Here is a 144,179-nt window from a genome sequence, read left to right as displayed (position 1 = left end):
AGGAGCCTTATTACAGAGGGTATGTGAACTTCCATGAGTCAGACTGGAGTCAAATGTTCACAGGTGCAACGTGGGGATCTATGGCATCTCCTCACTACATGTCGTCATCATCCCCCATGAATCTAGCAGTTATGAGGGCCTCCTGAGCACACCTGCCTCGTCTGGCCAGTATGAAGGCCTTATCGTCATCACCATCGCCTTTGAGGGCCTCATCACCCTCGTCAGCATCGACATCCTCCTCATCGGAGGAGACGTCCAGCTCCTCCATCTACTCCTCAGCCAACTCCTCCCACTGTTGCAGCACCAGGTTGTAAAGGGTGCAGCAGGCAACTGCAATGCGTGATACCCTCTGTGGACTGTATTGCAGGGCTCCACCAGACTGGTTCAGGCACCAGAAACTCATTTTCAACATCCCAATGGTTTGCTCCATCAAGGTGTGAGTTGCAGCAAGCACCTTGTTGTATCTTCTCTCTGCTGCAGTCTGAGGCCACCACATGGATGTCATCAGCCACGCCCTCTGCAGGTAGCCCTTCTCCCTGAGGACCCAACCCTGCAGCCCCTCTGGACTCTGGAGGATATCAGGGATCTGACTCAGAATGTAGGAGTTATGGACACTCCCTGGGAACCATGCGCAGACCTGCAGGATGCATATGTGATGGTTACACACCAGCTGCACATTCAGTGAGTGGAGCCGTTTTTGGTTGAGGTAGTTGACCACTTGTTGTGATGGAGATCTGAGTGCCACATGAGTGCAATGGATGGCACCCTGCACCTGTGGGAAACGTGATGTCTGGGCAGATCCCAGTGCTCTTGCATCCTGGCCTTCCTGGTCCTGGGCGAAATGCAGAAAGTTGTGAGTCTTCGTGAGGTTGGTGTCCATGACCACCATGGATGTCTCACAGAGATCACCTGTGGAGCTGCGAAAGGAGCCACTGGTGTAAAAATTGAGTGCTGCGGTTACTTTCATAGCCACTGGCAGTGGATGCCCTCCATGTCCCTGTGGCACGAAATCTTAAAGCAGCTGGCCAATTCTCCATCATGCACAGCCTTCAGCAAAACTGGCTCTCATTCATCTGCAGGAATGAAAGGTGGCATCTATAGACCCTGGATCTAGCTAGTCACCGAACAGCAACAGCTCATTGTGGCTCTTCAGCAGCATGTGCAGGAGACCCAGCCACCCCTTCCTCCTGAGGGTAATGCTCCAGCCTCTGTCCAGCAAGGCACTTCCATTGCTCTCTTCTCCTTCGTCTCTCCTCTCTGTGCACCACAAGGCATACAGCTAGGTCACCAGGCTCCATGCTCCTGATGTACTCCTCCTGCAGGATGAAAGACAGAGACACATGGGTTAGTTTGGGTGTTCTAAGAACCTCTCCTGGTTAAGTCTGAAGGTCCCTTAATGCTTCCGGGGGAGTGCTGGCCACCACTTAGATGGCTGGAGTTTAGTGCGCTGCAAGGCCGCCCCACTCTACCTGATCAATTGGCGGCAGCTTTGCCCATTGGACTGCAGGCTGTTCTCTCAGCTCAGGCATTCTCCTGACCCACACTGCCAGGTTGCACTGTTAGCTTGAACCATGGGGGAGACTGGTCCAAACCAGGATGATGACATTGCAAGGGGCTGTGAGTGCCTCCACCAGTAACTGCTCCATTGTTAGCTTTAGCAAAGAGATGGTACATTGTACCCAGTTGTCCAACTGTTTTACAGTCCACTAAAATGCACACTAGTTTACAGTCTGTGCCCAAGGGATGAAAAGATCTGAAGCATTTGGTGACAATTTCATACCTTTGTGTTCCTTGAGTGGGCAGGTAAGCTAGAGGCCTGACTCCATTCATATCAATGTGGCTGCACCTGAACTGTCTCAGCTGCAGAGAAATGGTCACTTTATACAAGGTTTCCCAAATGCGTGGTCCCTTCCATCCCCCAACCCTACTCGTGTTTGTGCACTACCGTAAACCGCACTGCAGCTAATGCCCACCCCCTCAAGTCACCTCAACTGCAGTGCAGCCCCCAACTCGAGGGCAGCCCTTGTGCCAGCACTGTACTGTCAGCCAGCCAGGAAAAAACTACTTCCTTGCCCTCGCCTGAAAGCATGCACCTCAACATTGAAGTCCAGCAGGCTACCCTGGCGAGCATTAGACAACGTTACTTTGCACTCACCTCTGAGTTCCCCTCCGAGAGGCCACCAAGTGCACGCCTTACATATGCTGTTGTGAAACACGCCACCATGCTCAGGTGATCCAGCGTGGCTGGGCTTATAATGATTTGCAGATGTATTAGAGTGAGGTTCCCGATGTCTAATAGCACAGTGGATGATTGTAAACTGGCTTCACAGCATCATGAATCTGAATTTTGGCCTTTTTGCCATATTTCCCACTCACACCGCCAAACACGCCCAACACCAGTGGACAGAGAAAATTCCGCCTAAAGAGCCTGATGGATCATGGACTTCAGATATGTCCAGGGGTTTTGTACAGCCTGCCTGACAGACCCCAGCAAGGGTGAGAGGACTGTATTTTAGAGACCAGGAAGGGAGCCTTAAGTTGGGGGTGGTGGTTTGATATTGTTGGGGGTGGCTCCAATGGCATGGGCACCCCCAATGAAGATAACCCTGCCCCTTCCAGCCCATCAGCAACCCACACACTGAAAGCTCCCAAAGTGCAAAGTTCCAGTGAAAACCACACATATTGTAACGCTTTCGAGTACAAACAAATTTCCATCTGTTTCAGATGAAGTTACATTGTTTCATAGTTTGCCATTGTGAGATTTGAACTCTTGATAATCTTTTAAATGAAAACCAAATCAACAAAATTGGGATAAATCAGGCACAGCCCCTAATTCAGGTCAGCTGTAAAACCAAGGACAAAAATTTAAAGGAAACTTACAAACTTTAAATCAAAATGTGATTAAAGGGGTCAACAAAACACCCCAGTATGCGCGGTGCCCACCGAGCACGGAAGGCCTCGAGAGTGCCAGCAGACACCGCGTGCTCCTTCTCCAGGGACATCCGGCAGCGAACGTAGCCGCAGAAGAGGGACAAACAATCGGGTGGGACTCCCCCGTCGATCGCCCGCTGCCTGGACCTGTTAATGGCCAACTTGGCCAGGCCCAGGAACAGGTTCACGAGGAGGTCCTCCTCCTTCCCGACCCCCTTCCGCACCGGGTGCCCATAGATCAGGAGCGTGGGGCTGAAGTGCAAACAAAACATCAATAAAAAGTTTTTCAAATAACTAAAAAGGGAGTGCAGCCTACAACACCCTATGTATACATGGTCCACGGACTCCACAAGACCGCAAAAAGGGCACATGTCCTGAGAGTCCGTGAACGTATGCATCCTCTTATTATAAGGGACTGGTGCATGCAACACCCTCCAACCCAGGTCCCCTATAGAAAGGGGGAAGACACCTCCGCAGAGGGCCTCCCATCGGGGGGGCTCTGCCGCCGGACAGCAACAAGGCACGCCAGGGCGTGTCCGGTCGACGGACAAGGGCGAGAAAATGGAAGGTGTGCAGCAGCAGTCCGTACAAAAAGCCCCTCTTTGCTGTGCCAAAAGGCACAGAGGGCATGTCCCCGAGGTGACTCATATTGCAGGGCACCAGCACCCGAGGGAGGGTTCGGGGCTTGGGGCCAATGTGGAATTCTGTCCGAACAGGGGAACATTCAGACGGAAGACCACCACACACCTGGGCCACCTCAAGACCCAAAAAAACGTCGGGCCCGAGCACAACCGTTCTCAGGTCTTGGATGGCATCGGCTGCGACCTGGACACTCACAGACGCGCGTCGCGCCAACTCCTGCGGGAGCATCCAGCCCAGTCCTCCGCCACCCAGCACGTCCCCGATCCTGGTCACCCCTGCGGCCACAGCCCTCCTCTCCGCCAACCACTGAAAAGGACGGAGGGCCGGATTCCTGAGCAGCGGCTCTCTGACGATAGCCGCTACTCCTGACGGGGGAGAGCTGCGTCGCGAGGCGACCACTTTCCAGACTTTGATCAGGTCCTGGTAAAAGACGGGCAACGCCTGCAAGGAGCCACCGAGGCCCAGCTGTTCTATAAACAGGAGCTGCACGTCATAATTCAGGCCGTGCACCTGACAGAAGAAATACGACGTCAGGGCACACCATCTAGGAGGAGGCTCGACGTAGAGGTATCGCTGCAGGGTCTGATGGCGGAAAGTCGCCACCTGTGTGCTTAGGCACACTAGCGCCTGACCACCCTCCCTAAGCAGGAGACTCAGAACCTCGGCAGTGACCCAGTGCAATCTTTTGTCCCAGAAGAAGTCGACTAACAATCTCTGGATTCTTGTGACAAAGTCCGGGGGAGGGGTCAAAGTGACCAGCTGATACCACAACATGGCGGCGATCAGCTGGTTTATGACCAGAACTCGACCTCGGTAAGATGGCACTCGGAGCAGTCCTGTCCAGCGCCGCAGGCGAGCGGTGACTTTCGTCTCCAGTTCCTGCCAGTTTGCCGGCCAGGATTCCTCAGCGGGGCAGAGATGGACCCCCAGGTAGAGGAGGCTGGTGCTGCTCCAGGTGAAAGGCCTGAGCTCCTCGGGTAGGGGATCCATCTGCCACTGACCGACCAGGAGTCCAGAACATTTATCCCAGTTGATCCTGGCAGAAGCAGCAGCAGAGTAGACCTCCTGGCACTCGCACATCCTCCGCAGGTCAGCCGGGTCACTAAACATAAGGAGCACATCATCGGCGTAAGCCGAAAGGACCACCCCGATGCCCAGCCCACGCAGAACCAATCCCGACAACCTCCTCCGCAAGAGGCGCAGGAAAGGCTCCACGCAAATAGAATACAACTGGCCAGACAGGGGGCAGCCCTGACATACCCCTCTCCCAAAGCAAAGGGGCGCCGTCAGGGACCCGTTAACCTTCACTAGACACTCCGCGGCGGTGTACAGAAGTCGGATCCGGGCGACAAAATGCGTCCCGAACCCAAAAGCTCGCAGAGTTCCGAGTAAGTATTCGTGATCCACCCTGTCGAACGCCTTCTCCTGATCGGGAGAGAGGAAGACGCTCGACAGACCAGCCCTCTGGGAATGGTGGATGACGTCCCGGACAGATGGATGTTATCATAAATGGTTCGGTCCGTGATGGTGTAGGACTGGTCAGGGTGGATCATGTGGTCCAGCACGGTGCCGAGCCAAGAAGACATGGCTCGGGCAAAGATTTTGTAGTCCGTGCTGAGCAGAGAGACCGGGCGCCAGTTTTTTAGAAGGCGGAGATCCCCCTTCTTCGGCAGCAGGGCAATCACGGCCCTGCGCTACGAAAGGGGCATCTCCCCAGTAGCAATGCTCTCCCCCAGGACCCCCGCGAAGTCGCTCCCCAAGACGTCCCAGAACGCCCTGAAGAACTCCACGGTCAGCCCGTCTAGTCCCGGGGTTTTGCCCCTAGAAAGACCGTCGAGTGCGCTGGTCAGCTCCCCCAGACTTATAGGAGAGTCGAGCTTCCCGGCGCACTCCGGGCCGACCTGCGGCAGGTCCTCCCACAAAACTCTGCAAGCTTCCTCACTGGACGGATCCGGAGAGAACAGGGCAGTGTAGTAATCTCGGGCGATGGCCCTGATGCCCTCTGGATCCGAGACAAGGGATCCGTCATCGGCCAGCAGCGTAAAGAGCTGCTTACGGACCCCGTGCCTTTTTTCCAGCGAGTAGAAGAAGGGGGAGCCGCGGTCCATCTCCTTGAGGAACCGGATCCGCGACCTCACGAACGCGCCCCGAGACCCGACCAGTTGCAGGTCCCGCAGCGCGCCCTTCTTCTCATCGTACACCGACCGCAGGGCCGGGTCCGCGTCGGGCTGACGGAGACGTGCCTCCAGGTCGAGCACCTCCTTCTCCAATTCCTCGACCCTGGATTTGCGTCTCTTTGTCAACCCCTTCGCGTATTCTTGACAGAAAACTGGGACGTGAGTCTTGCCCACATCCCACCATAGCCTCAAGGAGGGGAAGCCTCCCCGCTTCCTTCTCCAGCCGGCCCAGATGCGACAGAACGAGTCCAGGAACCGCTGGTCTTCCAACAACAGGTTATTAAAATGCCAGTACGCGGACCCCGTCCGAGCGCAGAACGAAGTGAGCTCCGCCCACACCAGACAGTGGTCCGTGCACGGAACCTGCTGTATAGAAGCAGCCGGAACGCAGGACACTTACGCCTTCAAAACGTAAAGGCGGTCGAGTCTGGACGCTCCAACTCCAGGTGACACAAAGGTGAACACGCTGGAGTCAGGATGGAGATTTTGCCAGACGTCCACTAAGTCAAAGGACCTGACCAGGTCCCGCAACTTACTCACACCTCGCGTGCCGTGCGGGGTACCGTGACGGTCCCGGACCCCGAGGGTGCAATTGAAAGCCCCCCCGAGGACGATGCACTCACCAGCGTCGATGGAGCCGAGATGAGTGGACACTTCTTCAAAGAAGCTCGCTTGCTGCTGCGTGCCCAGGGGAGCGTACACATTCACAAAGTGAAGCACAGCCCCCACCAGACGCACAGTCAGGTGCAGCAACCGGCCTGGCACCGGCTCCTTGACCCCCAAGATCTGCGACTGAAAATGCGGGGCCAACAAGATAGCCACCCCGCCAGAATTGGAGGCTAGGTGACTCATGTAGACCCCCCCTCGCCACTCCAGGAGCCACGTGGCTTCGTCTCCCGGAACTGTATGGGTTTCTTGCAGGAAGCACAATGCATACTTCCCGTCCCTGAGGACCGAGAAGTTCTGGAACCTGCGCTGTGCGCCCCTGCTGCCGCGGATGTTGAGGCTGGCTATAGTCGTCTTCATTGTCAAAGGTACATCAAACCTTCACCTTAAGTCATTAAAAAGAAGAGGACATTTTAGTCCTTCCTCTCCTTCAGGAGCCCAGCGAGAAACGTTTGGACCCTCCGCCGCGCGTTCCTATCCAACTCAGGAGACTTGAGAGCCTCGCGAGTGGACCAGCACACCAGCGGAAAAGAATGCCACCGGTCCAAGGCCAACTGAACCCTGTTTCGATGACCGCGATGACTCGCCAAAAAGTCCCGGAGTTCCCTTGGGGGGGATGAGGGGGGAGTCAGTGGAGGGCACCAGGGGATCCACCGCCTCGCTTGAGAGCGACTCAGCATAATCTCCAGCGCTCACCACGGACACCCCGTCCTCCTCCAGGTCGTCGCCTCCAGCTTCCGACCCCTCCCCCGCATTGAGTACGGGGGCTGATTCGGAGCTGCCAGCTGGCCCCACCTGTACCTCGATCCCAACCCCAGGATCAAGGCCAGAGGGGTCCTCTCTGGTCTCCTCTAAAGGTTTTGGGTCAGAGGGCAGCGGCAGTTCTGATGCCCGCTCTCCTCCCGGCACCGGGTCGTCCGGGGAGCTCAGGACAAGCTCCTGACCTAAAACTAGGACGCCCGGTGCTAAGGTTTGGGAGGGAGCGGGAAGGCCTTCCTTCTCACCGCCACCCAATGACCCATTAACATTTGTTAAATTTTGAAAGCTACAGTCCCCCGACGAGCCAGAAGGTACTTCGGGGGTATCGAGGGTTCCTGAGTCGGGCACCACCTCAAGGGAGGTGCCTTCAGTGACCCCCGAGGGGCCCTGTTCAGGGGACTGCAGCAGGTTGACGGGGGTAACAATGGTGGGAGTCAGTGCAGGGTTTTTGAGTTCCCCCAGAGGACAGGGCGAGATTTTACTTGGTGGAGACGCCACCACCTCTTCATCGGGGGAAGGGACACACCCAACTTCTTCAGTTTGGGCATCACCCACCTCCTCCTCCGAAGCGTGACGTCTCTTCTGGGTCAGGCTGGGGGCTAGGGAGACCTCCATTTCCGAGGCCCCCTCCTCCTTTTCCAGACCTCCCGGACCTCCCTCTGGGTTTTGGATGTTTGATTCCCCGGCTCGGCGTCCCGCGTCTTTTCCCCGCCGGCCCCGGGAGCACGAGCAGGGACGACGCCGGGCCCAGCACTCGGCGCCTTAGCGCCCACGGGCCCGGGAGCACACGCGGACACGACGCCGGGGCCGGATGGTGTTTTTTCCCCCGAGCCGGTGCTTGCAGGTGTTTGGGGGTTTTGGGGCGTTTCAGGGGCCGCCTCCAGGTTGCGGGTCTTCCTCCGCTCCTTCTTACGGCGCGGGGGCTATCCCCCCGCCTCACCGGCAGCCGAGATGGCAGTGGCCGCCGGCGTCGCTTCCCCTTGCGGGGAGGGAGATGGAGTGGTGGCGGGGGAAGGAGGGGCGGTGCCAGCCGCTGTCGCTTGGGTGGGGCTCGTGGCCTTGGAAGCGGGGCAGTTCTTCCTCACGTGCCCCGCCTCCTTACAAGCATGGCACCGCACGCCCTCCACGTTCCAGAAGACCCGATAGGCGGTCCCCTCAAAATTGATAGTAAAGGCCCCCTCCAGGCACTCCTCCCGGGCCAAGCGGACAAATACCTGGCGCTGGAAGGAGTACACATGGCGGAGGACCGAGTCTTTGAGGCCGAGCGGGATTGGTGCAACCCCCGACCTGACCTCCCCCAGTTTATTAAGGTGGGGGAGGAGGAACTCACTGGATAGAATAGGCGGGATGTTCGAAATAATAATTCTCTGGGCGGTGGCCTCAAGGGGATCCACCGCCAGAAAAATCCCGCCCACAGTGAGTCCTTTTTGCAGGGCGAGGTGCACCGCCCGCTCGGACCTCAAGAAGAATATGGCCTTCCCATACATTTTAGAGGCTGCGACAATGGCTGAGGGGCCGACGACCTCAGCCATAACCTTTACGGAGGCCTCGATTGTCATTTCAGGGTGAGCATAGCTCTTTACCCCAAGGGCCCTGGTGAGGAGGCGGAATGGTGACAGGGCAGCGGGAGCAGCTGGAGCCGCAGAAGCAGCCACCCCCGCATAGGTTTTTTTTTGAGGCCCTGCCACCGGTGACAAAACAGCCTCCACATTAGCCCTCGAGGGCCCGGCCACAGGCGATGGTGAATTGGCCTTAGGGCCAGAGCCACGCCCACCCCGGGAAGGATTGGCCATTTTGTTTGAGGAAAGGGTGTGGGGGAGAGAGGTAGAAACAACCTCCCCTCTTTTAGGCAGGAGAGGAGAGGAGGGAGAGGAGTAAAAGACAGGGAGGCACAGGAGGGAAAGAGGTAAATGTCCAGGTGGGTGTCCTCGATGGTGGATGGATGGTGGGTGGGGGCCTGATGTTCTTCAGGCAGGGGGAGGTGATGTCTTCACCAGCTACTGCTGGCCTTACCAGGGAAAAGGGCTGGGTTGGGGGGAGGGGTGGCAGAAAGATGGTTTCAACACACACACACACACATCCTCCCTCTCTTCCTTCCCCAACTCCTCTGGCAGTCTTCTTGCCTCCCCCTACAAAACACAGTCCTTTATTGCCCCCACCTTACACAAACAATAACGTTGGACACCCACCTAGGATGTTGTTTTTAGACACAGTCCTGGCCTTCCTGTCCTGTAACAACAGAAGCTGTTCTTCTTCTCTCCCTCTCTCTCCCTTTACTCCACACGGGCAGGTCCAGCAGCAGCAGCAGCAAACACCCTCGAGTGCAGGAGCAGCAGCAGCAGCAGCAGCAAACACCCTCGAGTGCAGGAGCAGCAGCAGCAGCAGCAGCAAACACCCTCGAGTGCAGGAGCAGCAGCAGCAGCAGCAGCAAACACCCTCGAGTGCAGGAGCAGCAGCAGCAGCAGCAAACACCCTCGAGTGCAGGAGCAGCAGCAGCAGCAAACACCCTCGAGTGCAGGAGCAGCAGCAGCAGCAGCAGCAAACACCCTCGAGTGCAGGAGCAGCAGCAGCAGCAAACACCCTCGAGTGCAGGAGCAGCAGCAGCAGCAGCAGCAAACACCCTCGAGTGCAGGAGCAGCAGCAGCAGCAGCAAACACCCTCGAGTGCAGGAGCAGCAGCAGCAGCAGCAGCAAACACCCTCGAGTGCAGGAGCAGCAGCAGCAGCAGCAGCAAACACCCTCGAGTGCAGGAGCAGCAGCAGCAGCAGCAGCAAACACCCTCGAGTGCAGGAGCAGCAGCAGCAGCAGCAAACACCCTCGAGTGCAGGAGCAGCAGCAGCAGCAAACACCCTCGAGTGCAGGAGCAGCAGCAGCAGCAGCAGCAAACACCCTCGAGTGCAGGAGCAGCAGCAGCAGCAGCAGCAAACACCATCGAGTGCAGGAGCAGCAGCAGCAGCAGCAGCAAACACCCTCGAGTGCAGGAGCAGCAGCAGCAGCAGCAGCAAACAGCCTCGAGTGCAGGAGCAGCAGCAGCAGCAGCAAACAGCCTCGAGTGCAGGAGCAGCAGCAGCAGCAGCAGCAAACACCCTCGAGTGCAGGAGCAGCAGCAGCAGCAGCAAACACCCTCGAGTGCAGGAGCAGCAGCAGCAGCAGCAAACACCCTCGAGTGCAGGAGCAGCAGCAGCAGCAGCAAACACCCTCGAGTGCAGGAGCAGCAGCAGCAGCAGCAAACACCCTCGAGTGCAGGAGCAGCAGCAGCAGCAGCAAACACCCTCGAGTGCAGGAGCAGCAGCAGCAGCAGCAAACACCCTCGAGTGCAGGAGCAGCAGCAGCAGCAAACACCCTCGAGTGCAGGAGCAGCAGCAAACACCCTCGAGTGCAGGAGCAGCAGCAGCAGCAGCAAACACCCTCGAGTGCAGGAGCAGCAGCAGCAGCAGCAAACACCCTCGAGTGCAGGAGCAGCAGCAGCAGCAGCAAACACCCTCGAGTGCAGGAGCAGCAGCAGCAGCAGCAAACACCCTCGAGTGCAGGAGCAGCAGCAGCAGCAGCAAACACCCTCGAGTGCAGGAGCAGCAGCAGCAGCAGCAAACACCCTCGAGTGCAGGAGCAGCAGCAGCAGCAGCAAACACCCTCGAGTGCAGGAGCAGCAGCAGCAGCAGCAAACACCCTCGAGTGCAGGAGCAGCAGCAGCAGCAGCAAACACCCTCGAGTGCAGGAGCAGCAGCAGCAGCAGCAAACACCCTCGAGTGCAGGAGCAGCAGCAGCAGCAGCAAACACCCTCGAGTGCAGGAGCAGCAGCAGCAGCAGCAAACACCCTCGAGTGCAGGAGCAGCAGCAGCAGCAGCAAACACCCTCGAGTGCAGGAGCAGCAGCAGCAGCAGCAAACACCCTCGAGTGCAGGAGCAGCAGCAGCAGCAGCAAACACCCTCGAGTGCAGGAGCAGCAGCAGCAGCAGCAAACACCCTCGAGTGCAGGAGCAGCAGCAGCAGCAGCAAACACCCTCGAGTGCAGGAGCAGCAGCAGCAGCAGCAAACACCCTCGAGTGCAGGAGCAGCAGCAGCAGCAGCAAACACCCTCGAGTGCAGGAGCAGCAGCAGCAGCAGCAAACACCCTCGAGTGCAGGAGCAGCAGCAGCAGCAGCAAACACCCTCGAGTGCAGGAGCAGCAGCAGCAGCAGCAAACACCCTCGAGTGCAGGAGCAGCAGCAGCAGCAGCAAACACCCTCGAGTGCAGGAGCAGCAGCAGCAGCAGCAAACACCCTCGAGTGCAGGAGCAGCAGCAGCAGCAGCAAACACCCTCGAGTGCAGGAGCAGCAGCAGCAGCAGCAAACACCCTCGAGTGCAGGAGCAGCAGCAGCAGCAGCAAACACCCTCGAGTGCAGGAGCAGCAGCAGCAGCAGCAAACACCCTCGAGTGCAGGAGCAGCAGCAGCAGCAGCAAACACCCTCGAGTGCAGGAGCAGCAGCAGCAGCAGCAAACACCCTCGAGTGCAGGAGCAGCAGCAGCAAACACCCTCGAGTGCAGGAGCAGCAGCAGCAAACACCCTCGAGTGCAGGAGCAGCAGCAGCAAACACCCTCGAGTGCAGGAGCAGCAGCAGCAGCAGCAAACACCCTCGAGTGCAGGAGCAGCAGCAGCAGCAGCAAACACCCTCGAGTGCAGGAGCAGCAGCAGCAGCAGCAAACACCCTCGAGTGCAGGAGCAGCAGCAGCAGCAGCAAACACCCTCGAGTGCAGGAGCAGCAGCAGCAGCAGCAAACACCCTCGAGTGCAGGAGCAGCAGCAGCAGCAGCAAACACCCTCGAGTGCAGGAGCAGCAGCAGCAGCAGCAAACACCCTCGAGTGCAGGAGCAGCAGCAGCAGCAGCAAACACCCTCGAGTGCAGGAGCAGCAGCAGCAGCAGCAAACACCCTCGAGTGCAGGAGCAGCAGCAGCAGCAGCAAACACCCTCGAGTGCAGGAGCAGCAGCAGCAGCAGCAAACACCCTCGAGTGCAGGAGCAGCAGCAGCAGCAGCAAACACCCTCGAGTGCAGGAGCAGCAGCAGCAGCAGCAAACACCCTCGAGTGCAGGAGCAGCAGCAGCAGCAGCAAACACCCTCGAGTGCAGGAGCAGCAGCAGCAGCAGCAAACACCCTCGAGTGCAGGAGCAGCAGCAGCAGCAGCAAACACCCTCGAGTGCAGGAGCAGCAGCAGCAGCAGCAAACACCCTCGAGTGCAGGAGCAGCAGCAGCAGCAGCAAACACCCTCGAGTGCAGGAGCAGCAGCAGCAGCAGCAAACACCCTCGAGTGCAGGAGCAGCAGCAGCAGCAGCAAACACCCTCGAGTGCAGGAGCAGCAGCAGCAGCAGCAAACACCCTCGAGTGCAGGAGCAGCAGCAGCAGCAGCAAACACCCTCGAGTGCAGGAGCAGCAGCAGCAGCAGCAAACACCCTCGAGTGCAGGAGCAGCAGCAGCAGCAGCAAACACCCTCGAGTGCAGGAGCAGCAGCAGCAGCAGCAAACACCCTCGAGTGCAGGAGCAGCAGCAGCAGCAGCAAACACCCTCGAGTGCAGGAGCAGCAGCAGCAGCAGCAAACACCCTCGAGTGCAGGAGCAGCAGCAGCAGCAGCAAACACCCTCGAGTGCAGGAGCAGCAGCAGCAGCAGCAAACACCCTCGAGTGCAGGAGCAGCAGCAGCAGCAGCAAACACCCTCGAGTGCAGGAGCAGCAGCAGCAGCAGCAAACACCCTCGAGTGCAGGAGCAGCAGCAGCAGCAGCAAACACCCTCGAGTGCAGGAGCAGCAGCAGCAGCAGCAAACACCCTCGAGTGCAGGAGCAGCAGCAGCAGCAGCAAACACCCTCGAGTGCAGGAGCAGCAGCAGCAGCAGCAAACACCCTCGAGTGCAGGAGCAGCAGCAGCAGCAGCAAACACCCTCGAGTGCAGGAGCAGCAGCAGCAGCAGCAAACACCCTCGAGTGCAGGAGCAGCAGCAGCAGCAGCAAACACCCTCGAGTGCAGGAGCAGCAGCAGCAGCAGCAAACACCCTCGAGTGCAGGAGCAGCAGCAGCAGCAGCAAACACCCTCGAGTGCAGGAGCAGCAGCAGCAGCAGCAAACACCCTCGAGTGCAGGAGCAGCAGCAGCAGCAGCAAACACCCTCGAGTGCAGGAGCAGCAGCAGCAGCAGCAAACACCCTCGAGTGCAGGAGCAGCAGCAGCAGCAGCAAACACCCTCGAGTGCAGGAGCAGCAGCAGCAGCAGCAAACACCCTCGAGTGCAGGAGCAGCAGCAGCAGCAGCAAACACCCTCGAGTGCAGGAGCAGCAGCAGCAGCAGCAAACACCCTCGAGTGCAGGAGCAGCAGCAGCAGCAGCAAACACCCTCGAGTGCAGGAGCAGCAGCAGCAGCAGCAAACACCCTCGAGTGCAGGAGCAGCAGCAGCAGCAGCAAACACCCTCGAGTGCAGGAGCAGCAGCAGCAGCAGCAAACACCCTCGAGTGCAGGAGCAGCAGCAGCAGCAGCAAACACCCTCGAGTGCAGGAGCAGCAGCAGCAGCAGCAAACACCCTCGAGTGCAGGAGCAGCAGCAGCAGCAGCAAACACCCTCGAGTGCAGGAGCAGCAGCAGCAGCAGCAAACACCCTCGAGTGCAGGAGCAGCAGCAGCAGCAGCAAACACCCTCGAGTGCAGGAGCAGCAGCAGCAGCAGCAAACACCCTCGAGTGCAGGAGCAGCAGCAGCAGCAGCAAACACCCTCGAGTGCAGGAGCAGCAGCAGCAGCAACAAACACCCTCGAGTGCAGGAGCAGCAGCAGCAGCAAACACCCTCGAGTGCAGGAGCAGCAGCAGCAGCAAACACCCTCGAGTGCAGGAGCAGCAGCAGCAGCAAACACCCTCGAGTGCAGGAGCAGCAGCAGCAGCAAACACCCTCGAGTGCAGGAGCAGCAGCAGCAGCAAACACCCTCGAGTGCAGGAGCAGCAGCAGCAGCAAACACCCTCGAGTGCAGGAGCAGCAGCAGCAGCAAACACCCTCGAGTGCAGGAGCAGCAGCAGCAGCAAACACCCTCGAGTGCAGGAGCAGCAGCAGCAGCAAACACCCTCGAGTGCAGGAGCAGCAGCAGCAGCAAACACCCTCGAGTGCAGGAGCAGCAGCAGCAGCAAACACCCTCGAGTGCAGGAGCAGCAGCAGCAGCAAACACCCTCGAGTGCAGGAGCAGCAGCAGCAGCAAACACCCTCGAGTGCAGGAGCAGCAGCAGCAGCAAACACCCTCGAGTGCAGGAGCAGCAGCAGCAGCAAACACCCTCGAGTGCAGGAGCAGCAGCAGCAGCAAACACCCTCGAGTGCAGGAGCAGCAGCAGCAGCAAACACCCTCGAGTGCAGGAGCAGCAGCAGCAGCAAACACCCTCGAGTGCAGGAGCAGCAGCAGCAGCAAACACCCTCGAGTGCAGGAGCAGCAGCAGCAGCAAACACCCTCGAGTGCAGGAGCAGCAGCAGCAGCAAACACCCTCGAGTGCAGGAGCAGCAGCAGCAGCAAACACCCTCGAGTGCAGGAGCAGCAGCAGCAGCAAACACCCTCGAGTGCAGGAGCAGCAGCAGCAGCAAACACCCTCGAGTGCAGGAGCAGCAGCAGCAGCAAACACCCTCGAGTGCAGGAGCAGCAGCAGCAGCAAACACCCTCGAGTGCAGGAGCAGCAGCAGCAAACACCCTCGAGTGCAGGAGCAGCAGCAGCAGCAAACACCCTCGAGTGCAGGAGCAGCAGCAGCAGCAAACACCCTCGAGTGCAGGAGCAGCAGCAGCAACAAACACCCTCGAGTTTAAGTCCAGCAGCAGCACACAGCAGAAGCAACAACCCCAAAGGCAGCAGCAGAAACAGTTGAAACACTGAGGAGCAGCAACACCAACACCACACACCTTCTCTCCTCAGTATCAGGAAACCAACTGAATCCACAACTACCTCCACGAGATCGTTAAGAAGATGAACTCTTGATAATCTTTGAAATGAAAACCAAATCAACAAAATTGGGATAAATCAGGCACAGCCCCTAATTCAGGTCAGCTGTAAAACCAAGAACAAAGTTTAAAGGAAACTTACAAACTTTAAATCAAAATGTGATTAAGGGGGTCAACAAAACACCCCAGTCCCCGCGGTGCCCACCGAGCACGGAAGGCCTCGAGAGTGGCAGCAGACACCGCGTGCTCCTTCTCCAGGGACATCCGGCAGCGAACGTAGCCACGGAAGAGGGACAAACAATCGGGCGGGACTCCCCCGTCGATCGCCCGCTGCCTGGACCTATTAATGGCCGACTTGGCCAGACCCAGGAGCAAGTTCACGAGGAGGTCCTCCTCCTTCCCGACCCCCTTCCGCACCGGGTGCCCATAGATCAGGAGCGTTGGGCTGAAGTGCAAACAAAACATCAATAAAAGGTTTTTCAAATAACTAAAAAGGGAGTGCAGCCTACAACACCCTACGTATACATGGTCCACGGACTCCACAAGACCGCAAAAAGGGCACGTGTCCTGAGAGTCCGTGAACGTATGCATCCTCTTATTATAAGGGACTGCTGCATGCAACACCCTCCAACCCAGGTCCCCGATAGAAAGGGGGAGGACACCTCCGTAGAGGGCCTCCCATCGGGGGCCTCTGCCGCAGGACGGCAACAAGGCACGCCAGGGCGTGTCCGGTCGACGGACAAGGGCGAGAAAATGGAAGGTGTGCAGCAGCAGTCCATACAAAAAGCCCCTCTTTGCCGTGCCAAAAGGCACAGAGGGCATATCCCCGAGGCGGCTCATATTGCGGGGCACCAGCACCCGAGGGAGGGTTCGGGGCTTGGGGCCAATGTGGAATTCCGTCCGAACAGGGGAACGCTCAGACGGAAGACCACCGCGCACCTGGGCCACCTCAAGACCCAAAATAACGTCGGGTCCGAGCACGACCGTTCTCAGGTCTTGGATGGCATCGGCTGCGACCTGGACACTCACAGACGCGCGTCGCGCCAACTCCTGCGGGAGCATCCAGCCCAGTCCTCCGAAACCCAGCACGTCCCCGATCCTGGTCACCCCTGCGGCCACAGCCCTCCTCTCCGCCAACCACTGAAAAGGACGGAGGGCCGGATTCCTGAGCAGCGGCTCTCTGACGTTAGCCGCTACTCCTGACGGGGGAGAGATGCGTCGCGAGGCGACCGCTTTCCAGACTTTGATCAGGTCCTGGTAAAAGACGGGCAACGCCTGCAAGGAGCCACCAAGGCCCAGCTGTTCTATAAACAGGAGCTGCACGTCATAAATCAGGCCGTGCACCTGACGGAAGAAATACGTCATCAGGGCACACCATCTAGGAGGAGGCTCGACGTAGAGGTATCGCTGCAGGGTCTGAAGGCGGAAGGTCGCCACCTGTGTGCGTAGGCACACTAGCGCCTGACCACCCTCCCTAAGCGGGAGACTCAGAACCTCGGCAGCGACCCAGTGCAATCTTTTGTCCCAGAAGAAGTCGACTAACAATCTCTGGATTCTTGTGACAAAGGCCGGGGGAGGGGTCAAAGTGACCAGCCGATACCACAACATGGCGGCGATCAGCTGGTTTATGACTAGAACTCGACCTCGGTAAGATAGCACTCGGAGCAGTCCTGTCCAGCGCCGCAGGCGAGCGGTGACTTTCGTCTCCAGTTCCTGCCAGTTTGCCGGCCAGGATTCCTCAGCGGGGCAGAGATGGACCCCCAGGTAGAGGAGGCTGGTACTGCTCCAGGTGAAAGGCCTGAGCTCCTCGGGTAGGGGATCCATCTGCCACTGACCGACCAGGAGTCCAGAACATTTACCCCAGTTGATCCTGGCAGAAGCGGCAGAGTAGACCTCCTGGCACTCGCGCATCCTCCACAGGTAAGCCGGGTCACTAAACATAAGGAGCACGTCATCGGCATAAGCCGAAAGGACCACCCCGATGCCCGGCCCGCGCAGAACCAATCCCGACAACCTCCTCCGCAAGAGGCGCAGGAAAGGCTCCACGCAAATAGAATACAACTGACCAAACAGGGGGCAGCCCTGACATACCCCTCTCCCAAAGCGAAGGGGCGCCGTCAGGGACCCATTAACCTTCACTAGACACTCCGCGGCGGTGTACAGAAGTCGGATCCGGGCGACAAAATGCGTCCCGAACCCGAAAGCTCGCAGAGTTCCGAGTAAGTATTCGTGATCCACCCTGTCGAACGCCTTCTCCTGATCAAGAGACAGGAAGGCGCTCGACAGACCAGCCCTCTGGGAATGGTAGATGATGTCCCGGACCAGATGGATGTTATCATAAATGGTTCGGTCCGGGACGGTGTAGGACTGGTCAGGGTGGATCAAGTGGTCCAGCACGGTGCCGAGCCGAGAAGACATGGCTCGGGCGAAGATTTTGTAGTCCGTGCTGAGGAGGGAGACCGGGCGCCAGTTTTTAAGAAGGCGGAGATCCCCCTTCTTCGGCAGCAGGGCAATCACGGCCCTGGGCCACGAAAGGGGCATCTCCCCGGTAGCAATGCTCTCCCCCAGGACCCCCGCGAAGTCGCTCCCCAAGACGTCCCAGAACGGCCTGAAGAACTCCACGGTCAGCCCGTCTAGTCCCGGGGTTTTGCCCCTAGAAAGACCGTCGAGTGCGCCGGTCAGCTCCCCCAGACTTATAGGGGAGTCGAGCTTTCCGGCGCACTCCGGGCCGACCTGCGGCAGGTCCTCCCACAAAACTCTGCAAGCTTCCTCACTGGACGGATCCGGAGAGAACAGGGCAGTGTAGTAATCTCGGGCAATGGCCCTGATGCCCTCCGGATCCGAGACAAGGGATCCGTCGTCGGCCAGCAGCGTAAAGAGCTGCTTACTGACCCCCTGCCTTTTTTCCAGCGAGTAGAAGAAGGGGGAGCCACGGTCCATCTCCTTGAGGAACCGGATCCGCGACCTCACGAACGCGCCCCGAGACCCGACCAGTTGCAGGTCCCGCAGCGCGCCCTTCTTCTCATCGTACACCGACCGCAGGGCCGGGTCCGCGTCGGGCTGACAGAGACGTGCCTCCAGGTCGAACACCTCCTTCTCCAACTCCTCGACCCTAGATTTGCGTCTCTTTGTCAACCCCTTCGCGTACTCTTGACAGAAATCTGGGACGTGAGTCTTGCCCACGTCCCACCATAGCCTCAAGGAGGGGAAGCCTCCCCGCTTCCATCTCCAGCCGGCCCAGAAGCGACGGAATGAGTCCAGGAACCGCTGGTCTTCCAACAACAGGTTATTAAAATGCCAGCACGTGGACCCCGTCCGAGCGCAGAACGAAGTGAGCTCCGCCCACACCAGACAGTGGTCCGTGCACGGAACCTGATGTATAGAAGCAGCCGGAATGCAGGACACGTACGCCTTCGAAACGTAAAGGCGGTCGAGTCTGGACGCTCCGACTCCAGGTGACACAAAGGTGAACACGCTGGAGTCAGGATGGAGATTTCGCCAGACGTCCACTAAGTCGAAGGACCTGACCAGGTCCCGCAACTTACTCACACCTCGCGTGCAGTGCGGGGTACCGTGACGGTCCCGGACCCCGAGGGTGCAATTGAAAGCCCCCCCGAGGACGATGCACTCGCCAGCGTCGATGGAGCCGAGATGAGTGGACACTTCTTCAAAGAAACTCGCTTGCTGCTGCGTGCCCAGGGGAGCGTACACATTCACAAAGTGAAGCACCGCCCCCCCCAGACGCACAGTCAGGTGCAGCAACCTGCCTGGCACTGGCTCCTTGACCCCCAAGATCTCCGGCTGAAAATGCGGGGCCAACAAGATAGCCACCCCGCCAGAATTGGAGGCTAGGTGACTCATGTAGACCCCCCCTCGCCACTCCAGGAGCCACGTGGCTTCGTCTCCCAGAACTGTATGGGTTTCTTGCAGGAAGCACAATGCATACTTCCCGTCCCTGAGGACCGAGAAGTTCTGGAACCTGCGCTGTGCGCCCCTGCTGCCGCGGATGTTGAGGCTGGCTATAGTCGTCTTCATTGTCAAAGGTACATCAAACCTTCACCTTAAGTCATTAAAAAGAAGAAGAGGACTTTTTAGTCCTTCCTCTCCTTCAGGAGCCCAGCGAGAAACGTTTGGACCCTCCGCCGCGCGTTCCTATCCAACTCAGGAGTCTTGAGAGCCTCGCGAGTGGACCAGAACACCAGCGGAAAAGAATGCCACCAGTCCAAGGCCAACTGAACCCTGTCTCGGCGACCGCGATGACTCGCCAAAAAGTCCCGGAGTTCCCTTGGGGGGATGAGGGGGGAAGTCAGTGGAGGGCACCAGGGGATCCACCACCTCGCTTGAGAGCGACTCAGCGTAATCTCCAGCGCTCACCACGGACACCCCGTCCTCCTCCAGGTCGTCGCCTCCAGCTTCCGACCCCTCCCCCGCATTGAGTACGGGGGCTGATTCGGAGCTGCCAGCTGGCCCCACCTGTACCTCGATCCCACTCCCAGGATCAAGGCCAGCGGGGTCCTCTCTGGTCTCCTCTAAAGGTTTTGGGTCAGAGGGCAGCGGCAGTTCTGATGCCCACTCTCCTCCCGGCACCGGGTCGTCCGGGGTCCTCAGGACAAGCTCCTGACCCAAAACTAAGATGCCCGGTGCTAAGGTTTGGGAGGGAGCGGGAAGGCCTTCCTTTTCGCCACCACCCAATGACCCGTTAACATTTTTTAAATTTTGAAAGCTACAGTCCCCCGACAAGCCAGAAGGTACCTCGGGGGTATCGAGGGTTCCTGAGTCGGGCACCACCTCAAGGGAGGTGCCTTCAGTGACCCCTGAGGGGCCCTGTTCAGGGGACTGCAGCAGGTTGACGGGGGTAACAGTGGTGGGAGTCGGTGCAGGGGTTTTGAGTTCCCCCAGAGGACAGGGCGAGATTTTACTTGGTGGAGACGCCACCACCTCTTCATCGGGGGAAGGGACACACCCAACTTCTTCAGTTTGGGCATCACCCACCTCCTCCTCCGAAGCGTGACGTCTCTTCCGGGTCAGGCTGGGGGCTAGGGAGACCTCCATTTCCGAGGCCGCCTCCTCCTTGTCCAGCCCTCCCGGACACTCCACCCTCTGGGTTTTGGGCGTTAGATTCCCCGGCTCGGGGTCCCGCGTCTTTTCCCCGCCGGCCCCGGGAGCACGCGGAGGGACGACGCCGGGGCCGGATGATGTCTTTTCCCCCAAGCCGGTGCTTGTAGGTGTTTGAGGGTTTTGGGGCGTTTCAGGGGCCGCCTCCAGGTTGCGGGTCTTCCTCCGCGCCTTCTTACGGCGCGGGGGCTCTCCCCCCGCCTCACCGGCAGCCGAGATGGTAGTGGCCACCGGCGTCGCGTCCCCTTGTGGGGAGGGAGATGGAGTGGTGGCGGGGGGAGGAGGGGCATTGCTCGCCGTGGCCGCTTGGGTGGGGCTCGTGGCCTTGGAGGCGGGGCAGTTCTTCCTCACGTGCCCCGCCTCCTTACAAGCATGGCACCACACGCCCTCCACGGTCCAGAAGACCCGATAGGCGGTCCCCTCAAAATTGATAATGAAGGCCCCCTCCAGGCACTCCTCCTGGGCCAAGCGGACAAATACCTGGCGCCGGAAGGAGTACACATGGCGGAGGGCCGAGTCTTTGAGGCCGAGCGGGATCGGCGCAACCCCCGACCTGACCTCCCCCAATTTATTAAAGTGGGGGAGGAGGAGCTCACTGGATAGAATAGGCGGGACGTTCGAAATAATAATTCTCTGGGCGGTGGCCTCAAGGGGGTCCACCGCCAGAAAAGTCCCACCCACAGTGAGTCCTTTTTGCAGGGTGAGGTGCACCGCCCGCTCGGACCTCAAGAAGAATATGGCCTTCCCATACATTTTAGAGGCCGCGACAATGGCTGAGGGGCCGACGACCCCAGCCATAGCCTTTACGCAGGCCTCTATTGTCATTTCAGGGTGAGCATAGCTCTTTACCCCAAGGGCCCTGGTGAGGAGGCGGAATGGTGACAGGGCAGCGGGAGCAGCTGGAGCCGCAGAAGTAGCCACCCCCGCATAGGTTTTCTTTTTTTGAGGCCCTGCCACCGGTGACAAAACCGCCTCCATATTAGCCCTCGAGGGCCTGGCCACAGGCGATGGTGAATTGGCCTTAGGGCCAGAGCCACGCCCACCCTGGGAAGGATTGGCCATTTTGTTTGAGGAAAGGGTGTGGGGGAGAGAGGTAGAAACAACCTCCCCTCTTTTAGGCAGGAGAGGAGAGGAGGGAGAGGAGTAAAAGACAGGGAGGCACAGGAGGGAAAGAGGTAAATGTCCAGGTGGGTGTCCTCGATGGTGGATGGACGGTGGGTGGGGGCGTGATGTTCTTCAGGCAGGGGGAGGTGATGTCTTCACCAGCTATTGCTGGCCTTACTGGGAAAAGGGCTGGGTTGGGGGGAGGGGTGGCAGAAAGATGGTTTCAGCACACACACACACCCTCCCTCTCTTCCTTCCCCAACTCCTCTGGCAGTCTTCTTGCCTCCCCCTACAAAACACAGTCCTTAATTGCCCCCACCTTAAACAAAAATACACAGTTCAGACACCCACCTAGGATGTTGTTTTTCAACTCAGTCCTGGCCTCCTGGCCTTCCTGTCCTGTAGCAACAGCAGCAACTGTTCTCTTTTCTCCCTCTCTCTCCTTTGGCACCACAGGGGCAAGGCAGCAGCAGCAGCACACAGCAGAAGCAACAACCCCAAAGGCAGCAGCAGAAACAGTTGAAACAAGAGGAGCAGCAACACCAACACCACACACCTTCTCTCCTCAGTATCAGGAAACCAACTGAATCCACAATTACCTCCACGAGATCGTTAAGAAAATGAACTCTTGATAATCTTTTAAATGAAAACCAAATCAACAAAATTGGTATAAATCAGGCACAGCCCCTAATTCAGGTCAGCTGTAAAACCAAGAACAAAGTTTAAAGGAAACTTACAAACTTTAAATCAAAATGTGATTAAAGGGGTCAACAAAACACCCCAGTCCCCGCGGTGCCCACCAAGCACGGAAGGCCTCGAGAGTGCCAGCAGACACCGCGTGCTCCTTCTCCAGGGACATCCGGCAGCGAACGTAGCCAGGGAAGAGGGACAAACAATCGGGCGGGACTCCCCCGTCGATCGCCCGCTGCCTGGACCTGTTAATGGCCAACTTGGCCAGGCCCAGGAGCAGGTTCACGAGGAGGTCCTCCTCCTTCCCGACCCCTTTCCGCACCGGGTGCCCATAGATCAGGAGCGTGGGGCTGAAGTGCAAACAAAACATCAATAAAAGGTTTTTCAAATAACTAAAAAGGGAGTGCAGCCTACAACACCCTATGTATACATGGTCCACGGACTCCACAAGACCGCAAAAAGGGCATGTGTCCTGAGAGTCCGTGAACCTATGCATCCTCTTATTATAAGGGACTGCTGCATGCAACACCCTCCAACCCAGGTCCCCGATAGAAAGGGGGAGGACACCTCCGTAGAGGGCCTCCCATCGGGGGCCTCCGCCGCCGGACGGCAACAAGGCACGCCAGGGCGTGTCCGGTCGACGGACAAGGGCGAGAAAATGGAAGGTGTGCAGCAGCAGTCCGTACAAAAAGCCCCTCTTTGCCGTGCCAAAAGGCACAGAGGGCATGTCCCCGAGGCGGCTCATATTGCGGGGCACCAGCACCTGAGGGAGGGTTTCGGGCTTGGGGCCAATGTGGAATTCCGTCCGAACAGGGGAACGCTCAGACGGTAGACCACCGCGCACCTGGGCCACCTCAAGACCCAAAATAACGTCGGGTCCGAGCACGACCGTTCTCAGGTCTTGGATGGCGTCGGCTGCGACCTGGACACTCACAAACGCACATTGTGCCAACTCCTGCGGGAGCATCCAGCCCAGTCCTCCGCCACCCAAAGTAACTCTTTTGAGTACAAACCCATTTCCATCTGTTTCAGATGAAGTTACATTATTTCATAGTTTGCCATTGTGAGATTTGAACTCTTGATCTTAGAGTTACAAACCCAGTACCATAACCACTTGGCTATTTAGGCCAAGCCTCCACACATTCTGCAGCACCAGAGGCAGAATGAGGTCTTTAAATGGCCATTAATTGGCCCCTTAAGGACCTCAATAAGCCCAAGCACAGTCAGGCTGTCTGACGCTTTACTTGCCTACCACATTATGGGAGACAGGTCAGGTTGATCAGAATGGCTGGCCACCCATTTTATTTTGCAAGACCTACACCCTTCAAATACGCTGGCCAGGTGCCATAAAATTCAGCTGTCTGTTTCTCTTCAACTGCTCTATGCACTTGTCCTCCATGAGTTTTCAGCTTCCTGCTGCACCCAGTCAGCTTGGCTTCTTTCATTTCATATTTCCTCTTTTAAACTCTCCAGCAATTTTTCATTGTGCGCTATTTGTCTCCAGTAAATCATTCACTGTCTGTGATATAGGCCTGAATTTTTCAGTTAGCCTGCAGTCTTGGTGGGACCGGGCGGAGTTGGTCGTGGAGCCGACCGCAGCCTGCAATCGGTTCCGGGCACCATTTTATGCGGGCGGGCCAATTAAGGCCTGCCCAGCGTTAGGCGGGGGCAGTAGTGCTCAGCGCTACCTGTGTGGGCGGGGGGAGGAAGGAGAGTAAGGGCCAGTGTTCTTTCGCACATGCATGCAAAAGAGCGCTTCAATCTCCCTGAGACTGCATCACATGAGATGGGACATGTTTTTATATTTCGGAAAATTTTAAAATTTAATTGATAAAAGCTTTAGGAAGCCTCACCCCGCTCGTGGATAAGGTTTGCTAAAAAACGTGAAGGCTGCTTGGCCTTTTTGCCTACCCACCAACATTAAGGTTGGATGGGCAGCATTAACAATTACATCAATTACTTCCTTATTGGCCTTAATAGGCCATTTATATATCAACGGGTGCGCAGCCGATTCTGGTGCACATCTGCCAAACGAAACATCTTGAGACAGTGCAATGACATTGGGTTGCACTCCATACGTCATCGCGCGTCATTTTACACGCCGGCGTGTCAGGTCTGCCCCCACACACTGACTGAAAATTCAGGCCATAGCCTTTAGCTGCTTCTACAGTTCACTAACTTGCTGCCTGAACTCAGCACTGCATGTCACTCATTTCTTTTTCAAGTTCTGTTTGAAGCATGTGCTTTGAAATTTGATCTGAGATTCAGGATCTCCCTCTTGCAATGCCCCCTCTGAGAAATGTGCAGCATGCAGTTTCCCTTCCATGTGCTCCTTTTTTAGCTTTCCACATTATGTCTGCTCAGCCTTCAGTCTTTCCAAGTCAACAAATTTATTCTCTAGTTCTAAGTTTCCATCTTGGAGTTCACTAAGTTTTTGAAAATGTTCTTCTTCAGCTGTCTGAACTTTCTGAATTAGCTCTCTTTAACATTTAACTCTTTCTGCAACATTTCGCTTTGCATGGTATATCTCATACGATGGATCTTACCCAATTTGTAGGCTCTGTGGCTCTGGGATTCAGTTTCTTGCTTCTGATCGGCAGGCACTTTTCAATGTGTGTACTGCCTTCACCCTTCAATAGCCCCTCCTTCATCTCATGATTACTGAGATAAGTTGCAAATCTTCACATCTGCTCACCCCCAGGAAAGCAAGACCAATAGCTTTAATGATGCAGAATGAGTAGTTAACATCTTGCCCTCTGATTTGGGTTGTCGAATCTCAGTTCTCCATTAAGCTGTTAGCATAACATTGCTCAGTTTCAGAGCATCTTCCTTTGGTTAAGCATTTTCTTTGAAATTTTCAGGAAAGATATTCTGGTGTAGTCTGAGCCAGATCATGTTGCCCTGTGCCCCGGTATCAAGCTTCAAGTTCGGGTTTATAGTTGTGAGCTTATTTCTCACCCTCTTCCTGACCAGAATGATTGTATGAGTTTTTTCTCTCTGGGAACTTTCATATCCAGGCATTTCATGCAGCTATAGGTTCCTATGTCTATTGTGTCATCAAACTCATCATCATCTTCCAGGCATGGATGTTTTGGGTTTTTTTTTCATTCACTCTGTTGCTCTGTCTCTGATAACCTGATTACAATCTTCTTTCTTTGTTCTCCACATTTTTTCCATTAGGCTTTCCACAAGCCCTGCAGTTTGATCCATTTGCAGGACATTTGCTCCTGTCTGTAAATTTATGTGGTCGTTCACAGTTCTTGCACATCTTTCTCTCTATCTAGTGTGCATTATTTTGTTGCTGTTTCATTGCATCAACTCTGCTGTCTTTCCCATGACTTAATTGAAGGCTAGCCAGAGTGTCTTAGTTAATGTCTTCATCTGTCTACTCGTAGCTTCATGTGGTCTGGCAGTGCCCACAGCCTGCAATATTGTAATCTTGTTCTTTCCAATCGAAATGTGCAGAGTCCCAATTTATTTAAACTAGCAGTCTTTCATCTCTGCCCTTGAATTTACATTCTTTAGCTGCACTTTTCAATCTTGTTAAGAAATTGCCAACAGGCTCAACTGGTTCCTGCCTCAGGCTTTCAAATTCATATCGATGAATCCAACAGTTGGAGATGTGCAATGAATATTTCAAAAAAATTGGATTTTTACTGTTGTCCTCAATCATCTCCCAACTATTAAACAAATTGAACCCTTTACCTCCTGCCCACAAAAGAATACAGCTGACCTTTTCCTCTCCACTAATGCCTGTTAGAAAGGGAAGTTATTGAATGTCAGTCTGCACATTATTTAAGCATCTCAAATGCTTCTATGACATCATCAGCTTCCAAATTCATTCTGAGCTGGAGCTGTGCATTCATTGCTACAGTGGCAGCCATTTCATTTTTGTATGATACATTTATTTTTCCTCCCTTTCACTGGTTCTGACTGATTCAATTCGGACTGATTTTTCTCAATCTAATTCAACATTAAGTCTATTTAAATGTTTGAGTCTTACTCACAGACACCTGCCGCCACCTTGTTATGCCTTATACTTTTCAGACTTTCAAAATAATCACACTTTTCGCTCAAATTTCTCAAGCTCCATTGAGAGTATTTCTTGTTGCTTTCCAGGTGCTGGTGGACTGATATAGTGTTCTTCGCACCTGACTACAGTGTCGCAGTAAATGTGGCACCCTGGATCTATACTCTCATTACAATTTATTTTATTCATTCACGGGATGTAGGCTTCGCTGGCTGGGCCAGCATTTATTGCCCATCCCTAGTTGCCCTTGAGAAGGTGGTAGTGAGCTGCCTTCTTAAACCGCTGCAGTCCATGTGGTGTAGGTACACCCCAAGTGCTGTTGGGAAGAGAGTTCCAGGATTTTGAGCCAGCAACAGTGAAGGAATGGAGATATATTTCCAAGTCAAGATGGTGAGTGGCTTGGAGGGGAACTTCCAAGTGGTTGAATTCCCATCTATCTGTTACCCTTGTCCTTCTGGATGGTAGTGGATGTGGGTTTGAAAGGTGCTGTCTAAGGAGCCTTGGTGAATTCCTGCAGTGCATCTTGTAGATGGTACACACTTCTGCTACGGTGCATTGATGATGGAGGGAGTGAATGTTTGTGGATGTGGTGCCAATTAAGCGGGCTACTTTTTTCTTGAATGTTGTGGGAGCTGCACTCATCCAGGCAAGTGGGGAGTGTTCCATCATACCCCTGATTTGTGCCTTGTAGATGGTGGACAGGTTTTGAGGAGTCAGGAGTTACTCTCTGCAGGATTCCCAGCCTCTGACCTGCTCTTGTAGCCACAGTATCTATATGGCTATTTCAATTCCTAGCTCTTTACAAGTGATATATCAATTTAACAGGTTGTCAGGGCAACACTAAACTGAACGGATATACACTGTTACTATTGACTGAATTTTACTCATCTCAATCTTTTGTTTCAAATTATTCAATAGGAGAAAATGTGATTCCTTATGCTCACACCTAAACTAGATGACCAGTTATGTTTTTATATCTGCTTTACACAGACTTACCAAGCTCACATCAGGACTGATAAGCTTTACGTATGTTTGGTTCATTTGAAAATACAGTACAGGATGGTTCAACAGGTAAATCCACTTTTGATTCAGCAACCAGTACTCACAAGGACAGTAGAGCTGCAATTATTCTGACACACAAACTACACACTATGAGCTGCTTGTTACGTGTTGCTCTACATCATGGCTACCTGCTCATTTCCATGTTCCCTTAAAGTGATATCAAAACAGATACTTGCTACCCCGCAGCCATATAATGCTCCAACGAGTGTTAATTGACTGGGGATGCGATTTCCGCCTCTTAATCATGGGAAATCCAACATGTGGGGAAATCCTGCCTCAGAGAATTGCAGGCCAATCTGATTGGTCAGCAGCTCCCGAATCCCAGCAGTACCAGAAGCTGTGGTGGACAAGACTGGGACTGCAAGTAGTCCTCAGAATCTAAATCCCAGGAGTCCAGGACCAGGTAAGTCTGGGAGTCTTAGGGTGAGCGGGGTGGGGGGGTGCAGGTAGGGGAGGCCCGGAGGCTGGCTAGACAGAGGCGGGGGCAGTGCGGAGTTGGTGGCGAGCCACAGTGGGAGGGAGCACATGAAGGAGCCAGGCCTTGTGGGGGGTTGGGGCATTTGACGTTGAAATTAGGCTGTTGATGGAGGCGCCATCCTCGCCCTTCCTACCCGAGTCTTGAGCAGCGTCACTTTCTCGGCTTCCCCACAGCCCCTGAACCTTCCCCCCGACCTTCAAAATTGAGGCTGGGTGGTAAATGGCCCTTAGGTGGTCACTCATTGGCCACTTAAGGGACTCAATTTGGGCAAGGGCAGGCAGGCTGGCCTTGGCCTCGGCCTCTCCCATCCCACAGTAAAATTGGAGAGCGGTCGGGGCAGGCAGGAGCCTGGTGGGAAGGACATCCACGGAATATTACCGGCCCCACTGCCTGCAAACCCACTGGCAGGAGATCATAAAACTCTGCCCATCATCTGTAACTCAACAGTTTGCAGGAAAATATTCAGTTTCCATGCATCAAGTCATTTTGTCTCATATTAACAATAGCTTACGTTTGCATGGTGGCTGTTTTTGGCTTAGAAATGCTGATTTAATTCAATTTCAAAGAATTTAACCAAAATTAATGTGTTTCAGAAATTGAATTAAGAATCAGAATAAATTTCAAACAATGAATATACATGTTCACATGGTTGGAAGAGTGAGAAGATCAGTTATCATTTACTCTATTATTTTATTCCTCTTTCCAAAGTTTCACAGCAATTTCCAGAAATACACTTTATCCTATTCTATGATCCAGGAGTTGCTTTGTTATCAATGATCAGTGATATCTGAGGATTAGCAGTTGCCTTCACTTGTAATAATCTGTGGACTGAATGACAGAATCGCAGAATTTGAATGCCACAGAAAGGAGACCAGTCGGTCCATCGTGTCTGCTCCCGCTCTCCAAATAAGCATTTGGAGTGCCAATTGCTCTGCCTTTTCCCCATACCCCTGCACACTGTTTCTATTCAAATAATCATCTAATGCCCCCTTCAATCCCTCAATTGAACCTACTTCTACCACACTTCCAGGCAGTGAATTCCAGACCTGAATCACTCGTGTGAAAAAGTTTTTTCTCATGTCACGTTTGCTTCTTTTGCAAATCACTTTAAATCTGTGTACTCTTGTTTTTGATCACTTTACGAGGAGGAACAGCTTTTCCCTATTTACCCTGTCCAGCCCCCTCATGATTTTGAACGTCTCTATCAAATCTTCTCTTAGCCTTCCTCTCTCCAAGGGGAACAGTCTCCGCATCTCCAATCTATCTTCGTAACTGAAGTTACTCATCCTTGGAACCTTTTTTGTAAACCTCTTCAGCATCCTCTGCAATACATCACATCCTTCTTATAATGTGGTGCCCAGAACAGTATACAATACTCGAGCTGAGGTTTAACAAGTGTCTTATATAAATTCAGCATAACCTCCTTGCTCTTGTACTAAATGCTCCTATTAACAAAGTCCAGGATACTATATGCTTTATTAATTGCTCCCTCCACCTTTCCTGCCACCTTCAATGACCTATGCACATATAATACCCAGATCTTTCTGCTCCTGCATCCCCTACAAAATTTCACCTCTCATTTTAATGTTCATGTTCTTCCTACCAAAATGCCTCATCTCACACTTCTCCACATTTCACTTCATCTGCCACCTATCTGCCCACTCCACAAAATTGTCTATGTCCTTTTGAAGTTCCACACTGTCCTCCTCACCGTTTACCACACTCCCAAGCTTTGTATCATCCGCAAACTTTGAAATTGTCCCCTGCAGACCAAAATCTGGATCATTAATAGAGTTCAGGAAAAGCAGGGGGTGGCAATACCAGCTCCCGGGGAACTCCACTACAAACTTTCCTCCAGCCCAAAAAATATCCATTGACCATTATTCTCTGCTTTCTATTTTTCAGGCAATTTTGTATCCACATTGCTAGTGTGCCTTTTATTCCATGAGACATAACTTTTTTCACAAGTCTGTTATGTGGCACTGTGTCAAATGCCTTTTGACTGGATTAAATATAATATTATTCTCTAGCATATGATGAAATATTAAGCATTGACAGAAGTGTTGCAGGATAAGTAATTAACACAATCATTTACAATTACATTTTTAAAAATCAGGATTTAGTATTAATGCAACATTTCAATATTCAAACAAAATTGTGATAAAAAATGAATGAAAGGATGAAAGAGAGAAATAGCAGCATTGAAATAGCAGCTTTCACAACCTTAAGATATCCAAAAGTACTTTAAACTTAATAAAATATTTTTGAATTGTCATCATTGTTGTAATTTAGGACACACAATAGCCAGACTGTGTGCATAGAATAGTCCCACAAACATCAATGAGATGAATAGCCAGATAATCAATGTAATAACGCACATACCTTTTATGTAAACAAAGTCCAATCCTCATCTAATCCTGATAAGAATTTTAATAACAGTTTCTTCATCTTCATATAACTCTTGCAATTCTGCTGTTGAACAAAAATTGAATCATGGTAGAGCTGCATTAAACAGTTTTTGCACAGTCCTGCCATTCAGACTTCCTTGCAAATCATCAAGTGACAGCAAAAGGCCCATTGATAACCTTTAAAATTCCTTTGTATGCTGATTGACAAACTCGATAAAGCTACATTTCAAGACACAATGAAAACTTGAAGACCATTTGGGGATATCACAATGAAGAATACTTCTCCGTCAACAGTTTGCCAAATTAGACAAATTAGATATGATGAACAAATAATATTGTCCACATCTTCCGATGTCCAGGGCAGCCAAATCTGGACCCTGGAGAAGTCTTGGCACATGCACAAGTGCTGTAATTGTCCGGGAAGTTTAAACTTCTGATGGGCTGTCTTCTGCTGCCCAGGACATGCCATCAAACTTCTGATACTGAGTTCAACGTCAGAGGCTTGGACCAGATATGCAGGGCTTAACTGTGTACTTACTTTGGAAATATTATGCTGGTTAATGCCTTGTTTAACTCAGGGATTAGCCAGTATAACTGAAGACCATGACTAACCCCCACCCACCAAATTACCCCCGTGCCCTTACCCAAATATTCCCCCACCCGAACCAATAACCCCCCCTCCACCAACTACAAGCTATCCAACCCAACTGACCTCCCTCCAGACCTGACTAACCCCGCCCCACCCAACTCGACTATACCACACACAAGCTGACAACCTCCCCCACTCGACCATTCTCTCAACCAAACCATCAACCAACTGATTAACTACTCACTCACCATCTGACTCACTCACCCATTCACATACCCACTCACTCACCACCCACTCATTCACTCACTCACTGACCCACTCAACATTCACCCACTCACCCACCCACTCACCCACTCACTCATCGACTCACCTACTGAAAGACTTAAAACAATTAAAAACGTACCTGAATATGGCAGCTAAAGCCGTAAAAAGGGGGCATACCCTCTCTTTGCTTGTCTTTTCCTGCACTCACCAGAATTCCACGGGCACCACTCCTGCAGCCAGGATCAGAAGTCCAGCAGAAAGTGTACAGAAAGATCGCAGTGCAGAAATTTTCACAGGCAGCAGAAATGCATGCATCCACATTGACCAGAAGATCTGGGCTATTTTTCATCATTTCATTGTTGCGTAATTGGGGCAGGATTTTTCAAATGGCAGGCTTTCCAGCCCTGTCACCTGAAAATTTAGCGGGGAATGCATCGCCACCAATCACAGCAGCCCTCAGCCATTTAATGATCTGAGGAGTGTTAATTGGTTGGAGACGGGGCTCCCATCCCTCACTCAGGGCAGAAGGGGCAAGGGTGGGTGGGTTACCCTATACCACTCCCTAGGCCCCCGTACAATTGCTGACAGTTTGGGGGCAGGCAGGAGGGTGGCAGGAAAGCCACCCCAGGGGATTTAACGGGCTCCCGTCTGCAATCCCACCAGTGGGACGGGCCATCCAGGGTGCAATAGACTGTACACGTGGCCACCAAGGTGCCAGCAGGTGAGCCCGGTGCCTTCATAAACAGGAATGGCTTCCATTCCATGAACGTGCAGATAGTGTGTGATCACACGATGCTGATTCTACAAGTCTGTGCAAGGTACCCAGGCAGCTCCCACGACGCTCACGTCCTCAGACACTCCCAGGTGCTGGGGCTTTTCAGTGCTCCAGCCCGGCTGGATGGATGGCTGCTGGGTGACAAGGGCTTTCCCCTCAAAAGGCGGCTCATGACGCCCCTCCACCACCCAAGAACAAAAACTGAGCAGCAGTACAATAGGAGCCATGCCTCCACAAGAGCTGTGGTGGAGAGAACCATCGGTCTTCTCAAGATGCCTTTCCACCGCCTGGACCATTCAGGGGCGCACTCCAATACCCCCCAGATTGTGTGTCGCTGATAGTGGTTGCATGCTGCACTCTCCACAATCTGGCACTGGAAAGGGGCGACGCAGTGGACGAAGAAGATGTAGATGCAGTTGCTCTGGCTGCACATGATGAGTCCAGCAGTGGGTCCAAGGATGAGCATGGGAGAATGCTGAGGAGGCAGACAATGACTCGGGAATACTCCAGGGAGGCAGGGGCACCTTGGAGGCTTTAATCCAACGAATATTCAGCTAGCCCATCACGGATGGGCTATCTAACACAAGCTTGTGCTGCAGGCTCCATACTCAATACCTGAGTACTTAATCTGCCTGGGTAGGAACATTAACTAATAAATCTCAATGTCAAATAACTCAGTCATGACATCATGGGTTCCCATCCACCTGCAGAAGTAAGGCGTCACCCTGAGCCATGCTCACGTATCAAAATTTAATGATTTCACAAAGTAAAGTGCCGAAGAAAATAATTACAAAGGTGTTACACATCACATCAAGTGGTCATGACGTGGTGCGACACATGTGGGTCCGGTGTCGCAAGTGATTCAATGATCTCTAGCGCTTGGAAAGGTTGAGTACCAAGTTGGCAGAGGTCACTTAACACAGCAGGTAGCCTTTCCCCTCAAGCCACACCCTCCCCTCTCCCCAAACACCCATAATTATCTGCTGTACCTACATACTAACCTTTTGTGATTCATGTAGTAGGAGACCCAGATCTCTCTGAATCTCAGAGCTCTGCAATCTCTCACCATTTAGATAATAGGCATCATTTTTATTCTTCCTGCCAAAATGAACAATTTCACAGTTGCTCACATTATACTGCATTTGCCAGATCTTTGCCCACTCACTTAACCTATCTATGTCACTTTGTCGCCTCCTTACTTTCCTGCCTATCTTCGTGTCATCAGTAAATTTAGCCACCATTCCTTCGGTCCCTTCATCCAAGTCATTTATATAAATTGTAAAAGGTTGAGGCCCTAGCACTGACCCCTGTGACACACCACTCATCACTTTCGGCCAATGAGAAAAAGGCCATTTATCCCAACACTCTGCTTCTGGTTAGGTAGCCAATCTTCTAACCATGCCAACATGTTACCCCCACACCATAGGCAGAATATTGTGTTCATTAGACAGGTGTACGACCAACCCGAGCAAGCGTAAAGTGATGTGTGAAGACTTCGGGTGAGCGTCCCGTTTAAAAAGAGATTCGAGGAGGTGAGGACAGGCGTATCTCCAGAGCAGAACCCAGTGGGGGAGATGTTATATTTGTACAAACTCTTCCAAAGTTTGAGGAAAAATATATTGAAGAATTCTTTATTTCATTTGAGAAGGTAGCTAAACAGATGAAATGGCCACAGAGAATTGGACATTATTGTTACAATCCAGGTTGGTGGGTAGAGTACACGAGGTATATGCTTCACTGTCTGAAGAATCATGATATGATGAAAAAGGCTAGTTGGAGTTGGTTTCTGTAGCATACAGGCAGATATTTAGAAATACGAGAAAACAGCCTGGGCAAACTTATAATTGAGTTTAAGAGAGTAAAACAAAGTAATTTTGACAGGTGGATACAGGCGTTGAAAATAAAGACAACATTTGCAGCTCTTTGAGAAGTAACTCTTCTGGAAGAATTTAAAGATTCAATTCCTTCAGTAGTCAGAACTCATGTGGAGTATCAGAGGGTTGATCCTGTAAGGCAAGCAGCAGAAATAGCTGATGATTATGAGTTAGTTCATAGAGCTAAACCCTTTTGTCGTCATCCTTTTACAGCAAAAAGGACAGAAAGTGGGAAGGTGAAAGGAAGGTGGGTAGTCAGGGAAGAGGAGTAGCTGGAAATTCCCAGGAAGTTTTTGTCTCAGGATAAAAAGGAAGGTGCTGAAGGCCATAGTGACATTTGAATGTTGAGGTGTTTTCATTGTAATAAAGTAGAGCACACAAAGTCAGTGTGTTGGAAATTGCAGGGAAAATCTGTTGGAATTATTGGGGTGCAGAAAGGTTCTGGAAGTAAAAGCGCTGTGGGTACTGAGGTTCAGGCATAGGAAAAACAAATGGTTTGTGTAGAAGTAAAACCAGGAGAATCAGTGATAGGAAAAGAAGTGGGAATGTTCGCTACTTATCCAAGGGAGTTCTGAGGAGCAGATTGCAAAAATGTTTAAAGATTTTGTGTGAAAGGGAAGTCTTTCCATGTATACAGGATGCAGTAGGTAAAGATGTTAAAATTTTAAGAGACACTGGGGCTAGTCAATCCTTAATAATGAGGGATAGTGATATTTGTTGTTCAGAGGGAGCATTGCAGGAACAGCTGATAATAAGTGGGGTTCATGAAGGTGTTAACCCTATTCTCTAGGGGAAGATAAATTTAAAAACTAAGTGGAAAATTGGTGAAGTGACCACTGAGGCAGTGGAAAAATTGTCCATTTCAGGGGTTCCATTTATCCTGGATAATGATATATCTGGATCACAAATGTGGGTGAAGCCTATGATAGTTGAGCACCCTGTAGAAGTGTTTTCAACAGAGGTATTACAAGAGGAGCATCCTGGATTGTTTCCAGATTGTGTGATAAGGAGATCACAGGCACAGAGGTTGAACCAAGAAAAACAAGAAGTACATAGAAACTAGGAGCAGGAGTAGGCCATTCGGCCTTTGAGCCTGCTCCTCCATCCAATGTGATCATGGCTGTTCCTCTAGCTCAATGCCTTATTCCTGCTTTCTTTCCATACCCCTTGATGCCCCTAATGTCCATAAATTTATCAATTTTTTTCTTGAATATACTCAATGACCCAACCTCCACAGCCTTCTGTGGTAGGGAATTCCACAGGTTGACCACCCTCTGAGTGAAGAAATTTTTCCCCATCTCAGTCCTAAATGGCCTGCCCCATATCCTGAGACCATGGCCCCTGGTTCTAGACTCTCCAACCAAGGGAAACATCCTCGCTGCATCTAGTCTGTCTAGGCCTGTTAGAATTTTATACATTTCAATCAGATCCTCTCTCATTCTTCTAAATTCTAGTGAATAAAGGCCCAGTTGAACCAATCTCTCCTCATATGACAGCCCTGCCAGTCCCGGTATAAACCTAGTGAACTTTTGCTGCACTCTCCCTATGGCAAGGATATCCTTTCTTAGGTAGGGAGACCAAAACTGCACACAATACACCAAGGCCCTATATAATTGCAGGAAGACATCCTTACTTCTGAACTCAAATCCTTTGGCAATGAAGGTCAACATAATATTTGCCTTCCTAATTGCTTGCTGCACCTGCCTGTCTACTTTCATTGACTGGTGTACAAGGACACCCAGATCCCTTTGCACATCTACATTTCCCAATATATCACCATTTAAATAATACTCTGCCTTTCTGCTTTTCACACCGAAGCGTATAAATTCACAGTTATCCACATTATACTGCTTCCGCCATGTGTTTGCCCACACATACAACTTGTCTAAATTATCCTGAAGCCTCCTTGCACCCTCCTCACAACTCACGAACACGCCGAGTTTTGTGTCATCAGCAAACTTGGAAATATTGCATTTGGTTTTCTCATCCAAGTCATTTATATATATATCATGAATAGCTGAGGCCCAAGCACTGCTCCCTGCGGTACACCACTAGTCACTGCCTGCCATCCTGAAAAATACCCATTTATTCCCACTCTCCGTTTCTGGTCTGTCAACCAATTCTCAATCCATACCAGTATATTACCCCCGATCCCATGTGCTTTAATTTTGCCCACTAGCCTCTTGTGTGGGACCTTATCAAAATCCTTCTTGAAATCCAAATACACCACATCCACTGGTTCTCCCTCATCTATTCTACTAGTTACATCCTCAAAAAACTCCAGTGGATTAGTGAAGCATGGTTCCTCTTTCATAAACCCATGCTGCCTTTATCTAATCCCATTAATGCTTTCCAAATGTCCCGTTACCACATCTTTCATAAAAGACTCTAGGATTTTTCCCACTACTGATGTTAGGCTAACTGATCTGTAATTCTCTGTTTTTTCTCTCCCTCCTATTTTAAATTGTAGGGTTACATTTGCCACCCTCCATCTGTAGGAACTGCTCCATAGTCTATGGAATTTTGGAAGATGACCGCCAATGCAGCCAATATTTCCAGGGCCATTTTCTTTAGTACTCTGGGATGTAGATTACCAGGCCCTGGGGATTTTTCAGTCTTTAACGCCATTAATTTCTCTAGCACCATTTTTTTGTTACTAATACAGATTTTCTTCAATTCCTCCCACTCACTAAACCCTTGATTCCCTAACATTTCTGGGGAATTATGTGTGTGCTCTTTTATGAAGACAAAACCAAAACATATGTTCAATTCTTCTGCCATTTCTTTGTTCCCCATTATAATTTCCCTTGTTTCTGACTGTAAGGGATTTACATTTGTCTCTGCTAATCTTTATCTCTTCTCATATTTACGGAAGATTTTACAGTCAGTTTTTCTGTTCCCTGCAACTTGACTCTCATACTCCATTTTCCCCTTCTTGATCAATCTTTTTGTCCACTTTTTCTGAAGTCTAAGCTCCAAAGCCTCATGCTTGCTGCTTTTTCTGGCAATTTTATATGTCTCCTCTTTAGATCTAACACTATCCCTAATTTCTTTTGTAATCCATGGTTGAGCCACCTTCCCTGTTTTATTTTTGCACTAGACAGGAATGAATAATTGTTGTAATTCATGCATATGTTCTTTAAATATTAGCCATTGCCTGTCTATCATCAACCCTTTTAGTAAGGTTCCCCAACCCATCATTGCGCCTCATACGCTTAGATTCAGGACCCTAGTTTTGGATTCAACTTCTTCACTCTCCATCTTAATGGACAATTCTATCATTTTACGGTCGCTCTTCCCCAAGGGACACAACACAACAAGGTTGTTAATTAATCCTTTCTTATTGCACAATACCCAGTCTAGGATTGCTTGATTTCTAGTTGGTTCCTCAAAGTATTGGTCTAAAAAACCATCATGTACACACTCCAGGAAATCCTCCTTCACAGTATTATTGTTCGTTTGGTTTGTCTAATCTATATGTAGATTAGAGTCACCCATGATTACATTAGTTGTATCCTTATTGCATGCATCTCTAATTTCCTGTTTAATGCCTTCCCATCTCTGTTACTATTTAGGGAACTATATACAACCCCTACAAATGTTTTCTGCCCCTTGGTGTTTCTTATTTCCATCCAAACAGATTCCTCATCATGATTTTCTGAGCTAACATCCTTCCTCATTATTGCATTGATTTCTTCCTTTACTATTAGTGCCACCCCACCTCCTTTCCCTCTTTGTCCTTCCTAAATATTGAATCCCCCTGGATGTTCAGTTCCCATCCTTGGTCACCCCGTAGCCATGTCTCCATAACTGCAATGATATCATAACCATTTATATCTATTTGCGTTGTTAATTCATCTATCTTATTGCAAATGCCCCGTGCATAATTAAGGCACAATGCCCTTAGACTTGTCTTTTTAACCTTGTTGGTCATCTTAACTTTACTTTGCACCATGACCATATTTGATTTTTGCCCTTGTTTTTTTCTGCCTTCCACTTTGCTTCTTACTTTGCTGTCTTTTCATTTCTATCCTTGTTTCCCCCTCCTCTGTGTCCCTGGCCAGGTTCCCATCCAGCTGCCATTCTAGTTTAAACCCTCTCTGACAGCACTAGCAAATCTCCCCACCACCCCCTCACTCACCCAACCCCCCTTCCCCCCGCACCCCCCCCCCCTCTCCCACTGAGGACATTGGCCCTGGTCTGGCCCAGATGCAACCCGTCCTGTTTGTACTGGTCTCACCTTCACAGAGCTGGCCCCAGTGTCCCAGGAATCTGAATCCCTCCCCTCTAAACCATTTCTTCACCCATATATTCATCCAATACACCCTATTATTTCTACTCTCACTAGCACATGGCACTGGTAGCAAACCTGAGATTACTACTTTCGAGGTCCTACTTTTTAATTTAAGTCCTAACTCCTTATATTCAGCTTGTAGGGCCTCATCCCTTTTTTACCTATATCATTGGTGCCAATTGTATGGTGACCACTGTCTGTTTGCCATCACCTTTCAGAATGCCGTGCAGCATCTCCGAGACATCCTTGACACCAGGGAGGCAGCCATCTTGGAGTCTCTTTTGCAGCCGCAGAAACGCCTGTCTGTTCCCTTTACTATTGAATCCCCTATTACTATAGCCCTGCCACTCTTCTTCCTCTCCTCTTGTGCAGCAGAGCCACCTGTGGTGCCATGGACAGGTTTCCTGCTGCTTTCCCCTAAGAAGCCATCTCCCCCAACAGTATCCAAAATGGTATATATGTTAGATAGTGGGGCAGCTACAGGGGACTCCTGCACTACCTGCTTTCCTCTACTCTGTCCGATGGTCACCCATCCCCTTTCTGCCTGTTAATTCTTTACCTGAGGTGTGGCGACCTCACTGAATGTGCTATCCATGACAATCTCAGCATTGTGGAGGCTCCACAGTGAATCCAACCACAACTCCAGCTCCGAAATGCGGATGGCCAGTAGCTGTGGCTGGACACACTTCCTGCACACATGGTCACCAGGGGCACTGGAAATGTCCATGACTTCCCATATAGAGCAGGAGGAGCATATCATAGGTGCGAGCTCTGCTGCCATGACGTCCCTTTAGATTAAGCTCATTAGTTACTCACTGCAGTTCAAAGGCAGGAAGAATTATTGAAATCCAATTAGTATGCAAAGTATTTGATGACATTGCTTTAAAGAGGCACAGGAGAGGACAATTCAGCTGAAGTGTTTAACTTAAGGCACTTAATTGAGTTGCAGCAAAAGGATTGGCAATTAAAACATTTATATTGGACAGAGGCAAAACGCATTCCAGAATTTTATTACCTTAAGGGTGATATTTTAACGAGAAAATGGAGGCCAGATCATTTCTCAATGAATGAAAGCTGGAGGGAGGTACACAAGATCGTTATCCCACTAGGGTAAAGAAATGAGATTCAGGGCAATGCTCATGAAATTCCAATGGGGGGATATTTAGGAATTAGAAAGAAACTGGCAAAAGTACAGAACCATTTTTATTGGCCAGGGTTGCATAGGGATGCAGTCAAATGTTACATGTTACAATTGTCAGGTAATAGGGAAATCACAAGCAGTGATTAAGCTGGTGCCTTTAATCCCAATACCAACATTTAAAAAACCTTTTACTAGGGTCATGATTGATTGCGTAGGGCCCCTCCCGAAGACTAAACATGGAAATCAGAACTTACTGACAATAATGGATGTGTCTACCAGGTTTCCTGAAATAATACCGTGAAGAAATATTACAGCCAAGAAGATAGTGTATGAGTTAACTATTTTTTTTTACAAGATATGGTTTAGCAAAGGAAGTACAATCAGATCAGCATTAAAATTTTATGTTTAAGGAAGTAATGAACAGTTTGCGGATAAAAAAGTTGAAGTCAACATTTTATCATCTAGAGTCACAAGGAGCTTTGGAAAGATGGCATCAAACTTTAAAAACTATGATGACAGCGTACTGTCCAGATTGTCCACAGCATTTGTGCAGGGGAGTTCCATTCTTGTTATTTGCTATTAGGGACACTCCTAATGTATCGACTGGTTCTAGTCCTTTTGAACTAGTTTATGGTCATGGGGTAAGGGGACCGCTGAAATTGATTTATGAGAAATTGTTTGGTCAAGATCTAGAAACTACTCTCCTGGATTATGTATGAAACTGCAGAGGAGATTAGACAGAGCATATGAGTTGACTAGGGAACATTTAAAGATTACACAGCAAGTGCTGAAAGTGAAAGCAGACAGGAAGGCTGCAACTTGGAATTTTGATGCTGGAGAGAAAGTTTTGTTACCAGTACTGAGTAACTCATTAAAGGTATGGGTTATTGGGCCTTACAGGATTGAAAAGCAATTGAGTGAAATTATTTAATAAATACTCCAGATAGAAGAATGAAGCAGAGGGTGCGTCATGTGAATATTCTTAAAAGGGAAGGCAGGGGAGAGGGCCAAAGGAGGTATTAGTGGTAGTAGATAATGAGAAAGAGGTAGAAATGCAGGACTCTGAAATTGATTTTCCTCTAATCAAATTGGATAATGATGGGGTGCTTGGAAACTTAAGTGTAATATTGAGTTACCTTCCAGACAAGCGTCAAGGCGATTTGGAAAAGTTGTTGCGGTCACATAAGCTATTTGTACAAATAAGTTGCGGAGGACAGATTGAGCAAGTTTCATCTTTGATAAGACAACATCCTTATAGAGTAAATCCAGTAAAGTTATCACAAGTGCAGAAAGAAATTGATTTCATGCTTCAAAATGATATCATTGAGTTGAATTGCAGTAACTGGAGTTCCCCTATTGTATTGGTATCGAAACTGGATGGAACACAAAGACTGTGTATGGACGGGCAAAAGGTGAAAGTGGTGACAAAAGCAGATTCATATCTTATACCATGGTTGGAAGATTGCATTGGGAAAGTGGGACAATCAAAATTAATCACAAAGGTTGACTTGCTAAAAGGACATTGGCAAGTCCTGTTATCGGAGAGAGCAAAGGAGATATCAGCTTTTCTGATGCCAAATGGACTATCAGTTTAAAGTCATGCCATTTGGTATGAAGAATACACCTGTGATATTTCAAAGTCTGACAAACAAAGTAATTGCAGGTCTAAGCAATTATGCTGTTTATAATGATGGCTTAATAGTTTTTAGTCAGACGTGGGAGGAGCATTTACAACATGTAGAAAAATTATTTTTTAGATTACAAAAAGCTAATTTGGTGATTAACTTGGCTAAAAGTGAATTTTCAAAAGCGCAAGTTATCTATCTAGGCCATATCATTGGACATGGTAAGTTGGGTCCAAGAGATGTGAAAGTCAAGGCTATCATGGATTTCCCGGTGCCTACAACAAAACAAGAAGTTTTGAGATTTCTGGGCATGAGTGGGTTTTACCTGAAATTTGTAGCAAATTTTAGTGGTTGTCCACTGGCTGAACAATTAAAAATGAGCAAGAGGTTTCAATGGCACTAGAGTGTCAGAAGGTATCTGATAGTTTGAAAACTGTATTAACTACGACACCAGTTTTGGCAGTATCCAATTACGCCAAGCAATTTAAGTTGGCTGTTGATGCAAGTGATCTTGGCATTGGGGCCGTATGGTTCCAAGAAGATGACACTGGAATTGAAAAATCAATAGGGTATTTTTCACAGAGGTTGAATGTACAACAGAGAAGATATTCAATGATTGAAAAGGAGACATTACGTTTGGTGTTAGCATTACAGCATTTTGAAATCTACGTGGCAAACAATTTGTCAGAAACAATTATTTATACAGACCAAAATCCTTTAAAGTTTCTGGACAAATTTCAAGACAGAAGTGCAAAGCTATTCAGATGGAGATTATTACTGCAACCAACTAATCTACAGGTTATACATGTTGTTGGTTGAGAAAATCTCACAGATGCGTTAGCAAGAGTTTGGAGCTTAAAGGGAAAATTGGACATTTTAAAACCTGGACACTGAACTGGAATGATTTCTGCTGATACCAAGGTTTTGTATATATATTATTCTGTTAATGCATGCATCTGGTAATGTAATAGTATAAGTATGTAGTTAAGCGTAGGAGATGGTATAAAAAGGGTTAATAAGAAGGAAGCCATCATTCAGAATTATGACGGTCCATTTTTCAGTAACGAGGGGGATGTCAAGAAGATAGCTATAATGTTATTGGATTTTTTTTAAAGTAGAGTTTTGTGGTGCCTGTGTCTATGGGCAGAATTCTCTGCCTGTCGGGTGGACTGTGTGGGAGCGGGCGCCGTTGGGCGCCAGCTCGATTGCCGCCCGCGATCGGGTCTGCACCACCATTTTACATAGGTGGGCCAATTAAGGCCTGCCCAGGGTGAAACGCAACTCCCGAGGACAGCAGAAGTGGTTGGGCAGCGGCAGGACTGCTATGACCGCCGAGTCCAATGATGATCCGGCAGCCTGTTTAAAAGTGCCCCTGCAGCCATGCAAAGGCTGTCAAACACGGCCAGCAGATGGGCTGTCCAGAATGCTGCTGGTGAGCAGGCCAGGCAGGAGGGTAGAGCAGGGGGGCACTGTGACCCTCATTTCTCAGATGAATGCCTTGCTGCCCTCCTCGAGGAGGTGGAGGCATGGTAGGATGTCCTTGTTCCCAGAGAAGGGAAGAGGAAGCCCCCCAATAAGACCAAACATGTCTGGTAGGAGGTGGCAGAGGTAGTGAGCTCCCGTGATGTGGTGTGACGCACTTGGAACCAGTGCCACAAGCATTTCAACAACCTTTTGCACTCTGGAAGGGTGAGTACCATATTGGCATTGGTCACCTAACTTAGCAGGTAGGCTTTCCCCTCTGGCCAACCTTCCCCCACCCCCCCCACCACCACCCCTGTAGCTCTACCAGATGCTCCCGCACACCCTGCTGGACTTCCAGCGTTTGCTGCGTTGCGGACAACTCCAGAGGCACATCATCAGGCACCTACTGATCATGTGCCTGGTCCCCTGCAGTCCTCCGGCTGCTGGTGCCATGGGCACTCTCTGTCTCTGCAAGCTCCTCCAGCGACTCTGAAGTGCCCTCACTGCTGCGCCCCGAGGCACTATACGATGATCTAATTCCCACTGTGGTGCTAGTATCTGCGCTGGTGGCTGCCTGGATGAGATGATGTGACGCTGGTGGGTCAGAAACTTCAGGGCCCTCAGGTGTGAGCACAGCTCTGAATTCAGTCACAGCATTGAATCATTGACAGCTTGTGTCCTTCGCTGGGTGGGCAAGCAGATATTGGCCATGCCAATGTCACCCTGAGAGGGTGGTGATGAGATGGGTTCTGCTTCCACAGCATGAGGTACAGGGACACCCACATTACTGCTTTGGGGGCAACCTGGAGGATCTGCACCGAGGCGCAGTGCTGCAACTGCAAAACATGTCAAAGTCAGGCTGCTGACATGCTGGGAGGGGAGCTTCCAGGTGGCGGGGCACCGATCCATCTGCTGCCCTTTGCATTCCATGTGCTTGTGCCCCCTTGCTTTGCAAGGTTGGACCATGTGGTGCCAAATGTGATGTAGGCTTCATTTGGCCCAGGTGGGGTGACAGGCCTGGCATCTTTGTGTGAGTAAGCAGCAGCTGCAGGGTGGGGAAGCACTGGAGCCCTGCAATGTTCCAGTCTGGTTGGGGTGGGACGGCAGCGAAGAGATTCCAGGTATAAGTTGCACTAATCAATGCTCTTTTCTCCTTATCAGGAGAAGAATGCTCATAATGTCACTGAGTGGTTGAGGACAGGCGGAGAGCCGGCCTGGGTGGCCATCATTACCAGGTTCACGCAAGAGGCCCTCAAACTGGAGAGGCACCATGCACCCAGGTCCACTTTTGTCGATGAGGCTGGGGTGCCCTGCACAGGTATGTTAGCCCAGCTCTGAGGTCACCATTAGTGTCCCAGCAGCCATTACACTGCTAACTGATCAGTGGTTGAAGTTTTCAACATGGTTTGACCATTGTTTATGGAAGACTGAGCGCATAATGGTCCAGGGGACAGGGATGCACATTGTCATTGTTTCCATGTTAACTAATCAAATATCCTTGTTCTTCCTTTCAACATCAGCGGATCAGGGCCAGGAGGAGGAGGCACAGGGGCCCTCTCTCACACCTGAGGGCCCTGAAGTTTCTGACCCACCAGCGTCACATTATCTCTGCCAGGCAGGCACCAGTGCAGATACTAGCACCTCAGTGGGAATTAGATCATTGGATAGTGCCCTGGGGCACAGGAATGAGGGCAATTCAGAGTCGTTGGGGGAGATGGCAGAGACAGAGAGTGCCCATGGCACCAGCAATCAGAGGACTGCAGGGGGCCAGGCACATACTTAGTCAATGCCTGATGATGTGCCTCTGGAGTTGTCTGCAATACTGCAAACGCTGGAAGTCCAGCAGGGTGTGCAGGAGTATCTGGCGGAGATACAGGAGGCTATGCTTGGCTTGGTCTCCGTGGTGGAGAGGTCCATGTGGACCCTGGCCAATGAAATGAGCCTCATGGCCGAGGACCATGTGTCCTTCATGGAGACAGTGGTGACTCTCGTGGAGAGGTCCCTCCAGGAGACCAATCAGGGCTTCCTGGGGATGCGCTTGGACCAGCAAGGCCTCACATCAGCATAGACTCAGCTGCTTTCCCAGCTCGGTGCTAATCCATCTACGATGAGCAGGGAGGTCAAAGAGACCTCATGTTAGCGCAGCAGCTGCCTGTTGTCTCTGCAGGCTCCTCTCAGGTCACACCAGATGAGGGCAGCAGCTCCTCCGTCCCTATGCCAGTGACTGGTGCATCTGATGAGGCTGCAACGACTAGGGAGATGCCAGCTGTGGAACAGGCTGCTCCCTCCCAGGTGGGCCCAGCACAGGCTCCACAGGCCAGAGGATGGCTGCCAAGGTTATCAAGGCCAACAGGACAGCAGAGTCAGCAGGCTGTCTCAGATGCCACTCCCAGCGATGGGGTGGCACCAAGACTTAACACCCAAAAGCATAAATTTAAGGCACACCACTGGTTTCTCACTGGTGCTTTTCTGTTGCCGCAATGAGGTCATGATTAGTTGGTGTGATGTTTAACACCTTTGTCATTTTGTTTCCTTAAGTTCATTTTGTTATACCATTAAACTTAGACATGTGACCATGGCTGTGGGTGCCTCTTTTCCTCTACAGGTGGATGGTTACCCATGATGTTTTGAGTGAGTTGTGTCACATTGAGCTTTATTGAAAAGGCCCTTAGTTAATGTTCCTATCCAAGCAGATTCAGCATTCAGCTATCAATTATGAAGCCTGCAGCATAGGCTTGTCCTGGAGATCCATCTGTGGTGTTCTAGCTGAAGGTTCATTGGATTAAAGCCTACCTAATGTCCCTGCCCTTCTGGAGTATACCCTGATCAGCATCTACCCCCTCAGCATTTCCCTATGCGTGCTCATCCTCGGACTCACTGCTGGATTCGTCGTGTGCAGTCGCAGCAATTCCGTCTACACCTGCTTCGTCCACAGCACCGTCCCTTTTCAGCGCAGGATAGTGGAGAGCATAGCATACAACCACTATCATCGAATCGCAATCTGGGGGGTATTGCAGTGTGCCTCCTGAACAGTCCAGGCACTGGAAGTGCATCTTGAGAAGACCGATGTTTCTTCCCACCACAGCCCTTGTGGTGCCGTGGCTCCTATTGTACCGCTGCTCAGCTCCTATTCTTGGATGGTGGAGAGGCATCATGAGTCACCTTTTCAGTGGTTAGCCTTTGTCACCCAGCAGCCATCCATCCAGCCATGCTGGAACACTGAAGAGCCCTGGCACCTGGGGATGTAGGCATCGTGGGAGCTACCTGGGTACCTTGCACAGACTTGTAGAATCTGCATCCTGTGATCACACACTATCTGCACGTTCATGGAGTGGATGTCCTTCCTGTTGACAAAGGCACCAGGCTCACCTGCTGCCACCTTGATGGCCACATGTGTGCAGTCTATTGCACCATGGATGCAGGGGAAGCCAGTAATCGCTGCTAAGCCTCTGGCTCACTCTGTCTGGCTGGCCTGGTCCCAGTAGTAGTGGATGAACTTCAATGCATGCCTGAATAGAGCATCTGTCACCTGCTTGACACAAGTGTGGACAGCTGATTGGGAGACACTGCAAAGATCACCCATTGAGCCCTGGAAAGAGCCAGAGGCATAGAAGTTGAGGGCAGCTGTGACATTCAGAACCACTGTCTGCCCACACAGTTAGCAGAGATCTCAAGGCCTATTAGCTGACAGATAGAGTTCACTGTCTCCCTTGTGAGATGGAGCCTCCTTTGGCACCGCACCTTAAGTAGCTGCTTCACTGCCTTATACCCTGGCAGCAGCAAAGTGGTGTCGTCTGCAGCCCCTTCTGCCCTGGACTTCCTGTTGGCCCTGTGTCCCTTGTGCCTGCGCCTCTCCTCCCAGAGGTGGCTCCCCTAGAGGCTGAATGTGGACTCCTAGCCTCCTCCACCTTCTGGCCCTCCCTTCCTTTTCAGAGGAGGTGCCTCCAGTGGAGAGCACAACTCCCATTTCCAGGCTAATGGATGGCTTCCTGAAACCTGCAGGCCCCAAAAAGAATCTTCACTGCAGAGTGCTGACCTGAAGGTTGTGAGTCCTGTCCAAGCAGCTATTATGTGTTTTGAAGTATTTCTGCTCACACAGGCATGTATCAGTAACTTTCAAAAATAAATATCTGACTGAGCACATCCGCGACCCCACTGACCCCTCTTATCCTGCCCATGGATGAAGTTTATAAAATTGTGTCTTATCCTCCTGCCCATTGCGCCTGTGCAATGACCTGAAGATCGCTATCAAAAATCACCAGCAATTGGTGCCTCAATGGCCTTAAATGGCCCGTTAATTAATGGTAGGCACGCATCGGAGATCATCGCACACCCGCCCACCAAAATATCACATTGGCGCGTGGTGACGTTGGGACACTTGCCCAAAATCACTGCGTATCATTTTACACGTCGGCGAGCACAGGCCGCCCCCGCACTCCAATGGGAAAATTCTGCCCTATGTGTGTGTATGTGTGTTTGTCTTAATTGGATTATAGCCAGTTAGTCTAGAGGCTCTGAAAGAAGTAGGTTTGAAATGGTAACTAGATAACCATAGGGAAATAGAAGGTGAGGTGTAATCGGGGCAATTTGCATTTTTAAATAGACCATTCAAAAGAACGGATGAAATTTCACACTTAAGCAGGTGAAGCTCAGAAACAATGGCCTGGATTTTCTGGCCCCATCATGGGTGGGACCCACTGCAGGCGAAGTGATGCCCCAGCCAGAAGTTCATTGACTTGCGACTGGGCACGAAGATCGCAGCGGCGAGTGGGTGCAGAAATTAATACTATATTACTGCAATACTACGATTGTGTTTTTTTATAAAGCTTACTTACTAGTAAAGTGGGTATTTTGAAAGGGTTTTATTGTTACAAGGTTTAAAGTTTAAAAAAAACCTAGTGATAATGAGAATTTGCATTCAAAGAGGAAAATATATATAAAGAAAAAGAAGGCTGTTGGTAAAAGGAGGAGGGATTCTAAGATCTAAAGCCTCTAGCCTGTAAGCCTCAAGTCTGTCTGCATGGACCCAGAGCTGAAAGAAACTCATTTTGAATGTGACTGTCCAGGGTGTGCTTTGCCAAAGGTCTGTTTAAATCTATGTATATTTCTGTTGCCTTACCAGCAGCCTAACTGAGAGTCAGATGAATTAGGCGGATTTTATAGTCATTATGGTATTAATTTTGTACACATACATATGTGCTTATAATCTTTCTTGTATTAATAAATGATTAATTTAGTTTTATAAAATTCCGTTTCAGACTCGGTGGTCTTATTGCTACTGAATTCAAAGCCTGCATCTTGAAATATACAAATTACAAAAAGGGGTTATTTTGAGTTTCCATCTGGGATTTGAACAACTCAGCTTTTACCATTGGCTGTGTCATAATAACATCAATTATCTCACTATCCACTTCTTTCCAGACCTTAGGGTGAAGTCCATCCAGACCTGGGGACATGTCAGCCCGCAGACCCAACAATTTGCTCAATACCACTTCCCTTGTGATTGTATTTTCCCGAGTTCCTCCCTCTCTTCCATTTCCTGACTTAGAGCTATTTCCAGGATGTTACTTGTGTCCTGTACAGTGATGACAGAAGCAAAATACTTGTTCAATTCATCCGCTATCTCCCTACTTCCCATTAACAATTCTCCAGATGCACTTTCTATGGACCAACCCTCACTTTGTTAACTCCTTTCTTATTTAAATATCTATTAAAACTCTTACTATTCATCTTAGCTAGCATTCTCTCATATCCTAATTTTTCTCTCTTTATTAATCTTTTTGTCATTCTTTGCTGTTCTTTATATTCTTTCCAATCTTCTGATCTACTATCCGCCTTTGCATAATTATATGCTTTCTCTTTACATTTGGTACTGCCTTTAACTTTTTTAGTTAGCCATGGATGGTGGGCCCTCTTCTTAGAATTTTTCTTTCTCATTGGAATGTATATCTTCTGTGTATACTGAAATATCCCTTTAAATGTCTGCCACTGAATTTCTATTGACATATCCCTTAACCTAATTTGCCAATTCTCTTTAGCTAGCTCCGCTTTCATGTTCTCATAATTGCCCTTATTTAAGTTTAAAATACTAACCTTGCACGCACTGTTTTCTCCATTAAATTGAATGTAAAGTTCAGTCATGTTATGATTGCTGCTACCTAGGTGTGCCTTCACTAGGAAGCTATCATTTAATCCCATCTCATTGCTCAATACCAGCTCTAGCATAGCCTGCTCTCAGGTTGGCTCCAGAGTGTGCTGTTCTAAGAAACTATCCTAAAAACATCCTTTGAACTCCTCATCTATGCTACCTATGCACATCTGATTTTTCCAATCTATATGTAGATTAAAATCCTCCATGATTATTGCTGTAACTTTCTAGCAAGCTCTCATTATGTCTTCTTTTACACTCTGTCCTAGTGTAATTACAATTAGGGGGCCTGTACACCGTTCCCACAAGTGACCTCTTGCCTTTATCTTTCCTCTTTCTCAACCAAAACCACTTCTACATCCTGGTTTCCTGAATTTAGGTCTGTCTAATGTGCTAATACCATCATGAATTAACACAGCCATCCCTCCATCTTTTCTTAACTTCCTGCCCTCCCTTCCTAAGTGTCACGTACCCTTCAACACTCAGGTCCCAATCTCTGTCATCCTGTAGCCATGTCTCTGTAATGGCCATCAGATCGTACTTATTTATTTCTATTTGCGTTATCAATTCATCTGTTTTGTTTCGAACGCTACGTGCATTTAGATACAGAGCCTTTAATTTTGTACTTTTATTACTTTTATTATTTTTGTAGCATCTAGCCTTATCTGCTAATTTACCCTTAGAATTGATTTTCCATTTGAAATTCTCATAACATTCTCGGTTCTCATTGTTGCAGTTATACTGTTACAGCTCAATGGAATTTAAAATTCATACAGATTTCTTTCATAAAATTCCCATGGCATCTTATTTGCATTTCATACATTTCTGAAATGGAATAATTTATTATTTTATATGGTATCACTAATATCCTATTTAAAACAGTTATCAAGTGTAATATGGTGAATATTTCTTTCATAAAAAGACAGAAACAGACCTATTGCTTTTTATCTGTATTCTTATAGTTAAGTGCAGCTGAGCTTGATGCACAAAATTTTCACGTCATTTAAAGAAAAGTACAATGTTTGTATTGAGATTCAGTCACAGGATCTTCAGAGATAAATTGTGAATCTGACTATCATAAGCAGTCAGCCCTTCAAGCTAAATAATGCAAATCTGTCAAGAACAGATTTTAAACGCAAGGTTACATAAGTCATTCTTAACAGTTACTGGAAGATCCCTTTCACCAGCATTTTCAACTTCAGATTTTATTTCTCAAATTCTCAAACATTTATAAGCATTTAATGACAAACAAATAGCATTGCAAAAGAAGCAAATTCTTAGCTTGCTTATTCAATCAACTCTGTAGAATAATTAAACCTCTGGCTTACAGTATTGAATGAAAATTATGTTAACAGCTGTTGTCTTTGGTGTGTCCTTTTCCAGCTGTCAAGAAAGTTCATGTGACTCGTCACTGAGCCCAACAAACAGAGCTTTAGAATAATCAAGCATGTGCCAAGACTGAATTCCACAAAACACGTTCTCGGGAAATGTCGCATGGAACAAAATGCAACATTTTACTCATTGTTTTTATAATACAATTTCCATTAAATTCACTATGGAATTTGCAGAGATCAATTGTCCTTCTGACCCTGTCTAAATTTTTGTAACTATTGGCCGTTTAAAGCCTGTTGTTTTTAGGATGAATAAAATATTCACAAATGAATCTGAGGCCACAAACCACAGAGATGTGAGGTGTATGACTGCTAAAAGGCGGGTAATAATATAGTTGATTTATAGGGATATTGTTGCACATTGTGTAATTAGCCAGAGAAAACTTCCTAGCAGTTTGCTTAATATGTTCAGTGTACCAGATTTAATTGGATTTATTTTAGTTACATTTGAAAGCTCACAAGGACTTGTCCACTTCTGATGTCCCAGTTGAACTGCTTAAGCTAATTTGACATCAAGTTATTAATTTTCCACATTTCCTAATCTCTCATGCTCTGCACTTCCACTATGTTAAATTGCCTCTCACTCGTTCCTCTTTGTTTAAGCCTTGTTTGCTCCTGATGGTTATTAAAATCTCACGGGTTGTCATTAGACAATTGCTTCTGGCAAAATATCTAGCTACTTATTTATGAGATTGTCATGTAATAAAACTATTAGATTACATTGAGGAACATTTCCTCCTTACTTTTGAACACTAAGTGTGATTTATTTTTATAACCTTGAGTTACTCAGATAAATTCTTTGTCCCTGGAGTTTTCTCTAGGTCATGCTTGTCCAACCTTTTCCATGGGTGCGGGTGGGTGGGGGCACATTTCCATTTTTTCTCACTCAAGGGGCCAACGAGCAAATTTCAGGAAAATAAGATTTGGTACAACATTAAACATGATTTTTTTTTTAAACGAACTATGAACAAAGGAAACAACACACGAGCAAAAATACAGCAATATCAAAGCAATAAATTGATAATTAAAAAGAGTTATTAATAAAGATGACAATTCGAGTGTGAGAGGGTGAGTCTTTGGAACTCTCTTCCTCAAAGGCGGCGGAAGCAGAGTCTTTGAACAGTTTTAAGGCAGAGCTAGATGGATTCTTGATTAACAAGAGGGTGAAAGGTTATCGGGGTAGGCGAGAATGTGGGATTGAAGTTGCAATCAGATCAGCCATGATCTTATTGAATGGCGGAGCAGGCTCGAGGGGCCGAGTGGCCTACTCCTGCTCCTAATTTGCATGTTCACATATGTGCGTGTTTCTGGCTCACTCCCAGTCTCAGGGTGCTCAGTCACTTATCCTCACCCACTGAGAGAGTGGGTGAGAGTATGGGTTGTTGTGTAGGACTGAGGGTGAACAAGAACCCTGAGACTAGCAGTGAGCCAAATATGCACACACTCACTCTCTCTCTCAGGTGCACACTCTCACTCATTCTCTCTCTCACACATGCACTCCCGCTCAGTCTCTCACACACACACACACTCTCTCTCTCATGTGCACACTCTCACACACTCTCTTGCACACACTCTCATTCTAACACACTCATTCTCTCACACATGCATCTCTCTCACACACGCACCTCTCTCACACATGCATCTCTCTCACATGCTCACATACAATCTCTCTCACACGCACACACAATCTCTTTCACACACACAGTCTCTCAGTCTCTCCCACACACACTCCATCTCTCTCATGCATTCACACTCTCTCACACACACTGTCTCTCTCATTCTCTCTCTTGCACACACACACACTCTCACACACACTGTCCCACACATACTTTCTCACACACATCTCTCTCCCTAACACTGTCTTTCTCCCATACACTCTCTCACTTACTCTCTCTCACACACAAATGCTCCCTCACATAGTCTCTCACACACACTCCTTCTCACACACACTCTCACACAGAATCTCTCACACACACTCTCCCATATACTCTCTCTCTCTCACACATTCTCTCTCTCTGTCTCTCTCACACACCCACTCTCTCATGTACTCACACACAATCTCTCTCTCATACACACACACACTCTCTCACACAGTTAAATTATTTATGCACTTTAAATAAAAACTAGAACCCTTACCTTTCCTTGGCTTAATCTATTTTAAACTGGAGAAAAACTAGAGAAAAAAACTGGAGAAAAACACTTACCCACTACTCACCAATCAGCTCTCACCTTTGTGCTGATATCACTTTTTGAAGTGACTGCTTCACCGCGATGCTGACTGCAGGACACTCTTCCCAGGCTGCTTCATTGTGATGCTGACTGCAAGACACTCTTCCCAGACTGTTTCACCATGATGCTGACTGCAGGACAATCTTCCCAACAATGTTCGGTGTAAATCAAGTTTCAATCTCCTTTGTGCTGGTTTAAAAAACATTGTGTTGGAATCTGGATCCACCCAGAAATCTGACCACAGCCCTAGATCGACTTAGGTACCATTACACCTTTTTGGTAATTGAATCCATTTGCAGACGTTCAAGTAATATCTTAAAGTTAAGCTTTTTTTAGGCTTTTAAAGTTATTTTCTTCTCAATTTACTATGAATATGACTGCTATATAGCACTGTAACTAGTATATTTTTCTACATAATTTTTTAAAAGTTAATTTCAGTTACTTTAAGTAGGGCTATCCACAGGTGGTGATCTAGATATTGGCCTGAATTTTCACTACAACGGAGATTGAAAATGGTGAATGTGCCCAGAAATCAGAAGCCCCGCCCCAGAACACGGCACTTGACATTTTTGTGGGGGGCAGGAATAGTCCCGGTTTGGGGTTTGCACATGCACATTTCATGAAGGCAGCTGCCCATACAAATCAGCAATTGCCTCCACTCAAGTCGTATCTTGGCCTCACAGGTGTCTAAAACGTGATGTGTGCAGAGTAAACTCGGTAGGAGCAGGTCTGAACTTTGCAGTTCTTTGAATATCCACGGTACCTCTTTGGAAAGGTGCAGGACCCCTGTTGAATCTGTTTTAAACTTACCTTAATGACCCCAATAATTGGCAAAAAATCAATTCAAACTGTCATCCTTTAACCCAGGGGTGCAGGAAGGTGGGTCTACTGGACTTGCAGAGTAGTTTTTTTTGCCCCTACTGACTTGTACCCCTAGGTGACAGGATGAACTTTATGCTTGAGAAGGGTGCATTGTGCTTTGTGTGAAGGAAGGTACAAGATGGACATGGCACCCTCACACATGATGCCATAGATATTGATGTCACAATTACTCAGGGTAATACCCATCCCCACAAGGGAGAGAATAAACATCAATGAGTTTGACTCAGTTACATTAAAATCACTGAAACCCTCCCATCATAGCCATGGGCCTCAACGTATGACAAACATACATGAAAATGTCTTGAAAAGTCCTTCACAACCCAGTACCCTCACATAAACGCCAGTGCCTGTAAATGAGGTGCCAAAGCCAACACCTTGTCCATAATCAAACCATGCCTACAATGCTCAGAGTGATATCACTGAAGACTTTACATCCATGCTGATAGGATTCTATATGCCAGCAAATATGCAGAAAAGACATATTGAGCAGGATAAGCCCACAATTGAACAACAGCTTCTTCAAAGAACTTGCGCGTTATCCAATTTGGCCTCAGGTCCAGTTTTTGAGATGGGAGCCATATGTGATGATATTCCAGGCTTCCCATAAACCTCTGCTTCCCTCACAAAGCACATCCTGCCAAAGTAGTGAGGATAGCAGACAAGCAACGTTCCCCGGAGCATACATGGCCTATCGAGCTGTGATGCCTACACATAGGCCAATGTATAACACTGCAGTGCAGATGAATGCCTTATAGCCAACATTCATGCTTGAGATCCAGCTGCTGTCCAACATCTATTGATGGAGTCTAATCATTGAGCCTCCCTTAAGGTCAAGCTGGGATGGACAATGAAAGATACAAGAAGAATCTAAGTGCTTGAACTTTTAAACACTGTTTCTTATATGGTAGACATCACTTGGAGATGGGCCTCAGCATCCTGCCTTCATTACCACTGGTAAGAATGTCCTTCATTATGTTACCATTCTTTTGGAGCTCTGTGGAATACAAACATACACCGAGTCATATATGAGTGGACGTAAATATATTCAGTGCTCAACTGTGCTGTATATAATATGAAAAGTGTAACCATGGTGAGCCCATTAGTGCTCTAGCCAAGACTGCACTCAGCGCTCATGTAGACTCCTATGAAGTGGCCTCTGTGTCGCCTCAGAGGAGGTGAACACAGTCTACTCACTGCTCCGTCTATATGGAAATGAGGAGTGTAGTGGCTGGCCTCATTGTGCAGGCACCCATTGGGATCTGCTTTAGACTGCGGCCTCTGCATCTCTGAATGGACGGCCATGGTCACTGGTATACGAGCAGCAAACAATGGCTCTGGCAGAGGGGCTGATGAGGTGGAGGAAGGTAAGGGTGCTGAGGAGCTCTTGGTGTCTTCACCCTCCTCAGTGACCTGCACAGCCCTGGGTTGGGCTTCATGAGGGGTTGATGGGGCTGGCTGCTAGTGCGCAGCAGTCGTCCATTTCAGTAACAGCTGTGCTAATGGTGTGACCGACCTGTTAAGTGTACGCAGCTCATCATGTATTCTATGGGTGTCAGTGCTCATACTCTGAGCGGACTGCTCCAGGCTACTGAGGGAGACTTGCACCCTCCCCTGGCCGAGATGCTGCTCTTGCATCGAGCGTTGCAGCATGTGTCTCTCCATGAGAATGGCCAATCTCTCATGGTCAGATAAAAGCAAAATACTGCAGATGCTGGAAATCTGAAATAAAAACAGGAAATGCTGGAAAAAGCTCAGCAGGTCTGGCAGCATCTGTGGAAAGAGTAATAGAGTAGCTCTGAAGAAGAGTCATATGGACTCGAAACATTAACTCTGCTTCTCTCTCCACAGGTGTTACCAGACCTGCTGGGTTTTTCCAGCATTATCTGTGTTTATGTCTCATGGTCAGAGCTCACGTGGTTGAGCCCCTAGGACAATGTGGAGTTCATGACAGTGATGAATTCCTCCATTTGCAGTCCCAGAGCTCCCACTGCCTCAGAGAACTTTGTCAGATGTCCACACATCTGCTGTTGATTATCTGAATACTGTGCTCCAAAAGGTGACTCCTGAGGCTCCATGTTCCTGCCCACTGGAGCATCAACGTTACATTCCTCCCTCCTCCGAGGTGTCTGTGCACAGATGTCTCTGACTCTGACACCTACACCTGCACTCTGGTGTGATGACTTTCACCCTGTGTCACTGACTCTACACACGTGCTACATCTGCCCAAAGTACTTGTATCTGAATTGACAGAATATGTGACGCTGACTCGTTGGACATCTCTCCCTCCTCTTGATGCCCGGCAGATGGTCTGGCCTGGGGGAGAGGGGGGTGAGGGAGCAGACGGTGAAACACAAAAGGAGTAATTTAGATATAGCCCTTCTCCAAGTGAAATCACACTCTGATGTGCACCATTGCCCTTAACCATGCTCACACTGCCCACAGGACTCAACCCCATCCTTGTACACCCTCTCATGCCAACATCCCATTGTGCTCAGTGAACTGACATCATGACCAACACCATTACTAAAATATTCCAAGGTGATCTCAACAAAGCCTTTATCAGTTGCTACGGGCGATTCACCATCACCAACAGGCAGCTGTTCAGGCACCCTGGCAATCTCCATGGCCATCTGTTCAACTGAGAAAATTGTTCTCAGCCAGGCTGACTCACCTCTGGTCTGGGCCATCTCCTTAGCATTCTTCACCCTTTTTGACTGCAACAACAACATAATTTCACATTAGCCTGATATATAGTGCATGGAGGGGTATTGCTCTTCACAGTCTCTGTGCACCACAGTGCTCATTCACATGTGTACTATGAGCACAAACATGAGCTGCTTACACGTACAAGCCTCGATGCTGAAGCAGAGGTATGTACCAGGTTCGCACTTTACCTGCAGCATGCAGACATGACTCTTCCTTGGAGTTCTGTGTGGATGAGCTAAGCTACTTAACTTGCTGGAGTGCAGCAGGTCCTGATTCCAGGAGCACTGATAGTCTCCTGCTGTATTCACCATCACTGCAATTTGAATCCAGGTGTTCTTGGTTACTGCAGGGTCATTACAGCAGCCCAGCCAGCAGGGTACAGGACTGGTCTCCTCTTTTGAACTTCTTCCACCAAAACTTGAAGGTCCTGATCAGAAAAGTGTGGGGCAGCTGAAATCATCCCATCCCCTGCATCTCCACTCTATGAACAAAAATGTAATGCAAAATGTTTTGTGAGCCAATCAGATTACATTGCTCTCATTCATTTTGGTGTGCTTACATGCACTAACCATTTTCACCATATCATCATTGATTGCTGGTAAGGTGTGATGGAGAAAATGGCTCTGCACAAATTCTGGTTGCCATGTATGTTGCGGCTGAGACTGCAAGGAAGCATGCTGTTCAATGCGGTCACTGAAACCCCTACTGATTTCCTACACATTAGTCACGCTGTTATGCCATGACAGTGTGCAGCTGTGAAAGTTCTGGTCAAGACTCAATTGTGTGGGTGCATGCTGTTAAATGAGTGGCAAGAAGGCAAGTGGATGGGATAATGACCATGGCACTGTTCACCATTCATCCACTGAGTCTTGGCAGCATGACTGCAGAATATCTGTACCAGGTTGTGGTGGCAAGACAACGCTATGCCCATGGCTGTGTCTTGTGAATCCACTCCATGGTTTCAGTGCTTCAGTGCAGTACATTGTGATTAGGCAGCAACAACATGAGTTTCCTCTTTGGGTGCAAGCAGTGGTCTACACACAAATTATGCTAGTTTTGAGAAGTGCATTTTTTCTCAAGTATCTGCTCCAATTCAATTGCTCGTCTCTGCACACAATTTTAACCTACCAAGAACCAACACAAATGGCCAGTGGTTTAGAATATAGCTTTTTTCAAAAAATTGTGTTTAAAAATATTTGCTGATATATTTAGGAATTATAATGTAATGCAGTTTTACTAACAGAGCTAAAAATGGACTTATCACAAAAAGTAAGCATTTTAAACACAGTGGCCTAGATTTTCGTCCATGTATCGGGTGCACAGATTTGGAAGAATTACCAACTCTGAGAACCGTACTTCTAAAAATGCCTGACCAAATGTCAAATTTTCAGTCCAGTGGGCCGGGTATGTTATGGCCAGAAACTTATCTGTGTCAGGCGAGCAGGGCGGGAGCGGGAGTAGGCAGGTGCGGAGCCAATCGCTGCCCGCGAATGACTCCATGCCACCATTTTATGCGGGCAGGCCAATTAAGGCTCGCCCAGCGTGAATCAGTGCTCCCGAGAACAGCGGGAGTGGGCGGGAGGCGGCCAAACTCCAATGACCACCAGGTCCAATGGTGACCCCGCAGCCTGTTTAAAAACCGCGCAGGCAGCCTTCCAAAGGCCGGCAATGATGGCGACTAGAAGGGTCAGGTCAGGCAGGAAGGCAGGTCGGCGAGGCACTGTGCCCCTCGATTCTTGGATGAGTGCCTTGCTGCCTTTCTCGAGGAGGTGGCAGCATGGCATGAAATCCTCGTGCTGAGGGACGGGAAGAGGAGGCCCCCCCACATGATGAAACGTGTCTGGGAGGAGGCGGCAGAAAGGGTCAGCGTACACAATGTGGTGCAACAAACCTGGGTGCAGTGCTGCAAGTGCTTCAACGACCTGTTGCGATCAGGAAGGGTGAGTACCATGTTGGCATGAGTCACTTAGCACAGCAGTTAGGTTGGCCCCCCTGGCCCCAACCCCCAACTCTGAGAGTAGTTACTGCATTGAATCATTTACAGCATGTGGCCTTTGCTGGGTGGGACAGCATTTATTGCCTGTGCCTAGTTGACCCTGAGAATGTGGTGTTGAGCTGGCTTCTGTTTCCGTTTCATGTGGCGCACTTACACCCACAGTGCCATTTTGGGAGCAACCTCAAGGATCCGTACCTAGGCACAGTGCTGGAATGCCAAAACATTTCAAAGTTAGGATATGCTGAGTGGCTGGGAGGGGAAATTCCAGGTGGTGGGGCAGCCATCCATCTGCTGCCCTTGGCATTCTAGGTAGTAGTGCTCCTTGTTTTGGAAAGTGATACAGTGTGGGTGGCAAATGTGATGGAAGCTGTATCTGGGCAAGTGGGTCAGCCCTGGCTGCTTGGAATGAGTGTACAATAGCTCCAGGGTCAGAATTCACTTGAGCCCTGCAATGTTTCACTCAGATGGGGCTGGCAGGGATGCACTGGCAATGCAGGTACAGGGTGGATTAATCAATGCTCCTCTCTCCTTTCAGGAGAAGACAGCCCACAATAATGCTGAGTGGATGCAGACTGGCAGAGGACAGGCACAATTGTTTATTCTCACCAGATACAAACAAGAGGTTCTCGAGCTGGAGAAGCTTCGTGTGTCCGGGTCAACCAGCCGCGGTGATGTTGAGGTGCCACTGGGAGGTAAGAGTGCCGTGCACTGAGGTCACAATGTCTGTCATTGCAACCATTCCACTGTTGACTGTATATTGACTTCAGCGTCCAACATGGGTTTCCCTTTGATTATGGAGCGCATCCTGATCCAGGGCCCAGGCATGCACATTAACAGAGTCATGACTTTAGCTAATCAAATGTCCTTGTTCTCCCTTTCAGAGTCACCAGAGCAGGCCTGGAACGAAGAGGCAGAAGGCCTGCCACTGATACCGGAGGGCCCTGAAGAATTACAAGCACCAGTGACACACCATCTCAGCCAGGCAGGCACCAGGGCAGATACCAGCACCTCGGTGGGAATAAGATCATCGGCTAGTGTCCCAGGGCATAGTGGTGAGGGCACTTCATACTCACTCAAGGTGCAGGCAAAGACAGAGACACCAGCAGTCGGTGGGCTACAGGGGACGAGGAAGATTCTCAGTCGGTGGCTGATGATGTGTCTCTGGAGTCGTCCCTGGAAGTCCAGCAGGGCAGGGTGTGCAGGAGGATCTGGTGGAGGTACACGAGGCTATGAATGTCATGGTGTCCGTAATGGAGGAGTCCATGTGGTGCATGAGCAATGCTTTGACCCTCATGGCAATGCTTCCTCCATGGAGAGAGTGGTGACTCTCATTGAGAGGCTCCTCCAGGTGAACAATCAGGGCTCCCTGGGGCTGCGCTTGGACCTGCAAGCCCTCACAGTGGCATTGATCTCAGCTGGTCAGTGTCAGTGTGGGAGATGGATTGGGCACCCAGTATCCCAGCTAGGTGCCCAATGATCAGTGGTGAGCAGGGAGGTCCGAAGCGACCTCACATTGGCACTCGTGCTGCCTGTCATCTCTGCAGGCTCCTCTCAGCGCGCTCCGGATGAAGGCAGCAGCTCCTCCGCCCCTCTGCCAGTGATCGTGGCATCTGATGAGGCTGCGGTGACTGGGGAGATGCCAGCCGTGCCACGGGCTGCACCCTCCCAAGCGGGGCCAGCACAGGCTTCAAGGGACAGAGGACACCCGCCAAGGTCATCAAGGCCAACAGGACAGCAGGGTGAGCAGGCTGTCTCCAATCTGGTGCCAGGGAGTGGGGAGCACCTAGACGTAGCACCTGAAAATGTAAGTGTAAGGTACCTGAGTCACACCAACGGCTTCACACTGGTGGTTTTCTGTTGCCCTGGTATTAGTTGATTATTAGTCGGTGTGCAGCTCAAACCTGTGAATGAAGTTTCTTTTCTGTTTCATATTATGAAAGCATTAAATGCTTTAGTTCTGAACAAGGCTCAGGGTGATTCCTTACTCCTGCAGGTGTACGGGACCCATGATGTTATGAGTGACTTGTTTGTCATTGAGCTTTATTGACAAGGCACATAGCTAATGCTCCTATCCAGGCAGATTTTGCTCTCAGGTATCGTATGGAGCCTACAGCCCTGGCTTGTGTTGAAAGTCCATCTGTGGTGGGTCAGCTGAAGGTTCATTGGGTTAAAGCCTCCTGGGTGTCCCTGCCTCCCTTGAGGTTGCCCAGGTTAGCGTCCACCCCCTCAGCGTTCACCTGACCGTGCTCGTCCTTGGACTCAATACTTGACTCACCTTCTGCAGCCAGAGCATCTCTTCTATATCTTCTTCCTCCACTGCATCCCTCCTTTCCAGTGCCAGTTTGTGGAGAGGGCAGCATGCAACCGCTATAAGTGACACACGATCTGGGGGGTATTGCAGTGCGCCCCTGAACGGTCCAGGCATCGGAAGTGCATCTTGAGAAGACTGATGGCTCTCTCCACCACCACCCCTGTGAAGGTGTGGCTCCTATTGTACCGCTGCTCAACTTCTGTTCTTGGATGGCAGAGAGGCATCATGAGCCACCTTCGCATGGGAAAGCCCTTGTCACCCAGCAGCCATCCATCCAGCTGAGCCGGAGCACTGAAGAGCCCCGGCACCTGGGAGTGTCTGAGGATGTAGGCGTCATGGGAGCTGCCTGGGTACCTTGCACAGAGTTGCAGAATCTGCATCCTGTGATCACACACTATCTCATGTTTATAAGTGGAATCCACTCCTGTTGAAAAATGCTCCCAGCTCACCCGCTGGCCACATGCGCACAGTCAATTGAACCCTGGATGTGGGGGAAGTCAGCAATTGCTGTGAAGCCTCTGGTCTGTTTAGCCTGGCTGGCCTCAGCCCAGCGATAGTGGATGAAAGTCAACGTACACTTGAACAGAGCGTCTGTTACCAACTTGACATGACGGTGGACATCTGACTAGGACACTCTGCAAAGATCACCCACCAACCCCTCGAAAAAGCCGGAGGCATAGAACTTGAGGGCAGCCATGACCTTCAGAGCCACTGGCATGGGGTGTCCACCCACACAACTGAAGCTGATCTCAGGGCCGATCACCTGACAAATGGAGGTCACTCTCTCCCTTGAGAGATGGAGCCTCCTTTGGCATTGCACCTCAGACATATTGGGGTAGCTGCTTTGCCGCCTGTAAACCCTGGCAGCAGGATAGTGGTGTTTTCTGTGGCCATTTCCACCTTGGGCTTCCTGTTGGTCCTGTTGCGCCCCTTGTGCCTGTGTCTGTCCTCCCAAAGGTGCCTGCTCTGGAGGTTGAATATGGACTCCTGGTCTCATCCACTTTCTGGCCCTCTCTTCCTCCTCAGATGAGGTGCCTCCAGTGGAGAGCATAACTCCCATTCCCAGGGTAAGGGAAGGCTGTCTGAATCCTGCAAGGTCCCAAGAATCATGTTTACTCCAGAGTCCTGACCTGAAGCCTATTATTCCTGTACAAGCAGCTCTGAAGAGAATTGAAGTTCCCCTGTTCACACAAGCAAGTAACATTAAGTTTAAAAAGTTAATGGGCAGAATTTTACATCTGGCGGGAGGATGGAGCAGGAGCAGGCTGGGGTGGGTGCAGACCCATTCGCCGCCCGCGATCGGGTCCATGCCGCCATTTTACACAGGCGGGCCAATTAAGGCCCGCTGAGCATATTTCCCAACTTCTGTGAATAGCGGGAGTGTGTGGGCGGCGGTGGGCATGCACAGACTGCTGGATCCAATGGCGACCTGGCAGTCTGTTTAAGAGAAGGCCTGGCAGCCTCCTGTAGGCTGCTCACAATGGCCAGTGCTAGGCCACAGCAGAGGGGTTCAGGTGAGCAGGGCAGCCTGTAGGGTAGGCCAGCAGAGCAGGCCAGGCTGGAGGGTAGGCAACATGTGGCCAAGGTGGGTGGTGTGTGGGTGGGGAACAGGCCTAGCACCTCTGTGTGAGTGTTCGGCAGCAGCGGGGTGAGAAGGCACTGGAGCCCTGATATGTCCCACTCTGGTTGGGGTGGGCCGTGTGTGAAGAGAGTCCATGTGCAATTTGCACTAGTCAATGCCTGTCTCTCATTTTCGGGAGAAGAATGCTCATAACGCTGCAGAGCATATGAGGACTGGTGGCGGCCAGGCACAGTTAGCCATTCTCAGCCAATTTGAAAAGGGGTCCATGGATTTCGAGAGGCACCATGCGCCCAGGTCCACTGGTGTTGGTGAGGCTGGGGCGCCACGGCCATGTATCTATGCCCAGCAGTGAGGTCAGCATTGTACCAACAGCCATAGCACTGCTGACTGCTAAGTGATTTAATTTCGCAAACATGGCTTGACCATTACTTATGGAAGCGCATAATGATCCAGGGGACAGGTATGCACTTTGTCATTGTCTCCATGTTAACTGATCCACTGCCCTTGTTCTTCCTTTCAACATCAGTGTAGCAGGGCCGGGAGGTGGAGCAGCAGAGGCCCCCTCTCACACCTGAGGGCCCTGAAGTCTCACCAGCATCACACCATCTCTGCCAGGCAGGCACCAGCACAGAAACTAGCACCTCGGTGGGAATTAGAACATTGGTTAGTGAGCCGAGGCACAACAATGAGGACAATTCCCAGTCACTGGAGGAGCTGGCAGAGACAGAGAGTGCCCATGGCGCCAGCAGTCAGAGGACTGCAGGGGACCAGGCACGTGCTCAATCAGTGCCTGATGATGTGCCTCTGGAATCGTCCATGATGCAGCCGCTGCAGGAAATGCGGCCGGATGTATGGGAGCATCTCAGGGAGAAACATGAGGCTATGCTTGGCTTGGTCTCTGTGATGGAGGAGTCTATGTGGACGCTCGCCAAAGCAATGAGCCACATGTCCGAGCGCCAAGTGTCCTCCATGGAGGGAGTGGCGACTTTCGTGAAGAGCCTCCTCCAGGAGACCTGCCAGGGCTTCCTGGGGATGTGCTCTGACCAGCAAGCCCTCACATTGGCATTGACCTCAGCTGGTCACTGTCAGTGTGGGGGATGGTGTGGGCATCAAGCTTCCTAGCTTGTGGCCCACCCATCCACGATGAGCAGGGAGATGTGAAGCGACCTCACCTTGGAGCAGCAGCTGCTTGTTGTCTCTGCGGGCAGCTCTCAAGGCACTCAGGATGAGGGTAGCAGCTCCTCCGCCCCTCTCCCAGTGAACGTATCATCCAGTGAGGCTGCAAAGATTGGGGTCATGGCATCTGTGGAACTGGCAGCTCCCTCCCAGGCGGGGCCAGCACAGGCTCCATCGGCCAGAGGGTGACCACCAAGGTCATTGAGGCCAACAGGACAGCAGAGTCAGCAGTCTGTCTCAGATGCTACTCCGAGTGATGCGGCAGCACCAAGACGTAGCACCCATAAAGGAAAGCATAAGGCACCTTACACACACCATGTGTTTTTTACTGGTGCTTTTGTGGTGGCCCGAGATGAAGTCCTTATGATTTCTTTTTGATTGTTAACATTATTGTTTTCTCTTTGTGATATGTTATTTTGCTTCACACATTAAATGCAGATGTGTGACCATGGCTGAGGGTGCTTCATTTCTTCTGCCAGTGTATGGTTAACAAAACTGTAATGAGTGATTTTTTGGACATTCTGCTTTATATACAAGGCCCTTAATTAGTGCTGCTGACCTGACAGATTTTGCACTTAGGTGTTGAGTATCGAGGCGGCAGCCCAGGCTGGTCCTGGTGATCCATCTGTGTTGTGCTAGCTGAAGATTTGTTGGATTAAAGGATCCCGGGTGTTCCTGCCTCCCTGGAGTAGTCCCGAGTCAGCGTCTACCCCCTCAGTATTTCCCTGATCATCCTCAGAATCAGTGCTGGACTCATCATGTGCAGCTAAACCCACTCATTGACGTCTTCATCATCCATTACATCCCCCCATTCCAGTGCAAGATTGTGGGGAGTGCAGCATGCAACCACTATCACCGAGACACGATCTGGGAGGTACTGGAGTGCGGCCCCTGAGCGGTCCAGGCATTGGAAGTGCATCTTGAGAAGACCAATGCTTCTCTCCACCACAGCCCTTGTGGAGGCATGGCTCCTATTGTAGCGCTGCTCAGCTTCTGTTCTTGGACGCTGGAGAGGCATCATGAGCCTTGTTCTAAGGGGATAGCCCTTGTCACCCAGCAGCCAACCATCCAGCTGGGCTGGAGCACTGAAGAGCCCCGGCACCTGGGAGTGTCTGAGGATGTAGGCGTTGTGGGAGCTGCCTGGGTACCTTGCACAGACTTGTAAAATAAGCATCCTGTGATCACATACTATCTGCATGTTCATGGAGTTGAAGCTCTTCCTGTTGATGAAGACACCAGGCTCACCTTCTGGTGCCTTGATGGCCAAATGTGTGCAACCAGTCTATTGCATCCAGGATGCGAGGGACACCAGCAATGGCCTCGAAGCACCTGGCTCTCTGTGTCTGACTTGCCTGGTCCCAACAGAAGTGGATGAAGGTCAATGCACGTCTGAACAGAGCACCTGTGACCTGCTTGACACAAGTGTGGACAGCTGATTGGGAGACACCGCAAAGATCACCCACTGAGCCCCGGAAGGAGCCAGGGGCATAGAAGTTAAGGGCAGCTGTGACTTTCAGAGCCACCATGGGGTGTCTGCCCACAGAGTTAGGGGAGATCTCAGGCCCAATTATCTGACAGATATAGACAACTGTCTCCCTTGAGAGACGGACCTTCCTTCGGCACAGCACCGCAAACACATTGAGGTAACTGCTTCGCTGCCTGTATTCCCTGGCAGCAGGATAGTGGCGTCTTCTGCAGCCTCTTCCACCTTGGATTACCTGTTTGCCCTGCACCCCTTGTACCTGCCCCTGTCCCTGGAGATTGAATGTGCATCCTGGCCACTTCCCCCTTCTAGTCCTCCCTTCCTCCTTAGAGGAGCTGCCTCCAGTGGACAGATCAGCTCCCATTCCCAGGCTAATGGAAGGCTTCCTGAAACCTGCAGGCCCAGAAAAGATTCCTCACTGCAGAGTGCTGACCTGAAGGTTAAGAGTCTAGAAAAAGCAGCTGGGATGCGTCCTGAAGTACTGCAGATCACACAGGCAAGTTGAAAAACTTTCAACAATAAATACTTCACAGAGCAGATCCACGACCCCCATTGAGCTCTCTTATCCCGGCCATGGATGAGGTTAATACAAACGTCTCCTATCGCCTGCCTGTAGCACCCGTGCGCCGACTTGAAGATCGCATGGACGCCAAAAAATCGGCGTCGATTGAACAATCAAGGGCCTTAACTAGCCTGTTAATTAATGGCGGGCGTGTGCTGGACTTCATCTTGTGCCCACCCAGCGAAATATTGCGATGTCACCGCGAGCCGTTTTACGCCCCCCACATGTTAAATGGAAAATTCTGCCCAATGTCTAACAAATAGCACTCGCGAGCCCACTCACCCCGCTTATCCCAACCGTGGATAAGCTTTTTAAAAATGTGGCCTGCCCACCTGCCCGTTGCACCTGTGCGATGCTCTGAAGGTCACACGGGCTCTTAAAAATCTTCGTCTATTAATGCCTCAAGGGCCTTAAATGGCCCATTCATTAACGGTGGGCACACATCAGAGCTCATGGTGCGCCTGTCCATCAAAATATCGTGATGGCGCGTGGTGATGTCGGGATGCACACCCGACGTCATCGTGCATCATTTTAGGTGTCGGCGTGTCGGGCCCGTCCCCGCATGCCAGCGTCAAAATTCTGGCCTAGGAGATGGGGTGGGTGACTCCGGAATTAGTGAGGGGCCAGAGGTGGGCCTGGTGTGTGTTAGGCAACTCTGGCGCAGATTAAAAAATGGTCCCTCAGAAAGGCCAATTTGAGAGTTTGAGCTTCGCCCACCAGCTGATACTAAAATCAACCCAGGTTTTCGCAAAAACCATGACCATGGAAACTTGGCGATTGTACAAAAACCAAATCTATAGGCAGGGACATCAAATGGGTTAAACACCAAAGCTTCTTCATCAATTTCAGAGGAAGATGTCATTTCTTAATACACTCATGTCAACTGTACTTGAAGACTCTAAATTTCAGAATTTAAAACTGAATTTTAATTTTATGCCATCAATTTACCCTTGTTGCTTATTATTGAACTGTCTGAATCCATGAAATGATCAGCTAATGGAGCATATCACAGAAAATCATAGGCTAAGAAATTCTTTGCTAATCACACATAGTGATGAAGAATCATTATTTTATTTATCCAATTGACAGTTTACTGCAAAAACATGCAATCTTTGAGGATGGAGGCCAGATGCTTGTGTCAAAATCAGTCAGTGGGCTGGCTGATTACACAGAGCTGAATTACAAAGAAATGAAAACAACATACTGAAAATACCACACATGCTGGATAAGAATTCAAACTCTCATAACAATAATGGCAAGGTGCATAGAAAAGAAAGTGGGACTGTTTATATAAAGTGTGCATGCAGCTTTTATGAATGTATTCTTCAAAGTGCCAACACCTCAGCACTAAGTGGTGCATCACTGGGAGTAACAGACAGCAAGGCCAGGGTTTTGCCCTCATCGGGCTGGCTCGACAGAAGTGGGCGGGAGCGGTCGGGAAGCTGACCACCGCCTGCGATCGGGCCGCAACCCCCATTTCACGCTGGCAGGCCAATTAAGGCCCGCCTGGCATGAAACGTGTGCTGCAGCATTCAGCGCTAACTGTCTTTGAGGTGGGGGAGGGAGAGCGGGGAACTTTGCGCGTGTGCCCGGGTGCGCATAGGAAAAGCTCCCTGAGGCACAAAGGTGCCTCAGGTAGATGAAGATTTATGAAAATATAAAATATAGAATTTTAAAATGTTATAAGACATGTCCCCTCATGTGACTCTGTGGAAGAGGTTTCCTAAAAATTACAAAGGCTGCTTGGTCTTTTTGTCTGCCTGCTAACCGTAAAGTTGGACAGGCAGCAAAGAATTACATTTGATTGGTACTTTAATGGCCTTAATAATCCACTTAATTGTCGCCGGGTGCACTGCCGACTCCTGCGCACGCCCACCTACTGAAATATCACGAGTGCGCAATGACACCGGGACGCTTGCCCAATGCCATGGCGTGTCATTTTACGCTCATTTGGGTCGGGCACGCACCTGCCCGATGAGCAAAAAATTTGGCCCAAGTTACTAAGCAATCACCTTAATTTAGGCCCCCGATTCAGTATCAACAGACTATGCTCAAAATGGTGATGCTGCAGAACAGAGATTGTTAGGATTAAGGTTCGGATTATAGAGAGGTTGAGCCATGAAGAAGTCAAAGGGCTCAGCAAAGCTCAGCCTTAGGGCCATCCCATTATTTATGTATTTGTGCAACATCCATTCGAGTGTCACTTAAAGCTTGGCACTCGTCTCTGCTTTCTGTCTCAGCTATTCTTCAAAGCTACTTTGCACTGGATTTTCCCACAGATTTTAGGACCCCAATGTCATGTCCAAATGGGGGTGCCAAGTTTGCACTTGCTGGCAGCGAGACCAGTGTTGAAGTCTTCCAGAAGTTGGCCTCCTAATTGCCTGCCGCTCTGCTCACCATCCTATTAAGAATGGTGGGTGGGTTCTTGAAGGTAGAGGACCAATCAGAGGGCTGGAAGCTCTGCAGACATGGTGGCCCATCAGAAGAGGGAGGCCCTGCTGAGGCATGTCAAGGACTGTGAGGACCTTAACATGGCCTGTATAACAGTACAGAAATAAAGCAAGGTCTGGGATAGCAGATTCATAGGGATGAAGGGGAAACATTTTATTAAGTGTTTTTTGTAAGTCAATATATGGATCCACTGCATTATCTTTGTCTATGTGCTTTGCAATTTCCTTAAATAAATCAATGATAACTTAAGCAACCTATCAGTTATCTGAAGAAAGAACAAGGGCTAAAAATTGGTCCATGCTGCTATTCAGGTACAGGGGTCATGATTCACAATGTGCCAATGTCTATTGGGACAGAGGCAGGCAGCATGCAAATTTGGCGCTTCCACCTCATTTACCTAATTGTAGCTTATATGTGAGCAACTCCCATCTGCTGGCTGCCTCTGTGTTCAGTAGGGAGCCAAGACATGTGTACTAATGGCACATGGTGCAGCCAGCCTTCTGTTCTTAAGGGCAGTCTGTCCCTTTAAAGGAAAGCTGCATTGAATTTCAGGAGGCAATTGCTGAATGTTGTTACTGGAATGATAAGCAATGAAAATGGGGCAGGAAGTGAGCTCCAGGGTCACAAACATATTGCTGGAGGCCTCAGTGATGGAAGTGGACAGGAGGATAGACAATATGTCTGGAAGTTTCCATGATGGCTAATGTAGCACAGCAAGGTCATAAGCATGAGGAAACATTGCTTTGGCTAGGGGTGGAACCCAGTGAGGTTTATTCCTGACAGTAGCCAATTAAATGGGCTCCCAGTTAGGCTTCCAACTTTCCCACCATAATAGGGTAGTAAAAGTGGGGGATTTCAACTTCCCCAACATTAGATGGGTTAGTCATAGTGTGATAGGTTTAGAGGGAGCGGAATTCTTAAAATGCATCCAGGAGATCATTTTGAGCCAGTACGTAGAAGGTCCTACAAAAGATGTGGCAGTCCTGGACTTAATTTTAGGGAATGAAGCCAGGAAGGTGTTAGAGGTATCAGTAGGGGACCGTTTTGCAGATAGTGATTATAATTCCATTAAATTCAAGGTTGTTTTGGGAAAGGACAAGGATGGGCCAGAAATCTGAGTTCTAAATTGGGGGAAGGCTGATTTTAATAAGATCAGGTATGATTTGGCCAGAGTGGATGGGAGCAGCCACTTTTAGGTAAATCTGTGTCAGAGCAGTGGGACTCATTCAAGAAGGATATAGGGAGAGTACAGGGCCAACATATTCCAGTAAAGATAAAGGGTGGGACCAACAAATCCTGGGAACCCTGAATGTCGAGGGATATACAGGATTGGATAAAGAGGAAAAGGGAGGCTTATGGCAGATACCAAGGGCTCAAAACAGCAGAAACCCTAGAGGAGTATAGAATGTTTAGGGGGGAACTTAAAAAGGAAATTAGGAAAACAAAAAGAGGGCTTGAGAAAACATTGGCAGGTAAAATAAAGGCAAATCCAAAGTTAATTTACAAGTACATTGAGAGTAAGAGGATAACTAGGGAAAGAGTAGGGCCCATTAAGGACCAGAGTGGTAATTTGTGTGTGGCGCCAGAAGACATAGGTAGGGTTCTAGATGAATACCTTGTGTCGGTGTTCACAAGTGAGAGAGACAACGTGGGTGTGGAAATCAGGCAGAAGGACTGTGATATAATTGAAGAAATTATTATAGAAAGAAAGAGGTTCTAAGTGGTTTGGCAGGCTTAAAAGTAGTTAAACCTCCAGGGCTGGATGAAATGTATCCCAGACTGTTGTGTGAGGTAAGGGAGGAGATAGCAGGGGAGCTGGCAATAATTTTCAATACCTCTCTGGCCACAGGAGAGGTGCCAGAGGACTGGAGGACAGCCAATGTGGTACCATTATTCAAGAAGGGAGCAAGGGGTAAACCAAGGAACTACAGGCCAGTCAATCTAATCTCAGTGGTGGGGAGGCTATTGGAAGCAAATCTGAGGGACAGAATTAACCTACACTTGGAGAGACAGGAGTAATCAAAGACAGTCAGCATGGGTTTGTTAAGGGGAGGTTATATCTGACCAATTTGATTGAATTTTTCAAAGCTGTGACCAGGGAACGACTGGTGTGCAGATGAGGACAATGAATTTGACATAGTCTAGTTGGGCTTCAGCAAGGCTTTTGATAAGATCCCGCATGGGAGACTGATAACGAAGCTAAGAGCTCATGGGATCCAAGGCAATTTGGCAAATTGGATCCAGAATTGGCTGAGTGGCAGGAAGCAGAGGGTGATGGTCGAGGGGTGTTTTTGTAACTGGATTCCTGTGTCCAGTGCGATTCCACAGGGATCGGTGTTGGGTGCCTTGCTGTTTGTGGTATACATAAATGATTTAGACTTTAATGTGGGAGGGTTAATTAGTAAGTTCACGGATGACACAAACATTGGTGGGGTGGTAAATAGCGAAGAGGATGGCCTTAGATTACAGGAAGATATAGATGGGCTGGTCAGGTGGGCTGATCAGTGGCAAATTGAATTTAATCCAGATAAGTGTGAGGTGATGCACTTGAGTAAGACAAACAAGGCATGGGAATATAGAATGAATGGTCGGACCCTGGGAAGTACTGAGGATCAGAGGGATCTTGCTGTGCATGTCCACTGGTCCCGTAAGGTAGCGGGACAGGTAGATAAGGTGGTTAAGAAGGCATATGGGATACTTGTCTTTATGAGCCGAGACATAGAATATATGAGCAGAGAGGTTATCCTGGAACTATATAAAACGCTGGTTAGGCCACAGCTAGAGTATTGCATGCTGTTCTGGAATCTGCATTATAGGAAGGATGTGATTGCACTAGAGAGAATGCAGAGGAGATTTTCTAGGATGTTGCCTGGTCTGGGGAGTTTTAGTTATGAGGAGAGATTGGTTGGACTGGGGTTATTTTCCCTGGAGCAGAGGAGATTGAGGGGGGACATGATTGAGATGTATAAAATGATGAGGGGCATAGATTGGGTAGACAGGAAGGAACTTTTCCCCTTGGTGGAGAGATCAATAACCAGGGGGCATAGATTTAAGGTAAGGGGCAGGAGGTTTAAAGGGGATGTGTGGAAGAATTCTTTCATCCAGAGAGCGGTGGGAATCTGGAACTCACTGCCAGCAAGGATGGTAGAGGCAGAAACCCTCATAACATTTAAGAAGTACTTGGATGTGCACTTGCAATGCCATGGCATACAAGGCTATAGGCCCAGTGCTGGAAAATGGAATTAGAATAGTTAGGTACTTGTTTGACTGGTGCAGACTCAATGGGCCGAAGAGCCTTTTTCTGTGCTGTAGACTTCTATGACTCTATGACCACTGGAAAAATGGCACGGCACCCGCCTTCTGCACCATTTTGCCAGCCTTCCCACCTCCAAGTCCACTGCCAAAGGTCTGATAAAATTTTGGCCAATGGTTCTGCTGGACATAGGACGACTTCAAGGACAAGCCTCAGAAGGGAGTGGGAGCAGGTGGCCTAGTCTAATGATCATACGTGGATGCCCAAGGTCAGCAAATGCATCTTCACATGCTATTTTCTACTTAGCCACTCTACTATCCTCTCATGATCCTTAATGTACCTCATTCCCATCACTCACTCAGCACCAATCCTTAATACTCAGGACTGGCATTTAACATCCAGATACTCCACTTCACCTTCACACACCTACTAATGTTGTCAGCCTCACATTCACCTTTCACTGCCACCACAAACCTTCAGCCATTCAGCTGTGGCAGGTACATCCCCAAAATTCAGCATTATACTGTCACTGATGTTCTGCTCTCTCCCCCTCTCGCACAATAAACTGCCACACAAAGAGAGCAGAGCAGAATGGTTGGGGGAAAGGGACAAAGAGGCCTCTATCTCCTGAGCTCTATGGAGGAGATGGTACTTCATATAATTGTTCTGTCTGCAACCATTGCATTCAGGGTCATTGAGAACATTGAAGATGATGATATGTTTTAGCTTTATGTCCCTTTTCTACTCCAAGTTCATCCTCACACTGCTATCTAATGTTTTAAGAGTTATTTCATGGAACGTGGGTGTCAGTAGGAAGGCCAGCATCTGCTGTCCATCCCTAATTTCCCTTGAACTGAGTTGCTTGCTCGGCCATTTCAGAGGGCAGCTAGGAATCAAGCACATTGCTGTGGGTCGGGAGTCACATGTAGGCCAGACCAGTAAGAATGGCAGAGTTCATTCCCTAAAGGGCATTAGTAAACCAGATGGGTTTTTGTGACAATTGATTATAGTTTTACAGTCACCTTTACTGAGAGTAGCTTTCAATTCCAGATCTTTATTAATTGAAGTTAGATTCAATATGGGATTTGAATCCATGTCCTCAGGTCATTAGTTTGGGTCTCTGGGTTACTAGTCCAGTGACATTACCATTTCAAAACCATCTTCCCCCTTTAGCAAGCGGCTGATTGTGTGACTATGAAACCCTTGCTTACCATCCCACCCCTTCCTTCACCCCAAACTTCCCCTTCTGACTTTTTGCCCTCAGATACCCAAGAACTGCTCACCCACAGAAGCCCCAGGAAGTGGTGAATGAGAGAGAGAGAGAGAGAGAGAGAGAGAAAGAATAACACTGATGAAAAGGCCTCATCACTTGATCTGACACATGGGGCAGAATGTTCTGCCTGTTGGGCAGGCGGGCCCGACACAATCTCAGGCTGGTGGGGAGCCGATCCCCGCCAGCGAAGCGGGCTGCACCGCCATTTTACGTGGGCAGGCCAGTTAAGAACTGCCCAGCGTGACGTCCGGCGGAAAGCATTATGCACTCCCTGTGCAGGCGGGGGGAATTCCGCAAAAGCGAGAGTGCGCTCTATCGCGCATGCTCACGAAATAACACACATCTCCCTGAGGCTTAGTGCAGCCTCAGGGAAATCACTTCCACTTGGAAAAATATTAAAAATGGGAAAAAAATCCCTAATATGTCTCCCTCATGTGACAATGAGATGGGACATGTTCATAATTTACAGAAAAACTTTATTAAAATTTTTAAAACCCTGCATGAAACCTCATCCCGCTGCTGGATGGTGTTTCATGTTTTCTCTTTTTGCCGCTGGAGCTCCTGGCCTGCCCGCCAACCTTAAGGCTGGACGGGCAGGTCCTTTAATTGTTTAAATGTTCCTGCTAATGGCCTCAATTGGCTATTAATAGGTCGGCAGGCCCACAGCTGATTTTGATGCGACCCGACTTCCTGAAAATTTAAATGGGGCGGGATGATGTCAGGGGTTCCGCCCAACGTCATCCTGCATCATTTTATGTGTCAGCGAGCAGGCCCCGCCCCCTACTCACCGATGGCAAAACTCTGCCCATGCACTCAGCTCAAATATTGGCACTGCACTTATCTTGGAAGTTATTATAAATTGGGGTCAGCATGTGGTTAGAGACTGGGTACAAATGGATTGCAGCTGGGCCGGAAATGAAGGCTGGTTCATCTAACAGTTCACCAACAGCAGCAGATGGGTTCTTCTATAGGGGACTCAGCTGAGAACCTCAATGGGGCAGCATAGAGGAGAACAGTGGTGGACATGCACAACAAGATGATGGGTATAATGACTGCTCTACCAGACAGCCTCCTGTCACTGCCAAGGATCATGGTGGAGTCAGGCTCCAAGGTGGCAGAGGGCACCACTCAGAGTTTGCCCTCTCCTCAGCTTCTGCTCCATCGCCCTGTCGTAATGCAGACCCAGAGGCACTGGAACTGCTGTCCCTATGGCTATGGACACCTAATCCTCTGGGCTTCCTGTGAGGATGCAACAACACTCTCTGACAAATCCAACAATTCACCACAACACCTCCAGAAACACTCCACAGAACTTACAGAGCCTTTGCAATAGCAGAGGTTATTCAAAGTTACCTTACTGGCAAGTTGAGAGCCCAGCCTTTTAAAAAAAAAATTGTGCTGGATCAGTCTTGCAGCAGAATGCTTGAGCTTTGGTAATGGACCTGAATGGTTCAAATTTGGACTTGGGCATCACATCAGCTGGTAGAGCAGAGTGACATCATGATAGGACAAGTTGAGAAGTTTCTGACTCATGTAAGGGATGCCCGCATGAGTGCCCAACTAAAGATGGTGTGCCAGCTGGGATTGCACCAGAAACAGCTGACAGTGGAGTCACACCCCCTAGAGGGAGACCAGCTTCTAGAGTGCCACCCACAATGATGGTACGGAGCCAAATATCACCTCGCAATCGTCAACAAAGCTACTAGTTATTATTCTTAAACATTTTAAAGTGTTGAAGCTCAGTCTTTAAAGGATTTATGAACTTAGCTTCATTTTAAATTATTCAGATGGAATAAAAAAGACATCTGGAACGGAGCTGTGGTCTTTCTTGAAGAATTTGTGTGAATCACAACTGCAAAATCCTTGAATAATTGTTTATGCCCTATCTGGTGATTTTTTATCTTCCCCAATTTGATCTTAGAGGTTACCAAGAACTCAAAGTAATGTTTATAATTTGCAATTAAATGTGGGGGCCACAGCACTGAGTGACAGCAATAACCTACAGTAAAATTGCTTTACAATACAACAACATATGAATTCTCACCAAGTGATAGAATTGATCCCACAGTTTGGCAGTCCCAACATCAAGCAGTGTCACAGTGAGTGCTGGCCAGGAAAAAGCAGACATGTAGCAACTGATTTTCCATCTATTCATTTAAATGGAACTGCTAATGAGGCACTGTGGGCCTGTAATTTCTGGGCCAGCAGCTCCCATCAGCACTACTCCATGCTGTGAACATCCAGTAATGGGAGCAGCCCTGACCTTGCCTTGGTGCCAGGAGAGCCAATAATGCAGGCTGTTCCATACTCGCAGCTTGTGCACCTGTGCAAAATGACTGCTCTCACTTATTAAGGGGAAGTGAGCCCATTTATATAATAATACCGGCACTCAAGGCAGATGTCTCTTGATGCACCTGGGACACCAGGGCCTCATTGTGGGCTACCAGCATCCAGATAAAGGCTGCTGGCTGTTTTTGTGTGCCGGGCAGTTTTCTAACTGGGAGAGCACAACATTAAAGTGGCAGGAATCACTAGATGTAGGTATCATCAGAGCCAGGGTGCCATGTTTTCAAGGGCAAAGGTCAATGTCAAGGCAGCTTTTCTAATTCTGGTGCTTGTACTAAAAAAACAGTGTGCAGTCCACCAGATGCACATCAGTGTATCATTGGACCCAGCATGTTTTCCCAGAGCTCAGTGTCTAGGGTGAATCCTTTCCTTCTTCAATAGGTTGCAAAGAGAGAGAGGAGAAAACTTTGCTTTGTGGTTTTCTCTATTCACTTAGGAAAGGACTTGACAGATCACTTCATCCTGGTCACTTAAAAAAAAAACCATGCTCTCACTTCTCTTGGCCCAAAATGTGTTGCAAACAAAAGTTAGACTTGTAGGAGAAAGGTGCACAAAAGTGAAAGGAGGAACTTCATAAAGAGAAGCTTAGAAGATATAACTTTGGGATTTCTTTCCATGAAGATTTACTCTTGTAAGTAAGAGCTTGTTCTTTATGTTTTCATGGAGCCATTATGCACAGTTGGATTATAGAACTCATCAGCTATATCTGATAAATTGCTAATTAGATAATTGAGTAGAGTGAAATAACTATTAAGACTCTAGCCTTAATTTATATTACAGGTGAATCATGATTAGCTAGTTTTCTTTTGTCCAAGCTAACTGTTTTGGGTGCTTGGCCTAAATAGCCAAGTGGTTATGGTACTGGGTTTGTAATCCCAAGATCAAAAGTTCAAATCTCACAATGGCAAACTATGAAACAATGTAACTTCATCTGAAACAGATGGAAACAGCTTTACTCAAAAGAGTATCAAAAGTTCAAATCTCACAATGGCAAACAATGTAACTTCATCTGAACAGATGGAAACATGCTTGTACTCAAAAGAGTTACAATATCAAGAGTTTAAATCTCACTATGGCAAACTATGAAACAATGTAACTTCATCTGAAACAGATGGAAACGGGTTTGTACTCAAAAGAGTTACAGAGCTAAACTGCTTGGCCTAAATAGCCAAGTGGTTATGGTACTGGATTTGTAACCTAAAGATCAAGAGTTCAAATTTCTAACTGTTTTGGGTTTCACAAAATCATCCACAGCAAATCCACACTGATGGCTACTGCATTCTGTAAATGGAAGCATTTCATCTTTATAGCCCTTAGAACTGAATTTGAACCATTGAAATATAATGGCCTTGATATTACACTCTGTAATACAAGTGGAAGAGCTGTTAACAAATTCATCTGCAATTTACTCTCTGCTATTTTGATAGGGGTGCTAATCCATTTATTTCAAATGGGTACATCCTCCAATAAAATAGTATAGAGAGGACTTGGAGTGAAATGTGATAAGCATTCAAAAGTTAGACTGATGGAAGCAGATTTAACAATAACTTTCAAAAGGTAATTAGATAAATACTTGAAATGGAGAAATTGCAGAGCTAAAGGGAACAAGCAAGAGAATGGGACTAATTGGATAGTTCTTTCAAAGAGCCAGCATAGATATGATGGGCTAAATAGACTCCTTTTGAGCTGCATGTTTCTATGATCATAGTATCTCACAGGATAAATTCAAGACCACTATCTCACTAATGGTTGATCAGCATATTGCTAATAGCATTGGCTTTCCTTCAATTTACATAATCTTTATTAGTTTTATTTCTAGCCAAGCACTCACATAGCTGTCCCACAATTATGCTTGACTTTTCTCAAAGCTGTAAGGGCTGCAAACCTTATCCAAAATGGCGCCAGTTCCCTGATTCTGGAAATCCTGCCTCCAAACCTGGCATCCATCATTTTCACCAGTGGTGGGGGTGAGGCGGGGTGGATTGTACACCTGGATTCATAGGGAAGTGCGTATATAAAAGTGCATCCACCTTCAAACAGGTGCAATTTTCACAATTGGGATGTCTAAAACATGACTCGTAGGCTTTAGACATTTGCAGAAAATTTCTAAAGCTGCCGGAGTTATTTGGAGAATTAAGATACCCTTTTGGAGAGGTCTAGATACCCTTTTGGAGAGGTAAAGTACCCTTTTGGGAGAAGTGAGGTTCCTTTTGGGAGAGATGAAGTTCCCTTTGGGAGAGGTAAGTGTAGACGTGAAAGTGCATAAAAAGTGGATAAGCTCAGTTGAACTGTCAAGCTGTCACATCAGTTAAACCCATAAGCCTTTTAAATGATCAAAAAGCATCTTGTGATTCCACTTGCAATTTCACTAGCTGTCTGTTGACATAAGCCTGAGGGTTATCAGTATAGGATTAATGCTGCTTGACTTTTTCTGCAACCTATGATTACCATAGTGGGAGGCCTGTGTGTTCATTGACAGCTCCAAGTGTTTTTAAAGAGATTAGTTGTCTTTGATGTGGGGCTATGAATGCAAATGTTTGTTTCCATAAGGGATTGAGCACTTGAAGGAATTTTAATGTAATAAATTGTCATTTATGAATGAGAGTGTTTTTAATTAAGTGGTGAAGTCTACAATATACACTTAGAACTTTATTTTATTTCATCTCACCTTGGCTCATGAGGTCTGGCCATGGTGCATACTGGGTGAGTTAGCATGGTAGGGATAAGCACAAAGGATGGTATGGATTGGAATAGAGGCTTTAAAGGGCCATTCGGGTGGGTGTGGGCATGGGGTGGCATGGAGAGTATGAGGGGCCATGGGATATGTAAGGGTGCAATAGGTAGCATGAGTTGGCATGGATGAGACGGGGGGTATGTGGGAGATGAGGATTTGTGAAGGATGAAGGCTTGAGGGCTGTTTTTGGTTTTATTGCTTCTTTTACAACTGGAACGAAGTCCTGGAACTCCGAGGTGGGCCTTTTAGCCAGCCCGCTGCCTTGACACACAGTAGCCCCTGTGGCTACCTCCAAACTCTTTCTGGGGCTGGTGGGGGACACCCAACTCCAGTTAGCACCTGCCTCCCACCACCACCAGCCCCGATGCTAGCAACATCCTGGAATGAAAATTAGACCCTTTGGGGCACTTGCTTCCAAGCCGGGTTTGCGGAGATGGGAATTCCTTACTTATAAGAAGGATAGCACTAACAATACCAGAGTATTCCATTTGGTTTGAATCAGCTGATTAAACTTTTTTTTCGAATAACTGACAATTCTATTAAATGACAAAAATAAAGACTTAAGAACACATAGCATTTTATAATGTCAATCTGAAATGCTGCAAATAGTTCCAGATAAAGAAAATTATTTTAATTACTTTGAAACACAATGCAATGGAGTAATGGTGTGGGGCAAGAAGTGAAGTCATCATAAGGGATCCTCTGGCTAAGACCGGATTTGTGATAGTGGAAAGAGGTGAGCGCAATGCCATTCAGCTGGACAATGGAGTAGAGACACTGGAGGAATGTAGTATGCTCAACCATGTAAAATCATAACTGTCTTCACAGACTCCACTTCACCAGGGGACGATCACTGAGCTGTGTCATCTGATAAAATCTAATTTGAGCACTGTTAACAACAGGACTAGTTATGCCCATGGCAGTAATGGTGACCACAGTATAGCTGTAGGTCCTTTGTTTAATCATAGTGCACAGATTCATCAAGCAGGCCACTGGTGCATCACTTACCAAGACAAACATGTTTATCAGTTTCCCTATGGTAAAAGAACAATGAAATGAGAGGACACTGCAATTCTTTAGCATCACAAAGTTCCTCAAGGTCCAAAGCACTATTTTATGATGGTCCAAGTAGAGCCTCAAAGACAATCTTTTTATACTTGAGTTTTCTACAGAGAATACCATCTTGTTCACAAGCAACAAGGAGTTTTACTTGATCAATGTGCAGTGACCATCAAAACAAGATCATGCAGCTCAATACCCACATCCCAAGCAATAATCAGAATCCTCTTACTTTAAGATAATCCTCTGTGCTTGATCTATTAAAGGGTAAAGGCAGACCTGGCTCCTAGGAGGCCAAAGATGCTCTCTTAAGTTGTGACTGATGATATCTTTGCCACAGCTACAAATATCAGATATAAATAGATAAAACAAAGTTCATGGAACCATCAAAATCATTTTTGAATGTTTCTCTTATTCATTCACGGGATATGAGCATTGCTGGCAAAGCCAGCATTGATTACCTATCCTTAATTGCTCTTGAGAAAGTGATGATGAACCACGTCTTTGAACAGTAATATATTTCCAAATCAGGATAGTTTGTGACCAGGATGGATAGTGTTCTTATGCTCCTGCATGGGTGGTGGAGGTTGGGGTTGGAAGGTTCTGTCAAAAGAATCTTGGAAAATTGCTGTAGTTCTTCCTGTAGATGGTACACACTAGCTGCTGCTGTGCACCAGTAATGGAGAGAGTGAATGCTTGAAGTGATGGATGCCAATTAAGCAGGTTTATTTGTCTTGGGGAAGAATTCGCCCCCCCCCCCCCCACCATCATGGGGGAAGTTCAGGAGCAGGCGTGTGCACCTCCAATCGGCAACTCCTATTGGGGGCACGCCATCATTTTACATGGGCGGGCCTGTGTGCTGTCTGCCAGGAAGCGCTATGCGCTTGCTGTGCAGGCAGTGGGGGGATTCCCTAAGCTGGGAGTGCGCTCTTTCATGCATGAGTGCAAAAGAGTGCACTCATCACCCTGAGGCTAAGTGCTGCCTCAGGGAAATCGGTGCCAAATTTAAAAATGGTACATGTAGAGAAATGAAATTTCCCTGACATGACCCAGCATGTGACGCTATCACATGAGTCAGGACATGTCCATCACTTTTAAGTAAGCTTTTATTAAATTTTTAAAACCTACATGAAACCTCATCCCGCCCATGGACGAGGTTTCATGCTTTTTCTGAATCCTTCCAGGGCTCCTGGCCTGCCTGCCAACCTTAAGTTTGGATGGGCAGGTCCATTAACTAGTCTAATTACTTTTTAAATGTCCTTAATAGGCCGTTGACAGTTCGATGGATACACAGCTGATGCGGCTGAGCCCCCGGCCGACCTGAAAATTGAAATGGGGTGGAGTGACATCGAGAATTTTGCCTGACATCATCCCGCATCACTTTACATGTCAGTGAGTGAGCCCTGCCCCCTGCTCACCGACATCAATATCCTACTCTTGGATTAAGTCCTTCTACTTGAGTATTATTGAACTTTCATTCCGCCAGTTAAATGAGGAATATTCCATCATACTGTTGACTTGTACCTTGTAGATGGTGGACAGGCTTTACCGTAAGGGGCTGGAATTAGCTTTGTCATCTCCATTATTTTAATAAAATACTTAGCAATAATATGTGTAAGAATTAATCATGATTTGGAAATTGTCACACAAGGTGTAAAAGGATATGTGAAATATAAACTAAACTGTGACTTCATGCAAAGAATGTAGAGCCAAGAGTTATGACCTAGAAAAATGAATGAGGCATGATTTGGTAAGTGGTGTTTTCCTTTAAATGCTAAATGAGATTTTTATGGATTAATTTACTAATAATTGTTTTACTGAATCATTTTTAATGATTTATTTATTTTTTATAAAGAAAGGCTTTGTCTTTGACAATGTAGTGCCCTGAGTAAATTTTAAAGATGCCTGATTAGAATAGGTTTAGAAATGCAACGGTCTGAATACTTTTAAAATGTAAGCTGTGTGTTTGAGTAGACCTTGCTGCCAAAACAGGATGGTCTTTAAGAGGGTGCCTGCAATTGATAACTGAGCCACATCAGTAATCACTATTGTTTGTATAATTTCGTAATAAATGTAACAATACTGATTCTTAATTCAGTCCAAAATTTTAGGAAAATCCCTACATAAAATTGAGTTCAACGTGTTTAAACCTGCTGGGTAAGCAGAAAAACTGGAGTTTGAGCTGGTGTGGACAAAAAGGATTGGTCTTATTGAGTCAAATGAGCAGCACTTTGGAACTTGAAGATTTGACAGATGTAGTATAATGTGGGAAAATGTGAGACTGTCCACATTGTTGGGAAGAATAGCAAAGCAGAATATTAATTCTATTGAGAGAGACTGCTGAGGGATGTGGGTGTGTGTACATGAACCACAAATAGTTAACATACAGGTGCAGCAAATAATTAGGATGGTAAATGGAATGTTGGCCTTTATTGCAAGGGGGCATGGAATATAATGGTAGGGAAGTCTTGTTACAACTGTTCAGGGCATGGTTGAGACCATATCTGGAGTGCTGTGTACAGTTTTGGTCTCCTTATTAAGGAGGGACATACTTGCATTGGAGGCAGTTCAGAGAAGGTTGGTTCCTGAAATTAAGTGGTTGTCTTATGAGGAGGGGTTGAGCAGGTTAGGCCTATACTCATTGAAGTTTAGAAAAATAAGACATGATCTTATTAAAACATATAGGATTCTGAGGGAACTTGACAGGGGAAATGCTGAGAGGATGTTTCCCTCATGAGCAAGTCTAGAACTAAGGGCCACAGTTTTAAAATAAGGGGTCTCCTATTTAAGACTGAGATGAGGAGGAATTTCTTCTCTCAGAGGGTCATCAATCTTTGGAATTCCACACCCCAGAAAGCAGTGGAGGCTGGGTTTTTGAATATACTTAAGGCTGAGTTAGACAGATTTTTGATCTACACGGAGATCAAGGGTTAATCGATGCAGGCAGATTTGAGTCAATCTTATAGCGTGTTGCGGATTCGGATTTTGACAGCAGGGACCTGTCTTCTGGAGGCAAAAGGAACATGTCCAGGTATTGCATCTTTTTTGAATTAAACAATTACATGGGGAACAATATTTCTCTGGTGCATTTTCCATGACGTCACCTTGACCAATCAGAGTCGACTTACCAACAAATCAGCACCCTTTGCTCATGCAATATAAATTGTTATTTCCTTTGATACCTGATGAGTGCAAGATGAGAAGCTTCAATAGCATGTTTCATTTTCCAACAATACTTAAGTTTTGTACTACCAAACAGCAAAAAATTTACTGTAACCAATAAGCATCAAGTTCAAATCCCTTGAAATTTTGACACTAGGAAGTCAAGACTCATCACAGAATTCAAAGTCTCTGACTGGCCTTCATAGCTATAGTATTTATCTGGCTAGTCCAGTTAATTTCCTGGTTAATGATAACCTCAAGAATGTTGATAGTTAGGGATCCCATGATGTTAATGCCACTGAATGTCAAGGGGAAATGGCTAGATTTCCTTTTATTGGAGATGTTCATTGCCTGGCACTTGTGTGACATGAATGTTACTTGTCACGTATCAGTCAAAGCCTAAATGTTATCCAGGTCTTGCTGCATGCAATTGAACTAAACACTGTGCAACCATTAGTATACGCACCCATTTTTGACCTTATGATGGAGGGTAGTTCATTGATGAAGCAGCTGAAGATGATTCAGCCTTGGTGACTGCCCTGAAAAAATCTTGCAGTAATAGCTTTGGGCTGAGATGATTGACTTCCAACAATCAGGGCCTTTGTGCTAGGTATGCCTAGGTATGGCACTTTCAAATTGCTCTTCAAAACCCTGGACAGATTATAATATGGCCCATAAAAATTTCCAAGATTTTCATTGTCTGCAGCACACCACTACCTTTTCATCTATGGAACAATCTAGGACAGAGCAGGACACTCATAATGACTCTCATGACAACCCTGTTAAAACAAATTTGCAGTCATGGAGAGTGCTTACATAGAACACACAGCACAGAAAAGGCCATTTAACCCAATTTTCTCTGTCAGAGTTTATACTTCACACACATCATCTCACCCTGTTTCATCTAACCTTAATTGAATATCAGTTATTCCTTTCTCCTCCATGAAATTATCTAGCTTCCCTTAAATGCATCTATTATGCATCTTAACTATTCCATGTGGTAGCACATTCCACATTCTAGCCACTCTGGATGAAGAAGTTTCTCATGAATTTCTTTTTCAATTTATTAGATATTATCTTTTATTTATGACCCCTTGTTTTCACTCTCCAGAAGGCTAAATGCCTTCTGCAAATCTACTCTATCTAACCCTTTCATAATTTAAAAAAATCTCGATTATTTAATAAACATGGCTCTTAAAAACAAGGCCTTCACCTTTCTCCTAGTAGGAAACCTAATCTATGCTGTGAGATCATTAGTAATATTCAATTGAGGCTATCTCCATGATATGACATGGCAGTTGATGGGTGCCAGGCAGACCAAATCCCCAAGAGAAACTTGGCCACGCTATCACAACGGTTTTGCAATTCATATTTATGACGAGAAGATGTATGCCCTGAATTCAGAAGTAATGAGTTCATTAACACTTTTAGAGATTTTAAAAATTAAATTAAAATATTTATTAACAATAGAAAAGATTTCAAGCACATATATAAGACAACAATTACTTACTACTGTAACAAATCCTAAAATCCCTAACTAACCTGAGTCCCAATTTTAGATTTTTTTTTAGAAAGCAAGTTAACACAGTATCTACTTGACAGTGGAATTCCAAATGGTTTTCTCCAACTTTAGTTACTGGACACAACAGAATTATGCACAAATGGATGGAGGCTTCTTCAAGACTGTTTCACACACTCCTGTTAGATCTTACATGGCCCCCAACATAGCCTTTCATTCTCCTTTTCATATGCTCCTCTCTTTTTAATATGTCAATTCCATTGTTCCATTTGCCTTTGGAACTGTACCTTTCCCACAATATAAAAACTTTCATGTTGCCAATATTGTCAATAACCTTGGGAAAAATAAACACACTCCCTAGCCTTGCTTATCTGGCTAGTTGTAAACAGACTAACATCCCTTTGAAATCCAAACAATCCCTTCACTTACCTAAAAATGCAAATTCCCTTCATACCTTACATGCTAAGACAGCATTCATGTTTGCTCATTAGCATTTCAAGTACATTTCTACAAAGAACTTCTTTTGATAATTTCAAGCTTGCAGTCCACCTAACTCCAAATGTAATTGAATTACACAGACATGATCAACTTCATTCACACCCATAAACCTACTTTACAACAAAGAAGATAAATATTATGAAAATTATTCTACTTTCGTAACACCAGCAGATCAATAAGGGCACAATTGTCAGAGATTTTTCATGGCCGATCTAATCTTACGGTTGGCGGACGAGCCAATCGGCCAGGCAGCCTTTGTTATTTTTCATGAAACCTCATCCAAGGTCGGGATGGAATCTCTGTGGGGAAATAAAATAAAAAGAACTATCTGGGGACAGCATTTTTATGAGGTATGCATTCAGATACTTGATTGTGCTGCATGGATATTTTTTGCAACTTTTCTATGTTTTTATTTGGAGGTCTGCAGCTCCCTGAGGCAGCTGTCTGCCTTCAGGGAGCACAGTGGAAGTGCTCAACCACGCCCATGGTGATGTCGCCGCCCACCCTCTTCCCGTCCTCACCCCGGCAGCAATAGGTAGAGACCCCGGGGCCATCCATCCAGGTGATTTCAAGAGTGTCCAGTCTTACTCAATCCCTTTTGTCTGTGACCCCATCGCCGCCAACTCCACAGGCTGATGAGGGTTCACCTGCCCCACAGAAGGAGACCCAAAACAAGCCGGGGCCTTCCAGCTCTCAGCTCTCTAGGGGATGCCATCACAGACAACAGGGCTTAGCAGCCAGAAGGCTGCCTCTATCTCTGTTGGGGATGTTGGGGATGCACCTAGATGTAGCGCAGAGTTTGAAAAATTGAGAAGCTTTGAATTCACCTCTAGGTCACATGTGTTCAATCACTGTTAACATCACGTACTTTTGTAAATACATTTGCTGTTCATTTGAAAGTGTCGTGCAAATACATCGATGTGCCCTCTTATTGCAAGGGTGAATCATGCTCCCACTCAGTGTTCGCCGACTTTTGTGACCCTCACATTATGTGATATGTAGCTGACTCATCATAGTTACTCTACCCTTGTGTTATGTTAAGGAGATATGTCAAACTCTTTACTGGAGTGGCTGCAAAATGTGTTAGCAGCCATATTCATTACGCAACAGCCTGGAGCTAGGCATCCTCACTAGCATGGAGGGGTGGCTGCCTTCATTGGTAGTGCCAAAGCACAATACCTGCGGCCATGATGGTCTCTCCAACTATGCGTACATCTCAGTACCACGTAAAGTTTCTCATCCAGGTAGTAACGATGGCATCAAATCTTTTGATGCAGCATCTGCACTGTTGTGGTGACTTTCACTTCCCAGAGTGCACAGATAGAGGGTTCGCTACTGACCATTCCAATGATTATTGCCTAGTAAATCATGAGGGTGAAGATTCAAGTCCGAATGCTGAACTTGCTCTTGATGTCACTGGTTGTTAAGGCATTTCAGTGCACTGGTATGGCACTAACGGATAGAAGAAATGTGGCTGTGTCCCATTGCCTGTACCTCAATCCTTCTGGTATGGGGAGGTGGTGGCATAGTGATATTGCCACTGGACTGGAAATCCAGAGACCAAGGTCATGCTCTGGGGACCCAGGTTTTAGTCCCACCACGGCAGATGGTGGAATTTGAATCTAATAAAAATCTGGAACAAAAGTCTAATGACAACCATTGTCAATTGTCATAAAAACCCATCTGGTTCACTAATGTCCTTTAGGGAAGAAAACCTGCTGCCACCTACAAGTGATTCCAGTTCCACAGTAATGTGGTTGACTCTTAAATACCCTCTGAAATGGTCTAGCAAGCCACTCAGTTGTATGTCCACCTTCTCAAGGGCAATTAGGGTTGAGCAGTAAATGCTGGCCTAGTCAGCAATGCCCACATCCTGTAAACAAATAAAAAAAGCTTGTGTGGCTATTAGTGTGGCATGGGCATGTCTTCCACATCTTGCTTCTTTGCTGGTGTCCTCATATGAAAGCTGATACTCATCTAACCCTCCTGCACTTCCTGCCCTTCATTGTCCAAGGAGCTCCAAGCCTCCTCAATGTCTCCTTCTGGCAAGGGATTCCCCCCACCTTTGAAGTGCCAAGCTGTGAAGGGTGCAACAAACCAATATTATGCAAGACACCCTCTGTGGAGAGTACAGCAGAGACCCATCTGAGCAGTCCAAACATCGGAAGCACATCTTCAAGATTCCAATAGTCTGCTGTATGATGGATGGTGTGCACCACATTGTATCTCTCCTCTGAGTCATTAGACATCATTTGAGCGGGTACTCCTTATCTCCGAACACCAGCCCTGTATTCACAGAGGCCCTTTGAATATGTGAGACACCTGGTAGTGCCTCAGGGTTTAAGAGTCATGGGGGTTTCTAGGGTGCCTGGCACAAACGTGCATGATGATGATGATGATGATCGCACACCAGTTGAATGCTCAGGGAGTGGAACCCTTTCCTCTTCATTAAAATTGGGCTGCTGCCGTGGAGCTCTCAAAGCCACACGTGTATGATCGATTCTACCCTGTACTCTAGGGAATCCTGAAATAGCTGCAAACACCCAGAAAGCTAGCAGACTGGATAGCTTCATCTTTTGCTCATCTCCAGATAGAGTCTTCTTTGGTAGACCCTTGACCGTGCCAGTCGGCTCTGATGGATGATTCTAACCTCCTTCTCGTCTGTTTCTTGCTGGGCTCCCCTGAGCCTGAGGCTAGGCTTCCTCTCGAAGCTGTGCTAGGCGGCGCCAGGCCCTTCTCCTCCTCCTCAGTCGGATCACTGCCATCAAGAAGGCGGCATTGAGCAGAGGCACCATTATTCAATCCTCCTTCTCCCTCTGGACTGATAGAAACAACAGATTAATGAACACTGAGCAAATATTGCAGACCTCCCACTCACAAACAGAAAGCCAATGTCATGCATCTGCACTAATAGTTTTCCGTTGACACAGCCTTGCAGTCTGAAGCACAAACTCACAGATCTAGATGACCAAGGTGCCAAACGTGATACTTGACATCTCAATCTCACAGAGGTTGGAAGAGGTTTGGATGCATTCATGAAATATGTCACCTTACCAAAGGCTCTCCTGCAACTTCTGATCTGGAGTACTGATCAAGCTCAAATTGCACTTCAGTGATGAATGGATGCCCTTTAGCCTGTTATCAATGCCAATTGGAGAAAGCACAATAGAGGCTTTCATTGATGATCTGGCAGATTTGCAGCAGTTATACTTCCTTAATAATTGCCTGCATTTTGCATTCTCACGAGACTCTCTGTTAATGCTCAAATGGAGCAAATGTATTGTGAAGCTAAAGGCTCCTGCTGTCTTTCGATAAAGCGCACCAAAAGGCAGTGGCTCCAATTGCACCTTCTCAGGGAAGTCTTCCTCTTTTCTCTCAGCTCTGGCCCCATTTCAATGTTGTGATTCTAAGCGGGATGCCAGTGCCCCCTGAAAGGGCCCCTTAGTCCAGCCATGGGCTCCTCTCACACTGACTCAGACCCCTTCCATGCAGATTCTTTTCCAGTTTTGATTTCAAACTGTGCAACAACTTTCGTGTGCTGCACTTTTATTTTGAGACCAGCTGAGTCCCTCCCACATCAGTGTTCAGGACTCTCTAATTTTCATGGAATCGCAGAGCAGGTTGATCTCCCTCAGCTAATCCTCCACCCTCCCCCAGTTATTCTGTAATTGTTGTGGACATTCCAACCCTCCGCCCTGAACTCATCATTGTTGATGTCCCTATGCTCAATGTGGACCTCACCCCTCCCCATCTCAAGGCTGTGTGTATGGGTACATACAGAGGAGAACCCCCCAGGAGTATTTCAAATACCTCCTCTTTATTACATATTCCCCCTTTAGAGGCTGCATATGCCTCCTCAAACCATGACCATCTCATCTGCAGCCCAGTACCAAGCCAGGCAAGCCCATGGCCAGTGACTCTAAGACCATGACCATACCCTGCACACCAAGCCATGTCTTACCCCAATTGAGCACACAACCTTTGCCCTTCCCTCAAACAGGACTACAACATGCATGCCATGCATACCCTGTAGCATGGCTCACAAAACCCCAGGGCTGCCTTTAATTTCTCACCCTGACTACTTGGCCTAGACCAGGGACAATGACTGTCTTTCAGTGAACTCTGCCATTTCTTCTTTACGGCTGAGAACACAGTAACCCACCCCTCACATCCATGAGTCTCTATACAACCCGTGCCTCATGCGCAAGCCTTTCGCCTCCCCAACCTCTATGACTCTCTGTGCAACCCATCCCTCTTGTGCCACAATAACATAAAGCCACTCCTATTCTGAAGCCTGTGAACATCTCCTCCCATTCATACAGTTCGATTCCCATCCTCCCTCTTCTGTTTCTGCATTCCAGTCTTCCATGTTGGGCCCCAGCTCCCCCACACTCAGTCTCCCCTCTGCCTGCCATCGGCTCCCCCCTCTCCAATTCCACCACTGGCCATTGACCTTCATTCCCCACCTTCCCTGCCCTCACCTCTGATTGCAAAGCTGGCCTCTGTCTCATAGTGCAGCCCTGTCTGAGCCCCACAGAAGATACTCTCCCTGTCTCCCTGAGTATGGAGGAAGCCTGTGAGTAGACCAATCCAACACCCCAACCTGTGCAGCGTCTCACTGGCCTTGGTGAGAAGCTGAAGCAGCGCTACTGCAGGTAGGCTTTAAATGTTGCAGTCACCTCAAAGTCACGAGTGAAGTGTGGGCTGACAGCTGCATGCCACTCATTTCCAAACATGATTCAGGCTGGTCTGATTTCCCACTGACATAATGCTAGATTGGGAGGGGGAATGTGATTCTGGCGAGTTGCATAATTAATGAGCATTCATTACATGGTAGTGCATGCAAATGGCGCTCCTGACAGAGAGAACAGAGAGAAACCTGACCCACCATCAACCCACCATGAAAGAGGTGAGGGGAAAATTCCAAGCTGCTTTCCCGCCAGTGGGAATCCAATTTTTGGGCTTTCTTCAAAGTTTCCACTCTCGCCCGCCACAAAACTTGCCACAGGCAGGAGGGGAAAATTTCGCTCGTTGTACGCAATGAGCCCTATTTGTTGCATTTAGTGGGAAGTGCGTTGATATTATGAGTTTTGTTGACTGGGTTTATATAGTTTGGTCAGAGCATTTATATGGAAGAGAGACATTTTAAAATGTTAGAAAAGATATTTTAACAGGGTTATCTTCAGGGTCACTGTCAATGTCCAAATTTGCCCTTGTGATATCCAACCCTATGATAAACAATTGTAAGTTGATCCTTTTAGCTCCTCAAATTTTTTCCTGCTCCTGCCACAGGAACATAGTACATTTATCATCTTAGTTAAGTCAAAATAGTTGCTGATATTGCTTCAACTGATATCTTGCTTGGAATTCCTCCCACTTCAATGTGGCTAAATAGCTCTTCTTTTGCCAAAACTGGTCCAAGCTTGACTAGAATGCAGAGTCAAATAAACTATTTGGTTGAAGTGGGTTTGTATGGCACCCTGAATGCTTGACAGTCTTATACATAGCAGATGCTGAAAGACCTGTCTCATGTCAGTGAAGCTAACCATCAAGGTAGATTGTAATTCAGCATGTTATCATGTTACTGCCCAAGAGGCACTACTCAATTCACGCCTTTTAAAGCATAGCACTCTAAAGGTTTTTAATGATTAGGATGGGGTTTTCCCATCTTCGCTCTAAGTGCGCTGGCAGGTATGAAAATCGGCATTTTTCCCACCAGCCACAATGGCGGGTTTTAACGACGTATTGTCCGCTATCCACCTTATTAATTATGCGTGCAAGGGAAAAACACTGAAAGGTGGACTGGTGGCCTCTGATTCGCCCACCCCGCCGTGAGCTCACCGGTACCTTACTCAGGGCACCATATTTAAAGAGCAGCCGTGCACAGCAGTCTCACTGAATGCAGCGCAGGACTGCTGCCCTCAAGATATGGCCCCGAAAGGCAAGACAGCAGCAACCCCAAGTTTAGTAACACCTCCTGGGCCACCTATTCAATGCCAGTGAGGACCACCACCATGTCCGCTAACCCCAGTGTGGCCAGTTCCACCACCATCACCAATCCGGTGGCAGAGGTGGTCACTGCCAATGCTGCACAGAAGAGGTTAGTCATCCAGTGCAGAAAGAGGATGAGTGATATCATCTGTTCCGCCAGGGGTAAGTCAACCAGGTCTTCATTCTCAGCTTCACAAGCCCATCACAATCCCATCAGCCATTCGCAGGATGTCACTACACAGGGATCTCACACACTGCTAGCTCAAGAAACACCACCACTCACACTCTCACATACACCTTCACATCTCCATCTGGCCTCATATCCTCTGTAGCTTGCGTCCTCATCCCATCCAATGGCTCTACTCAGTGCCCACAGAAGGCAGGCATCCTGATATGCGTCCTGCTCACACTGTCTCCATCTGTCTTTCTGTAGGACAGGCTCACACACATTCGGAGGAAGAGGTCCCAGGCCGGAGGGGGGAGGGGGGGACGGGCGGGGAGGGCAGAGTGCCAACTACAAGGTCCTGACAGAGTGCAAAAACCGAGCCAACAGGCTGGCCAGAGAGGACATGGACCATTTCTGTGGCAACGGAGAGATCAGTGACAATCGCCCAAGTGAGGAGCCTGCACAGCTCAACCCTCAGACAACCATACTGTGCATCAATTGAGCGAATTTTGAGTCAATTGCCATGCATTAATCATAGAACCATGGAACCAGAGAATACTACAGCACAGAAAAACAGGCCATTTGGCCCTTCTAGTCTGTGCCGAAATATTATTCCGCTAGTCCCATTGACCTGCACACAGTCCATAACCCTCCAGAGCTCTCCCATTCATGTATCTATCCAATTTATTCTTAAAACTTAAGAGTGAGCCTGTATTTACCATGTCAGATGGCAGCTCGTTCCACACTCCCACCACTCTCTGAGTGAAGAGGTTCTCCCTAATGTTCCCCCTAAACCTTTCCCCTTTCACCCTAAAGCCATGTCTTCTCGTGATTATCTCTCCTAATCTAAGTAGAAAGAGCCTAATCATCTTTACTTTTTTCACTTGCACCTCTATCAAGTGCCAAGGCCCTCATTCAGCCAAACCCTCAGCTCGAGCCCCAACAACACCGCAGGTGAGGAAGCTGAGGACAGCACACTCGAAGACCCACACCCTCCAGTGCAGGGACACACATCTCAGTAGGACTTAGTTCTAAAACAGCATCGGGGTCACAATCTGGTTCATAGCAGGTGGAGGCAGGGCCATTTGAAGTAGCCAGCACTCAGATGACTGTTGGAGGCCAGGATTCTACAGAGTCCGAGTCAAATGACAAGCCCCTGGACTCGGTCCTATCTCATTTGTGGAGCTGCAGAAACGATCAAGGGAGCGTCAGGAAGGGATGTCAGCTGCATTCCTCAGTTATCGACATTTGATGGAGGAGTCTGTCCATGTTCAGTCTGAGTTAATAGCGCGAGCATGCCAATGCACCGAAGTCAACAATGGTAGGATGCCTGATGCCATGGAGACCTTGGTCCAGGACATAGGTCCTGCACTGCAGCACTAGCTGTCCAACAGTGTGGCCTTGGAGGTATCCATCACTGACTACGAGAGAACAGGGTGGGGCAGCTTGATCTTACTCCAGCTGACTCTTCTCTTCAGGGAGTCAGCCAGGGGCACTCAAGCACCCACAGGCCTGAGGACCAGCAGCTGGACATCCCAGGGTCATCCACCCAAGTGATTCCAGCATTGTCAGGCCGATTCCAATCCCCTCTTTCTGTGACATTCTCCTCGTGAAATCTGGTGACTGAGGGCCTCATGTGCATGCCTGCCTCATCTGGCACATGCAATGGCATCTTTCCCCTCAGCCCCAGCTTCCTCAACCTCATCGCCCTCATCCCTTTCGATGTTCTCCTCATCGGAGGAGATGTGCAGCTCCTCCATGTCACCATCAGGTAACTTGTCTCCCATATGCGGTGCCAGATTGTGCAACACAGAACAAACTATGATGATCCATGAGACCCTCTGGGGAGTGTAGTGGAGGGCTCCACCAGATCTGTCCATTCATCGGAATCACACCTTTAACATGCCAATGGTCTGCGCCACCAATGTTTGGGTAGTGGTATGAGCTTTGTTGTACCATCTCTCTGCGCATTTTGTGGCCGCCACATGGACATCATAAGCCACATCCTTTGAGGGTACCCTTTGTCACCAAGCAGCCATCCTGTGTGGTCCCTTGAATATGCCTGGAATCTGCGAACGTTTCCGGATGTAGGAGTCATAGCAGCTTCCTGGGTATCTGACGCATACCTGTATGATCTGTTCCTTGTGGCTGCAGGCCAGCTGGATATTGATGGAAAGGAAGCCTTTCCTATCTGTCGGAAAGCCTGTTGCCAGGGAGCTTTGATAGTCACATGAGTACAGTTGCTGGCACCCTGCACGTGTGGGAAACCAGAAATTGCAGCAAAGCCCAGTGATCTGGCATCCTGGCTAGCTTGATCTCTATCAAAGTGGGCCTGGGCAAAAAGGGCACCGGTGACGTCCTGGATACACTTGTGCATGGAAGCTTGAGAGATCCCGCAGAGGTTCCTAGTGGAGCACTGGAAAGAGCCAGTCGTGTAGAAGTTAAGAGCGGCGGTGACTTTAACAGCTACTGACAACGGATGTCTTCCCAGTGCCTGTGGCGTCAAATCCTGCAGAATGAGGCAAGTGTGTGCCACCAGATCCCTGGACATGTGGAGGCATCGGCAACACTGCCTGGTGCTCATCTGCAGGAAAGACATGCGTCTTCTGTACACCCTTGGTCTTGAGAGCCCCCTGTACACATTTCTGTGAGCCACATCCTCTGCATTCGGAGGGGCCCCTGCTGCCCCTTGCTCATGAGGGTGTAGCTCCTCCTTTTGGCAAGTCTGGCACCTCCATTGCAATCTTCTCCTCCTTCTCTCCTGCCAGGAAGTGATGATGCAGGCAGCTATAATCCAGCATCCATCTTGCTGAAAGTTTCTTCTTTGCAGCATAAATCAGAAAAAGACATGAGTAAGCACGAGCTTCCAAATGTCCTATTTCTGTTGATGAATAGCGAGTGACCGTGGGTTTAGGCTGTTGGGACCAGTGTTGGCACCTGATTGCTGCTGAAATCTTGGCCAGCGCACTTTACTTTTCTTGATGATCCCCCCACTCTTTCTACATCAGCCACTGCTTTGACATTGCTTTGGCCAGGTGCTTGGGGGTGCAACTTTCAGATCTGTCGCTGGGATCCTCATTCACCACACAATCTAGCTAGACTCTTTGGAAAAGACATAAGGGCAAATGTTTACTGAGGACATGTGATTATTTGATGGAGAGCTGAGGATTCTCACCTGGTCAGCTGCCACCGACTATATTCTGAGCTGCTGTATTTAAGAAGCAGCTCCAGCTTGTCCAGTCGTCCAATAGCCCTGCACTTTTTATGGCTCTGGGGAATTTCAGCACCTGGAACAAGGGGTTAATACGAGGAGTTTGATTAGTGCCAAGAACGGGGATTTGTCTCGCATGAATGTGCTTCAGTGCCCAACTCTCCTTATTCCCACTGAATATGTCTCAGGGGTGCATCTCCCCTCATTTGGTGAAACACAATTCAGTTGAGTGGCCCTTCAATCAGCCTCCCAATCCTCCAATCGTCCTTCAGAGCCCTCATCATTAGATTGTCATCACTTTTTAATTTTGTGCTGACCGTCTCTTCAGGTTGGAAGATATGGTGCTGAGTTCTCACTCCCAGTCCAGCTTGAGCACCCCCCCTTGTCCGACTGTAAAATACCCCTCCAATTGACCTGGAGGATCTCAATTTCCAGGTTTCCCTACATCCAACAACTCTCAATCCTTCCCCTCCAATCCTTGAATGCTTTGTACATGTGGTGGAAATCCCTGTGTTGCCCCCTGAATCTTTGGAGGTGCACGTGCCTATCCTCCAAGTGGAGTTTACCCCTCCACATCTTGAGGCCTCCTGTTCTGTTAGACATACAGCACACCCCTCCCCAGAACCCTCCAATGCCCCGACACTATCTTTTCCCCATCTTTAGGCTGCAGATGCCTCCCCTGACTTTGAGTGTGCCATCTGGAGCCCAGTGTAATGCCAGAAACCCCTGCGGATTGAGGCACGTGGTGTTACAAAGACTAGCAGTGCACAACAACCCTGGACTGACATGCCCTGGACTGGGACAGGGAGAGTCTTTTGGAGGCCAACCACTTAAAATGAAATGTTTTTTTCACACCGCTATCCTCCTATTCTGGCCCTAACTTGCTTATGTCCCTTTGTAACAGATTCTTTCCCATTGTGGCCCAGAGAATGCCTCCCCCCCGAACCCCCTATGTCATGTTTCTGAATCAAACCTCCCTGGTGAAAGGCCTGCCCTGTGGCCCCTTCCACAATCTCTGTCCACTATTGCACCTCCCCGGTGGAGGCTTTGCCCTGCAGCCCACTTCCACTGCACCCCCATCTTACCACTGGCCTGGTAGGTAGAGCCTCGCCTGTGATACCCCCGAGAGCGATGTGGTGCTGCCTGCAAAGCCTGGCACTGAGTTGAGGTGCCCCAAGCACTACATGATGAAAGGTAGGCAAACAAACCTCAAAGTCACAGGCAAAGCGCTGGTCGCCAGGTGCACGTTGCTTATATTCAATTGTGAAACATGATGGTCTAATCTGACACTGCCTCTTGATGCAGCATGGGGGGATGATACTGGGAATGAGGTTTTATAATGCATGTTCATGACATTTTAATGTATCCAGACATTCAGACATTGCACGTCAGGAGACGGGCTCTTCCACTGAAGTCTGAAGTGGACGAAAGGACCCTATTTTCCCACTGACATGAACCTGATTTCTTTTCATCTCACTATAGTTTCTGCTCCCGCCCACCATGACATCCAATGCAGGCAGGAGTGGGAAATCCCTGTCTTAGTTTCTCAACCTGCTGAAAAATAAAAATCCAGCTTCTGAAGGCCAAGACCTTGTATCACTTTGGATCCTCTTTCTGCTGGCCATACCCTGACTGATGCCAAATCGCACTCACCCATCACCACAATTCTCATTGACCTACGTGGCTCTTAATCTCACATTGTCCCAGTTTTAACATTCTCATCCTTGTTTTCAAATTCCTCCATTTCCTTGCCGCACTCATCCCAATCTCCATTATCTTCTTCAGCCCTACAACCATCCGTGATCTCTATGCATTCCCAATTTTCATCACTTGACCATTGATGGCCATGGCTTTAGTTGGCTAGGCCCCAAGCACTGGAATTTCTTCCTTAAACCTCTCCATTTCATAATTTCTCTCTCTCTCTTCCTTTAACATACTCCTTAGAGCTTAACTCTTTGTTCAAGAATTTGGCCATCTGTCCTAATATCTCCTTATGTTACTCAGTGTCATGTTTTATTTGATAGCACTCCTGTAAAGTGTCTTGGATGATTTACTTTGTTAAAGGCACTATATAAATGCAAGTTATTGTTGTCATGGTTATGTGCCCATGTCTGAATCTGTTTTCTTCAGATGCTCACAGTGTCAGGCCATTGATAAGTCAGCTAATGAGATATAGGTACTGCAGATTGTTCTTACAATATTGAATATTTCACTCACATTTAGTGGTAGTTAAGCTGGTTGTGGTGAATGTACAACTGTGCTTATACTGTCACTGGTGCTCTGGGAATCAATACTGCCAAAAATGAAGATGAGATTTTTGAATGCTAAACACGTTCTCTCAGCAAATCAAAACCAGTTACTTTAAAACTCATTAGGTGGAGAAAACTGTAAGAATAACTTGGTGCAGTAGAAGTCTTCCAAAGCCTAAAGTTACCTCTTTGATAAATAAATCACCAAGTTAATTGAAATTAAATTCAAAACCAGCACATAAATAGTGGGACAATTTATCAATTCCACAGATTAGCTGATGGTGCTTTCAGAACTGGCCTGATAACCAATTAACATACTTTCACATTAAATCATGTGAGACTTCTCTGATCAAAGTAACAGCAGTAGTTGGCTTAACTTTGAATGTGAAATTTATTTACACTGTTTTGAAATGCACGTATTCTAAGACATCTCTCAGGCCTCTTCAAAAATTGATTAAATAGGCACACAACAGGAGCTAGACTAAGTCTTGAAAAGCCTGAGTACATTGATAATGGCAAAAATGATTGTTATATTTCCATAAATCACAAAAAGATTTAAATTATTGGACATTTTAAAGTTGTACTTTGGCTCAATTATTTATACAGTAAAACCCAAGATAACCAGATGAGGACAGAAGTAACATAATTTTGAGGGCAATGTGGTCATTACTAGCCTTAAGGCTTTCATTTATAATGAGACTCTTGAGACAAGCAATAATTTTAAATGACCTGAATGAAATGATCTCAATTGTTCTGAATCTGAGGACTATAATTATCATTGTCTGTGCTTTGCCAATGTTTCATTATGTTTGAGGTGAGAGGGACAATGCAAATTCTGTAATATTGCAGCAAGCTTTGAATTACCGGTTTGCTTTACCTCAAACAATATTGGAATAATACTTGCTTTTATATATTTTTTAATTCTTTCATGGAATATGAGCATTTCTGGCAAAGCCAGCATTCATTGTTTATCCCTCAGCATGTCACACAACATTGCAAGCACATTTCTTTAGTTGCGTGGCACCTGTTAATCAGAAAAAAAAAGTCAAAATGCTTTGCTGCGTTGATTTGATTTTCAGCATCATTCTTTTGGTGGGTAAAGGTTGGAATTATTCCTTCTAATAGGTTTTGTAAGACCGACGTGTAAAATAGTTATTTACGCAGGGAGAAACATAATCAATTTTAACTATTTCAGACTATTTTGGCAAGGGGGCAGAGTTAAAGTGGAATTTACCCACTGTGTTCCTGTCTAAATCTGATACTCTGCAATATAAACTGCAGCAGTGGAGCAGGCTAAACCAGCCAAGAACAGCAGCCAGAGCCAGAAGAAGCTCAGCAGGTACGTTTGACTTTTTTTAAGGGTAGAATTTTACCCCTCACGGGTGACCCAATCGGGGGTAAAATATCACAAAAAGACGTCAGGCGAGTGTCCCAATATCATACCGCATGGCTGCAATCTTCAGGTTAGCGGGCGTGGGTATCGGAGCCATGCCTACCATCAATTAAGAGGCCACTTAAGGCCATTCAAAATCCAATTGAATCCGATTTTATGTTGTCCATGTGATTTTGCGTTCATCACACAGACGAAATGGGCAGGAAGGCAGCCCACATTTTGCAAAACCTCATCCAAGGGCAGGATAAAAAGGGTCAGCAGCATTGCCAGTGTGAGTAGTGAGGAGCTTAGGAGACAGTTTGCTTCTGGTTGCTTATTTGAACTTGACAGCTTCATCTCTGTTCTGAGCTTCATACTTAGTATTTCTAGGCTTCATTTCAGGACTCATTGGTGTCTCCAAAGCCCATGGAGGATGTTGATAGTGTAGACTCTTCCAGGTGTCAGTCAGCCTTCTGTCATCCTGGTAATGGGGATTGTGGTCTCCGTTGGTGGCACCTCCCCTGAGGAGGAAGAGAGGGGCAGAAGGGAGAAGAGGCCTGGTGTCCCAATGCACCTTCCAGGGGAGCGACCTGTGGGAGGGGAGTCGCAGGCACAAGGGTTGCAGGGCCAGAGGGTAGTCCAAGGTAGAAGGGGACGGAGAAGATGCCTCTATCCTGCTGCCAGGGTTTACAGGCGACGATGCGGCTACCTCAATATGTCCAAGGTGAAATGCCAAAGGAGGCTCTGCCTCTCCTGGGAGACCATGACATCCATTTGTCAGATGACTGGGCCTGAGATCACCTACAGCTGTGTGGGTGGGTATCCATGCCAGTGGCTCTGAAGGTCACAGTCGCCCTCAACTTCTATGCCTCCTGCTCTTTCCAGGAGTCAGTGGGGTACCTGTGTGGAGTGTCCCAATCAGCTGTCCACAGTTCATTAAACTGATGACAGAAGCTCTGTTCAGGCGGGCAATGACATTTATTCATTTTCGTGCGGATAAGGCCAGCCAGGCTGAGCGAGCAGAGGCTTTGCAGCGATTGCTGGCTTCCCCCGAGCCCAGGGTGCTATAGACTGCACACATGTGGCCATCAAGGCACCAGCAGGTAAGCCCGGTGCCTTCGTCAACAGGAAGGGCTTCCACTCCATGAACGTGCAGATAGTGTGTGACCGCAGAATGCAGATTCTCCAAGTCTGTACATGGTTCCCTGGCAGCTCCCACAATACTTATATCCTGAGACACTCACTGGTGCCAAGACTCTTCAGTGCTCCAGCCTGACTGGATGGATGGCTGCTGGGTGACAAGGGCTATCCGTTAAAAAGCTAGCTTATGATGCCTCTCCGCCACTCAAGAACAAAGGCAGAGCAGCATTATAATAGGAGCCATGCCTCCACAAGGACGGTGATAGAGAGAATCATAGGTCTTCTCCAGATGCGCTTCCAATGTCTGGACTGTTCAGGGGGAGGACAACAATATCCCCAGAGTGGGTGTGACTGATTATGGTTGCATGCTATGCTGTCCACAATCTGGGACTGGCAAGGTGGGTCCCACTGGAGGAAGAGGATCTTGACACAGCTTTACAGGCCTCCAGGAGTGAGTCAGAAGAGGAACATGGTGAGGAGAATGCTGAGAGTGTGGAGGCAGACCTCTGTATCCTTAAGGGAGGCAGGGACACCAGGGATGCCTTGATCAGACACTCCTTCAACTAGGCTGCCAAAGATCTACTTCCACATCATGCCAGGAATGCAGTCTCCAGCCTGGATGTCTGAAATGACCCTTATATTTGAATCCAAATTGCCTGTGCAATAAAGATAAAGCCACTCACATCCAGCATTACATACTGGTGTACCCTGCACCAAAAAAATTAAAAGGTGAAGCATTCTCAGGCCATGAGTACAAAAACAAAATTTATCTCATTTTGACAATCCAAAGACATTTACATAACCTTCTCTGGTTTTCATTCCCATACTAGAAAACATAAACAAACCATTACACAACAAAAGATCCCTGCGAACAGTCCCTCTTGTGTTCTTGGTGCCTTAAACTTACGTTTGTGCTGACACCGGCATTGGAGACAACCTGCTGACTCCGCTGTCTTATTGACCTTGATGACCTTCGCGATCGTCCTCTGGCCAGTGAAGCCTGTGCTAACCCCGTATGGGAGGGAGCAGCCAGTGCCACAGTTGGCTATTATTGTGGAATTATTGGAATCTTACACACAGAGGAGGGAGAGATTTAACTCATTTTCCTTTCAGGCTAGGAGCTATTCTGCTGCATTGCTCTTACATAAATCTTGATCATCTGTTCAAGACCCAATTAAAATGTTGTTTTCAGGCGTCCCCCATTAGACCAGACTCCTCCTTGGCACCATCATGTCCTTCATGGCACATTCTGTTCCAGGACAGCAACATAGTATATTTCCCTTGCACTGTTCCAGTAGACATGTCCTTCAAACTGCAGCCATTATAATTTTAATTCACAGTCCAACAGAAATAAAAAGATATGTTCCTTACAACATATAATGTAAGGAAAGATTCAAGCAGGATTGTAAATAAAAGAAGAAGCCCAATGAAATCTATAATGTAGAAGAGCCTAAAACACCAAATTCTGACATTTACTCATTGTTTAATCTGAAAATTGGAAAGGCAGAACCAATATTTGTCACAGTGAAAGTAAATGGAAGCCTGTAAAAATGAAAGTAAACATGGGAGCTTCCACTATAGTAATTGGGGAACATACCTTCAGATATTTGAATAATGGTGAACATCAAATTTAGAATAAAACCTGCCAAGCTAAAAACATATATGGATGAAGACGTTCAAGCAAAAGGCATAAGCAGAGTAACTATCCATTATGGAAGCCAGTTGGCAAAACTACCAGTGTTGGTAATTGGAGGCAGAGGACCAAGCCTTCACGGGTGAAATTGGCTAAAGGAAATCAGCCTTGATTGGCCACTGAAACTCCAAAAGGAAGCTGGAAGTGTTCCTGTTTTGGAAAAGGACTCAACAACCTGAAGAAATGTAGGCTGTCTTAAGATAAAACATGGAAGAACAACGGAAGAAACTTGAAGAGACCCTGTTTGATGACAAAGTTCGAGATGAGGTGAGCAACTTTGGCAGTGAAAAAGAAAACCTGTTGAAAGACCTTCACACACTACAAGATGCCCTCAAGTCAGAGTTTGTACCTCTGGAAAAGTATGAAGAGAAGCAGAAAGAATTCAGCACTCCCCCGAACAAAGTGAAGAATGAAACAAAAACAGAAAATGCTGGAAACTCAGCAGGTCTAACAACATCTGTGGAGACAAAAACAGAGTTAACGTTTCGAGTCTGTATGATTCTTCTTCATAGCTGTAAGAGTTGAGTTTTTCCAGCATTTTCTGTTTTTGTTTCAGATTTCCAGCATCCGCATTATTTTGTTGTTATCAAAAGTGAAGAATGAGTTGGCAGAGAAGTCACAACAATGTTCAATTTTACAGGAGGCAACACTTTCTTTTTCATTATAGGGCTACCCCTCACACAACAACAGATGCTATCCCTGTGGAATTATTGTTGGAATGCTTTTTCAGGACAAGATTGAGCTTATTAATGCCAAATTTAGAGGGGAAGGTGGAACAGAGCCAGAGAAGTCAGAAAACTAGATACAACTGGCATAGTCGCAGGAGGAAATTTACAGTGGGAGAGCCACTATACATGAAAAACTTTGGGGAAGGACCAAAGTGGTTACCGGGTAAAATAAGTGCGATAACTGGGCTGCTATCTTACCACTTGGAGGGGAAGGCCAGATCATCCGTAAACATGTGAACCATTTAAGGAAGAGAGAGACAAATTATCAAGTGACCATGCCTGGGTCTGCGTTTCCTGTTGAGGATGTTCAACCCAGGATTGACAAGTTGGATGTTCCTATAAGAGTTGAGGATACAGAACTGCCCACCAAAGCACCTGATGTTCAGGCAACTCTGGAAAAAAAGGTTCCTGACAAAGAATCTGAAGTTGTGGAGCTGTGACATTCCACACTTACCAGGAAACCACCTGAAAGACTGAACTTGTAAATTCCTTACCCAGTGTAAATATTATGTTGTCTTGAAAAATGTGTGCTTGTAAATATAATATGTATAGCCGAGTTAAAGGGGAGGAATGTAGTAAGTATGGTTTTAATTAGTGTGTAGTGTACCTTTAAGAATAATAATTGTTAGGGAAGATCACATGATCTAATAACCAATAGGAGAGCAGTGCAGGCTACTTCAGCAGTCAGTGTAGAGATAGTGTAGAGTGTAGAGATAGAGTTGGAGTTCAAGCCACACAGGTAGTTGCTGCTAAGTATATTGTAACTCTATTACTAATAGTACAACTCAGCAACCCTACAACAAAGTGCAACCCAGGAACCCTTGATTCTATTCCTGGAGCTGCCTCTCCATGAGAGTCGCCACTCTCTCAATGGAGGAGGCAGTGTGCTCAGTCATGAGGGTCAATGCAGTGCTCATGCTCCACATGGACTCCTCCACAACAGAGACCATGGAATGCATATACTCATGGATCTCCACCAGATCCTCCCACACATCCTGCTGGACATCCAACACCTGCCATCTAATGGATGGCTCCAGAGGCTCATCATCTGCTTTGACTCATTATCGTCCTGGTCTCCAATAGTCCTCCAACTGCCAGTGCCCTGGGCGCTCTCTGCCTCCACTGCTCCTCTAGCGAGTGTGAAGTGCCCTCACCACTGTGCTCCAACTTTCTAGCTGAGGATCTAACATCCACCAAGGTGCTGGTATCTGCGCCGGTGCCTGGTTCAGAGAGCAGGTGTGATGCAGGTACATGTGAAGCCTGGCAGTCCTCTGGCATTAGTGGTGATTCTTCAGGTCCTGCGATTGAGTGCGTGCTGGTGAATCTAAGGGAGGACAACAACAAGTCATAGGTTAAAGTCTTCACACTGTAATGGCACATGCCAGGCACCCTGGTGAGACAATTGAGATCTGCATCATGGTGCCAACGTCTTTCAATGATCAACAGGAAACCAAGTTTTGAGGCTCCCATCAATGATGAGACTGCACAAAAATGTTTGCACCATCCGAAACTCCTACCTCTGTGCATTGCACTCTTACCTTCGTCTGACACCCCAGCATTTCTGCAGCCAGTTGACCAAGGTGCGATGTGTCTCTCCAGCTCCAAGACATCCTGCTCATATCTGGATAGGATTAGGAGGTTTGCGGGGGCTCTACCTGTCCATGACTTTTCAATGTTGTTATGAGTCATTTTCTCCTGAAAGGACAGAAGAGCATGGATTAGTCCACTCACTACCTGCAGCGCCATTGCAGCCTGGCCAACCCCACCTGAGGAACACCTTGCCGGGTACATCTGAGTCATGGGCCTTGAGCCGCAAGGCACTCAGTCCAAGCAGCCAGCGCTCACCCCCTTGACCAGCTCCAGCATCATTGACAGTTGGCACTCAGGCTCTAGCACCCCTGTGCTCCACAGGGGGACAGCCAAGTCTTAACACTTCACCACATCCATGCCAACATGGTACTCACCCTTCTCAAGCACAGCAGGTTGTTAAATGTTTTGTGGCACTGCACCCATGTGCAGCGTACAGTTTCATGGCTGCTGACCTGTGCTGCCACCTCCTCCCAAGCTCTTTTTGTGAGGTGCAGTGGCCTCTTCCTTCCATCTCTTGAGACAAGGGTGTCCCTCCTGGCAGCCACCTCCTCCAGGAGATCTGTGAGGCACTCATCTGAGCACCGGGGGGGACCAATGCCCACCCGACCTGTTCTCCCAACTGGCGTCTCCAGCCGCATTTGAGGCCTCAACTTCAGTGTTCAGGACACTGCAAATATGTTATTCCCTAGCAGCCTTCGAGGAGCTGCATGTGCTGTTTTTAAACCAGCTGCTGGATCACCATTAAACTTGGCGGCTGAAAGTCCCCGCCCCATCCAGCCCTTCCTGACTATTGGGAAGACACGTTTCACGCTGGGCAAACCTTAATTGGCCAGCCAGCGTGAAATTGCAGTCAGGGGCCAATCGCAGGCGGCAGCCAGTTTCTCGACCAGTCCCAGGCCCGCCGATCATGCCCACCCACCAAGGATAAAGTCAGTTTTGTTGTGATCAGTGCAGATATGCTTCTCTGGGTCCTACAAAGAATCCTTGGGCTTCCCTTGCTCCAGGCACTTGCTCCTCCACCCTGACCGGGTCCCCTCCTGGAACACTTATATCACTTACTTCTAATTTTATGATTATATATATTGCAATTTTACCACTTGCCAAATTTTGTGATTAATATTTATTTTATGTAAATATATATACTTCTTTCGTATGCTAGCCATTACCCTGCATTTTAACATGCCCCATTTACAAAAGAACATAGTGCAAGACAAAATTAAATGCAGTATGTAAAATGCTGCAACTGGGATAATTATTAACCCTTTGGAGATGAGAACGAAGCATAGAAAAGGCACAGAGCAGAATTTAATGACCCCCTAATGTCCCCCCATTAACTCCCCCACACCCTTGAGGCAGGTGGGGAGGTGGGGAGTTGTTGTAAAATGGGACAGGAAGGTATGGTGGGGAGACCCCACCACATTGCTGACTCCCTTGGTTTAATCCAGGGTAGGTAAGCTTGAGGACAACATTCCCACCCAGACATCAATTGAGGCACTTAACTGAAGGGCCTCATTCTGTCACCACTTTTCTACCAGTGGGGCTGGGGACAACACCTTGCAGGCAGCCCACCAGATGGACCCTATTTGATATGATTGTAGCTTGGTGGTGGGGGAGGGGTTCCTTCTTGGGCATCCTAAGCCCAACAGAGGGACCCACCGGTGGTAATAGAGTGACGCTCGGGAACCAACCCCCCTGCCCTTGTCAATGACCTGCAGACCACCCCTTCCTCCCCTCCACCCCCCCACCCCCCACCCCTGCCCAATGTCAGGACTTCCCTTACTGGCCCCAGTGAATCCATCCCCTCACCTTGGCTGGGGCTCCACCAACAATCCTTCTAGTTGGCCTTATTGCAGAGCTGCTGGCATCTGATTGGCTTGCAGTTCTCAGGGGTGGGTGTCAATAAAATATAATAATTTTCACAATGTTATTGGGATTTATTTTAAGGTAGGAGTAATGTGTGTGTGTGTGTGTGTGTTGCGGGGGTGGGGGGGCGGGAGGGGTGGGCGGTGGAACTTAATTGAATTAAAGACAGCTGGTCTGAAGGCTTTGTATCAAGAAGAGATACTCAGTTTGAAATGTTAAATGGGTAAACATGACTGAAGTTTTACAGTGTGAGGTGTAAAGGGAAAATTTGCAGTTTTAGATAAACGAGAGTAATTTGAATTTCAGAAGTGCTGGTGAAATGTTACACTTAGCCAGAAGAAGCCTTCTGGTGTGTTTATTTTTCTCAAAGCTTACTGATTAAATTGGTACTATCAAAGATTTTTATTATTCGAAAATTAAATTTGAAAAGATATATTGGGACAATGGGATTTACATTCAAAAAGGAGAACACTGCATAAACGAGATGAGACTATGTGTAAGAGGAAGGAGTTCTAAGACCAAACAAGTGTGAAAAGCCTCCAGGTTCTAAGCATCAAGTTATTGTCTACACGAAATGAAGTGAAGAAAATTCACTTTGAATTTGACTGTTCAGGGTATCATGTTACTTTGCCAGGGTCACATGCCCAACATGCCCAAGCGTAAAATGATGCGCGATGACATTAGACATGCGTCCCAGTGTCATCACGCAGTTTCACGATATTTCATTCGCTAGGTGCACACCTGAGTCGGCTGCATACCCTTTGATAATTAAAAGGCCTATTAAGTCCATTAACAATCCAATTAAATTAAAATTTATGCTGCCCATCCAGTCTAATGGTTGGCAGGCAGGTGAAAAGGCCAAACGGCCCCTACATTTTTTAGTACACTTCATCTACGAGTAGGATGAGGTTTCCTAAAGTAAATGAACATTAAATAAAAACTTTATTTTTGAATTAAAAACATGTCCTAGGTCATGGGACAGAATCACATGAGGGGACATGTTTTATTAAATTTTTATTCTCTTCATTTTTTTTTACACAGCGCTTCAATCTTCCTGAGGCAGCTCCGTGCCTCAAGGAGATTGAAGTGCTCTTTTTCATGAATGGACAAACAACGCATTAGGCCCAGCTCTCCCTCCTCCCCCCACCTGCACAGGCAGCGCTCAGCAGTGCTGCTCACAATTCATGCAGGACGGGCCTTAATTGGCTCACCCGTTGAATTTGCAGTGTGGAGCCGATTGCAGACAGCAGTCAGCTTCACACCCAACCCTGCCCACCCCTGCTGAGCACTTCCGCCAAGGGAAAAATCCTGCCCTATGCATTTTACTGTTGCCTTAATGGAGGTGTAACTGGGAGTTAGATTAACTGGGGAGCTGACGGTTATCATAGCAGTAATTTGTAAACCTATGTATGTGCTCAAAACTATTTTTTATTAATAAAGCTTTAATTTAGTTTTGTAAGAAGTCTATATGACTTAGTGGGGTCTTATTACTATTGAATTCCAGGCATACATCTTGAAATAAATACAAATTGTAAAATAGTTGTGGCAGTTGTTTCAAGTTTCTCTCTGGGCTTTGAGCAACTCAGCTTTTACCGTCCGTTGTGCTAATCAAAACTAAGATCTTGTCTGGGATATATTTGAAATTCCTGGATTGGTTTGGAGTTGGTGAATCTTAAGGCTACAAGTATGAGAAGCACTTTGAATTCAAGAGTTGATGTGAGGTTTTTTTTTTAAATTATGAGGCTGCAATATGGCTTTGCCAGTTGCTAAGATGTCTCTGGGAGTGGGAGTTATAACTTTGGATGGTTTACAAAAGGCAAATAAAGCTAAGTTAATGAAACTGGCAGATAACTTACAATTAGGGTTACCAGCAAGGGTAAGGAAATGAGACATAATTGAAGGTATAGCGTAGCATTTGGAATTGGAAGGAATACCGGAGAGACTGAGTTCTCCATGGAGTGGGTTGTTGGAATAGACTCAAATTCAGTTGTGAATGAAACAATTGGAACTAGAGGCAGAATACAAAAAAAGGTAAGAGAAAGGGCATTTCAAAACTAGTTAGAAATAGCCAGGTTAGAAAGGCAGAAAAGAGAAAAAGAGAGAGAAGGAATTCCAGCTTAAACTGCTGGCATTTAAAAAAGAGACACCAGGAGGTGAGGAAGGATTTATTTCCACATCAGAACCCAATAGGGAGATACTTAAATTTGTACAAGCTCTTCCAAAGTTCAAGGACAGAAATGTTGACGTATTCTTTATTTCATTTGAGAAGATAGCTAAACAGATGAAATGGCCACAAGAAAACTGGACATTGTTGTTACAATGTGGGTAAGGCACATAAGGTTTATGCTTCATTGTCAGAAGAAATGGCAGTGAACTATGATGTAGTAAAAAAGGCTACTTTGAGTGCATATGATTTGGTTCCTAAGGCAGACATTTATGAATATGAGAAAACAGTCTGGGCAAACTTATAGTGAGTTTGAAAGAGTAAAACAAAGTAATATTGACCAGTGGATATGGGCATTAAAGATAGGGATGACATATGCAGATCTTAGAGAGATATTTTTTTGGAAGAATTTAATGATTCAATTCTTTTGGTTGCAAGAACTCCTGTGGAGGAACAGAGGGTTCAAATGGTAAGACAAACAGCAGAGATGGCTGATGATTATTAGTTGGTTCATAAGAGCTAAACTTTTTTTTCTGTCATCCTTTTAAATCAGAGAAGGGTAGAAAGTTGGAAGATGAAAGGAAGGTCAGTAGTTAGGGAAGAAAACGAGTAGATGGAAATTTGCAGCAAGCTTTTTTCAGAATTAAAAAGAAGATGCTAAAGGTAAAGGTGACATTCAAAAATTGAGGTGTTTTCAGTATAATAAAGTTGGACACATTAAGCCAGTGTGTTGGAAATTGCGGGGAAAATCTGTTGGGAAAATTGTGGTGCAGAATAGATCCAGAAGTAAAAATACTGTGGGTTCTGAAGTTCAGGCACAGGAAAAATCAGTGATTTGTGTACAGGTAGAACAAAAGGAGTCAGAAATAGGTAAAGAAGTGGGGATCTGTCCAGAATTTACCAAAGAGAATTCTAAGGAGCAGGTTGCAGTAATGTTTAAAGATTTTGTATGTGAAGGGAAAGTCTTTCCATGTGTATGGGGTGGAGTAGGTAAATATGTTAAAATTTTAAGAGACACAGGAGCTAGTCAATCCTAAATTTTGTAGAATAATGACATTTGTTGTTCAGAGGGAGTATTGCAGGAGCAGGTGATAATAAGTGGACTTCATGGAGATGCTAAACCTATTCCATTGTGGACGGTAAATTTAAGGAGTAAGTGGAAAACAGGTGACGTGATTATTGAATAGTGGAAACATTTCCTATTGCAGGGGTTCAATTGATTCTGGGTAATGATATAGCTGGATAACAGGTGCAGTTGATGCCAATGGTAGATGAATAGCCTATATGAGTGTTTTCAACAGAAGTATTGCAGAGAGAGCATCCTAGATTGTTTCCAGATTGTATGAAATGAGATTATAGGCTCATAGCTTGAACGAAGAAGAACATGAAGTTCAAAGGCAGGGGGGAGGTCTGTAAATCAAATTAGCTGACACTATGTGTGATAAGGTTGTTCAGGAAGAAAGACAAGAGGACAAGAGAGCTGAAGAGTTTCACTCAAGGAGGTTAGTAGAGTTACAGAAAAAAAGATTTGCAGATACAACACTGGTATCAGACAGTTTACTTAGAAACAGAAGCAAAATGAATTTCAGAATGTTTTTACCTTAAGGGTAATGTTTTACTCATAAAATGAATGCCTTATCATGCTTCAGCAAATGAAAGCTGGAGGGAAGTGCATTCGGACATAGAAATGGGATTCTGAGGATAGCTTATGAAATTCCGACATGGGAATATTTAGGTATTAGAAAGACACAGGCAGAAGTACAAAAACATGTTTTGGCCTGGGTTGCATCGAGGTGTAGTCAAATTCTATAAAACATGTCACACACGTCAGGTGATAGGGAAACCACAAGCAGCGATTAAGCTGGCACCTTTAATTCCAATTCCAGTATTTGATTAATTGTGCAGGGCGCCTCCATAAGACTAAAAGTGGAAATCAGTATTTAGTGACAATAATGGATGTGTCTAAAATGCCTCCTGAAGTGATAACTTTGAGAAATATTATAACAAAGAAAGTTGTGGAAGAGTTAACTAATTTTTTACATGAAGTATGGTTTACCTAATGAAATACAATCAGTTCAGGGTTCAAAATTCATGATGCAGCTATTTAAGGAAGTAATTAAAGTTTGGGGATAAAACAGTTTAAGTCAACAGTTTACCATCCTGAGTCACAAGGGGCTTTGGAAAGATGGCATCAAACTCTGAAAGCTATGATAAGGGGGTATAGACAGCATTAAACAGAGGATTGGGATAGGAGAATTCCATTCTTGTTGTTTGTTATTAGGGACGCTCCTAATTCATCAACTTGTTTTAGCCCTTTTGAACTAGTTTATGGTCATGAGGTAAGGGGACCACTGAAATCAATCCATGAAAAATTGGTGGGCCAAAATTCAGAAATTATTCTCCTGGATTATTTATCAAACTTCAGAGAAAGATTGGACTGAGCTTGTGATTTGGCTAGGGAACATTTAAATATATCTACTTCCCAACCCATGACCATCACCATATAGAAGGGCAAGGGCAGCAGATAGATGGGAATACCACTGCCTGAAATTTCCCCTCCAAGTCACTCACCAGCCTGACTTGGAAATATATCATTGTTCCTTCAATGTCACTGGATCAAAATCCTGGACCTCCCTTCCAAACAGAACTGTGGATGTACCTACACCACATGGACTACAGCGGTTCAAGAAGGTAGTTCACCACCACCTTTTCAAGGCCAATTAATGATGGGCAATAAATGCTGGCCTAGCCAGCGAAGCCCACATCCCATAAATGAATTTTAAAAATGATGAAAGTGAGGGCAGACACAAAAGCTGAAGCTCGTAGTTTTGTTGCTGGAGAGAAAGTTCCAGTTCTGTTACCAGTACTGGGAGACTCATTAAAGGGAAAGTTTAGTGGGCCTTACAGGATTGAAAAGAAACCGAGTGAAGTAAATTATTTAATAAATACTCCAGATAGAAGAAAGAAGCAGAGGGTACATCATGTAAATACACTTAAAAGGTACTTTGACGGAGAAGAGGAACAAAATGAGGTATCAGTGGTGGTGGATACTAAGAAAGAGGTAGAAATGTAGGGCTCGGAAATTGATTTTCCTCTAATCAAATTGGATAATGAGGGGGTGCTTGGAAATTTAAACGTAACATTGAGTTACCTTCCAGACAAGTGTCAAAGTGATTTGGGGAAGCTATTGCAATCATACAAAGCTATTTGTGGGAATAAGCTGGGGGGAACAAATTTAGCTATAAATGACCTGTGTGCAGGTGTTTCACCTTCGATAAGGCAACATTTATATAGATTAAATCTGGCAAAGTTATCACAAGTACAGAAAGAAATTGAATTAATGCTTCAAAATGATATCTTTGAGTCTAGTTACAGTAACTGGAGTTCACTTAGTGTGATGGTACCAAAACTGGATGGAACACAAAGGGCAGAATTTTGCCCTTGGTTGGTGGGCAGGCCTCACCGGCTTGGCGGCGGACGGGCAGCCAAACTCCGCCGCCGAAACTGGGCCCGCTGCCATTTTGAGTGGGCGGGCCAATTAGGGCCGCCCGGTGGCCTGCCCGACAGGAAGCGCTATACCCTTCCTGTGTGGGGGGTGGAGGGATTCCCCATCTGTCAAAGTGTGCTCTTTCATGCATGCGTGCGAAAGAGCGCACTGCTCCCTAAGACTAAGTGCTGTCTCAGGGAGATTAGTGACCATCCAAAAAACTTTAAAAATAGAAAAATTTAAAAATTATTAACATGTCCACCTCATGTGATAATGTCACATGAGATGGGACATGTTAATAAATATCACATACAATTTATTAAAGTTTTTAAAAATGGACATGAAACCTTATCCCGCCAATGGATGAGGTTCCATGTATTATCAGAAGCCCGCTGCAGCTCCTGGCCTGCCCGCCAGCCTTAAGGTTGGATGGGCAGGGTCTTTAATCATCTTAATTACTCTGTCAATGGCCTCAATTGGCCATTGACAGGTCAGCGGGTGAACAGCTGATTTCGCTGTCCACCCGCTTTCCTAAAAATTTAAATAGACCAGGATGACGTCAGGGGTTCCTCCCAACGTCACCCCACATCATTTTCCCATCAGTGAGTGGGCCCCACCCCCAAATCTCTGACAGGAAAAATCTGGCCAAAGACTGTGTGTGGACTATCGAAAAGTGAATACAATTACAAAAGCAGAGATTCATATCCTATACCACGGTTGGAACATTACATTGAGGAAGTGGGACAATCAACATTTATCACAAAGATTGACTTGCTAAGAGAGTATTGGCAAGTATTGCTATCGGAGACAGCAAAGGAGATGTTGGCTTTTGTGACACCAGGTGGACTATGCCAGTTTAAAGCCTTGCAATTTAATATGAAAAATGCACCTGCAACATTTCAAAGACTGACAAAGTAATTGCAAGTCAAAGCAATTGCGCTGTTTATATTGATGACTTGATAGTTTTAATTCAGATATGGGAAGAACATTTACAGCATTTGGAAGAATTGTTTTGACAATTACAAGAAGCTAATTTGGTGATGAACTTGGCTAAAAGTGAACTTGTAAAACTGCAAGCTATGTTTCTAGGCCATACCATTGGGCATGGTAAGGTGGCCTCCAAGAGATGCGAAAGTCAAGGCTATCCTGCATTTCCCCGTGCCTACAAAAAAATGAGAAGTTTTGAGATTTTTGCGCATGAGTGGGTTTTACCGAAACTTTGTATCAAATTTTAGTAGTGTGGTTGCTCCATTGACTGAACTATTAATAAAGAACAAAAAGCTTCAATAGGCACAGTAGTGCCAGGAGGCATTTGAAAGTTTGAAAACTGTATTAACTACAACACCAGCTTTAGCAGTACCTGATTGCGCCAAGCAATTTAAGTTGGTTGTTGACGCAAGTGATATAGGCATTGGGGCCGTACTATTACAAGAAGATGGAAATGAAACAAATGTTGAATGTATAACAGAGAAGACATTCAACGATCAAAAAGGAAACTTTGGGTGTGGTGGTCGCATTGCAGTATTTTGAAATTTATGTTGCAAATAATTCATCAGATCAATTGTCTATACAGACCACAATCCTTTAAGTTCTGGACAAATTTCCAGACAGAATTACAAGGCTATTTAGATGAAGTTTATTACTGCAGCCATTTAATATTTGGTTATGTTAATGCATGCATCTGGTAAAGTAATAGTCTAATAAGTATAGGAGGTAATGTAAAATGCATTAAGAAAATTAAGCCGTCTTTTTAAATGATGACAGTTCATTTTTTAGTGTGGTGGGGGGTTTCAGGAAAATATAATAATTGTCATTATGTTTTTGGAATTTATTGTAAGGCAGAAGTAGTTTGTGTCTGTGGTGTGTGTGTCGGGGTTGGGGAAACGTAACTGAATTAAAGACAGCTGGTCTGAAGGTTTTGATGTAAGAAGAGAAGCTAGGTTTGAAATGTTAAATAGGTAACCATGGCTGAAATTTTAGAATGTGAGGTGTAAAGGAAACATTTGCTTTTTTAGATAATTTGAATTTCAAAAGAGGTGGTGAAATGTTACACTTAGCCAGAAGAAGCCAAACAGTGTGTATATTTTTCCCAAAGCTTACTGATAAAATTGGTCCTATGAAAGATGTTCACTATTAGAAAAGTAGAGTTGAAAAGGCATATTGGGACAGTGGACTTACATTAAAACCTATATAAAGGAGATGAGTTTATATTTAAGAGGAAGGAATTCTAAGATCTAACAAGTGTGAAAGCCTCCAGGTTTTAAGCCTCAAGTTGTTGCCCACATGAACTGCAGTGAATAAAACTCACTTTGAATTCGGCTGTTCAGAGTATCTTGTTACTTTGCCTGGGTCTTTTAAAATCAATAGACAAAACTTTGCTGAAACGGGCCCCGCTTCCTGTGATTCCCCAACTGCCACAGTGCGCTCTTTCGCACATGCCCACGAAAAAGCACACATCTCCCTGAGACTAAGTGCTCCCAGGGAGACCACTGAAAGTTTTTGAAAGTTTAAAAATAAAAATTTTTTTAAAAATTAACATGTCCCCCCTCATGTGACCATGTCACATAAGTTGGGACATTTTAATAAATATCACAGAAACTTTATTAAAATTTTTTAAAACCGACATGAAACCTCATCCCGCTGGTGGATGAGGTTTCATGTTTTTTCAGAAGCCCGCTGGGGCTCCTGGCCTGCCCACCAGCCTGAAGGTTGGATGGGCAGGGCCTTTAATTGATTTAACTACCCTGTCAGTGGCCTCAACTGATCGCGCTGTCCCCCCGCCTTCCTGAATATTTAAATAGGGCGAGATGACGTCAGGTGTTCCCCCACCGACAATATCACCCTCTCGCCGACAGGAAAATTCTGTCCATTTTGTGTTTTACTGTTGCCTTAAAGGGGGTGTAACTGGGAGTTAGATTAACCGGGGGGCTAAGAGTTATCAGAGTAGTAATTTTTAAACCTATGTATGTACTGAAAAACATTTTTTTTTTATTAATTAAGTTTTAATTTAGTTTTGTAAGAAACTTATATGACTCAGTGGTCTTATTGCTACTGAATTCCAGGCACCTGTCTCAAAATAAATACAAATTGTAAAAATGTTGTGGCAGTTGTCTCAAGCTTCCCTCTGGGATTTGAACAACTCAGCTTTTAACATCTGTGATACCATAACAGCAAGATGGCCATGCACAACAGGAGGCCAGGTGGGAAATTTCCCCCAATGGAGCAGAAAACTTAATTGCGATTTAATCCCAATGGCCATGGTGTTAGTCACAGGTTATCTAGCTGGTGAACCAACAAGCACTTTGGTAGAAAGAATAGAGGCATAGACTATTTTCTAAATGGGGAGAGAATTCAGAAATCTGGAGTGCAAAGGAACTTGGGAGTCCTAGTCCAGGATTCTCTTAAGCTTAACTGCAGGCTGAGTCAGTAGTTATGAAGGCAAATGCAATGTTGGCATTTATTTCGAGAGGACTAGAATATAAAAACAGGGAAAAGCTGCTGAGGCTTTATAAGGTTCTGGTCAGACCACATTTAGAATATTGTGAGCAATTTTGGGCCCCGTACCTCAGGAAGGATGTTCTGGCCCTGGAGGGGGTCCAGAGGAGGTTCATGAGAACGATCCCAGGCATGAAAGGCTTAACATATGAGGAACATTTGAGGACTCTGGGTCTATACTCGATGGAGGTTAGAAGGATGAGGGGGGATTTGATTGAAACTTACAGAATACTGAAAGGCCTGGATAGAGTGGACATGGCGAAGATGTTTCCATTAGTAGGAGAGACTAGGACCTGAGGGCACAGCCTCAAAGTAAAGGGAAGACCTTTTAGAACAGAGATGAGGAGAAACTTCTTTAGCCAGAGAGTAGTGAATCTATGGAATTCATTGCCACAGAAGGCTGTGGAGGCCAGGTCATTGAGTGTATTTAAGTCCGAGATAGATAGGTTCCTGATTGGTAAGGGGATCAAAGGTTATGGGGCAAAGGCGGGAGAATGGGTTTGAGAAACCTATCAGCCATGATTGAATGGTGGAGTAGACTCAATGGGCTGAATGGCCTAATCTCTGCTCCTATGTCTTATAGTCTTATGGTCTTATTTCAACATGGTAAGGACAACATTCAATTGACCATCAAGATTAAACACAGTTCTATTAAATTCTGGAATTAAACAGCCTTCAAAGGAGTGCATGTAACTCACTGCTGATTTGATTATTTGGGCCAGATTTTTGCTAAGGGTGTGGGATTCAGGAGCCGGTTTGTTTTTGTGTTGTGAACTGGCTCCCAATGGGAAGCAGGCAAAGCTTCCAATTTTGGTTGAGGCAAGCGGTTAATTGGTGAGGGCTTGCTCCAAAGTGGACATGTTCACACTTTCCCACGTTATACACCATCATCCATTTTTTTGGTCCACTCATTTAACCTATCCATATGTCCTCCTCACAATTTAGTCTCCTATCTATCTTTGCATCATCAACAAATTTAGCAACCAAACATTTGGTGCCTTCATCCAAGTCATTGATATTGATTGTAAATAGTTGAGGTCCTAGTACTGATCCTTGTGGCACTTCACTGGTTACAGCTTGCCAACCTGAAAATGACACATTTGTCCTTACCCCCTGTCGCCTGTTAACCAAACAGTCCTCTATCCATGACATACCACGAGCTTGTATTTTTGTAGTAACCTTTGGCGTGGCACCTTAACAAATGCCTTTTGGAAATTTACAGGCAGGATGTGGTTTCCGAAAGCAAATAAAAATGAAATAAACATTTCACACTTGAATTAAGAACATGTCCCTGCTCATGTGACAAAGTCACATGAGGGGACATCTCATGTCATTTTTATTTTCTTTATTATTTTTTTAAACAGCGCTTCACCTTCCTGAGGCAGCTCTTTGCCTCAGGGAGATTAAAGCACTTCCACATGCATGCGCAAAGTTTGCGCTAGGCCCACTCGTCCTCCTCCCTCCACCCGCACAGGCAGTGCTCATTGCTGCCACTCGCGATCCACGTTGGGCAGGCCTTAATTGGCCTGCCCGTATAAATTGCGGTGCGGTCCTAATCACAACCCCGCCAAGCACCCCCACCAAGGGCAAAATTCTGCCCATGATTGATGGTTTGCTGGACATTTAGAAAATATAGCCAAGGGCAACTGCAGCCAGTATGCACCATTAAAGTTGATTCCAAAGGGCTAATTTTAAGTCGCTGAACGGAATCATCCCAGATTTGCACAAAGTGAAATAGCGGTCAAGGAAAAGGACATTTTACCTTCTGGCCGTAATGGCGGCTTTTCTTACCGTTTTGTCCCAATCCTGGCGCATCCCGCTAATTAATTTAGCATTCATAGGGAACAAGCCGGATCGCTGATGGGTGGGAGGGATCTGCCCACCACACAGTGACCTCATGCTTCCTTGCCCCGTACACCATATTTTAAGCACACCAGAGCGTATGCCTACTTCATGTCTTCAGTCCAGAACTGATCCAGGTGCCAGATGGCCCCAAAAGCAAAGAAGGCGGCAGCCTCTCTGGGGCACCTCCTGGACACAGTGGAAGGCCGTTGTGATGTCCTCTGCCCCTGGTCTGGCCACTGGAGGAACACTAGAGTCACCAATCTGGCATAGTAGGTGGTGGCAGCATTAGTCAGTGCCACCAGAGCAAAGAGGAGGTCAGCTGTCCAGTGCAGGAAGAGGATGAATGCAATCATCCATTCTGCCAGGGTAAGGCAACCACCTCATCACTCTCAACTCACTCACAAACCCATCACACATCCACAGGGATCTCACACCTCAAGGGACAACGCCACTAACTCTCACACACACGCTCACATCTCCATTATGTTCATATCCTCTGGAGCTCATGTCCTCATCCCGGCCATGGCTTCAGTCACCACATAAACATTCCATTCAGTTCCATGCGCCCTGCTCACACTCTCTCCATCTGTTTTCATTCAGGAGTAGCTTGCTCACAACAGCAGGGAGAGTTACCAGACTGGGGGTGGTGTGACCCACATTAGGCTCCTCACTCACTTTGAGGTGCATGCCATCGCGCTGACTGGTGAGGACGTGAACTGTGTCTGCAGGAACAGTGAGGTCGGCGGCGAACACTCACGTGAGGATCCTGCACCACATTATCCCTCTCTCAACGCAACTGTGAGTGCTCTCACTCCTGTTTTTGACTCTACTGCCATGCACTAATTATCTCTACTTTGGTTCCAAGGGAGCTCTGCCAAGTGACCGACACCCTCAGCCAGCCAGTCCCTCAGCTCCATCCAGGTCCTCACCTCCAGCAAAGAGGACACCTTATTGAGGAGCTGGAAATTAGCAGCCTGGTAGACATGTCACAGTGCTTAGCCATATCCTCTACCAACACAGAGGTGGGACCTAGGCCTGGAGCAGGCTCGGCTTCACAATCTGGTGGTCACCATACGGACCTACGTCGACTGTAGGAGGGAAGGTTCAGCTGAACTCCCGGTACTCAGAGGACTGCTGGGGAAGAGGCACCTGTGACGTCCGAGTCAGACGGTGAGCCTCTGGATTCGACCTTCTAATTCAACATGGAGAGTCAGCAGAAGGTGGGGGAACATTAAGCAGAGCTATTGGAAGTCCTCAACAGAGTGGCACATGAGTCAGAGAAGTGTGTCCACCTGCACTCTGATAAAGTGGTGCCCACATGTGCGCACATGGAGGTCTCCATGGGAAAGATGGCGGATGCCATGGAAACCCTGATCCAGCGGAAGGCAGAGATGCACACAGAGCTGCACTCCATTGCAGTAGCCATGGGTGAATTCCTGCTGTGGCAACATGAGAGGGAAACAGGTAACCTCTGCATCCCTCCAGGAGCTCCTTCCCCACAAGGAGTCAGATTGGGGCCCACAGGCACCCAAAAGGAGGGAGAGTGTCAAGTAGATACCTCTAGGTCATTCACTCAGCAATCCCAGAGGCTGACCTCTTCCTCCGAGTTTCCTTTGCCTGTTACGCCCTTCAACCTCATTCTCTGTGACTGCCGAAGGAACAGCTGGCCACAGGAGGACAGTCAAAGGAAACCGGTGCCCTCTAGGCCTTGGCTGTCCAGAGGATGCATGCCAAAGTCACCAGAGGCAACAGGACTAAACATTGAACAGGCTGTCTCCACTCCTCCTGCAGATGTCAGGGCAGCACCTAAAAGAACTGGTAAGCCTAGAAACATTAAGAATTTCTGATCACAAGTAGTTGCACGGGTAAACAAATTTTGTCACTTTATAATCTGAAAACATACTCATTTTCATTAAATAATGTGTAATAGTGTCTTTCATCTTCATTGACAGGCTTCACGAGTCCTACCCCTGCAAGCACCGCCACTAGCAGTTCGGCTGCACACAGCAGGGCCATGAGTGATTCTGAAGAGATAAGTGTGTTTGTGACAGAGCCTTTCAGAGCCTCATGCAAACATTCTCCCACGCACGCAGAGCTTTCCTCCAGCACACTCACCTCAATATCCTGAGCATTTTCAATGCTGCCTGCTGGGGTTCACTTTCAGTGTCCATCTGAGCTGACCTGCATCTTCTCCCACCCACTGATCACACTCCAATGCAGCACCTGTGCCCGTCCAACATGAGGCTTTGCTCACTTTCGGTTTGAAAACCATGTACGTAGTCAAGTTTCTGCTCAGCTCCCCTGTGCTTCCCCTGCCCCAGACACTGATATCATTTACCCCATCACTGTTGCATCCAGCATCACCTAGAATCTGAACCCTTTTCTTTCCACGATGTCCAGGTGATCATGTATGTTCCTTACTTTCTTGAGAATCCCATCCCCATCCATACTGACCTCCCTGACCTCCTCTTTCCCACACCCAGGGTCTGTGTCTGCCTCCATGTCCCCATAACCATCTCCACTGTCCCTTCTACCGCTACCATCACACATTTAACCTCCCACCTTGGCCCCTCTCCTACTCACCATTCCTTCCTACCACACCCACCCTCAGTTTTCTTCCAAGGAGATGGTTATTGTCCCCATAGACCCCTACCTTGCACGTTCAACTGGACACCTTACTCTCTTCCCCACCCTTAATCCGTCCTCCACCCTTGCTTCACCCCCCCCAAACTCCTTCCTCCCCACCCGACTCCTTCTTCCCCCCATACTCCTTACTCCTCCCAGTCTTCTCCCTCATCCGGACTCCTTCTTCCCACCAGATTCCTTCCCCCCACCAAAGTCCTTCCCCCCACCGAACTCCTTCCCCCCTCTAAACTCCTCCACTTACACCTTCCTACCCCTTTACACCTACTTCCCCATGCATTATCTCCCATTACACCCTCCTCCCCCATGCTCCCTCCTCCCCCTCCCAACCTCACACCCCCCACACCTTTGTCTCCCCTCCTAACCTCACGCACCCCCTAGCCCCGGTGCACCTTCCTCTCCCACTCACAGCTGGATTTTCCTCTCACCCCTTGCCAGTAACAATGTCTAATTCTCAGCAGAACCATGTCCATCAGAATCCACCGAAGATGTGATGCATGTGTTCCTCCAGGGCCCATTAGCTGTAGGGCTTCAGCATCTTCTTCTTCTCGGATGTCCATGATCTGCGCAAGTCCCAACTTCTGCACATCACACTTGTTCAGGATTGTTCAGGGCCAGTGTAATGGTAAACCTGGTGGGGAGACGATTCCAGTCGAGCCTTACCTTGCATCCCATTAGTGGGATGCAAAGCGGGGTTATGCCGTTTCCAGCGGGATTGCCATTCTGTCATGGCAGACACCATCAGATGATCTCACTATGTTTAGATGCCAACATGAAACCAATTTTTTGCCTTCTGAGCATATTGTCCCCCCCTCACCTGCCCGCCATGATGCCCAACACCAAAGGGGCCTGAAAATTCCAGCCGCTGTGTTCGATACTAACCCGAAAACAGTGTAGAGAAAATCTATCCCTTACAATCCAGGTAAATTAGATCATAAATACTCACCTATTCTAAACTTAGCAACCAAAGCAAAATTCCTCTAAATACAGATAACTGAAAGCTTCAACACAAAGTTTGGTCATAAGTATTTGCCATTTCTTATTAATAATTTTTTCAACAAACAACTCAGCCCCTATCAACCACAAGGTAATCTGCATTTCCACCGCTGTGGATCTGTTGCTGTGGTGCAGTTTTTAACCAAACTCCATTTTTTTTGGAAACAGAATTATTCCTCTGCTTCCTTTAAACGAAGCTGCAGGGTGATCTTGCATCTTCACCAGAGCACCTCAGCAAAGAGGATTGAAAGTGATTTTACTTCTTGTCTGGATAATGATAAATTTGCAAGATTATCACATGAAGCTACCAACAGTATTTTGTGATCCTTCTCTTTGGCTACAACTCTACTCTCTAGATTGATATTTACAAAGTTGAACAAGGTATTGATGATGAAACACACACCCATGTGCATCACACATTAAGGTATTTGAGGTTATATATTTTTTCCATCCCAAAATTGAAAATGATTAGTCCTGAGAGGAGTTTTACATGTGTTATAGTTATAATTTCCTTTCTTCTACCATCATTTTACTTCAATATTCCAGCTGTGAAACACAAGGAAAAATGTAGGAAATTTAGAAGTCAGGTGCTTAGCATCAGCAGGACTGCCCTGCGGTGGGCATCACCTGAATCATCACGTTCAGTCTTCCAACTTCACTAGGTTCGGTGAGTGTTTGGTTGGCTGATTAGCTCTGATCAAATTAATTATTTTCCCCTAGAAATTCGATTAGTGCCTAACCTGCCCAATACCAGTTAGGTGTGACTAATGCATTCAATGTGCCAGACTATTAACATTGGAGCAAATCTTCAAGGAGAGAATTGTCAATCTATTCAAACAATGCTTGAAGGTGACCAGCTCATTAATCTCTGATGTATTAGAAAAACCTTTGAAGCTTCCAAAACTCAATTTTCAAAGTTGTCTGGAACAATCATTTTCTATGAATCTCTAAAATTAAATTTTAAGAAGAACAGAGTCATGTGTGTGCTCTGCCCAAGGCAGGTCCTTGACTTGTTGTCTGCTGACACTACATCCTGCACTGTTCTCTTGACAGTGGTGGTTTGCCATTCTGTTTCACTCTCAGGGGCAGGGCAAGGAGGCAAGTCCCAAATCTACCTAAGCCAGAATAGGAATTGAACCAAAGCTGTTGGTTTGACTCTGAATAACATGCTTGCCATCCAGTCAACCGAGCTAACCAGCCCTAGATGTGTAGTGCTTTCTAAGAATAAATTCAAGTTTGCAATCAGGGGACAAGATCAGAGAACTCCAAGGCATCCTGTGGGGCTAAGTTTTCAGACCTTAAGTGGCCCAGATATTGTGAGCTGATCACTTTCGCTGTCAGGCCCACAGGAGGCTTGTGGGGGAGGGAGGAAGGTAGCAAGAAGAAAGTAGTTTAGAGAATATGGAAATATGCTTCTTTTTAAGACCATTCATCACTGATTTGTTTTCTTTCTTTCCAAAATTGTGTTCTCAGAATCTTTAAATCACAGTTGCCCTAAGGCAATTGAGCAATTTTACTGCAGGACAGGGCACGACAATTTTCAGTGTGAGCTCAACATCTGTCAGAAAACTCAATAAAATCCAATACAAATGGAGGGAAAATAAATGTAATCTTAATTGGCATTTTTCACTTTTGCAGTCCAACTGTAGTATGAATCCAGTAACAAGTTATTAGTGATCCAGGAATAGTGAGCATATCATGTATGTGCCATTGTAAAGATGTGAAACCCAAGTGGTGGGGAATATCCTTCAGGCATCTCTCACTTTGCTACTGTAGCTTCAGCAGCACGTCCCATTTACTTTCACATGGGCTTTCTACTGATTTTCCACCAAAGTAATGGCGGCAAAGTGGAAAAAGCCCAAATGAAAAATCTTGCAGGCTCCCCTGGCTGAATCCCTGCCCACGTCCATGCACAATCTGATAATTTCCATTCAGTTGTTGTAATTATAATAACCATTATGAATTTTTCCAAGCCTGATTTGACCTTAAATTGAAGAATAATGTGATCACTACTTTTCCGTTGCAAATGATAGCTGTTATCTGCAGACTGAAGTTTTACAGACCAAAATGACTCATGTGTTTATCAGTAGCATTTCTGCACCAAAACAAAAATTATCTCAGATGAGTTGATTTATAGGGCCTGATTTAAAAATACTGCTCCTCCTCCTCAGAACACGCACAGACACACACACACACACACTTCCTGCCCCGGTAACTAAGATGGTGGCTGCTTTCCAAACATGATTCTGTCTCTCCATTGATTGGCCTCAGCTTAGGCACGGGAATGTGGTCCACCACAGAGGAGCAGGAGCCATATTTAATTGGTGAGGTCATATTGTGCTGATTTCATCAGATCATGAGCACTGTTTTAACTAGGGGATTGACAGCAAAAGTGATTGGCACACAAGATCAGGGCCACTTGAGGTCCACATTTGTGGACCCACAAGGATCCCTTGGACTTCTCTTACCTTGTGCTTCCCCATCTGTACAATGGCACATATATGATATGCTGTCTGTTCCTGGATCATTAATAACTTGTTATTGGATTCATACTACAGTTGGACTGCAAAGATGAAAAATGCCAATTAAGATTAAATTTATTTTCCCTCCATTTGTATTAGATTTTATTGAGTTTTCTGACAGATGTTGAGCTCACACTGAAAATGCTCCTGCCCTGTCCTGCAGTAAAATTGCTGAATTGCCTTAGGACAATGATTTAAAAACTATCAGAACACAACTTTGGAAATGAAAGAAAACAAATCAATGATGAATGGTCTTAAAAAGAAGCAAATTGCCTTATTCCCTAAACTACTTGCCTGAACTGCTTCTTGCTACCTTCCTTCCTCCCTCCACAAGCCTCTGAAAAAAAATCATCTCTATGACATTGCAATAACTCTTCCCCTTCACCTACTTCCTCTTATTCTTGCACAGTATCATTAAGTGCTCTGAGGCATCCTGTTACATGAGGAATGCTGCACAAATACAAGCTGTTACTGTGAAGACTATAAAGCTAAAGCAGAAATCACTAGGATGGAGGGATCATGGCTCAGAGCTTAACAATGTCAGAAATACATTCAAAAGAAGGCATGTATGATTTTACTTCACACTGTGAAGGACTACTTATATAATTGTTGTTTTATGGGAATGAAGAGTGTGCTGCTAGGCAAGTAAAAAAAAAGGTAGCGTGCCTGCTGTGTTCATTTGCCTGCCCTGGAGAGGTCATTGTCCTATCTTATAACATTGTTTGGTAGTCCTGGTTGGGGGGAAAGGGCAGAAAGTGAACTTGTGGCTCTCAGAAGTTTGAAATAATCAGACTATATTACACAGATACAGGAGCTGGCATGAAATGTTTTTCTCAGAACTGAACGGGGCCAGAAATTCCCAACAACCATTTCTCAGAACTCACCAGTTTCAGTGTCATGTACTGAATGCAGTTTGGGCACACTGTGGAATGATACATTGTTAGTTTGGCACACAGACTGTAGTGCAGAAGTGAGTGATGTGGCGTACTTATGTATACATGCACATAATATAGTTGCTTACTCTTCTCGAATAACAAACAATATAACATCCCTCATTCTTTAAATATATAATGCCTCTTTATATTGACATAACCTTTCAATCATTAACTTTTTTATGTCTAATCTAAAGAAAACTAACAACCAACTCTTATAATTAAACCAAATAGTTTAAAAGTTTTTTATAGGTTGTCAACTGGATCATCTGTTCCTGCCTCATGCTTTGAAATTCATATCTATGGATCCAATAGCTTTGCTTTGCCTGGAGATGTGTGCTGAATTTCTGAAAAATTTTGACTGGGTTTTTACTGTCATCCTTACTTGTTCCCCAGTATTGAAAAAATCTGAACCTTCCTGCCCCCAAAAGTATGTAGCAGATCCTTTGCACTTCACTAGTTTCTTTTAGAAAGCTACTAAATGTCAATCTGTATTTTGGTTCAACCTTCTCAAATGCCTCTTTGACATCATTGGCCTTCCAGTTCACTATGGGCTAGAGGTACACATTTTTGTTGTGGCAGCGGCCGTTTTGTTTCCACATGCTTCATTCAGTTTATTTTTCTCTCTCTCCCTGGCACTAATGTGGGCTGATTTTTCTCATTCTAATTCAGCACTAAATCCATTTAAAATCTTTAGGCTTTACTCACAGACACCAGCTGCCACAATGTTATATCCTGTGGTTCCCAAAGTTCAACATAATCGTATTATTTTACACAGATATAGGAGCTGACATCAAATGTATTTCTCAGATCTCACCATGTGCTGTGGAATGATACATTGCTATTTCAGTGCACAAACTGTAGTGCAGTAGTGTGGCATCCTGGATTCTTATTTATACATGAACTCAACAAATAGTTCCTAACTTTTCTCGAATAATATAACAATATAACACCTGGCAGGTTAACTGCGATGCACAGCCAGGACTCGGTGTCTTCTTAATTCAACTTCTTCAAGGTGGGCTTGGAGGCCTGAATCAGAAAAAAATTCTGTGTTATCCTTCCATGTCAGGGTGTCATGCTCTCCTATCTCATTTGGTTGCTTCGTCCAGAGCATCCTGCAGTAGACATCCTTGAAAAGTTTCAGGAAAAGATTAATGAGATGTGCAGTGAATGTGTCTGAGCAATCAATGAGATCCCTGAAGTGAGTAGGCTGAACTGTATTTTTAAAGGGTGATCTCCAGTTCCAGGCACTCCAACAATTTACATCCATTTTACACTGGATTTACACCAATAGCTGCAAAATAGATATAAAAATAATCAGACTCGTACCTCCCCGACCATCTGCAAATGCCGAACTGTACCGTTGGTGTAACAGAGGTGCAACTTGCCACATGGAGATTCATCCTGCCCTGTGTGATATTTGAATGTTCCCTAGCCAATGCAGCAGAAGCAATATACCCTGACTGGTGTTGGATTTAAACATTGGTTTTCTATAAGTTCTCAGATGTTCGAAGAGAAATGGCTACGCAAATCACTTGTGAAAACTAAAAGTAATTAACGAATACCCAATCTGATTTTTTTTTTACAGACATTCAATAGTGCTTTTTCAATAACTTTTGTTGAATGTTTTATAGTTTCAGTGTCATGGTACTGTACGCAGTTTGGACACACTGCTACTCAATTTATATTACATGAGAATCTGAAAAGCTGAGTACAATAAAAAAATGATCTACAAAAATTGCCAGCAGCTTATGTTTGCTGGAGGCACAAAATGAAGGATTGTTATATTCATACAAGAAGAAGTTTTGTTCTGCTGAAGGGTCACTGGCTGAAACGTTAATTCTGTTTTGCTTTCTTTTCACTGCCTGATCTGCCTATTTCCAGAAAGTTTTGCTTTTGTTTGTTATTTCAATAGTTGGTTAGAGATAGGAATTTGATACTTTTTGGTTACTTTCTTGTTGACTTGTATATTGAATGCTGTTCAGTGTGTGTAATAAAGTAGACAGCAGTGACTCTATATGGTGGACTCCACTGTGTCTGATTGTAGGTTAGGAGTAGTTACTGGATCTAGAAGAATATCAACAAAAACCTTGAAATGCTGGAAATCTGAAACAAAACCAGAAAATGCTAGAAACGTTCAGCAGGTCAATCAGCATCTGTGGTGGAGTAACATTAGCTTGGATTTTGAGGTCAGTGGTGAATGAATAGCATTCATGCTCACCTTGCTGACAGCTATCTAAAATGTTTTGACCAGCCTTAAAATGGGAGCAAGTTTGGGACTCTAAAGTAGAAAATATAAATTAGATTTAAATAGTGTGCAAAGACTGAAATAAATATCAGGAAATTCAGATTGGATTACAGGATAGAGTTAAAAGAAAATACAAACAGAACCAGTAATAAAAGATTATACGCAGAATTTTGCCCTAGGTTGGCGGGCAGCCCCACCAGCTCGGCGGTGGATGGGCAGCCGAACTCCGCCGCTGAAGCAGGCCCTGCTGCCATTTTAAGTGGGCAGGCCAATTAAGGCCCATTCAGCGGCCTGCCCAATGGGAAGCGCTATGTATTTCCTGTGCAGAGTGGGATGGATTCCCCAAATGTCAAAGTGCGCTCTTTCACGCATGCGCACGAAAGAGCGCCCTGCTCCCTGAGACAAAGTGCTGTCTCAGGGAGATCAGTGAAAGTTTTACAAACTTTAAAAATGTAAAAATAAAAAAATTATTGCCCGCTGGGGCTCCTGGTCTGCCCACCAGCCTTAAGGTTGGATGGGCAGGGCCTTTAACTACCTTAATTATCCTGTCAATGGCCCTAATTGGCCATTGACAGGTCGGCAGGCAGACAGCTGATTTCGCTGTCCGCCCGCCTTCCTCAATATTTAAATGGACCGGATGACAATGGGGTTCCTCCCGACATCATTCCGTGTCATTTTCCCATCGGCGAGTGGACCCCGCACTTGTAAGATTATTTTTTCATGGCCAGAGAGGTTGTTTTAGTCATTATCACTTAAATTATCATTTAAAACTCACTTACTCCTGAATGCACTAGACCTAACTTTCTCAGCTGTCTCTATTGTAGAACTAGTTGGCATGTAGAGCAACTTTGCACCATTTCAGTCATTTCATTGCTGAGTCCATCAGTGAGGACTACAACAATGCATCATATGGAGGACCGGGATATCTTTGATAACAGTTTCTAGGTTTCTATATCTAACTGTGATGTGTGGATATCAGAAGTTGGTCTATTACCCTGTACAAACAAGCACTGATAGCTTCACTCACTATCCTAAATTCACAAGCAGTTTTATGGTTTGAGTATTGTTCAAGTGGAAATGTCTCCTGGCAACCATAGACTCTGTTTTCACACTTCATGATCAATCAACCAATCATGTTGTGGATCATAGGTATCACCGATCGAGCCAAGCTTCACACCTTTTTCCTGCAGTAAGGACATTCTTGCTTCTCTGTAAGCCACTTCGCAATGCAGCTTTTGCAGAAGACACGCTGGCAGCCGAGTTCCACAGGGTTTTTGAGCACCCCGTGGCAGATAGTACATACGAATTCAGGGTCAGGGACATTCTCAAACAGCTCCATGTCGTACAATGTTAATGATTTATTTCTGGGCCCTTTATCGAAAGGTAATTTTATGTTGTAATATGAATTTTGACAAAGCATTTTCACCTTGTCTGCTCTCTCCACAGGTGCTGTAGGGGGTGGAATTCAGTGATAAAGTGCAGACTTTGCATGTGTGAGACTTTAGGTTCAACCCCTGGTGTATTCAAAATATTTTCAGGTAACTGGCAAAAGAGCCATGGAGGGAGACCATGCTTTTTTAAAAATTTTTACACAAGTTGTTGTGATCCAGGTTACAAGGATGTTAGAAGTAGATTCAGTAGTAACTTCCAAAAGCAAATAGAATATATCCTTAAAAAAGGGAAAAACTGCAGTAAGAGCAATGGAGCAAGATAGTTCTTTCAGAGACCTGGCTCAGGCATGATAGTTTGAATAGGCCCCTTTGTGCTGCATGATTCTATGTTGCCTAACCTACCAAGTGTTTGTAGCATTTTCTGTTTTTGTTTCTTGAAGATTTATCGATAGCTTATTTTAAGTGATACGTACATTCCTTAGACTATTTTGTATCTTATTTCAGAACATAAAGATCTGATTGGGGTTAGGCACAGAGAATGATCTACTAACACTATAGTAGGGTATAACATCAAACTCGATTGAAAAGGGTTGTAAATTCTCCTGCATCCTGGTATGATTGGATTATTTTAGGGAGTTACAGTAGGAATTGAACAGTGTCTTGGTTATTGGGAAGCTTAATTATATCCTTCATAGTCTGTAGCACATTCTAACAGTAAGGGTGAAATTTTGAACATAACCAGGAGGTGTGTAGGATTGTGCCTTTATTGTCACAATTGGATACATTTTCTGATTGTCTTGCTCATCGGAGCACATATTGGATATCAGAAGTTGGTCTACTAACCTGTACAATAACACATATTTTGTAGTTTATGATTTTTCATTTATTATCTTTTCGGCTTTCCAGCATTTGTACAGGCTTCTAGAATTCCATTTGTGCAAGTGGGAGGGGCTGTGGTACAATTGCAATTGATCTTAATCCATCTTTCCTTTCAATTTGTTGTCTGTGTCAATTAAAGTATCGATTTTATAAGACTTCATTCTGCATCATATAGCTTTCTTGTTGCTTTTGAAACAAATGCAGCAGGACATGGAGGATTTGGCCTGGAGGAAGAGACTTCATCAAGGGAAGTATTCATTTCTACCATTTAGCCTGAAAATTAAAGAAATAATTTTCCACTTTTGCATCCCTGGTGCACAGCAGTGCATGCAAACAAAAAACAGAAATATATAGTCTCGATATTTTTATGAACATTGCTGCATCTGCATTTTCATTGGCACCTTAAATTTTATTGCTGTTTAGGTCAGTTTAACCCCGATTGAAATGGTACCCATCTACTAACCATAAGGAACAGCACCTACTTTCTGTTTTTAACTTGTTCTACCAGTATCTTCCCGACTACATCTGGAAACCTCAGGGCCACATTAAAATACATGTTACTCACAGGCATCTTCCTGCAGTTCCACAATCTTGCTTCCTTCTTTTACTAATTCTATGAATCTACCAACAAAAATCTTCCTCCCCTTTAAGCTGCTGGGGGCCATTAAGAATCTCCAGCAGCACCAAGTTTCCCACGTTCTGATTGACAAGTTGCTTATGGGATGCACATTCCATGCTGGCACATACCACCAGCAGGAAACTGGGCAGCTTCTCCCTTCTATGCTTCCAGACTTGAGGCTATATTTTTTGCATGTTAATTATGATAACTATAAGCTAAGTGAGAGTGAGGCGATCAGTAAGAGAAATGACAAATGGTGTTGATTTTTCATCTGCTTTTCCTGCTACTTTGAACCTCGTTGTCAACTTAAAATGTGAAAGGGAATTAGCAAAAAAAATCAAAATAAACTCGAGAAATTGCACAAAGAGGAGATTAAATTGAAAACTGATTTAATAGTTTAAACTCAAGTGGCAGCAGTTTCAGTTATCCCCACAGTTATACTGTTGGATTGGAGGCAAGTTTCCTACCTCTGTTTTTTGTACTATATAAATAAGACTGATGGCACAAGTTAAAAATAATCAGCAATTTAAGAAAAATCTTTGTATTCTAATTTACCTCTTTAAATTGTTTACAAGAGCTACTTAAATATTGTTCATCCTGTATGAAGTTAAATATATTTAAAAGTCCTCATCACAATGATTTCAATAAAGTCATTTTGCTTTGGCTAAGAATAGAAAGCTTTTCAAAACTCATTTGTTCCAAGCCAGCAGATAAGATTGTGGAAATGAAAATTTTGATAAAATTAGTTAACTTGAGAACAGGATTGTTTAACTCATGCAAAGTAAGTTTTTGCTTCATTCAGTGCTCTGCCCATTGTTTCAATCTTAAGAAATGCTGCAATTACTAGAAGCAGCAAACCAATATTCAAAAGGCAAATGGAACTCTCTCCCGAGAGGCTTCCTGCTTCTGTAAGTTTCTGTTTTTTTCTTATGGTCACTGTGGCTTATTGTATTGCAACTTGCATAATATCTCTGTTTTATTCCTAAAACATGATTCAGCTGGATGTCCACCAATGATTTTCAGAAAGCTAGAACATCAGTGAATGTGGGATTTGAACCTTGTCATGTTTCATTGACAGTGAATATTTGCAAAGTGAAAGGAACTGAAGTGTGGATATTATACAATCTGCAACTGGATTGCCTTTTTGTCATTTCTAACTCACTGCTCGAGGAAGAGTATTACTACAAATGGATCATGGTTGGCTGATTTTAGACCATTCTTCTAATAAAATCTTAATTAATGACGTCACTTGCAAGTAATTTGGGGTAAGCTACCATTTTGACTGATGGCCTTTAAAAATCTGCTGAAGAAAAGGATTCTTTTAACTGGAAGAAGAGATATTGGCCCGGATTTTCACTGACAACTTGGCAACCCTTTAAAAATGAGAGTTGGGACCTAATTTCAGGATTCCCACCCTGATTCCTGTTGCCTGGCAATTTTCGTCGGCACAGGATAAGGGTGTGACTAGGTCCCCCGCATGCAGCACACCTGCCTTGCCGGCTCCATTGCAGGGGTGGAGAGTTTGTAGCCACCAGCAATTTAGATGGAGCCAGGCCCTTTCAGTAAGTAAACGTGGTTGACAGTTACTCAGAGGAGGCATGAACCATGGGGGATCCCCGGTTCCAAATGTGGAACCAAAGAAATAGTGACTTGTTCCTAGAATTCTTTTAAATACAACAAAAATTGTTCTTTCAGTTTCAATGGCCAGGATTTTCAGCTCAGAGAGCGGGAGTGGGGCCCGCTCACTGAGGCGTAAGATGACGCAGGGTGACATCGGGCGTATGTCACAACGTCACCGTGCATCGTTTAGGTTTTTAATTCGGCGGGTGAGCAGCGCAGTCAGCTGAGCGCCCGCTGAACTGTCAAAGGCCTATTAAGGCCATTTAAAAACTAATTAAAGTAATAAACTGAGCTGCCCATCCAACTTTAATGTTGGCGGGCAGGTGAAGAGCCCAGGCGGCTTTTGCATTTTTCGCGGAACCTCATCCATGGCCTTAATTGACAGCCAATGTAAAATGGCAGCACAGACCCAACTGGGGGTGCCTGTCCCTACACAACCTCCCCCCGCCGCCCCCCACACCCCCCAGATGGGGGGAAATTTTCCCCAGTAGTTAGATGCATATTGTAAGTACAATGTGTTTTTACTGCAATGATTGATTATAGGACCCTGACCTGTAAGGGTAAGATGATCATTATTAGACTAGAGATCCCAAGGAGTGTTTACTTCAGTATGATTACTTCAATGGGATTTTCCAATGTATTCAAAACTGAAGGAAACACTGCTTGGGATTTGTACTGCAATGGGCTTCATTGGTTACATTATCTAGGGATTTCTATGATAACTGAGTCCATTATGAATGCTTGACCCCCATGTATCCTCCATAGATACTCACCCAGTATTCACCATGTGCAGACCTCAGGAGCCATGTCCTTGAAATTGAACCACTTATATCAGTAGAGGGCTGTGTTCACATTTTGATTGACAGTTTTTAGAGGTTATTAAAAGATTATTTGTCTTTGGGTGGTTGGTAGAAAAGATGTTGGTTTGATTCTTTGTTTTTACAACAGATTGACTAATTGAGGGCACTTACATTTTTGAATGTGTTTAATTGATGAGAGGTTTTTTTTTTAGTAGGAAGTGTATCTAATTGAGAGCTCTATTAAGTTATTCAAAGTTGTTTTTTCATCTCAATTTCAAGGACATGGCTCCTGAGGTCTGCGCATGGTGAATACTGGGTGAGTATCTATGGAGGATACATAGGGGCCTAAAGAGGGCCGGGGGGATATGAGGGAGCATGGAGGGGGCATGGGACATATGAGGTGTCATAATGGGGGCTTGAGGGTTATTGAGGGGGTGTGGAGGAGGCATGGCTAGTCTGAGGGGTAATAGGTGACATGGGGAATATGAGGGGCCATGGGTGTCATATAGGCATGAGGGATTTAAGAGGCTAAGGACAGGGCGTGTGGGGTTGGTGAGTGCTGAGATGTGAGGGTTTGAGTGCCTGACATTCATCGTTAAAACTGGGTTGAGGTCCCAGTAAACAGAGACAGGCATTCCAGCCTGTTAGCCTGGCAATCCACCCACCTCCGTTTCTGCCTGTGCCCTGCCTCTAGAGGCAGAGGGCATGACTGAATCCAGCCCCTGCCTCCCCAACACTAAAATATGGTGGGCTGGGGCCTTTTTAAAGGAGAAGTGTCTATAGAGTTAGGAAATTTCCCAGCCCAACCTTTCCATTCCCTAAAACCCAGTCTGATATGTCCTCCCATTAGCCCATAGCTAAAAATAAGAAAAATATTAAAATTAAAAAAAAATCAAAATACTACTCTCAATTATTTGGTAGTGACCAGCAATCAATTCACTTTTGTACAGGTTATCCTCTAGGTTGAAATCACTGAAAAATCTAGTAAGCCTGCAAAAAGGTTGATTTGTATACTTAATAATATATAATAAAGAAAAAAACTGGAGTTTTGCTCTGTATTTTTCAGTGCATAATTTACAATTTAATTGAACAGTCTTGAAAACATTAACTGTGTCAACTGTTTTGCCAAATATAACCTGGTAATGCAACATGATCTCTGATACATTATTTATGGCTGTCCCATTGAGAACAGATCTGCCTTGTAATCTTATTTTTAGTTTGATCTCAAACAAAAATGCAATCTGCTGCATTGTATCAAAAAGCAGTTTTACCTGTTCATAGCACGATCAATTCTAAAGCAACTATTTTTATGTTTTTGTTTAATGAGGATCTATTGAAATGTAGAACATTTTTCATCCATTTTCACCGTGAAAATGAATTGTTTTCAGTAAATGCACAGATGCAATAAATGGAATTGTGACAATCACTATTTAAACAACAATAGATTGTTTCTATGCAGTACTTTTAACAATGAAAAATACCCAAAGGTTCTTCCTCAAGGCAGAAGCAAATATGGATGCTGTGCCGAAAGAAAAAAATTGAGGGATTACCTAATACTTGGTTAAAGAAATGGGCTTCAAGGAATGTCTTTAAACTGGAGAAAGACCAGAGAAGTGGAGGACTTTGAAGACAGCATATGATACCATGGAATCTGAATGATAGCTGAATGCAGAGTTGCCAATAGTGGCTGTATGAGTGGGGTTTGGTGGCGGTGGATGTGCATGAGATCAGAGTTCAGGGTGTTGGTCATAAGCCTATAAATGTGAGGGGGAAATGGTGAGGCTTTGGAAGGATTTAAACAAAGGGATGAGGATTTTAAATTTGAGGAGTGGGAGAACAGAGGCCAATGTAGGTTGGCGAGAAGGGGGGCTGATAGGGAATGGAACTTGATTCAGGTTAAGATAAAGACAGTAAAGTTTTCACTGAGCTGAAGTTTAGGAGGTGTAACACTGGGCAACAAGCATTGGAAAAGTTGAATATGAATGTGACAAAGGCATAGATGATGGTTTCAGTGGCAGCTCTTGTGGTGAAAGAGCGATGACACAAAAGTAGAAGGAAACATTGATCGTGATAGAGAACAGATGAGGCAGAATTTGCATTAATGAGAAGTGCAGTGGAGGCAATTTCGGCAACGCCCACCCTGCTGGCCAGAATGGCGGAAACTTGCGCCTATATTTGTACTTGGGGAGGTCATTAATTATGTGAAGGTACGTATCAGTCCGAATCATCTGGCAGGTCAGGAGCTGATACGTCTGTCCACTATCAGCTGGCAGGTCTGAACGCCGGGGCGCCATATATAAAGTCCAGTCAAACACACAATCTCACTCTCTCCAGCCCACCAGAGATGCTTGGCAGCCAGAAGAAGAAGGCTGAAAACCTCAAGAAGAAAGCAGCACCCCACTTCACCCACCAGGCACTCCAGGCCTTGATCAGAGGGGTGCAGGCACAAAGGCAAGTCCTGTATCCCGAGGATAGCTGCAGGAAGCACAGCAGCCTCACCCCTCTGGCCTGGGAAGCCATTGCAATGCAAGTCAGCGCAGCTGGCATCCACACCCAAAATGCCACTGAGTGCAGGAAGAAGCTGACTGATCTCATCTCCTCTGCCAGGGTAAGTCAAGCTTCAACTCCCTCCAATATCAAAGTCTTATCATGGCATCGCACATTCAAATGGCTACTCCCTTCAGGGATCTCACACAACCATGAGTGGGGACACATATCAACACTCATTCCCTCACCAAAACTTTCACATTACCACCATCCCATCTATCATGTTGCTCACATTCCATCCTCTGGCCCTTCTGGGCAAGGCTCACCACACACAGGGGACATGCATCTCACTCAATCTCTGCTCCCTCCCTCTCATCACATGCCTTTCTTTTTCACACAGGCCAAGCTGGTGCACAACAGGTGTGACAGATTGCAGACCGGGGGACGGACGGCCAACATCATTGCTCTCACTGAGTTTGAGGAGGCTGCAGCCGAGCTGGCTGGGGAGGACAGGGATCACTCCTGTGGGGAAGGGGAGATCGGCCTCTCCCAGCAACCTAGCATGGTTCATAGCTCCATCACCTCATCAAGTTCTAACAATCACAGTGTGTCACTTGCAGTCTTATCTAGCTCATGCTTATTAACTGAAACTCTATTTTCTATTTTCTAGGCACCAGCAGATCGAGACCCCCCAAGCCAGTCAAGCACAGTATGAGCCCCCAGACTTCATCCAAGGAGAAAGCTCTGGAAGAACCGTCACGGCACTCACACGCACCCTCCACCAGCTCAGAGACACACACATTGGTGGGGCACAGCTGTAGATTAGGCTCAGCTTCACTTTCTGGGGAACACCTGACTGACATGTTCCATGGCAGTCTGAGGCAGGGAAGTCCAGGTGTCTGGCACTCAGAGGGCTACTGGAGACTAGCCACTCGCTCAGTGTGAGTTAGATGATGTGCCTCTGGAAGTGGCTGCCAACTCAATGCTGGAGATGCAATGACAGGGGATGTAACATCAAGCAGGGATTCAGCGTTCACTCAGCAGACTAGAGCGAAAGATGGAGGAGTCCGTCCACATTCTGTCTAATGTCATGGCTCCAACATGCGAGTGCCTCGAGGTCACCATGCAAAGGCTGGCGACTACCACGGAGACCTTGGTCCAGCAGGTCTTGCCAGATTTGCACTCAGCCCTGCACTCCATGTTCACACACCCTGGTGGGCACCATCAAGATGTAGGCAATATGGGGATCAGGCAACTTGACCTCCCTCTAGGTGCACCATCTCCTACAGGAAACAGGGCCAGGCCCATGGACACCCACAGGGAGGAAAGGCATAAGGCGGGCACCCCGGGGGCCTCCTCTCAGCACAGTCCAAAGGTCGTGGCCACTCACAGCCGCTTTGCGTGTGACGCCCATCCACTCCAGCTGCTTGGACCTTCAAGGGCACTTCTGCCCCTGAGCAGGTGACCCTTATCAGGCCAGGGCCCTTCAGGCCTCAGGCCACCTGAGGACATCCACCAAGGTCATCACAGACATCAGGTCATAACAGTCAACAGGCTGCCTCCACCTCTGCTGTGGACGTCTAGGCTGCACTACAACGTAGAGTTAGAGTTAGGAGAGTTAAAAAAAATTGATGTCACTCTGTGTGTGCCATACGTGTAAAGAAATTGCACTTCTGTGAATACATTTGATGGTTGTGTGAATGTTCTTGGCAACTGAAGGTGTTGTAATTTCGTACTTTGGAATCATCTTATTTTGAGATTTAACCTTGCTCCCACTCAGTGATAGTGTCCCACTGTGAGATTCACATTCCTGTGATGTCAGCCTCTGTTGAACTAGTCTCCATACTCATGTGTGATGTCAGGGGGATGTGTTTAAATCTTTATTTTAAATGTGTGATGTAAGTGTTTCCAACACTTCTTCCTCAAGGAACACCATTGAATGAGGGCAGCTCATCAGCATTGATATTCTAGTGGCATTTGTGTCTCCTCAGTGATAGTGGCAGTTGAAAAGACTTGCACGCGAGGAGGAGATCCCTCAGCATTTCCACATCTCAGTCACAGCAGTGCTTACATCATTAGATGGTGGCAAATGTTTCAAGTCATTTCTCGCATTGCTCTTGTTCCTCAGTGGACTCTCAGTTCCCAGAGTGAGCTCATTCACATGGCCCCACAGACCAAAGCAAAGATCGTGGCCTGATGATTCATGAGGTCAGAACGTGCAAGTGTGAATGCTGAAAGCATTCTTCATTCTCAATGAAGGAAAATGGCATTGAGGGCTATGAGTGATGTGGCCATATTCCCTCATTTAACTTTATTCTTCCTGGAACCTGTCAACGATTAACGTATCACAGGAATGTCTCCCATGTCTTCCTCCATGGTGTGATTGCGCTCATACTGATCCTCAGCAGCCTCCTGAGGTTCAGGGCATCTGGATCTTCATCCTCCGATGAGCTTTCATCCTTATCCATTTCATCCTCTGGCCGGGGGTCACCTCTTTGCATTGCCACATTGTAAAGGGTGCAACACACTGTGATGATGTGAGAAACCCTGTTGGGGATGTATTGTCATGAACCACCTGAGCGGTCCAAGCATCTGAAGCGCACCTTCAGAATCCATATGGCCCGCTCTATAACGTTGTCACGAGACTAAAATATTTTTCATAATATTATTGTAGGCTTATAGGTGTGAATGTGGATGGTCCTGTTGTGTGTGACTGATTTAATTGAATTAGAGTCAGATAGACTGCAAGGTTGAAATTATCAAAAGAGTTAGATGTAAAGCAGACTTATAAAATGGAGATGGATAAGCGAGGATAAGGGTTCCACAGGTAAGGTGTGAATGAAATTTGCGTTTTTTGATAAGTGAAGGGGTTATTTGATTTTCAAAGGGATGGTGGGATGTTTACAACTAACAAGCTAAATAGGGCAAGGTTATTATGTTTATTTTTCCCAAAAGGAAAGAGGCCATATTAACAACATGAAAGATTTTTATATTATGGGAAAAGTAAATTTCCGAAGACATGTAGAACAATGGGATTTTACACATTAGAGAGAGAGAAACACATATAAAGAAGGATGGAAGACTATGGTGTGGGTGGTCATGTAATATTTTGAAAGGTACACCATGTAAAGCAGCATTGGGAAAAAGCCTCTAGCCACTTTTGCAGAAGTCTGCTGTGTCCAGTAACCAAAGTTGTTGTAAAATCTTTTTTGGAATTCTACAGTCAAGTGGGTGCTGTGGTAACCTTGCTGGATTGCTTATTTAAATTTAAAATCTATTCTGGACTGCTGCCTTAATAGGATTGTGTAGTTGGGAGTCAGGGTATTTTGGAATTGTGGGATTTGTTATAATATCAATAACTGTAATTTTATGTCTGCGTTTGAATTCTTTTCTTTTGTGAATAAATGTTTTAATATAATTTTTAAAATCTCTAAAGTTTTTAGTGCACTCACCACTTCTTAATTCAGTACACACATCTTCTCGTAATAAATGGAAACTGCAAAACCATTGTGATAGCTTGGCCAAGTTTTTCTTGTGGATTTGGTCTGCCTGGCACATATCATCTGCCACATCATAACAAAGACGACATGTGGAGCTGTGAACAGCATTATAGCTCTCCTTGGAAGGACTCTGAGGGCAATTCACCAATGTGATCAGCCAGCGATTTAGTAGGTGCCCCTTATCCCCAAACAGCCATCCCTGCAGACGTAATGGTCCCTCAAAAATCTCAGGCACCTGTGAGTAACTCAGGATGTAGGAATCATGGCAACTCCCAGGGAACCATGCACAAACATGCAGTATGTGCTTCCAGTGATCAAACAACAGGTATATTGATGGAATGATAGCCCTTGTGATTTATAAATATTAGGGCCTGCTGCCATGGAACCTTGTATAGCCACATGGGTGCACTGTAGAGAAGTCTGAGATGGAGACAAAGTCGACGAATCTCGCAGCCTGGCTATCTTCGTCCAGAGCAAACCTGACATAATGATGGGCCTTCCTGTAAAGGGCATCTGTGACCTCTTTTATGCATTGATGTGTTGCAGACTGAGGGATGCCACACAGTTCCCCTGTTGATCCTCAGAAAGAACCATAGGCCAAGAAATTGAGTGCTGCAGTCAACTTCAAAGCCACTTGCAGGGGATGTCCTCCATTCTACGTGGTGTCAGGTCTTCATGAAGAATGTGGCACATGTGATGTACCAGAGCTCAGGACAAGCACAGACATGCACGGCATTGCCTCTCACTCATTTGTAAATAGGAGACTGTTGGATGATAAACCCGAGGTCTGGTGATTCGCCTCTGTTGTCTGGGTCTCTCCTCCTGACCCTCCTGTTTATGCTCTGGCTCCACTTGACCATGTCCCTCCTGCCAGAGCTGCACACAGAGTCGCCTCTCCGTCCTTCACCATTGCATTAGGATCCTGACAAAGGCAGCATTGAGCTCTGGATCTATATCTGCTTTTGCCTTCTCTCTGAAAGGAAAAACTGAAGACATTAATGATTCAAGAGGCAAGAAAGTGAAGCTCGTAAGATGACATGTTTGGAAACTGTAAGGGTCCATAGTTTTTCCTGCCCTATTGCATGGTGGCTGACGCCACCTTGTCCCTGAGAAACAAGCACACACGCTGAGGTGATCAAGATGACATCATGGATATGTAACAGAGCCCTGCATGGGATGCTAATGTTTCAATGTGATGAGTGACCCAACCTAGCTCTGTGCTCCAATCTATGATGTGGCATATTAATGACCAATCAGTTGCTCATGGTCAATGAGTAGATGCCCTTTGGCCCATTAGGATTGTCAATTCTGGTGAACACATGACAGGCCTCCAGTTGATGGAATGCCATATATAATACAGCTGTGCCTTCTTCACTATTGCCTGCATTCCCAAATTCTACATTCCTATGTGTTACTCTTGAGTTGCAGTGACTGTGATATGAAGCCACTAAGTTCTGAGTAGTCCTTTAACAGTGGTTTCATCACAAGGAGGTCTTCCTCCTTTCTTTCTAAGCAGGATCCTGTTCACTCCTGCAGCAACAAGAGGTTAGAGGGTGACCCCAGGAAGGCCCCCTTGTGTTTGCACTTCCCCCTGACTGCCATTCTACAGCCTTCCCTCCCCATTGCCCCCTTCTTGATCATCAAACCCACCCTCAGCTCACAGTCTACTCCCAGTTGAAGTGTTTCTGAAAGTGGAGGCCTGTATTAATACCAGAGCATAGTGATGTTCCTCAGTACAATGTAGGCAAAGAGCAGGAGCAGACCAACCCTACCGCCTCAGCAGTGTGGCGTTCATTGCAGCACGACTGGCGCAGTGGTATGGTAGCTATGTATGTTCCACTCGCCTTGAAGTAACCAGTGAACTGAGGTCCTACTTGCGCATACCACCCTTTATCAAACAGGTTTGAGGTTGATGAAATGTCCCGCTGGCGTGACCCAAGATTGGAAGACCTAACAAGATTACAGCGAGCAGCTATTTTAATGAGCATTCATGACATGCTAATGAATGCAAATGGCATTTACGCCACTAGTTGGCGGCATAAACACACCATAGGCAGAATTTTTTCAGGCCAGCGGTTTTCCGAGTTTTTGCCTGCCATGGGATTCTCCGCTTACACCTGCCACAAAACCTGCCATGTGCAGGATGGGAAAATTCTGCCCATGGAGTCAGAGACTTAGCTTGTGGTTGAACAGAAGATTGTGAACTTTCTGGTTCAGACTGAGATAATAACCATGAAAGAGAATGGCATCAGTGTTGATGGTGCATAGGCAGCAGCCAATGACACTGAATTCAATCATTCTAGTGTCTGAGTAGATAAAACTACAGCTCACCCACTTCCCTCCTTCCAGGGGAATGGACTAGCCATATAAATACAGTGGCTACAAGAGCAGGTCAGAGGCTAGGAATCCTGCGACAAGTAACTCACCTCCTGACTCCCCAAAGCCTGTCCACTATCTACAGGCATAGGTCAGGAGTGTGATGGAATACTCTCCACTTGCCTGGATGAGTGCAGCTCTAACAACACTCAAGAAGCTTGACACAGTGCTGGACAAAGCAGCCCACTTGATTGGCACCACGTCCAGAAACATTCACTCTCTCCACCACTGATGCACAGTGGCAGCAGTGTGTACCATCTACAAGATACACCACAGGAATTCACCAAGGGTCCTTAGACAGCACCCTCCAAACCCATGACCACTGCAGATAAATGGGAACACCACCACCTGGAAGTTCTCCTCCAAGTCAATCCCCATCCTGACTTGGAAATATACTGCCGTTCCTTTACTGTCACTGGGTCAAAATCCTGGAACTCCCTTCCTAACAACATTGTGGGTGTACCTACACCACAGGAAATGCTGTGGTTCAAGAAGGCAGCTCACTACCACCTTCTCAAGGGCAACTAGGGATGGGCCAGCGAAGCCCACACCCTGTGAATGAATAATAATGTTTAAAAATCCAAAAGTGGAAATAAGGCATGCAGTCTACTAGCACAAAGTCAGTGGAGAGCTCAGGCCTTTAACGGTCAACAGCTTTTAGTTGGCTTGAGGTGGAACTTATGTTCCCATCAGAAAGTCCCACCTCCAACAGCTACTGGCCAATCAGATGGTTGGTGGCTCTCTTGTCCCAGCAGTCCCACTGGAACCATTGGCCACTGCTGGAACTGCATATAGTCCTGAAGAGGAGGCACTAATAGAGCCCATGCTTTCAAGTAAGTCTGAGCCTCATTGAAGTCAGGCTGTAGTGGGGTGGAGTGGTTGGAATTGACAGGGCAGGTGGGGAGGGGAAATGCAAGGGTGGAATGCCTGGAGTGAGGCCTCCAATGGGCACAGGGTTCCTAAACAGGTGGAAATGCCTAACCCAGCCACAAAGCCACCAGGTTTCATTTGGTGTAGGCCTCTCCCGCCATTGGAAAAATCTCAGAGGAACTTAAGTGGACATTAATTAGCCACTTAAAGGTCTCAATTGGTCCTTGGGTGAGCAAGCACCCTAAAAATACCTTTGAGGAGGGCAAGGCAGAACTGCGCAGGATAGGGGCACAGTGCAGTTGCCATTCTATCCAATTCTATGTAACCCCCTGCTGGCTGGTTTGGGGCTGGCGGGGTGCAGTATAAAATTCAGCCCTATATCCAAAGATGATTTCACTGAGGGGTGGAATGCAGGGAAAATAAAGGAGAGGGTCATCAATTCTTGGGAAACCCCTGAGATGATAGCATTGGGATGTGAAAAGAAGCCATTGCTAGAGATGGGGGAGGGAGGCAGAATTTTACATCCTTCAGGTGGGTGTGCGCCTGACCCCATTGGGTGTAAAATCACATGAGGTGACGTCAGGTGAGCATCCCGACGTCAATGTACACTAACGTGATTTTTCAATTGGCCGGCACGCATGGCAGTTGAAAGCACACCCAACGACAATTGAGCAGGTAATTAAGCCCATTAATGGCGCAATTGAATGCGATCTTTTGTGGCCCATCCAACCTTACGCTTGGTGGATAGGCAAATCGGCCAGGCAGCCTTTTCATTTTTGACGAATCCTCATCCAAGAGCAGGATGAAATCTCTGTTAGGAAATAAAATAAAAATAAATATCTGAGGACAGTATTTTTATGAGGTATGTTTTCAGATACTTGATTGTGCTGCATAGACATTTTCTTTCCAGCTTTTTTATGCTTTTTAAAAATTATTTGCAGGTCTGAAGCTCCCTGAGGCAGCTGTCTGCCTTCAGGGAGCTCTCCCACAGCCCGTGGTGATGTTCTCTCCCACCCTCTTCCCGCCACACACCCCAGCAGCGCTGAGCTTTTCAGCGCATGTTTCATGTTGGCTGGCCAATAGTTGGCTAGCCAGCGTGCAATCGCAGTTGGGGGCTGATCACGGTCGGGGCCCCTTTCCCCTCCACTCCTGGACCCGTTGATCATGCGCGCCTGATCAGGGAAAAATTCAGGCCGTGATGCCTATGATTGAATAGCTAATGGTGGAGAAAGGAAGGGAAGCCCTATGGGACTGAATAATGGAGGAGAGGCATAGGAGGAGGAGGATGCGATTAACTATATCAATAGCTGCACAAAAGAGAAGGGATATTACACCATAGTTATATAGAGTGCCATTGGATGGACTGACACATAATTGAGGAATTAATTTCACTTGTGAATTTGTTTCATAATGGCAGTGTCACAAAAGAATAGAATCAAAACTTATAATAGTATATTAGCAAAATATACTTTTTCATAATAATATTTGTTTTACGTTTTGTGAAGCTTTATGTATAATCTGTATAAATTATAAAATCGGTGCAGCAAACATATTTAATCACAGTTTATCATCTTCAGTTAGTGTTGAAACTACTTTTTCAGTACTGCTACCTGACAATATTTAGTTAGGACACAGTGCTGAAAGAGAAATTTGATGGTGCCGTGTGAAAAGGAAATAGCACTGTATGTCACAGGTGATTTGATCTTTCACAGGAACCTAAACCAGTGAAGCGCTCTTTTGCAGCCTAAAGCTATGAACTGCAGCCCTTTCTTCCCAGCAATCACTTTTACATGGACAATAGGGAGGGAAAGCATTAATGCGAAGATTTTTTAACATGGAAATGTTCATTTCTATTATAAATTTTCAGTAAAATACTGGTTAAATTATTAGTATGTATTCTGTCAAACAGCAGCATTCTGAATATACCTAGTAACAAACAGTGTGAACAAATTGCCAAATTCTTTACATAATACTTAAATAATCTAAGTTGATACATAAATAATGAATGCACAACAATAGTATGACTGTATAACAGAAGCATATCCTATTGATCCTGACATTTTATGAACTATTAAAAAAGCAAGTATAATCATTTTTCTAAATGTCATGACTGTGATCTTACTAACTAATTAGTAACAGCCACTGATTGAAACTCAAAGGGCAGAATTTTGAGGTTGTTGGGTGGGTGTGGCGGACAGGCCCAGGAGCAGCAAGGGAACCGTCCGCTGCCCATGATCAGCCCCCAACCATGAATTCACGTTGGTTGGTCAATTAATGGCCATCCAGTGTGAAAGGTGCACTGAGGAGCTCAGCGCTGCCAGGGTGGGAGTGGGAAGAGGGTGAGCAGGGAAGTCTGCGTGTGCGCAGGAGTTGCGCGCACTGAAAGCTCCCTGAGGGCACAAAGCTGCCTCAGGGAGCTGAAGAAGTGGAGAAACGAAAATAAAGATTTTGAAGACGATATAAACATGTCCCCACCTGTGACTGAGTCACATGTACTTTTTCTAAGTCAACCATATAAACGGAGCAACAAAATCAGGGGTAAAATAAACACAGCCCCTAAGTTAGGTCAGCTGTAAAAAAAAAAGACAAAGTTTAATGGAAACTTACAAACATCAAAGCAAAATGGGATTAAACTTAGTCACATATAGAGGGACATGTTTTAAGTCATAGTGAAAAATATCTAATGGGTTTTTATTTACCATTGGAAACCTCATCCCACCCGTGGATGAGGTTTCGTTAATAATGCAAAGGCCACCTGGCCTATTCGTTCACCTCCATCTGAAAGGTTGAATGGGCAGCAAAAAATACAAATTAATTAATTGCTTAAGAGTCTTAAAAGGCCTCTTAATTTTCAGTGGGCATGCTGCTGATTCTCGTGCATGCCTGCCAACTGAAATATCGCGCAAGTGTGTGATGATGTCGGGACGATCGCCCAATGTCATCACGTATTATTTTATACCCAATCAGGTTGGATGAATGCCTGCCCGACAAACGTAAAATTCAGCCCAAAGGGATAAGTGGGGCTTAGTGATACGAGAAGAGAAACTCATTATTCCACTTTAACACCTGCCACATCGTTTCTTTTTAGTGCTACAGAAGCAAAAACTTAGTCCTAAAGGAAGAATTACTCAGCAAAAGACACCTACCCTTTACCACTATTTACTAAGGTATAAGGTGCCACATATTATTAGCACAATAGATTTAAGGCTGCCCATGTGTCCAGCTCATAAAATGCCAGACAAGTTACGAACCTATAAAATTCATACTCTATTACTTTCCTTTGTGCAAACTCTTAAAATCCTTGAATTCCAGTCTGGGGGTTCTTTAGAACTATAGTTGTGCTGCAGGAGGCCTTGTATACTGTACTACTGCAAAATATATCTGTCTTTACACAAAATATACAGAATATTATAAAAAATGTATTGTTAAAGAATGGTCTATTTGAGATATTGTTCAAGAAAATGAAGGCTGCACCAGATCTACACAGCTCTGATGATACAATCTCACATTGGGCAAAAAAAAACTGATTGCAAGCAAAACAATCTGTTGTTAACAGTAGATCCCTCGAAAAGGTATTCATCTGAATAAACCTGTCAGACAGTGGAATAAATGTATGTGATGAAAGCTTCCTTTAATATAGATTACACAATTTCAACAACACTGAAGAATGAATAATTTCAAAAATATTCTGCAGGTTTTGGATTCCAGTTTAACAGGTCTACCAGCAATAAGAAAGGGCATCACATGCCCCATGGAATGGATTATAAATCTCTGTATATTTCTTTAAATCTGGATTTTCACTGACCCTTCAATTTCTTTGACTTTTTTGCAATGATTCATCATAGTTGTCGTTTACAGGCTTCACTCTAAGCAATTTTATATATTGAGATTTCAGTCTTAAGGCCCTTTGTGAATTGCCTTTACACTTTTAGATTAAAAAAAGCCACCTGGATCTTCATAACATGTGGATTATTGTGCTCCAGGTATAGGCTGGTGCAAGTATGGTTCTCCAGGGCAAAGCAACTACCTCCCATTATCAAACTTCTTCATCACTAAGCATGTTTCACACTAAGGTAACTGGAGCCCAAATATTGACATGTTGAATACATCACAAACATTAGATCAAGATCAGGATTCTATATTCTTATTTATCTAAACTTAAGATTTACTTTGTTCAGTGCCAGAGCTAACAGAAATAGAACTGCTTTATTTAAGCATAAAAGTATAAAATGGCTACTCATATTTTTTTGATTCTTTAAGAGGGAACACTGTCACACATCAGCATTGGATTTTGGCAAAATTAGAGAAAAAGTGCATATTTTTGTGATGAAACATGAAAGTGGGAAGGTGAAGTGGATAAAGAGACAAGCTGTTCTACAAAAAAAAATCAACATTTTCTACCATTACGGATGCTATAGAGAACAATAACCTTTGAAAAGAGATACATTTCCCAAATGACCAACAGAAATAACCAAAGGACAAGATTTCATATTTTAAGACTTTTACTGTAGCAAACAAACTGAAATCACCTAAATCAAACATTACTTAACAGGCAAATATTACACTGAAATAAAGAAAAGATACTTTCTCATTAACCAACTAACATAAGAGAGATATGTCTTACAGCCCCTTTTTTTGCATTGCAATTCTGGCAAATGTGTAACATTACAAAAAATGTCCAATGTTACCCCCGGCTCTAGAGTATACTCACTTCTCCCTGCCACACCAGATCACAGCTTCCAATGTCCTTAAGAAGTCATTCCACTCAGCCTGAGTCTTCCAGACTTCCTGACTTCCAACAGCAAGGCTCACTTCAAGGTTTGAGGTCCCTCAAACCTGGATGCAGTGCACCAAGAAGTTCAGTGCTCTCACCAGGTCAGGATAGGTGCCATTGCTACACTCTGACTACCCGTGCATTCTCCTGCACAGCACTCTTCACACCAACATACTTTTCAATTGCACTCACTCCTTTCTCTGAGACACCTCCTCATATCCTTATCTAAATAACAATGATATTCACCCTCATCTTATTAACATCTCACACTCATCCCTCAGAGATAGCCCACACAAATGTTGTCATTCTATTCTCTCCTCACAATCCATTTGTCACCCTCACACACCCTCCTTGCAAGAGCAGAAAGCACACAGTTCCAGGGATAGAAAGACAATGAGGGTGTAGCCCTCTAGTGAGAGCCACCCTGACCTCTCCAGCGAGGGAGGCCTTGGTGATTGGGAGGGAGGAAGAGTGCATGGCCACTGGTAATGGAGTGGTGGAGTCTCCCACATGCCCAGTGATAGAAGTAGATACCATACTGCCACTTGACACATAACAATCACTCATGTAGAGTTGAGGTCACCATGAACTGATATGAGAATATCTGCACAATGATGACTGGGACTCTTTCCTCGTGTCAGTTCTCCTCTCGATTCTCACCTCAACGATGAAAATCTGGCCCTCCGTTTCAAAGAAGACTGCAATTCACCAGACAGATGGTTGCAGAGACCTGGACCTTGTTGCTGAAGATCTGTTGCTTACAGCACTGTTCGACATACCCTGCCAGTGTGACCTTCAACTTCTTAACTTCTGGCTCCTTCCAATGATCAGCTTAGTGGCCTCTCTAAAGTGGCAGTCCATCACTGCATCTCACTGATGCCCCCTTTGCTAGAGCTGGATTACACAAAAATTTCACAAAAAGCTTGGGCTGTTATGGACAGGGAGCGTTGAGTTTCACCTTCATCACTGGATTCCCCCAGTCTGAAGGACATCATTGATTGCCCCATGATGATGTGGACATCAAGGCTTCAAGCGATGGGTCAGTGAGATTCATCAACAGAAAGGGCTTCCACTGTTTTAATGGCCGACTGGTCTGCAACCACAACAAGAGCTTCATCCATGTGTGTACTCGCTTTCCTGGCAATTGCCATGACTCCTTTATCCTCCCAACTACACTCTGCTTCAGATCTTCATTCCAACCCCCAAAGTGTGTGAATGGATCCCTTGAAGCCGGTAATTAGGAGAGCTAATAGAACGTTATCATTTATTGGGAGGGGAATTGATTACAAAAGTAGGGAGGATATGCTTCATTGTACAGGGCATTAGTGAGACCACACCTGGAGTATTGTGTACAGTACTGGTTTCCTTATTTAAGGAAAGATGTAAATGCATTAGAAGCAGCTGAGAGAAGGTTTAGTGGACTAACACCAGGAACAGGCGGGTTGTCTTATGAGGAAAGGCTGGACAGGTTAGCTTTGTATCCACTGGAATTTAGAAGAGCAAGAGGCTGACTTTATTGAAACCTTTAAGATCCTGAGGGGTCTTGACAGAGTGGATGTGGAGAGGATGTTTCTTCTTGTGGGAGACTCTAGAACTAGGGGTCACTGTTTAAAAATAAGGGGCTGCTCATTTAAGATAGAGATGAGGAGAATTTTTTTTCTCGCAGAGGGTTGAGAGTCTTTGGAACTCTCTTCCTCAAAAGCTGGTGGAAGAACAGTCTTTGAATATTTTAAGGCAGAGATAGATAGATTCTTAATTAACAA

The sequence above is a fragment of the Carcharodon carcharias genome, chromosome 20, assembly GCF_017639515.1.
Source record: "Carcharodon carcharias isolate sCarCar2 chromosome 20, sCarCar2.pri, whole genome shotgun sequence".
Taxonomy (NCBI): Eukaryota; Metazoa; Chordata; class Chondrichthyes; order Lamniformes; family Lamnidae; genus Carcharodon; species Carcharodon carcharias.
This window is presented reverse-complemented; position numbering follows the sequence as displayed.